This window comes from Mixophyes fleayi, chromosome 2, assembly GCF_038048845.1.
Source record: "Mixophyes fleayi isolate aMixFle1 chromosome 2, aMixFle1.hap1, whole genome shotgun sequence".
NCBI classification, from domain to species: domain Eukaryota; kingdom Metazoa; phylum Chordata; class Amphibia; order Anura; family Limnodynastidae; genus Mixophyes; species Mixophyes fleayi.
The window spans coordinates 114484014-114628192 of NC_134403.1; the positions used below are offsets into that span (position 1 = coordinate 114484014).

A 144179-nucleotide genomic window follows, 5' to 3' on the forward strand; every position below is an offset into this window, starting at 1 on the left:
ACAACATACGCTTTAAACCGAGGATCGAGCACGGTGGCCAGAATGTATTCCTCTGACTTTAAAAGAGTGACCACCCTCTGATCCTGGCAAAGCGTACGAAGGGCTACATCCACAAGAGCTACATGCTTGGTGTAATCGCAATGGCTTACCAGCTCCTCCCTCACTTTCTCCAGCTGCTTCTGCAACAGCCTGATCAGGGGAATGACCTGACTCAAGCTGGCAGTGTCGGAACTGACTTCTCGTGTGGCAAGTTCAAATGGCTGCAGAACCTTGCACAACACGGAAATCAGTCTCCACTGCGCTTGACTGAGGCGCATCCCCACTCCTTTGCCTATGTCGTAGGTGGCTGTGTAGGCCTGAATGGCCTTTTGCTGCTCCTCCATCCTCTGCAGCATATAGAGGGTGGAGTTCCAGCGTGTCACAACCTCTTGTTTGAGGTGATGGCAGGGCAAGTTCATGCTTTTTTGATGTGCCTCTAGTCTGCGGTAGGCACTGGCTGAATGCCGAAAGTGTCCAGCAATTTTGCGCGCCACCGCAAGCATCTCCTGCACACCCCTATCACTCTTGAGGTAATGCTGCACCACCAAATTAATGGTGTGGGCAAAACATGTGACGTGCTGGAAATTGCCCATATTTAATGCCCGCACAATGTTACTGGCATTGTCTGACACCACAAATCCCCATGAGAGTCTAAGTTGGGTAAGCCACTGGGAGATAATTTCCCTCAGTTTCTCTAATATGTTGTCAGCGTTGTGCCTCTTATTAAAGCCTGTAATACACAATGTTGCCTGCCTTTGCACGAGCAGATATTTTGTAGATGCTGCTACTGATGCAGCTGTTGCTGTTGCTGCGGAAGGGGATGCATCTACCCAGTGGGCTGTCACAGTCATATAGTCCTTCGTTTGCCCAGAACCACTTGTCCACATGTCCGTGGTTAAGTGGACAGTGGGTACAACCGCATTTTTTAGAGCACTGAGGACACTTGATCGTACTTCTCTGTACATTTTTGGTATCGCCTGCCTAGTGAAGTGGAATCTCGACGGGATTTGGTACCGGGGACACAATACCTCCATCAACCCTCTAAATCCCACTCCACTGATGGCGGACACCGGGCGCACGTCTAACACCAACATTGCAGTTACAGCCGCAGTTATACGCTTTGCAATAGGGTGACTACTATCGTATTTGGTGGTCATGGCAAACGACTGTTGGACGGTCAATTGTTTTGTGAAAGACTTAGCGGTCTTACGACTTCCCCTCTGGGAAGATGACCGACTAACAGCAGCAACAGCAGCAGTGGCAGCAGTGGCAGTAGTAGCGTACCGCTGCAGGATTCCTCGGATGAATCCCGTATTGAGGAGGACTCAGTCTGGCTGCTGACTTGGGCTGCAGGACTGAATCTGATGGAGATTGTGGAGGAAGTTGACGAGGAGGGTGTTGCTGGTGTGTATCCAACTGGACCACGGGATTTAGGTGTCCCTGTACCGATGAGGGTCCTAGCCCCAGTTCCTGAACTAACCACTGAACTATGAAGGTTATTCAGGTGACGTATAAGGGAGGATGTTCCTAGGTGGGCAAGATCCTTACCCCTGCTTATTTGAGCTTTACATAAGCTACATATGGCTATACATTGGTTGTCTGGATTTGGATAAAAATAACTCCAGACCGAAGAGGTGCATTTTTTTGGTCTTCTGACCAGGCATGACGATGGGCTTTTTCATTCCATGGACATAAGCTGTTTCCCCCCCTGGTGCCTCATTTACAATAACCACATCACCATCCTCATCATCAAGTTCCTCCACAGCGCCAGCTACATCATCAATAGGCTCCTCCCAAGCCACCTCTTCCCGTACAGTGATGGGAAGGTCAGGCTTGACAACCACCAACACCCTTGGACTTGCCTTGAGGATTTGTGATAATTTCTCTTTAGAAGGCAGAGTTGTTTGCTGTTTTGTTGCTGACAGCATAACTCTCTTCAATTTTTTGGAGGGGGGGGGAGGAGGAGGAGGGATAAGATCCGTGGGTGAAGCTGAACCACTAGTCATGAACACGGGCCAGGGCCTAAGCCGTTCCTTGCCACTCCGTGTCGTAAATGGCATATTGGCAACTTTACGTTTCTCCTCAGATGATTTTAAGTTTCTCTTTTTGCTACTTTTTCTTAACTTGGGCTTTTTGGATTTTACATGCCCGGTACTACGAGATTGGGCATCGGGTTTGGAAGACGACGTTTATGGCATTTCATCGTCTATGTCATGACTAGTGGCAGCAGCTTCAGCATTAGGAGGAAGTGGGTCTTGATCTTTCCCTACTTTATCCTCCAAATTTTTGGTCTCCATTATATGTAGCACAAGATACTGCAGAATGATGTGTGAACTTGGAAATATTGCAGTACCAATGGACTTATACTGCTGGATTGGTTTTGCAAATTTGGTTATAATTACTTTTTTTTTAATTTTTTATTTTAATATTTTTTATAATATTTTTTTTATTTTTAAAAACTTGGGAATAATGGAGAAATAACTATGCCCTTAGAAGCACAGAGCACAGGACACAGCACCACTGGACTGAACAGGACACAGCACAGGACCCAGCAGCACTACGGAACTCAGCAGGACAGAGCACAGGACACAGCACCACTGGACTGATACTGCAGAATGTGTGAACTTTGTAATATTGCAGTACCACTGGACTTTTACTGCTGAATGTGTGAACTTGGTAATATTGCAGTACCAATGGGCTTATACTGCAGGATTGGTTGTGCAAATTTTGTGGTAATTAAAAAAAAATTAAATTAGTTTTTGGAATTTTTTTAAATAACTTTTTTTTATTTTTTTAAACACAGGGGAATATTGGGTAAATAACTATGCCCTTAGACGCACAGAGCACAGGACACAGCACCACTGGACTGAACAGGACACAGCACAGGACCCAGCAGCACTACGGAACTCAGCAGGACAGAGCACAGGACACAGCACCACTGGACTGATACTGCAGAATGTGTGAACTTTGTAATATTGCAGTACCACTGGACTTTTACTGCTGAATGTGTGAACTTTGTAATATTGCAGTACCAATGGGCTTATACTGCAGGATTGGTTGTGCAAATTTTGTGGTAATTAAAAAAAAATTAAATTAGTTTTTGGTATTTTTTTAAATAACTTTTTTTTATTTTTTTAAACACAGGGGAATATTGGGGAAATAACTATGCCCTTAGACGCACAGAGCACAGGACACAGCACCACTGGAGTGAACAGGACACAGCACAGGACCCAGCAGCACCACTGACCTCAGAAGGACAGAGCACAGCACACCGCACCACTGGACTGATACTGCAGAACACAGCACAGCACAGCACAGCACAGAACTAAACAGCACAGCACAGAACTAAACAGCACAGCACGAGATCTACCAGGACAGAGGACCACCTAACACACCCTCCCTCTACCCTGATCAATGCCCGAGTGAAGATGGCGGCGACTAGCGGGGAATTTATAGGATCCGAGTATCGCGAGATCCGACAACGGGATTATGAGTCAGAGCCTCAGTTTCAGATTTGAATTTGGCGCCAATACCCGGATCTGTCTCGGATCCGACTCGGATCGGCAACGTTCGGGTGGGCTCGGATTTCAGAAATCCGAGTGCGCTCATCTCTAACACACACACACACACACACACAGACAGACAAATATAAAAGATAAAGACAAAGATAAATATAATATATTAGAATCAAGAGAATGTACAATACTTATGTTCCCTTATCAGAAGCATAGGGTTAAATATTTTTGAAAATGTCTACTTTCCAGCCCTATTGCTTGTAACATGATAAGCAGCATTCTTCAGGTTTTTCACTGTCTACCCTCCAGCTCTGCAAACAGGAGTAAGGACAGTGGTTTGTGATTTCAACAATACCGTATGGTAAAGTGTAAATTATTTAATTCTTCTAGTACTAGTGGTGGCCATAATTGGGCTGTGACAGTTCAGTTACTGGAGCTATGACAAAAATGCAAGTGTTTTGACCCACAGAAACCCTTAGTAGGTTAGAGGAATTTGCAGGTGACACCCTTTTCCACACCTCCACCTCCCAGAGGAGTGAGTCACAATCTGTGAGGGAGAAGTCACTGGGCTGTTTTCTGTGTTCCTTCGGTCACTGAAGTCTGCCTATACCTGCACAGCAGGTCACTACTCTGTCTTGGCGATCAGAGCACCATACCTGCTGCACAGTACACTGTAAGTAAGATATCTTTTTCTCATTCCCACAGTAACGCGTTTGCTTTTTTACATTATTACCTTGTGATCCTGAACATGTCAGAGCTCATGTTCTGCAAGTACAATGTGCCAAGTTGGTGTAAAATGAATGTCGACTTATTTCTGATAACTTATTATATGTGTTATGTGTTGCTTACTTCAATTGTATTGTTCAGATTTAAATGGAAAATATCTTCTGTATTTATTTGCTAATGTAACTTTTTTAGTCACTTGTTGTAAGTTTCCATAGGCAGCACTACCCGAATTAATAACATGGAGACAATTACAGTGATATTTATTCAAGCAAATTATGTATTCAAATGCACAGTAGAAATCTGTTTACCTTTCCTTGCAAAATATGCCTAGTCTTTCATGCAACATTTATGTTCTTCTACAAGATTACAATTAGGTCTACTAAAATATTAGCAAAGTATTGCATACTCTCTGTGCTCTGATGTTTATTGGTAGAGACATGTGTACGTTTTTGTCAGTCTTACATGTGGATGTAAACATATCCGTGTAAACTGAAATCTCTTTATTGCAAACTTAATTTCATCAATTGTGCTTAAAGAGATATAATTTATGAACAATTAGTAAATAATGTAGGTAACTGTCTTTAAAATTATTGACACCTTTCAGAAACACAAAATGAGTCATTTTTAAAATGGACTGCGTAAATAAATGCATTGTATACATTGTTACGTTATATATTTTTTTGCACAAATGATAGCAATGGTGACAGCTCTATTGGGAATGTGCCGAGTTCCTCTCCAGTGACACATGTTACAGTTTAGTGTTCTCCCCTTCAATCTACGCAGACAACTTATAAAAAGACAAGCTTACCCACCCTATTCTGGAAAAACTAGTTCAGTTAGTTTCCTTTGTCATGAATAGACAGAGACTGCATTTTTTAGACCTTAACTATTCCATCTGACTGATGATTTTTATTTGTCAACTTTGTCAAATTACAATAGGAGGGATACTAAGTATCAGTTGGGCTTAAAAGACACGCAAATAGGCTTATAAGTATTGAATGAGTTGTCATGTTATCAGGCTGAATACTACATTATTATTTTACTTTCTTTCTTTGTAAAAAGCAGTAATACGTTTACCCTCGATCTACAATAGAGTGTGAAATGGCACTTTAGTATGTGTGAAAATAAGTTCCACAATTTGTTAGTAAGAAGCTTTGGTGTAGGAGGTATATAACATCATAACATTCATCTTTAATGAAAGGTCTTGTTTAGCATACTCAGCAAGATATTGCTGCAGCATCAAAGCTTACTGGGGGCACGCCAGTACAAGTGGATTCAAACTGTGCCCACACTGGGTTGATCTATTGTTAAATAGTTACATTAGTGTTTTATAGACAGGTTTTATTAGAAGTGTTTCTACTGTAATTACATACTCAGCAGCATTTCACTCATAAGACTATAAAACTATACACTACTGATGGAAATTACATCTCTCAGCATTTATTGGCTGTTTAACTTCTAGGGCTAACATGTGGCTTTTATAGAAGTAATGACAATGGGAAGACAGAATTATTGCAATAATAACCAACTGATCATATTCTCAATAATACTATTCTTGTGCAGTCTCTCAACAAAGAGTGAGCAAAATGGGGCTTCTCAATTTTAATGTGTTGGCAATGTTCTCACCATACATTAAAGCTGGGTGTATTGGCTATGAATGGCTGACATTCACGGAACCATTCACTAACTGAAACTGAAGTCAAGGGAAGAATCTAAAACTTTTGGAGCCATTATGCCAATTAAGTTTGAAGCCTTTCACAAAGACATGAAATACTACAACCTGTATCAAATGCAAGTAAAATGTATTGTGTCTATATGGTAGAGATAAACAAAGACAATGGTAATATATAGATTGCTGGATATTGCTGCTGGATGTACAGGAACCATCAAGTAACCCTCACTGTAGATCATACAATAAACGTTTATTCAGCTGCACAGGAACATCGTATTTCTTATGTCAACTCCCAAAAAAGGGAGTGTTGACTGATCCTTAGGGCCCTCTATAACACACGGCCAGCCAGGCCTACTTATCATATTTACGTGTGGCATAATATGCAGCAATATTAGTTTAGTTCTCTTGAACCTCTGAATCTTCTGCCCATTTAGTTTGTGACTCCTAGCTCTCATGGAAAAGACATCATATGTTATCTCCAGCTGCCAATCAGAGCTCCAAGATACAACTTAAAAACATCCTTGGTTGATGGTTTGTGTGATCTATATATATTTTAATCTATGCTGGGAGGGAATTTGCAGAAAGTCTTCTTTACCTGCTTTATACAGCAGTTCTCCAGATCATCCATATGGCATATACATGACACCATTATGGATATTAAAACTTTGAATATATGTGTTTGGAGATGTAGGGCATGATTCATTAAGGACAGTTAAGCAAAAGTCAGCAAGTAAGGCAAAACCATGTTGCCTTGGAGGGGGAGGTAAATTTAAAATTTGATGGCAGATTTTAAATGTCAGTGTACAAATAAGCTATCAAGTACTTGTGTGTGACATGAAAAAACAGCCAGTATTTTGCTTATGTGCAAAATAATAAACTAATTTTTACCCCTTGCATTGCAACATGGTTTTGTCCAGTAAACTCATTTTTTTGCTTAACGTTCCTTAATGTATCAGGCCTGTAAACTCCTTTGTTGTATGATTTATTTTGTTTGAATTTCAAGGATTATCCAACTATACTTCCAGGACAAATCAAGAAAATTTGGTAGCAGATCTGTTACAGTATGCTCCAAAGCAGGAGTTTCATGGATCAGTAACGGACATGTGTTGACTCTCTATCTGAACGACATCTCCCCCTGTGTACAACAAGCCCAGCGTGTACATGCATCACAGTGCAAGGATCCAGCCTCAGAAATTTTGAACAGAATCAGACCTTTTTCATTCAGCCTAGGTGGTAGCAAAAAGTGTTATAACTTTGCTGAAGTAGCATTTAAATCAGTGAAATCTTACTTCATTTCAATAGAAATCATTAGCTTGACTGATCCATCTACATTAATATAGCAGTGACCACTTCTTTTTACTACTTGGCAACCAAAAGGCATAAAAAAACAAAAGAAATCATCTCCAGGCACCGTATACATCACATCTATGTCTGTGAGAAATGACCTACAGCAATAATAGGGATTTTTTTTGTCCCTGTTCGGTAATGTACTGAGTTTTTTACATTTTCATAAATCAAATATATAACTGTCCTGAATGGAGATGAGCAAACCTGCTGTGTTCCAATTTGTGGCTTGTTTTTATCATCTCCTGTTCCAATCGTTTGTACATAACAAAAAATGAATAAATAAATGCCCCCTTCTTGTGGAGCAGCTGCTAACTGTAGATTTTCTATCTCATTAACAGTAGCCTGTCACTTGTCAATGTGCTGCCAACAATAGGCTGCTATAAGACCACTAATTAGTGAGTAGTATTTACTGTGTAACCCAAGAAACCTGAGCCAAGCTGAGTGAACAGAACAATCAGTAAGTTACAACACAATCTTTATGCCTAATACAACAGATTGGCACCTGCACATGAAGGTGAATGTCTACTCTCTGAAATCTATCAGCATTTCTTAAAAATTCACCCCAGGACAGTGCATCCGATAGTGGGCTACTTTGTGCTGGGTAAATGGGCACCTATATTTTTTTTTCTTTAAATGTTCCTAATAGGCTGCTGAGTCGAATCTTTCCCATCCAGCCCTTCCCTGAGAGGCACACAACTGTACCAAAGAGGACTTTGTGATGCACTTTGGCTGTTTTGAAATTCATGCATACCCTCCATTTTATTAAGTGCGTATAAACTGAGGTTCTTGTAAAGACACAGTGGACCTACACACAAAGTGGTTTAAATAAAAGAAGAAAAGAAAAAACTGTAAAAAGTGACTATATGTATAAAATGTGCTCATTTGTGATTACCAGGGGGAATTGTATATAATAGACATAGTTTAATGTTATCTACCTGTGTCGGCTATGATCAATCATAGGGGGTTGTATCTGCCACCTCTTTTACTGCCTTCTGTTATTTTTTCGGTACTTTCTGGACATAGCCACCAACCCAATGATGTCATACCCCATTTATACGTGTGACATCTAATGATGTCATACATTCCACTTGCCACTAGGTCATACCAACAAACGCTTGTATACTGAGCGGGATATCACACCTCAATTAAAGTGACAGGAGATCGTTGGGAGAAGATAAAGGGATTATGGGGTACAAACAATCAATGGCACATTTTCTGAGAGGGGAACTCTAGTAACTTTCTAATTATCACCACCATAGAATCTAGAATAAATTATTTTAACAAGAATATTATATACATTCATCATTTAATGTTTACATTAGATACATACAAATTTTTTTTTATTGGGTTAGTCCCCTCAATTTAACATGGGATTTTTGAGGAAAAATGTTTTTGTTTGCCATGATAGTGTCCCTTTCACTTGCTTTGTCTTCAACCTTGTACCTTTGTATGATTTATAACATTCTTACTGATTTATAATGCCCCTATAATGTACTCAGGTGGGAGGGGTAGAGGATTACTTCATATGTCTTCATATCTCTTCATTCTGCTAGTTTGCTTAATTATGAAGTACTCTTTTGTTGCGCAAAACAGGGTGGATTACAGGAGTGCTCTGAGAGTAATTAGATGATGTTGGGTTCACTATAAGAGCAAGGGCTTAGCAATTCCATTCTGGGAAAGAATAGATGCTGAGGAGGATATGTTTACATATGGGAGAGTCACACCTACAGTGATAGCTATGGATGTACATGTTACACAAAGGTTTTTTTTTTTTTTTTTTCAAACAATTCATTGGAATACATTACCAATCATAATTCTAGTGGCAACCTTTAAACCCCTCTTCAGAAATTATTTCATATACTGCTCCTGTCATCATTCAGGCTCTGAATAATTCCCTGAATGCTGGGTTATGTTCTTCAATGGCATCACTTGTCTTCACATGCCTGTCAGAATAAGGCTAATTAATCTTTGCTCATGGCAAAGGTACAAAAGCTCATGCCCTGTGTAGATAGAGTGACACCGGTATAAACACATTCTCTATTGCTTTTGTTTCAACATCATAGGAGGCCGCTACAATAAAGTATATATTTTTTCTATTATTTATTTTGTGTTGCATAAAACTCTCCTCGTTGAATAAAAAAATACTTGCATGTCAGAGAGCTCTATAGAAAAACTATTGATTGGCGAAGTTAATCATTTATTCTGTAACTGTCCATGATAATTTGGCCAGTTGGAGACTGTTCCATAGGTCTATTGCTGATATTTTGGTTACCTCAGCAATGAGAAGTTCACAAAGAGGCGACCTAGCGTTTAATGGTTTTATTACATTGGTATTTGTGTGCCTATAAATGTTCCTCCCTGTATAAAGTGCACCTGCATGCTGAAATAAGTGTCTCACTAAAAGAAAGGAATGAATGGGGTAGTCCTAAAATGTAATAGGCTGGATTTTATTATGCAATTTTTACTGTTTCCATCAACCTGCAAAAGAAGGTGCACATTGTTTTCACACAAGTGTTTCCAAAGACTGTCAAGTGGGTTGGCATCATGAAATGATCTTGGTGGACAAGTAGGTACATGTGTACACATAAGATAGCATTGGGGTTCCCTAGAATTTGCCGTTTGTAAATGACCCTTATAGACAGTAAAGCTTCATTTTTATAAGGAATAACATTTTGCATATTGTGAGAATTCTGAATAGGACATTCTTATAATAAAGTGACCTTCATAGTTGATTGTTATAAAATTATTGCAACAGCTGAAACGATCTCAGTTGGAATTTTATTTTGCTAAGTGGCACAATATATATTCATCATTTTGTACATAGAGATATTTATATATTTTACAATACATGTTATTTGTTATGCAGTAGCCATGCATTTTATGTGAGTGATTTCCTTTATAGTCTTATATCTTCATCACTTAGACATCTGGATATCCTCTGCACAACGTAACGTTTAGAACTGATGCTGCCTTAGATGCTGTGAGTTAATCATACTTGCCAACTTTTTGTGATTGCCTTTCGATAGCTGCCGTGGGGGAGGTGGGCGTGCGGGGGCGGGGCTCCGAAATCGCGTCAGTTTGGACCTGCCTGGAGAATCGCTGTATTTTGGCCCTAATTCTGCAGATGCAGGAGATTGCCATACTCTCCCGGGAGTCCGTGAGACTCACCCGAAATGCGGGAGTCTCCCGGACATTCCGTGAGAGTTGGCAAGTATGGAGTTAATATGTTCTAAATAACTAATTGTGACCCCATATACTCATACCATTGTTTCTAAAATGTCCTCTCCATTATCACTGAGAATATAGGTCACTTGTAAAGATCAATAGCATAAAAAATATTTCTGTGCTGCCCCTGAACAATGCTACCCTAGATGTGCCTGGTTACAAAATATGGTAAATACAGTGATGTGTCTGGCTACAGCCATCCAGTCTATAGGCAGAAAATAAAACGCATATTTAGATCCAGTACCACCAATGGCTGATCATTCTTTGCTCTTCCTGGCTGTGAATATCAATAGATGGCTGTGCTGGTACCTAAGATACTGTGTTCTTCCTAGCGATGTACCATCTCACTTGATAAAATGCATAAGATGCAACAAGTAATCCTGATGATTAACACAAATGTGGATTTTCCTTAGATGGACAATCACTACACAAGTTATAGGGGATGACAGCTATGGGGCTCATCACCCCTGCTCAGACTAAAACACATTTAGCTCCTTAACACCATATACATTATACCATTATGTGCTGCTTTATGACTGGATGTCCACATGCAGTAATTAATAAGGCTATATAAGAGCCTGGGTCTAGTATATCAAAACTGCAAGAGCAAAAGCTGCCCCTTTCTTTCTTCATATATTTCCAAGTTCTGTTGGGGGTGGAGGAACAGGTGTGTTGAACATGTATGCATAACAGGAGAGAAAATCTATGATAATATTAAACTAATGAGAAAGCAGTTCAGATGGGGTGGAGGTAGAGGCGGAAATAGTGAGCTGTGGGCCCTGGTGCAGGTAGGCGGGAAGGAGGGAATCAGGGCCCGACCCTTTGCATCTGCCATGCAGCAAGCCCCATTATCTCTTTGGGTCCCGGTGCACTGCATCTGCTGCACCAATGGTAGTTCCGCCACTGGGTGGAGGTGGGTCCATGGAAACCAGTAGAAATAGGTACACAAGTAGGGTAGCATAGCGAAAGTGTGCTAAATGGCGAAAATAAATCCGGGCCTGGCTGTTATCTAATGCAATTTACATGGCAAATTAATCACAAGTAATCACATTTTGCTTTTCATACGTACAGACACATTTTGCACTGGGACCTTGAATTCACACTTACTAGAATGTCAAGCATTGACTGCTAAGGCAATAGGTCAAGTACTGGCACTCTCCACATAGGGCAAATCTTACAAGCTAGTGTCAGAAATAATCAGGTGGTAGGATCCTATGAACCATTGTGCCAAGATATCACTTTACAGTAAAGTACCTTAAAGCCCCCATGGTACCCCTGTATATCATTCTACACCTAAACAAATAAAGATCACAAATATGTTTTCAGACACAGTAACTTATTAAACATGCTAAGGGAGAATGTTTTATTGATTGATGCTAAGTAGAACTGTGTTCTGAATAAAAAAAGATTTGTTGTTAATATTCAGATTTCCATGGATGCCATCATCTGAAATATTCATTCCTCAGTTTCACAGCATTTCTTTGTACAAAACCCTCCATAGATGAAATCTTCAAATGTCTTATATAGTTGTCCCAGCATTAATGTGATATAAACCGGTCATCCACAACATTAAAACCACTGACAAGTGAAATGAATAACATTGATTATCTCATTACAATGGCAGAGGGTGGGATATTGTAGGCAGCAAGTAAACTGTCAGTTCTTGAAAAGTTGATGTGTTGGAAGCAGGAAAAATGGGCAAGCGTAAGGATTTGAGCGACATTGACAAGGGCCAAATTGTGATACCTAGATGACCGGGTCACAGCATCTCCAAAATGGAGGTCTTGTGGGGTGTCCGAAGTATGTAGTGGTTAGTACCTACCAAAAGTGGTCCAATGAAGGACAACTGGTAAACTGGCGACAGGGTCATGGGCGCCCAAGGCACATTGATGCATGTGGGGTGCGAAGGCTAGCCCGTGTCATCCAATCCCTCAGGAGAGCTACTGTAGTACAAATTGCTGAAAAAGTTATTGCTGGCTATGATAGCAGGTGTCAGAACACACAGTGCATCACAGCTTACTGCGTAACCACAGACTGGTCAGAGTGCCCATGTTGATCCCTATCCACCATTGAAAGCACGTACAATGGGCACGTGAGCGCCACAAATGAACCATGGAGTAATAGAGGAAGGTGGCAAGGTATGATGAATCATATTTTCTTTCACATTATGTGGACGGCCGGGTGTGTGTGCGTCGTTTACCTGGGGAAGAGATGGCACTAGGATGTACTATGGGAAGAGATGATACCGTGATGCACTATGAGATGAAGGCAAGCCAGCGGAGGCAGTATGATGCTCTGGGCAATGTTCTGCTGGGATACCTTGGGTACTGGCATTCATTGGCATGCTAGTTTGACACATACCACCTACCTAACATTGTTGCAGACCAAGTACACTCCTTCATGGTACATGACAAAATGTTCAAGCTGTTGACTTGGCCTCCAAATTCATCTGATCGAGTATCTGTGGGATGTGCAGGAAAAACAAGTCTGTATCATGGAGGCCCCTCCTCACAACTTAGAAGACTTAAAGGATCTGCTGCTAATGTCTTGATGCCAGATATCACAGGACACCTTTAAAGGTCTTGTGGAATCCCTGTCTTGATGGGTCAGAGCTGTTTTGGTGGCACGAAGGGGCCTACACAATATTAGGCAGGTGGTTCTAATGTTGTGGCTGATCGTTGTATATAATAAAGAGGTACAAGGTGGTAAATCCTAGTTTTTATTTGGTTGTCAGCTAGCATTAATACATCAAATCTTCAACCATATATTAAAGTTTATTTTGAAATTAGCTGTTATCTCATTATTGTTTCTATGTAAATGAGACTAGTACTGTTTGTACTGCAGTGATTACTCATATACTGCAGTCAATAAGATAAAGTATCTCATATTTCCTGATGTCAAATGACCTGATCATATAAGATAAGTATTTGGCAAAGTGCTGTACAGGAGTGACTGCAAAACACGCCAGTTTCACTGTATGCATCTGCATATTTTACAGAGGTGTGGGTTCTGACTCACGCTCTCAATAAATCCACTACTATGTTTTATGATCTAATGAGTATGATCATTTAAGAATTAATTTGGTATTTAATACTAAAGTCTAAATGTTTCAGTGTATGTTAAGTCCATGTTGTACCTTATTATTAACAGATTAATTAACCCTAACAGCCATATATAATATTTGGTAAAATTAATATTGAACAAATGTGTGTTAAAGTGACCGTTTAAATATTAAACACATTCAAAGCTCATTCACAGCAGAACCAATAGAAACTAAGCTAGAGCTTAGTCTAAGTACAATATGATATATCTTCCAACTGTAACAATTTAGGTGGGACATTCACATTTTTGGGGGGCTCTCCCATCATCCTGACAGGAAGGTCATTTGTCCTAACTGCTGGGGATGTTGGGAGGTATTTCCAGCCCCAGATCAGTGATGATGTCTAGATCCGCCCCTGATCAGGAGCAGCAAGCACGTGGTACTGGTGCGGGCAGCAGTGCAAAGGTGCTTCAGGGGAGTGAAGTGGATTGGAGCACATAGCACTTCAGAGGCACTAGACAGGTCCCCAGAGGAAGCGATTGTGCCCACATTGGACATCTTTATCTGCACTGTGAGGTGACCTCGACGAAGAATTGGACTTTTGGAAGGCTTGGTATGATCCAGTCAATGGTGTTTTATGAATGTAGCTGGCCTGTGTGCAAGAGTAATGATTTGGCCCCCTCTTCTATCTCTCGTTCCTTTTTATCTCTCGTTCCTTCACTAACAAAAGTAACCAAGAATGCAGTGGCGTAACAAATGTCTTCGCCCCATAGCAAAATTGTTATGTGGCCCTATATATGCCATCACAAAGTCATACCCACCAGGATATCTACTCTACTCACCATCAGTATCCAATAGGGCAGAATATTAATTGCATTTCGAGCAACCTGGCTCATTAGTCTGAATGTATACAGTCATTTTATCCTCATTATTTACCAAATCTTATAACTGCCTAAATAAATTTGTTATGCAGACACATTAAGTTTGAACTTTAAGGCACATTATGTCCTCTGGGCCATGGACCATGTGCTGCTGGGACCAATAGCAGTTGCATGAATTGCTATGGCTATAGAAACCATCACTGCAAGAAAGTAAATTTTGTTTTTTTTAGTTTAATTTTGTACATTTGTTAAAAAAACAAACAAAACGAAACTTCATCTTTTTCTTCTTCTTCTTTCTTCTTTCTTCATCCTTCATCTTCCTTTTTCCCACTTCCTTCTTCTTCTTTTTCTTCTTCTTCCTTCTTCTTCCCACATTGCTCCACTGTATAGTAGGGAAAACAGGACATATAAAAACCAAGAAAATACAAGGCAGAAAAAATAAAAGCAGACATGAAAACAAAAGGTAGAGGACCCTGCTCAGTAGAGAGCTTACATTCTAATTGGAAGGGGGCACAGCTGAAACAAAAGGAGCGAGTGTGGCTTAGAGTGGAGATTGGGACAATTGTGAGGGTGTATTAGTGTGAATAGTATCATCAGGCATAAGGTAAGATTAAAAAAGAGATGGTTTTTTAGAGAATGTCTAAAGATTTGAAGGCTGAGAGAAAGCCTGATTGGGCCTGGTAGGGAATACCATAAGTGGGGAGCAGCACGGGAGAAGTCTTGTAGACGCGAGTGAGAGGTGATTACCAGAGATGAGACAAGACGCAGGTCAGAGCTAGATCTAAGAGTGCTGGAGTGAGAGTATTTTGATATGAGATGTATGAAGGAGTGGTGTTGTTAAGGGCTTTGTAGGTAAGGGTGAGTAATTTGAATTGGATTCTGGAGGACGCATGGAGCCAGTGTAGGGATTTGCAAAGTGGTGCAGCAGATGTGGATTGCTGAGAGAGGAAGATCAGTCTTGCAGCAGCGTTTAGGATGGAGTGAAGTGTAGATAAACGGGTGTCGGGAATGCCGCATAGCAGGAAGTTGCAGTAGTCAAGACAGGAGATGATGAGATAATGGATAAGAGTTTTGGTAGCATGTTGAGTAAGAAAAGGGTGTATTCTGGCAATATTTTTTAGGTGGAATCGACAAGACCAGGAGACAATCTGGATATGAGGAATAAAGCAGAGGACGGAGTCAAGTGTAACACCAAGGCAGCAGGCTTGGGAGACTGAAGATATTGTGGCGTTATTAATAGTGAGAGAGATTTCAGGGGAAGTGGTGATACTAGCATGAGGAAAGATAATAAGCTCTGTTTTAGATATGTTGAACTTTAGGAAGCTTTGGGACATCCATGTGGAGATAGCTGAAAGCCAATTGGCTACACAAGATTGTACAGAAGGGGATAGGTCAGGGAACGCAATGTAGATTGAGGCCTGATTGTAGAGAGGAGAGAATGGAGTGAGAGGCGAGGAAGTGAGACAGGCGTTTGTACACTAATTGCTCAAGTAGTTTGGAGGCAAAAGAGAAGGAGAGAAATAGAGTGGTAGTTGAAGAGAGAGGCCCGATCGAGAGATGGTTTGTTTAGAATTTGTGAGATGAGCATATGTTTAAAAGAGGATGAAAATATGCCAGTGGCGAGAGACAGATTGAAGAGCTGAGTTAGAGTTGGGCATGCAGTGGAGGAGAGGGAGCGGAGAAGTTGGGTAGGAAATAGGGTCGAGGGACAGGTTGTAGGGTGAGATAATGAGATGATTGTAGAGACTTTGTCTTCAATTACTGGAGAGAATGAATTAAGGGTGGATGAAGAAGTGTAAGTGAAGGTGGGTAAAGTGGGTGGAGTCTGTGGAATTTGGCATGAGGAAGTATCTTGTTGAATGGTGTTAATTGTTTCTTTGAAGTACTTGGCAAAATTATGGGCTGTGACAGAGGAAGGGGAAAGAAGAGCAGGTGGGCAGAGAAGTGAGTTGAAGGTGGCAAAGAGGCAACGTGGGTTAGAAGACTGGGTGGATATTAGAGTTTGAAGAAGTAGTTAAGCAGTATTGACATGGCTAAAGCATTGTTATTTGGGAATTGTGGTGGAAATGCTCTGCCACTTTGTGTGTAGTGGTCAGATAATGGAGGGATTTATTAGCTAGGAAGCCCTGGATTAACATAGAGCTTGAGGGAGCTTGAGATCTGGGTCTTATTCAGAAATAGGCCCATTGAATTAAAAAAGTAAAAACATTTTTTTTTACCTTTTTCTTTAAATGCCACATGGGCCAATTTCAGAGGGCTCATTGTACTGATGATGGGGCTGGGAGTGAGGCACAGTAGTTGCCAGACCACTATCGGTCTTCCAGTTTCAGTCTCGTGCATCACCAATACCGCTCTTGTACGGGGGCAGCAGGAGAAACAGGCAATCAAAATTAAACACATCCTATTCTCTATGGTATACTCAATGATCAGCAAGGGAGTAGAAAAGGGGTATGTATTATTTAAGATACCCTGACACATTACCCTCCCCACCACCGATAAGGCAGGATGAGAAAGAGTCAGTACATACCTATCAACTGTCCAAATTAATTAGGGACTGTTTAGTTGTCTCATTCTGCCAGGAGCTTGTTCTGTGTTGTGGCATGGTTGGATACTATTTCTCCCATTTTATATCCAATAAATGCTATGCACATCAATTAGTGGTGTACACATCATATCAGTGAAGATGGTAGGTGGCTGCAAAGCAGGAATTTGTTAGGTGGTAACAATGCCCTCCACAATGCTAACCACACCCCACACAGCCCTAACCAGACCCCATCAACAACAGTGTGCTCATAGCATTAAACCAATCATATTTTTCATGTCCAGGCCCATGTGACCCCTACACTGGCACTGCTAGCAAGATCACACAGTGATACTAAACTTAAGTGTTTTAGGCTAAATGGCTCTTTTTCCGTGAAACAATTTGTTAGTGGTGGGTTCAACATCAATCTGGCAGATGGGTAATGGGAGAAAAGTTAAAACAATAAAACAAATACTTTTCCAAACAATGGTTACACGTATTTGTTTGCCTAATATGTTTCATATGCTTAAGTTGTACAGATATTGTTGCATTTTAACTGATTGAAAACTATTAAATGTGGATGACCAAATACTTCAGAAAATTGATTAGTCAAGTTTCAAACAATATATTTTTACAGTTTAGACTCATTTTGCTTCACACCCATTGGTGTCAAAGTACATGCGTCATCTGGCATGTTTAAGGCTAGTGCAATGCATGTAAATAGGGATTAGATTGGAACTCATCATTTACATGGTCAGTGCCACCAATACACCCACCCCAACTTGCATTCGTTCTTGAATTTGGGAGCATTGTGTTTACATTGTGGTACAATATTGCTGACTGTTCCATTTTTTGAAGTTGAACAATAGAAATGTGTTGAGGGCAATTGAGTGTCTTCCATTAACCTCCCCCAACCACAACTACAAACATGTTCACGTTTTACATGCGTTGTTAGTGGTGTTTGGATCGACGGAGTTCAAACACTAGTGCGTATAAGGCCTATCTCATTTATATTTCAGCACATATTGTTTTCTTATTCATTTGGTACAAAGGTATTAGTGTAGTAGGTAACTGGGCATAAATATGTAACTAATACCTGAAGTTCTATTAACAGCACAGGTAAATGTACACTGTTCTAGACTAGTGACAACAATGTATTTATTACAACCAGTATGTGCATCTAACTCCAAAAGTTAATGTGCTTCTTTTGTCTACATTTTTTTCAGGTTCCAAGAAATTATTGAACAAGATGTCTACTTTCAGCTTCAATAAATCTGGAAACGGTAATTTTTACATTTAAAAATCATTAATATAACACTTTATGGCCATAAAACCCACATAGTGGCTCATGTAGAGTTGGACACAGTTGCAGCCATATGTAGACTGAGTCATCTCTTAGGGGCCATGTTGGAGCAAATGTGACTTATGTACACCTGTCAGGAGACAGGAAACCTGCTGGTGTTTGACCCCTGGTGTAAGTTACGAACTGATAAAGATGGCAATCAGCTTAGATAAGTCTGGCTCAACATATCTTTGTAAAACACATCTTTTTAATGGATGCAATTCTGCGTTTTAGACAGAAACTGCGTCCAATGGTACATAAGCTCCATAAAATGTAAACATACACAGAAGATCAGTAGGGCACTGAATGATAAGTGACAAACCTTGGCAAAAAGAAAAGGTGTAGAGAGCAAAGCTGTGTTACAGCCTGGAGGTTCTCTTAACCAATCAATGCAAAACATTGGGTGACACTTTGCTGGATTATAAAAATAATTGTTTTTCTAAGCTGTATATGTCTTTATGTTCTTTTAAACAGACTCAAAAAGCAACACTCTGGGGTCAGTAAACAGACAGAATGTGATACAGGAGGCAAACAAGAAGAGAACCCTGCTAAAGGACAGTAGTTGGATTAAAGCCCAACCTGAAGAGGAAGTTGAGAAGATGTAAGCTGTCATAGTAACTGAAACGTGCTAATATTATACTTGTTTGGTTGTTCCTGCTTGCAAGTTTTGACTTTCTTTCTTCATATTTTTTACAGTAAAGATGAAAACTATGGGAGAAATGTATTAAGCAGATACAAATCACAGGAAGATCTGGACAGGTAATAATAATTTGTTAGGAAAATGTTAGTCTATATTTTGCCTTTGCCAATGAGCCCCTTAATATCTGTCCTGATACAGCAATTCCCTTAAAAAGAAAAGCTACATTAATTTGTCTTTATTCATACAGGATCAATATTGTACATGCAAATGCCTGCCTAACTTCCTTTGGTTAGACAATAACTTCCAGTTTTGGTTTCCATATCTTCAAAATGATTGCATAATATTACTTACCTGGTGCCTGGCTTCCACCTGATCTGGCAGGCTCCCAGTTGTCTGCTATGATCTCCCCTCATTCCACGTGTTTGTGTAAAAATCTGAAAGAACCTATGTGTGACATTCAGTGTGGTCAAACAATGACCACAGTCACAGTCACATGTGGTCATCATCCATCCTGATTGACTTCTATAATGTTGTTGATCTGGTTTGGAGGGCTTTTTGCTCCCTTACACACTATGAATTAAGGCCAGAATGGGCCAGCCAAGTCACAACATGCATGAACACTATCAGATACACTGTCTAACAAAGTGTATTTAGATGGTACTTGAATCTGACAACTTTTTTCTTATTGATAGAAGGGTTTTATGCAATGGCCCCCACTTTGTCACCAATTGCCGTGTTAATGACTTTGAAATCCCCATTGCAAAAACCTAATCATGTTGGTGATTTCAAAACTGATATTGTTGGACAGATGGCATTGTGGTGGGGGCCAGATGTGTACAGGGGACTACTTGTGACCCCATCTGTAGAGTGAGTCTTAAGCTGGTAACATTAGATACACTCTGTCTGAGAGTGTATGTAATCAATGAAAAAAAATTAGCTAGAAATGTATATTTACAAAATTGACCCAGTCAATTTTTCCCAATTTAAATGAAAAAGAAAAAAGTCAGCAAAGATGGACTCATCATTTTGTAAAGTATAAAACATAAACATGCTCACTTTATCACATGCTTAGAATGAAGTATTGATTTCTATGTCTGTAATGGAAAAAAGCAGATTGGTTACATTTTTAGGGGACTATAATTATAATACGATTAGCGGAGGAAGTACAAAGCTCCTGGAACTCAACTGACTCCTGTCCTCTGGACTGGATACCTGCAATGTTCAAATGGCAGAAGCTTAAATCTTGTCACATAAAATGTTCATGCCCAACAAATTTAGCATTGTCAATACAACTGATACATTTGTATTTTCTCCAATGAAATCATACCATTTATTTGTTTCGCAGGGACAATGATAAAGTGGACAACAAGCCCATACACAACAGATTCAAGTCAGATGATGCTTTAGACAGGTATCATATGTTTTAAGCTTGAAGTCTCGCTTTGTTGTTCTCAGTGATCATATCTCTATGAATGTGTTAATATAACCTTTCAGTCTTAAGCTGACCACACATATCATCCATTTCATAGTCTTAGATCAAACTGACCGGAGATCATGGCATATGTGGGCCTAAATTGCTCAACTCAATTAAAACCTGTGAGGAATGACTGATATCAACGTGTGTGGGCAGCTTTATATAATACTAGTTAAACTGTATGTGACATTTTGCCTCAGTATTATCTCATATATATAGAACAGACTGATAACTTAAAGAGTACCTACTACCTATACACAGCAGAGGCAGTCATTTATTGGATGAGTCCACATTAATGTGAATGTAAGCTATCAATTCACTAGGAACCAGTGACATCACTTAATGACTATATAATGATTGCTATTCACGAGGCACTGGCTCTTAGTGAGTTGATTGGCTGCATTCTCATACATAATGGTTCAGGCCACAACACTGCTGCCTTCAGTTGGTATCGGTGATAGATACTTTAAAACATATTAGGGGATCTGCTGCACAACAGTCCACTTACTTGCATTAAGACCCAAATTACATTTTGCAAGTCCTCTCCTTAGTTGGATATAAAAATGAGTGGTTCAAATTAATTAAAAGACGTATTGGTAAATGGGATAAGAACATTGTTAGTTGATAGCGAGGAAACAACAATATTCAAATCAAGGGCTACAATCAGTGATATGACGAATCCAGAATTCAGGTTAGTCCTAATAGCTTTCATTATGATTATGATTATGATGTAGCCAATCCTTCCAAATCCTTATTTAGTTGGTGTGCAGAACACAGACTTTTTGTGTAATGTCTGAAAACAAGAAACTATTTTCATTTTAATATGTAAGTCAATGTTTAATTTCATTTAGGTATACAAAAATGTCTGTTACAAGTTTCAGTATCCGGTTGAATTCTAAAATATGAATTCAATCCATCCCTAGTTTCAGACTTTTCCTCCCATCGGGCGAGGTTATATGTCACCCACCTTATGTACCTCATCTATCCCCACTCTAGTCCCATTCCTCCCCAGTCACTGCACTCTGTTGGAAGCAGGATTCTACATCATTACTATATGGCATGTGAGGTAGTTTTATGAAATAAGGTACCCTTACTGTACATTCTAAGGCTAATGGAAGATACAAAGGAATTATGTGAGCATATATAAAATACAAAACTGCAGGCCAAGTGCTCTTATACGGGTCATAGAGCTCTTGGGGGAATTAAAGTAAGGGGTACATTTTTTATTATACGTTTTAATTAAAAGAAAAATATGTTCCATATCACACAGAAGCAGATCCACATTGACACAGGCTGACACACAGAGTCACATGAACACACCGACTCACAATGACACTGACTGACATACAAACTCACAAAGATATATGTACGTACACACTGAAACTTTGACAGAAGTCCTCCCCACCACCTCTTGCCTTTCTTGCTCTATGTGGGACCGATCCGTAGCTGAAGCCGCCACTTTTGAGCTCTTGTTAGGACTGTAACAATAATTGAGCAAGAGGATACTGCTGACAGGAAGTCACAAGAAAGTGACTTCCTGTTCCTTGTTAGTATCCTTTGATTTTGGAGCTGCCGTGGTCAAGAGTGGAGTAGGGAAGAAGTACTTCATCTGATCCTTCACATTGGTAAAAGGTAATGGAAGTATCTTTAGTGTATAATCAGCATGTTCTGATGTTAAAATGCATTGATTATACATATAATATTTACATTAAAGTCTAGATTGCCATGAATTATAAACATATACAATCCTAAAGCACTTAGTTTCAGGTAAACAGTAATAATATAGAACGCAACCATTGATGTCATGGTATAATTGTACCTTTACTGTAAATTACTAGGATATTAGAAACCACTGACCAGTTCTGTGACATATGGGATGGAGCAAGGTGCAATAATAGTCTTCATAATAAATCAGTATTTCCAATGAATAATTAAATGATGAAACAAGTATGTGTAATGTATACATAATTATATACAATTGTATACATACAGTATATTAATGACAACTGTGAATTATGGAAAAATGAGTTTATATAGCATCAATTCAGCACATTGTTGAAGGGATGCTGCAGATATATTTGTAGATTTAATTGGGATATTTGAAGTTATCCATGTATATCTCTCTGTCATTTTGATAGTTGTAATATCTTAATGTGAAACAATGCATGTTCATTCAACAGCATCTTTATGTGTTTAATTTAATAATTTAAATCGGCCTAATACTTACAGTATATGAACCAATTCATTTGCATGTTCTTTTTACTCTCCTAATTTTTTTCCTGTCTTTTTACTAAGTTATAGCATAACTTACATTGCTTAATAATTTATAACATTATTAACATACAACCTTAATAGTACAAGATTAAAAATGTTATTTGTAGCTAACATTTATCATTTTGTTACATCATCTGCTCAAAATCGATTTGGTTGAAAGAGTCACAATTACAGTAATGTTGATACAGCACTATATATATAATTTTTGCTTAATATAACACAGATTATTCATGAAATAATCTGTGATGTCTGTTTAAAAACCTATGGTTCCATATTTTCCCACAGAATTTCACTGAGAAATACATCTGAAAGAGGAAATAAATCTGCAACACTGGAAAGAATCCCCATGAGGTAGTTTCTAGCAGATGAAGGAGAGCTTATCATTACATTTTAGTGAAATTGTAGATGTTTGTTACTCATTAGAAGCTATGATCAGCTTTGCATTGCTTCTCCTATATCAAGAGCATTGATCTAAGTGTGGGCAGCTGCTATATAATCAATGTTCACCGGCTTTGAGAATCGGCTTTGACCTCTGTAGTATGCAGTGTTATTTTCAGAGATGTCAGCATGACCCATAGCATCCAGTAGATTTGTGCATGCCCTCGTACTTACTAATGCTATTCTGACTGAATCTTTTAGTGTTCAGTTAATTAACTGGTTTGTATGAGGCTTTTTTAATATGTGATTAATTCACTGTGCCTAGCTTATTTCATTTAAATATTGAATGAGAAATATGGACTACATTTTTTGCAGATGATATGGGTCAGGTTAACATCTAGAGAAAAACAGATTTAGCTGTAAATATTTTTTCATATTGTAGTTCAGCGGAATGCATACAAAAATAAATATTTTTCATAGAAATCACTGAAAAAGCAGAACCACAATTTCTCAACTCCAAACTCCAATTACCCCCAACAGTACTTAAATTCAACAGGGTTATGAAGGCTGGAATTATGTCATAGGTTAACGCTCCACAAATGATCTGTTGGGGGTACTTAGTGACCAAAGTTGGGAAAGCCTGCGCTAGTGAATTTGAGATATGTTAATGTGGAAATGGCCAAACATCTACAAGCTATTTGATTGACAGTGCCCATCTAATTATGTTTTAATTGAGTTTACAGTTTCTAAGGGACAATTTCCATTCCCACCACATGGTTGCCAGTTACAGCAGCTACATTGCCTCTTGATATAGCAATACTTTTTCTTTGCTTGCTTAGCTAAAGCAATATATTAAGATGCTTGCAAAGTTCTGTGCCACAATTATTGTTGTTTATTATTTCTATTAAAAAAAAAGTTCTGTAGAATTTATTAATATAGATTTAGGTACATATAGGTTTGTCCTATGGCTTTTAATCAGGATATAATAAACAATTATGTAGTTTGATTGCTCCATAACCAGATAAAGTGGGTGTTCCGTTTTAGGAACACCAACTGTTTCAGCAAAGCCCAATAGAAAAGTAATATTACAGTATGCTGCAGCATATCACAGCAGATGTTAGCAACAAAACTTGTTTCATAATCCATGAATCAGTGTAGATTGGTATTAATATTTCATGTGTACCAGATGCTTACACTTTGACAGTAAATCTAACAAAGCAGATTAATGTAACATATAAGTAGCATGTTTAAAACACTAGACTCCTGAGTCTTGGTATATTTTCTGTTTGCATGACCTTTCCTGTGTAATTTACCTAATCCTTGGCCCTAGACTTGCTATAAAAGTAACACGTTCTCTTTATCTTGTAATATATATGTTACCTTACTAGAAAAAATACAACTAATCACATTCCTAACTGACATCTGATTAGCAATCTAATTGTTTAACTAGGGACTTATAAAGTGGACACGTCACCTGCACAGAGTTGAAATATCCATCTTGTGGGCTGAATATATTCATTTGTTAGGAATTGTTAGGAATCATGGATACACTAATTTTCTAATATTCTTGAGACCTGACTTCTATTTATCTAGCACTGGTTCCTAGTAAATTGATAGGCTACATTCTCATGAATATTAGTTCAGCCTGCAAAATGGATGCCTACACTTTGGTTAGGTTGTAGATCCATTCTAACTTAACATAAGTCCCTTGCAGATTTATTGAAGCATGTTATTCATAAAGAAGCAGAAGAGCTGTCTAAATGCAAGATTAGCAAATGTGAATTCTCTGCAAAAGTCTTTTTAAAAATATACCTTGAAATAAATTTTGCCTTTATATGACATCTAAAATGCAGGTTTGCCCTATAGAATAAAGCTTATTTGTGACATAACGGAAAATTTCTGTCCAGAAGCATGCTGACCTGAATTACACTGGCTCTTCAGGGGCAGGCCTTATAATCCCAGTTAATTACACCACAGTGGAGTCAGGGCTTGTCATGACAGATGTAGACTATGTTGTGAGAAGCCAGGCCCCCATCACATGGTTTAATACAATCTGGGGATAATCCCTCCTTCTCATTGGCCAGAGTAACTCTGTCAGAGATGCTCCCAGTTACACTAATGACTGATAACAGTTTCAGGATGTCTTTTCACATTGGTTGAACTTGTGTTTTAGTTTTGGTGGCCTTTAATAATATCCAACAGCAATTTCTGCCTGAGTTTTGCAAATTTTATTTATGTGACACCTAATTCTGTCAAACTTTCTCTCTTACCATGCAGTGAAACAGAAACCACCAACAAAAGGTAGAAATGCATTTACATTATTGCACATTTTAGTTTACTAAACTGCACCAATCTACTGTGCTGGTCTGAAACTCTGGAGTTTTAGGGAAGTAATTAAAAAAACTATTGATATTTTTTCTGCAGACAATCATGGACTCCCAGTAACAAGACAACAACTACAACAACTACAGAGGAATCAAAAAGGTATTTATTGTAAAACAACACTAGAATCCTGTTAAGTGATGGTTCCCCAGACTTCTATTAGGAGACTGTTATTTGCTCCTGTTCTTCTCTCGTACCTCTTAACAGTTTCATATTGCTTTTGTATCCACTTTGCACTGACAGATTCACTGGGAGAACTCCAAACAGCATGCTCATAGCTCAGTAGTGACTGCAGGGACGAACCCAGCATCGTCAGGCCCCCATAGTACAGTTTGAGGAAGGGCCCAACAATGCTAGTCATACTCTCAAAGCCCCAGCTCTCCTCTTATGAGCATGACGGGAGCGGTGAAGCTCCCCCTCATCTCTGGGCCAAGTAGAGGACGCACCCCCTGCAATAGCGGACGTTTCGCCATTAAGGGGGGAATTCAAATGGGCCGTATTACTTTAGGAACGCAGATTTTTGCTCATAGTTCACAAGTCAGCGAGCAAAAATCAGCGTTAAAATTACCATACTAATGGTAATACTGCGCACTATTACTGTAGTAACGGTAATACGGCGCAAGCCACGTTATTCCGAAGAATAACCTGTCCAATTGAATTGGGACCCAAGTGTCTAATAGTTTTGAGGCACTATCTAGCTTTCTATGACCAATGTAAATGGAGTTCCTTTTTGCCCAGATCATTTGAAAACATGGTAGCTCACTGATGCTCAGATGAATGGTGCCATTTTAACAATGTAATCATTGGGCACACAGAATAATCTATAATAATATCCTGCCCAGCACTGGAATTCCTCCCCTGTTGTCTGTAACCTTTATTACTGACTAGCTGACAGTAGTCACTAACCACTTTGAGAGAGTACTTCAAAAATAATACATCTGCCACTTAAAGCATTTTACCATAATCTACACCACCTGCTTCTTCATTTAAATTTAAATCCTAATCATTCCCAATTACTCAACTATTTATTGTTTTATGTAACGTTATTGTTTGTAGAAAATTAGTTTTAAGAAATACATAAGGTAATACATTTCGATTTTATCCAAGCTGTATTCATGTAATTTAGTAAAGGTTAGTGATGTCAGGAATCTGGTGCCCATCAAATTTCACTTCCTGGACAGAATTCTGAACATATCTGTTTATATCAATGTTGGTCAGTAACTCATCCTTCCTAACACTTGGGAGTGTCAAAGAATATTACAGCTGGTAGAAAACTGATTTATCTGGTTATCATTGGTTAATGCACCAGCCACAGAACATGATAGCAACCAGGGTGGTATTATAAAGGGAAAAAAGAAATGATCTATTATACAAACATAAACCAGCTATGGCTAAGTTATTCTTAAATAGATAGTTTATCTTGCAATGACTTTTCTGTGCAAACAGTTTCTATGTGATTTTGTTATGAAAATCATTATAATAATATTTTTGCAATGGAAACTCTATGGGCCTGATTCATTAAGAAAAGTAAAGCAAAAAAAATGAGTAACTTTGAACCTTGGCAAAACCATGTTGCAATGCAAGGGGTGCAAATGAGTTATATTATTTTATACTTAAGGAAAATGCTAGCTACATTTTCATGTAAGTTGCAAATACTTGATAGCTTTATTTTTACACTGACATTAAAAGTTGATCTAGGACATGCCCTTCCTCAACTATAAATATGTCCTCACATTTTAAATTGTCCTCCCCCTCCAATACAACATGGTTTTGCCAAGGTTTAAAGATACTCATTTTTTTTGCTTTACTCTCCTTAATGAATCAGATCTAATATGTTTCCACTCAGTCTTTTTCCTTTGAGCTAATATGGATTCTCTCCCTCTCCTACTTCAATATAGACAAAGGTTGAAGTTGTACCATGTATTCAATGATTTTCATTAGTTTCTAACACCCAATAGAAGTCATTCATTTTGCTGGAATGTAGTATTGTTTTAGTATTCATTTATATATGTAATCATGACATGGATAACATGACATACATTGTACAGCCACCCTCCCATACAATGGAACATTTTCTTTATTTCAACATCTGCTACTTAGTGTTTCTTTTAACATAGTGACCTGACTAAAGTGCCTGCCCTCTGAGATTTCTGTGACCTTTCATGTCAGCACCATATTCTCCGTAAATCTCCTCAGCACTTATAATATTAATATTTCACTCAGGGAATAGGAAACCCAGATGGGTCACTAATCATTGCACTTTCCAGTTAGTAATATTTTTTCAGATGTGTATAGAAAATGATATAGTGCTTGAAAAGTAAGTACTTTTCTCTGAGAATACAGAGACGTGTGTTGTTAAAGTCGTTAACTGAAGTATCAAGTCAGATGTTGTAGATAAAATATTTATAGAGGAACAAATTTATCAAAAGCCAGTAGGAATAATTCAGATGATTAATGATGCCTCTAGTCGGCCCTACCTCTTTGAAACACATGAAGTTTAACTTGCAAGTGTATCCCAAGGTTAAACTGCACCTCACTCCAGATAACACGGCCAAAATTCAATAGGTCCACTTTTTAACTTTTGTATAAGTAGACTACTAAATGTGTAAGAGGAAACACAATAGAGCTTATATAAGTGGTGTAAGATGGAAGCCTATTTCAGTTTTTTTTATTAACAATATGACTTTCATTTGAAGAGATTTGGGATAATATACCTCTACAGTGGCAATTCAGGATTTAGAATTCACTGCGTCCCATGCAGGTTCCTACAATAATTTACTGTATGGGCTGGACTATTCTTTTAAAATATACATCAATAAAAAAAATGAAATATACATTTCAACAACAAAAAATAATAAAAATTATCACATAAGACAGACACTCAAACAGATAAAATAAAACACATTGTCTCAGTCACATAGCACGTTATTCTAATATTACATAGTTCTTGTTTCTTAGTTTTTAATTTTTCCTATACAACCAATCAATTATCCATCCCTACACTCTACAATGTGTGTAGCAGACTATATACAGACATCAGTGAGACCTACTCTAGTTTCTCCAAATTATGTACAATGGTTCAGGAGCAACGTAACCCCTCCAACACAAGTATCAGTTTCTTCTTCAGATATAACAGCTTGGAAAATCTTGGAAGTACTGTGCTAAAGTTATCAATGCAAGTGGTTGAACAGTTACCACAGCCTGTAGAAACAGTTTCATCAACAATGTTCAATGCATCCTGTGTACCCTCTAACCTCTCTGTTCTGCTAAGTCTAGACATTAATTGCGTCAGTGAAAGGAAATAGTTTATATTAAAATGTTTTGTTAAAATTTCCCGATATATAATGCAGGATTCACCAGGCATATGTTTATCAAGTATTCCTTACCATTAAGTTTTTAATTCCAAATTATCATACAAGCTATTCATTTTCTCTCCGACAGAGAAACTTTTTCTTTTATTAACTGAAAGGAATATTGTGAGGATAGATTTATTTTATATTTAGATATCAGTTGGTTAAAACTAATTATCTGTTTCCATTTAAAAAGTGGCCAGAGATCAGTACTGCAATCCAATCTTGTACTTCAGTAACTAAGAACAATGTGAGTCATTCCGAACATTACAACAATGCAGACATTTGATTCATTGTCAAACGTGCTCTTAATTGATAACAATTAATTATTTGGTTGCTATGGTTTTGCAACTGTGAGTAATGTTAGTAAATCATCTTCAGTGAGTGCTACTCAATGATTGGTTGAAATCAAGATGATCACTTTGCTCCTATATTCAACTTTTTCCCATATTCCTATATTATAGTTTCTTAAATATTGAGTCTTATTAATCCCTTCATGACCAGAGGTAGTGGAATAACCAGAGCAGTTTTTTACATGTTTGTGTTGGAATTTTGTAGCATATGGAATTAATAATATTTTTATTTTATTTTATGGGCATTCATTAGGGAAAAAATAAAATTTTCTGGACTTCATAGTTACTTTTATGCACAATCCCAGATAAAGACCCCTACCGTTTTATCACCTTGTTCTCAGGAGTATGAGGATAGCAGATATATGAACTTTTGTTAAGGTTTGAGTTAGTTATTAGGCCAAGAACAAGTGTTATGATATAATATTTTGATATTTTATTTTAAAACTTCCCTAATCATTTTTTTTTAACCAAGAGACACCTTGAGGAATCACGTGAGACTCTAATAGGTCTCTCTTATTTTCAATACTAATAGATTCAATGCAAAGCGGCTACAGAGCGGCTATACACATCGAATCACTTCCAGTGTAATTGTAGCCAATTGGAAGATTACCGGGCAAACAGCCAGAAAGCTGTTTCCTTCCAATCAGATTTCCAAATATTTCTCATCATATTTGTTATTAAGCATCATGGTCATTTTGGGCACAGCTTGCTGGCCATCACGCCATTTGCGCAAAATTGCTGCCAATATCGCAGGGTGCATTGCCAGCATCACTTTTACAATTCTTAGAGGTTTATTGTAGTCAGAACTGTTATCAGAAATCATGGGGTCCATGATAGATGGTAAGAACAGGCCCAAACATCTCCCATGTTCTAGCCAACACTGTCACCTCCAACAGTTTCCACCAACTTCGATCTTGAACCTCACTTCACCTTAAGTTACATAAGAATATTACACTCTCTTCTGGTGATATATATCGGCTCCACCCTATTTGTCACATATGCCCCCACCCAGTGACGGTACTACCATTGGTGCAGCAGGTGCGGTGCACCGGGCCCATGGAGATAATGGGGGTCTGCTGCACGGGGAACTTGCGGTTAGTTTCTCTCCACTTCCCTGCACCAGGGCCACAGCTTGTTATTTCCGCCTCTGCCCCCACACTTCATTTGTCACAATGCCCCTGCAGTTCCCTTATCACTTATGTCCCCCACACTCTCCCCTTGTCACACATGACCCCCAAATTCCCTCCCATTATCACATGTGTCCTCTACACTCACCCCTTGAAACATATGCTCCTCCCCTTTCTTTCCTCCCACTACCACTATTTCCACCACCAGGTACTGCTTCAGAACCTGGTGAGAGGGCTCAAATCTTTCTCCTAGCAGCTTACACCTATACTGCTCCACACTTTGTAGGGGCTGACTCTTGCTGATGATAGCACTGTACTACATGGATTATTTAGCGCAGTACAGCCCTCTATCTGCTCCTCAACCAGACATTGCAGCAGATAAGTATTGCTGGAGTATCCAATGGAGGGGAAGAGACTTTCGCTCAGACTTTGTATTGTTTCAGTATGAGTACAGAACACACATTAGACAGACTATCTAAACTAAGGCAGGTTCTTCTTTGTGATGGGGCCAAATACTGCTTTCCATTTTGTCTGCCCCTGGGAGTGGCCCTGCTTGTAGGTATTAAGAAAATATAATTTGCATAAAAGGTAACTATGTCCATATCCATTTGCTGCTTATTTTCTTGTGCCTTTGGCTCTAAAACATAACATCATTTTTACAGGCCTATATCTGGCCAGTTTACAGCAGACATGGAATGGAATGAAGGATTTTGAGCCTGATGCCAGGTAAAAGTTAAGAGATTATAAGAATCTGCTGGCAATTACAAGCTAGTGAGACAGCCTCCAATCGGATGCTATCTTGCGTTCATTACTGAATACCTACCCTTCCTCATTACTGAATCTCCTCCAGGTATGCCCTACCCTTGTGAACATCCAATTGGTATCCACCTAATATATGCAGTTACTCCCTCAGATGACACATCTCGCCTGAAGGTGCGGCACTGGATTGATGCTGCCGCAACTGTTGACTTGTAGAGTAAGTGAAAAGACAGGTGCAGGGAAGTATGCAATGATTCTTGTGAGGTGGTATCATATTCACTTGTTACAGCAGCAGAGTTTTAAAGCTTATTTCACTTTCTGCCGGATTTTTTCTCTATGAAATATGGTACTTGCATATTAAAATGTTGTCACGTACAACAGCCCAAAAAAGAACCTGCCAAAATATGAACAGACAAACCTTATAGTAAAGTACAGTGTCACTGATAAATTCATTGGTGATCACTGCAGCTTCATTCTTTCTTTTCATACAATGAAAGCAGAGATTATAATAACATTACAGTTCAGTTGCTTTATTCAGTCTTTCTTGATCTGTTTGGTTTCATTGTTGATTTTAGGATTACTTTATGGATAAAATTGCGTGTTTTGTTTTGTTCATCTTCTTCTCCATTGTTAATATTCTTAAAAAATTCTTCAACTGTAACAGAAACATTATTTCAACCTTACACTGCCAGCTCCCTGTGACAACCACCTCTAATTCTCTGTCTGTGATTTACACTATTCCCAGGGCAGTATCACTACTACCGCTTGTCTGTTTGGGTTATATTTCTTCAGAGCTATGACTTTTTAGCCTGAATATCACATCAAGGAAAACTATCATGTTATGTTGACTGGTTCACAGGATACTAAAAACTGACAAAACAATCTTAAACTGGGTATTTTTTGTTGTCATAATCCATTAGGCTATATAAGCTTAGTTATAGTACAGGGTCTGATTTGTGTTCAAACATACTAGTGATTCATGCTATCATTTACCCTAACATAGGGGCCTATTTATTATTCCATATTTTCATTAATTTTCACAAAAAAATAAAGTTTTCGGGGAATAGACGCAAATATAAGTATGGTCCAAATGTATCAACAGAGCATGGCAGCAGATATCATAGATATCTTCTGCTTTGCATTTTTTATCGAAATCCATAGCAGTGCCCATAAATATCTATGGGGCTCAGGCTGGAGTACATTACCGTATGTATCATTTTTCAGCTCTGCTCTATGAGGAGAGCATAGCGGTAAAGGGATCTTTGGATCCCTCACCGCATCTTACTGTTCTCCCCTCCGGTCACTAGTGCAAAGGTTATCACTTTGTGACCAAAACATAGGGGATGGGTCTTCTCAGGAACAGCAGTTTTTCATTACTGCTGTTCCTGCTGAAGTTTTTTAATAAATGCACACAATCGTTCAATCCTTTTCTTTGCAATAGGGATTGAAAGGGATCGGGTTAAAAATGCGGTCATTCCTTATGCCTTAAGTAATGAAGAAATTTTCTAGTATAGTGATTGGACCTATGTTAACATATTTGCTCAATGGAGTCAATTCATTGTAGCCATATATTTGCTGAATAATGGTTTTACTCTGCTGTCCCAGTTGTTTCTTTCCATACTATTTAATGGCATATACTGTACAGTCATGGCCAAAAGTTTTGAGAATGACACAAGCAATGGTTTACATAAAGTTTGCTGATTCAGTGTTTTTAGACCTTTTTGTCAGATGTTGCTATGGTATACTGAAGTAAAATTACAAGCATTTCATAAGTGTCAAAGGCTTTTATTGACAATTAAGTTTATGCAAAAAGTCAATATTTGCAATGTTGATTCTTCTTTTTGAAGACCTCTGCAATTTGCCCTGGCATGCTGTCAATCATCTTCTGGGCCACATACTGACTCAAGGACGCCCATTCCTGCCTAATCAATGCTTAGAGTTTGTCAGAATTTGTGGGTTTTTGTTTGTCCACCCGTCTCTTGAGAATTGACCACGTACTCAATGGGATTAGGGCCTGGGGAGTTTCCTGGCCATAGACCCAAATTTTTGAAGTTTTGATGCCTGAGCCACTGTAACGGACTTACCTGATCCCCGCCGCTCCGTCTGGAAGCCGCACTTCCGCATCCAGGACCACGTGACCGCACCCAGAGGCGGTCACATGACCTCAACCTAGAGGCGGGGATTTTGAATCCCTGTCAGGATAAAAACCTCACTCTCGCTGAGTGTCAGAGCAACACTTACCTGTTCCTGGCTCCTGCTCTTCGTGGATTGCTGTGTCTTCCAGTCTCCAGTGTCTTCCTGTGTGCTGATCTCTGCCTGCTTGACTACCCTGGCTCTCCTATCCCTGTGTACCGACCCGGCTTGCTGACCATTCTTCTGTTCTTGTGACCCGTGTACCGAACCTGGCTTGTTGACTCCGAGTTGCCTTCTGATTCTGCCTGACTCCATTCCTGTGTACCGAACCGGCTTGTCTGACTCTGGTTCCTCCGCTCCACTCCGCTGTACTACATCTTGGGGCGAACCTGAGGACCGCGACCTGCGACTCCTGGCAGCGAAGCCCACCCCGCCTTGCGGCGGTTCTTGGCGAACACAGGGGAGATCGTTAGACTCCGCACCTCAGGTAAGCCAGCGCTAATCAAGATTAGTAGTAGTAGTATCCAGAATCTGTTACAGTTTGCTCTGACCATGGATGCCTTAGCTAAAGATCTGTTGGAGGATGGATAAGCAAGAAGCTAACCAAGAGCAACTTTTAAAATTCCTCAATAGTCTATCTACTTGGTTGGATGTTGTCCAGAACACCCTAGTGGCTGGTGGACCACCTGGGCCGGCAGTGGCCCCTGTACCTCAGGCCGCAGCACCAGCTTCTTCCTCACAGTTACGGTTACCTAACCCACCCAAGTTTGATGGGGACCCCAAGTATTGCAGAGGATTTTTAAATCAATGTTCCATATAATTCGAGCTATTACCAGGGAACTTCCCTTCCAAAAAAACGAAAGTGGCCTATGTGATTTCTTTATTGTCCGGTCAAGCCTTAGCATGGGCTTCCCCCTTATGGGAGAGGGACGACCCTATTCTACATAACTTCAACGTCTTTTTGTCCACTTTCAAGAAAATATTTGATGAGCCAGGAATGGTGTCCAATGCCGCTTCCGGCTTATTACGTCTCCGCCAGGGAAACCAGTCTGTGGGACAGTATGCGGTCCACTTCAGAACTATGGTCTCTGAACGATGAGGCCCTAGTAGCTACGTTTTGGCAGGGCCTTTCAGACCGAATCAAAGACGAGCTGGTATCTCAGGAACTCCCTACGTCTTTGGATGATATTATCTCTCTCTGTGTCAAAGTTGATTTGCGTTTCAAGGAACGTAATTCCGAGAAGGAACAGTCTCGTCGTAGTATGATTCGCTTGGCCCCCAACTTCCAAACCCCTGTTCTTCCTCCTGAAGAGCCCGTGCAACTGGGGAGGACCCGCCTGTCAATCGAAGAAAGGGAGAGGAGATTTCAGAACAAGTTGTGTTTATATTGTGGACAGAGCGACCATCTTCTGAGTTTTTATTCTAAACGCTCGGGAAACGACAGGGCCTAATGAGTTCAGGAGCTGTATCGTTGGGCCTCTTCTCTCAGTGTCAGTCAGTTCCCAGTAGTAATGATTGCCTGCCTTCAGAGAGTGGTTCCTCCGAATAGTCCCAGACATTCCCAAGAATTTCCTGTGACTCTTTTGCCTGAACCATACCAAACCTTCTCTGATGTTTTTTGTCAACAAGAAGCCACTAGACTTCCTCCTCACAGAATCTGAGATTGTGGCATTGATCTGATACCTGGTAAACCCATTCCCAGGGGCCATGTTTACCCCCTTTCCCTCCCGGAGTCTAAGGCTATGGAGGAGTATGTCTAAGAAAATCTAAAAAGGGGCTTCATCCGCAAGTCTGCCTCCCCAGCTGGGGTTGGCTTCTTCTTCGTAAAAAAGAAAGATGGGGGCCTCCGCCCTTGCATTGATTACAGAGGCCTGAATGCCATTACCGTTAAAAATCGGTATCCTCTGCCACTTATTTCCGAATTGTTTGACCGGATTAAGGGTGCCACCATCTTTTCTAAACTTGATCTCAGAGGAGCGTATAACCTCATACACAGTTAGATCGTTAGACTCCGCACCTCAGGTAAGCCAGCGCTAATCAAGATTAGTAGTAGTAGTATCCAGAATCTGTTACAGCCACTTAGTTATCACTTTTACCTTATGGCAAGGTGCTCCAGCATGCTGGAAAAGGAATTGTTCGTCATCAAACTGTTCTTGGATGGTTGGGAGAAGTTGCTCTTGGAGGATGTTTTGGTACCATTCTTTATTCATGGCTGTGTTCTTAGGCAAAATTGTGAGTGAGCCCACTCCCTTGGCTGAGAAGCAACCCCACACATGAATGGTCTCCAGATGGTGTACTGTTGGCATGACACAGGACTGATGGTAGCGCTCACCTTTCCTTCACCGGACAAGCGTTTTTCCAGATGCCCCAAACAATATGAAAGGGGATTCATCAGAGAAAATGACTTTACCCCAGTCCTCAGCAGTGCAATCCCTGTGCCTTTTGAAGAATATATGTGTCACTGATGTTTTTCCTGGAGAAAAGTGGCTTCTTTGCTGGCCTTCTTGACACCAGGCCATCCTCCAAAAGTCATCACCTCACTGTGTGTGCAGATGCACTCACAACTGCCTGCTGCCATTCCTTAGCAAGCTCTGCACTGTGGTGCCCCAATCCTGCAGCTTAATCAACTTTAGGAGACGGTCCTGATGCTTGCTGGATATTCTTGGGCACCCTGAAGCCTTCTTCACAACTATTGAATCTCTCTCCTTGAAGTTTTTGATGATCCTAAAAATGGTTGCATTAGGTGCATCAGCAATATCTTTGCCCGTGAAGCCCTTTTTGTGTAAAGCAATGATGACTGCATGCGTTTCCTTACAGATAACCATGGTTAACAGAGGAAGAACAATGATTTCAAGCACCACCCTCCTTTTTAAGCTTCCAGTCTGTTATTCTAACTCAATCAGCATGACAGAGTGATCTCCAGCCTTGTCCTCGTCAACACTCTCACCTGTGTTAATGAGAGAATCACTGACCTGATGTCAGCTGGTCCTTTTTGGAAGAGCTATAATGCAGTGGAAATATTGTTTTTGGGATAAAGTTCATTGTCATTGCAAAGAGGGACTTAATTAATTAATTGCAATTCATCTGATCAGTCTTCATGACATTCTTGAGTATATGCAATTTGCCATCATAAAAACTGAGGCTGCAGATTTTGTGAAAAACAATATTTGTGTCATTTTCAAAACTTTTGGCCATGAATGTTCAAATTTATAATGCTGTAACATCTACATAAAATATTAATAAAAAAATATTGTAATGCAATGCGTAAAACATATGTAAATGCCAAGTATTTTGTTCAGTTTTTGCAAATTAACTGAGACAAATTCCGCAAAAACGAAAAAAAAAAAGTAAACAAAATGCATTTCATGGTTTGAGTGATTTTTCTGTAATTCTCCTACAGGGCATGAGATTTATTGAAAAGTGTACAAAAATACAGACATTATACATATATATAAACTAGTTGAACAGTTCTACCACCATGCTGGGTAGGATTCTCTGGTGGGCCAGTCTGACCCTGGTCCTGCACCAATTTCTGTCCCCTTTACCCTTATACACACTACTATAAACATTTCTATATGAGTTGTGTACACTTTGAAATACAAATACTGTACAATATTAAGCATAATTACACCTACCAAGTTTTGGGTTTTGCAGCAAGAAAATTCACATTTTTAAAATCAATTCCCTTTATTTTGCTGTCTTTAAAGCTTGTTGCCTAAGACAGCTGCCTATGGTTGCCTTCTTATGGCACAATCCTGGTCCATACTAATGTATGCAAAATGAATAGATTAATCGTGAATGGAAACATTAATCTAAGCCATTCCATATTGTGATTATATTCTCTTGCTGCTTGTCCTACTTTGTTTTACATTTGCAATAACTTAAGCCTAATTATATAATTAGTGTGATAAAAGCACTTATTTAGCATCAATAATTTTATTAGGTGCTGGTAATAAGAACACTTTTAGGAAAGACAGGAGTAGAATATTAGGAGCCAGTGAATTAGCTGATATTGGTGCTGGCAGCACGGTGGCTTAGTGGTTAGCACTTCTGCCTCACAGCGCTGTGGTCATGAGTTCTATTCCCCACCATGGCCCTATCTGTGTGGAGTTTTGTATGTTCTCCCCGTGTCTGCGTGGGTTTCCTCTGGGTGCTCCGGTTTCCACACTCCAAAAAACATACTAGTAGGTTAATTGGCTGCTTTCAAAATTGTCCCTAGTCTCTCTCTCTGTCTGTCTGTGTCTGAAAGGTGTGTGTGTCTATATTTGGGAATTTAGACTGTAAGCCCCTATGGGGCAGGGACTGATGTGAGTGAATTTTCTGTACAGCGCTGCGGAATAAGTGGCGCTATATAAATAAATGGTGATGATGATGATATGGCATAGCGATGCTGCAAAAATGTTTATGGTTTCTTACAATAGCAAACACGTACAATGCAGAGATGTGTCAGCATTTTTGACTCCTCACAGTCAGATAACACTGTTTCTGATTGCATCTCCATGCAATGTTCCAATCAAAGGCAATTCAGAATCTACATATACTGAGCAAACTTCCACAAATTATGTAATCTTGCCAAGGCACCACCCAAAGCATTCCTCCATGTTGCCTTACACTGCAGCTCCTATATAATCCAGAAATACTTACTTGTCCATGGAGTCTTCATATAGATGTGTCTTTCTCTGTGGGTCCAGCTAGTGAAGAGAGAGAAAGTATATGTTTATCACAGTTCAAAAGGTGGGATAAGTCTCAGTACAGGATGTGGTTGTAATTCAAAGATGTTAATTACAATCGGCCTCTGTACTGGAAGGAAACCTTGCCAAGCACTGGTCCGTGTAGGTCATACGTAAGAAAAACTGTTTTTGCTTAACAGAATTCTAATGAAGAGGGGCTCTTCTCTTCATCACTCCTCATGCTGCCTACTTCCTCCCATAACTGCCATCCTCTTGTCCTGCAACTTCAGATAGTACACTTAAACATAGTCAGGAAAAAGTTAAATGGAAATTTTGATAACTCAGCTTCTTCTGCCCATTCCATCAGATCAATATTAGTATGTGTAGCCATAACTAGTGAAACCTCAGTTCACGCATCTAACATCCCATAAGAACTCTGGTACTCCATTTCTTTTACCACCAGTGATATTTCACTTTGGCAGTATAAATGTGCCAATAAATATTGTATATATTCCCACTTTAAGGTACCAGCCTTTTTTTCTTTGAAACTAGACATTTCCCTTACCAAGCACAAGCCAAAACATTACAGAAATATTTTATCTCAAACTATCAATTGACAATTTCTTAATTTATTTTTTTTATCATCACTAATTTTTATTAGATTTTTATGTTTAAAAGGGAGGGGTACAGAAATAAAAAGAGGAAAGAGAGGGGGTTACATAGTGGGGAGCAGACATAAAAGTAAATATCTAGCCACATATCATTAATCTAGGAACAATTTCTTAATTTAATTTCGATTCAATAATTATTCTGCACTGTCCACATATACAGTAGTAATGTTTGATGTTCCTGGCCAGTAGAAGTAAATGTTAATACCATCTCACCTTGTTTACCTCGTATGATAACACTTCTAATTAAGTATCCCAGTTGTGTTTTTACCTCTTATTAGGATAACACCTTTTTAATGTAAATTGTAGGCAGGTATGACTTTCTTGGGGCTCAGCCAGTGGCAGGTCCAGAGGGGGGCAGACACTACATACGTCTGTCTGGAGACCGAGAGGCAGGCAGAGGATTCTGCCTGGCTGCTCCATTTATGTTTGAAACACAAACAGAGCGGCTCTGTAGCATCCTCTGCCTGTTTCTCAGCTATCAGGTCCAATCAAATTCATAAGATTTTCTGGCAATACAATAGTGTTCCACTAATGAATCTACGTATCTGAGAATCTTTTGTTTAGATTATTTTGATAAAAAAACAGTACAATGAATCACTGCTTGTACTGAACAATCATTGTTTACTTTGGCTTCATGCACAGCATTCTACTCATAGAGTTACAGAGGAAGCATGAATGCATATAGTGTTCCTTGAAGTCTTCATTATTATTGTCTGTAATTCTGGGACTGTAATTTAAGAGGTGACAGTATAAGCCACAGCACAGCACAGCACAAAGGGTAATAGAGCAATGGATTTTATATATAAGTTGCACAATCAATGTATAAATAGTGCCTAAAAGGGAGGGGTTTATTGCAAATGGAAAAACATAATCCCTCAGCACTCAGCTTCTAACCAATAAAAACTGTTTCTAAAGTATTAATAAAACCAGAACTCTTTTGCAAATATATGTTAAGCCATCCACCACCTTCAAGGTTCTTCTGCTAATAGGTTGGTTCTAGTTCTAAATTAGAGGAATCACATTGGGACATTGGGGGGCTCTGTTTTTCTATGCATGTATGTATGTTCAGTCTTGGGAAAAAGTATTGGTACCCTTGAAAAAATGTCTTAATTTCTTTTAGAAAATCATTCAAATGAAAAAATATTTGGTATTCACACATATATTTCTTTGGTATGCAGTGGAATATGACACTAAAAGCAGAAAAAAATTGCAATTTAAATGAACCTTCTTTCATACAAATATTCTTAAATAGGCCGGACAAAGCATCTGATTCTCCTTCACTTTGAAACTAAACTCACCTGTGATGAGAAGCAGGTGAATGCAATATGAAAATCACATTAAACGAGCTTGAAAAGAGAAAAGGACCCATTCATCTGTTTTGTGTCACTGTGTGTACTGCAATAAGCATGGAGAAAAGTAAGAAAGCCAGAGAATTGTCTGAGGATGTCAGACAGAAGATTGTAGCTAAGCAGGGACAATCTCAAGGCTACAAATCAATCTCCAGAGACCTCGATGTTCCTGTTTTCACCGTATGTAATGTTATTATGAAATTTCAGGCCCATAGCACTTTAGCCAACCTTACTGAAAGAGAAAACTTGATCACAGATTGTAGCACAGGTTGTTTCGAATGGTGGAGAAAACAACTTGATCAACAGCCACACAGATTCAAGCTGACCTACAGCCATAAGTTTCATTTTGGACCATCCGCCTCCAACTCAATGTGGTAGGATGCCCAGGAAGGCCTCAGTGCTGAGAGAGAGATCTAAGAAAGTCCAATTGGAGTTGGCCAAAACCCACCTGAATAAGTCAAATTTCTTCTAGGAGAATATCCTTTGTACAGATTAGACCAAATAAGAGCTTTTGATAAAGCGGTTCACCTCTATGTTTACATAAAGCAGAGTGAAAGGAACACCTTCCCCACAGTCAAACATTGAGGAAGTTCAGTGATGCTTTGGGCTTGCTGTAACTTGAATGTGTGCATGGCATCATGAAATCTGGAGATTACAAGGCCATTTTGAAATGTAATATTAAATCCAGTGTCTGAAAGCTAGGTCTCTGTCATAAGTCATGGGTCTTCCGGTAGCGCAATGATCACAAACACTTTTCAAAAAGCACACAGAAGACACAACTCTAGACTGTTCTGAAGTGACCAGCAATGAGTCCAGATCTAAATCCCAGAGAACACCTGTGGAGAGATCTGAAAACAGCAGTTGGGTGAAGACATTCGTCATATCTGGGAGATCTGAATCAGTTTGCACAAGAGGAAAGGACCAAACTGCCAGTAGAGAGGTGTAAGTGAATCCATAGCTATAGGATGTGAATGATCAAAAGTCTGGGATAACAAATATTAAGTCTAGGGTGTCAATAATTGTGTCAATTCCATTTATTTTCATTTTCTGATTTAAAGGAAAATACAGTATTAAATTCAGAATACAAACAATGGTTATGTACATTAACATAGACTTGTGGAGACCAAATTGTTGTAAATTTCACCTTATGTTTACAGGAAATTGTGAGTTGAAAAAAGTCCAATATTGTTGGCCATGACTGTATGTATATATGTTTAACTGGGGATTATTACTGGAGTATAGGGATTTTCTGCTCGGAATGTGAACCGCTTTAGGGAGAGCTTGAAACAATGAGAGGGATTAATGGGATTTTAAAAATATTTTTTTATTTATATTTTACATATTATAATATCAAAATAGATTATAAAAAGGGTAAAGTTGGATAGTATTCAGGAAGAGTAGCAAAAATTGTCTGCAGCTCAAGCACAAATTGCTTTAAATCCAGGAACCTTGTCCTACATAATGCTCAGAAGCATTAACCTGCTACCTAATTTAACTGATTTTCTCTAGGATTTAGGTAAATGAATGGTTGCCTACATCGCTGCTGTCAAGCTCAATTAGTTATACATACAAATATGTGTAAAATGTAAGTTCTAAAAGTTCTAATATGATGTTCTGGAGGATTTCAGCCATACGGGCCAATCTTGAAGGGTCATGATTTGTCTTCTCACTTTGTTATATCTATATGTTATCAATAGCTTTAGTTACTATCTAAATCTATTCATGAATAGCAGTGTGACAATGGTGGCAAAAATTATCCAGCAGGATATATATAATTGTATTACACAACATACTAAAGTGATCACAACTTTTATTGGTTCTAAATATATGTAGGTATATGATTTATCATGATAGGCCTCATTAAATAATTTAGAAACTAGAATGTTATGTGTTAAGGAGTTTTATGTAGATGTAATAAACTTGCAATGGTCTTACACTTCATCAGCTGTATTTTGATTTAAGGGTATTCACACATTTTTGTGTTGGATATTCTGCCTTTAAATGTCTTTAAGTCACTGTACTGAGTGAGGGATCCGTTGTATTGGGGAGCATCAGTACCTGTATTAGGTGGGTTGGTTGGTTGTGGGATTGGTATGTGTTTTTTGTACTGCACAATTGTACCTGTGTCCTATATGAAGCATTTCAATATAAACCATTAAGGGTGTGTTCTGGGTGAATCAATGGTGTGGTCTGACCTATTTTGATATTTCAATTTGGAATTGTGGGAGGTATGATGGTGGCAAAAACAGACAGAAGACACATATGACATTTGCAGATGTATTCACAGTACAAGCTGTCCTAATGATAAAACCGTCAGTGGAAAACACCTTTACTGATCTGAATCCCATGTACACATATTTTCCAGATCCATTCAAATCAATGCTGCTTAGACTCTTTGTAAAGGTTTGGGATCCATGCCCAATAACAAATCATTGAATGGAACACACCTAAAAACTGATGTGACAGCATTCAAAAACATGTTTAAATAACACATAGGTAAATGCTTTCCAGCCTATTTTATTCAATGCCCCTCTCGGACAGCCAGTTACTATATGTTCTGCCATGACAACATCCTTTTTATGTTCTATATTACAAGCAGCAGCTGAGCTTGATATGCAGAAATTTACTAAAATTATGCAGGAGACTAAATTAGTACCTGTATCTTTATAATGTTGAACAATAAAAAAAAAAATTATGATAAAAAAGCTTATTAAATGCATTTATATTTACTTTTGGTGGACAATTCACTTGAGGTTTAGTATCTGCAATAAATGTGTATTGTGTGCAACAAATCAAAATGCAACATGTACATTTAATAAACTAATATGCACACTTATATTGATTTTATCTTGCAGCCAACAAAAGTAATCCAATTAAAATCTAATAATTGCAATTGTGTGATTTTTTTTATGCAATCCATACAGCATAAAACTAATCAAATTCATTGTTTTATTTTACATACAGAAAATCCTGGGGTCCAACAACCAGAAACACCACCTTTACCACAACAACAACAGCAGCTGAAACTAAGCCGTAAGAAAAAGAATAATACATTATATACATATTAACCAGTTTAACCTCTTCACTGCTGAGATGCTTCTATTGTGTACATTTTGCATGTTTTTGATTTTGAATAATTGCCCTGTGAATTATTTTCTAAATATTGATATCATGTTTTTTAAGGTATGTTTTTGTCAAGAAAACTCATGCCAAATAATGCTATGGCTGAAGAACTAAGTTATTTCAATTATTTTCCGAGTAATTCAATGGTTTTGCAATGAATTATCTAAATGCAGGTCTGCAGCTACATAAAATAAGTGGATCTTCATTTCTTACTTCTGTGATTTTGCCAATTAATACCAGAAAGTTTCAACTTTTTTGAAAGGAAAACTCAATTTTGTTTAAGGGATCACTTCTAGGGCTAGATTTACAAAGCTGCGGGTTTGAAAAAGTGGGGATGTTGCCTATAGCAACCAATCAGATTCCAGCTATCATTTATTTAGTGCACTCTACAAAATGACAGCTAGTAAATCTAGCCCCTAGTATGCTAAATCTAGCTGTTCTGATTTAATTAGCTCAATTACTAAAGGCGTAACTGTGTTTTGGCACTGCTGTGTAAGGATTTAATCCTGTGACCTTGGATGTTCTGTGTATGTCTCTATGTTTTAAGCTATAGAGCCTGGTGGCTGGGTCCTGTGTCTGTGTATTGTTGTGCAGCAAACTGCCTGTCCCCTAATATATGCAGCTCGTTCATGTTATCTGTAAGAGTTTGACCCTCTCCAAACACTGACATTGCAGGATAGTTAATGAAAAATTCCAAGGCTCATGTACTAGTTTTACCAACTTGCTTTCTAATCCTATGGTTCATTTGGTCTCTGGCTATGGCTCCGGCTTTTGGTTCTGTCTGTGACGTCCTTGTAAATATGTTCGGTGTTCCTGCCTATTTTGTTGTTGCCCCCTCTACACACAACCTGGATGCATAGAAGATTTGTGAGCATTAAAAGGCTTACCCTAATGGAAAAGTGGGCATAAACCTCTGAAGTATCTCCTCAGTCCCCAGGGCTGTGGTTGATATGTTTCTCTTATACTATATTGCTTGATTGCTACCTTGTCCTTAATATGCCAGTTAAACTCACTTATGCTAGTTGTTCTGTCTACTTATTCCTGGAACTTCTTTGGTTCTGGCTTCCAGCCTAAGGCCTTGTATACTTATCATAATAAGCCAAAAAATATTGTAAGTGACTGTACTTGTACACAATCACTTTCACATTATTATACCTTCCCTGTACCAGACAGTAGAAGTGCAGAGCGCCAAACACCTACAACAATAAATCAGGAATCACTGCTATCTCAGGCTGCTCCTAAAGTGGTGTGATGAAAGCATACCTCCAATGCCACTTAAAGGCCAATCATCTTGGACTTCCCATTGCTTTGCCAGTCAGTTCAAATTCCTTTCTGGCACAGCCAATGAAAATGTATGCCACTAGTGTTTTTATATGGTGTGGGCAGCAGTGAATATACATAAAACAGATGGTAGGGCTCCTAAAACCCTCCAGGTGCCCTGCTCTTCTTTAGCTTGTTTAGAGGGCATGATGGTTTGTTCAACACTTTTTGTTCTGTAAACGAGAAGCAGTGGAACTTATGTAGGTTAGTATATAAAGCTATAGCCTCAAAAGAAATCTACTCTATATACAGATACAGAATCAAATTTAATAGTAAGTTTAGCATTTGTAGTTACATGAATGCCACAAAATAAGGAGATCCTGAAAGTAATTGAGGAACATGAATACGGGAAAAAAGCTGTCACGACTGGAAATTGGTGTTTTTGTATTGTAATGACCAAATGTCTTGTTTGTAGTGCTAATGTTCCCTTATTAAGAGCTGTCATCTAAGGCTGCATCTGTCAAATACAGAATTGTTCACAAGGCTTCTCTACAAATCAGACTGTAATTGTGTCTATGGACTAATCATGTCATTTTATTACTTGTCAACAGGGTTCTTCCAGGCAAACCAGACAAACCAGAAGGACAAAAAATGTAAGCACTATTTTTTCTTTTCTTTTTTAATGTTTTATTTTTACACTTTTTTAACAAACTCTTTTATAAACAAATAAGTATATGGAGAGGAGAAAGGAAGCAGATGAATAAAGTAAAACAATGCTGGCTTTTTATTCCCAAACTATTACTTTTTTTTAAGTAAGAAAGGCATATGGAGTATTCATTTTAATTTAATTCATGCTTAAGTTTAATGTCCCTTTAATTCTTTTATAAAGATCTCTAGAAATACACTCCATTTACAACAATGTGTATACGCATAATTATACCCATCCTATGGTTTTGGATAGTAAGGAATGTACTCTGTACATTTGGGGACAGGTGTATATTAACATTAGTTGTCAAACAATCCATGTTTATTGGTATGTGCTTAAATATCTAATAGCACCATATACTCATCGGATACCAGGAACACGGATAAGCCAATCAGAACCAATTTCATTGATAGTGCCAGATCAAGGTAATTATTTTTTGTTATTATAGATTGTATCTCACTGTTTTTGTTTTATGAATGAAAATACATATGTATAATAAAAAACTCTTAATTAACCTCAACACAATTGATCAATGTCCTGAATTACCTGCTGCTAACATCTGATCTAATATTTTCTCCAGTATTTTTAATCAAGGCCAATTCTATATAGAAATCATAAAGGCAGAAATCGTAAATACGCATCTTCACTGAAAATTGGTAGAATTAATTTTTTTTTATTTACGTAATAAAGCTACAAATTTATTGTCAGTCTTTCAGAAATCTAGCCATATGCTTTTCATGAGCCTTTCTGTGTCTACATGTTATATACATGTCTGAAAATATGAGACCATCCCATAAAATATTAACTAAATAAAGTATCAACAGCATCATGTAGAAAAAATTGATCATAGCAACAGGCCTTTTAACATAGTATCATTTAAATGTTGATAGTTAGTGCCAACAGTAACAAACCATAGACATTTGTGGTACAGGAGATGACGAGAGGGTATTTGTGGGTTAATAATATGTCAGTTATTTTTAATCTCCAGTACACTGAAAGCAATAGACATTCACATGTAGTTGGTTGCTATGGTAACCTCTCACCCTTTCACTCGCACTCTTGTGAACTACAATGTTACCGCTGAAAGCAATATATTGCTAATTGATAAATTGCAATAAAAGCAGTACAAGGCATTTGAATGCCATTGAAATAAGCAATGCATTTTCTACTGCATTATTTTTGCACTATTATTCATGAGATTTAACCATATATTGTGTTTTTTTAGATTTGAAAAAACAGACACAAAGCCTAGCCCACCCACTTCTCCCATAGCCAAAACCGACACTAGGTAAAGTGTAACTGGATTTTATGTTTTCAAGTCTTGTTTTGTATTGCTTGCTACAATGATATTAATTATAATCACAATAAGACAACATAGTATGTCCCAGGTAAATAGTATTATCTTCAAAATATCGAACATTGGACATCTTCATATCCCAGTATCAGAGCCAAGATTTTGCATTTTAATTGCTAAAAATTATTAACTATTATTAACTATTATTATGTGATGAGACGGCACATTGCAAGGTAGCACAGAGTCAGCTTTTTTTTAAACACCATTCCACCAGGTTTTTTTGACCCAAACTTGCTTCTTTTGTAGATGTGCAAATGACTGCTCTTGCTGATGGGCACTAGAGATGGTCACTGACCCCCGTGTTTTGGTTTTGGATTCGGTTTTGGATCTGGATTACCGTCGTGTTTTGGTTTTGGTTTTGGTTTTGCAAAACCGCCATTGCGTGTTTTGGTTTTGGTTTTGGTTTTGTTTGGTTTTGTTTTGCTATTTTGTTGGAAAATACATGTTTTTGTGCCTAAAATAACCCAATTTAGTGCTCCAACTGTTTTAGAGATAAGTAATCTAATTGTTGAGGTAATAAATCATCCAAAAAAACTGTTTAATTCTTCGTTGGTAGGCCTTCATTTATTCTACACACAAAACAGATTGTCTTCCTCTCCATCTATGCATATTGGCAATGCAGCCATCGTCTTTGAATCTATATTACACCCTACACTTATAGTTAAATATGTAAAGAAATGGAAAAAGACAGTTTGCTTTCTGTCTCTATAGGCCCCCTCCACTTTTTTAAAAAAACAAAAAATTCAGCCATTATAGACTGTACAATATTAATTGACATGGAGAAAGCCAGTTTGGTTTCTGTCTCTCTGGGCCCCCCTCCACTTGTATAAAATACTAATAAATTCAGCCGTTATATACTGTACAATATAAATTGAAATGGACAAAGGCAGTTTGGTATCTGTCTGCATCAGATCCTCTCTCCACTAGGAGTAAAATAGAAAACTATTCAGCCGTTATATAATCTAGAATATAAATAGAAATTGAGAAAGGCAATTTGGTATCTGTCTGCATCATAATCATCAACATCATCATTAGCGCCCTCGTCGCCTACACAAATCTCCCCCTCATCCTCTTCTAATTCCAAAGTGGCATCCTCAATTTGGGTATCACCGGCTACACTCGGGCTATTAAGGCACACATCAGCAGAATGCTCACGATTAGACATCCCACTGTTGGATGGACTCTCCACAGGGATTCTTGTCATTTGTGAATCAGAGCAAATATTCTCCTGTAATGCCTCACTGTTATCTTGCAGCTCAGCTTTGACGTGTAACAGTAGTTGTGCACCAATTGTAGGCTGGGTAACTTTTTGGGATCTGCCACTAATAGCCAAAGGTGAAGGCCTCATTCTCTCTTTGCCACTGCGTGTGTAGAATGGCATGCTTGCAATTTTTTTTTTATCGTCACTTAACTTTTGCTCAGTTACACTTCTTTTTCGCTTCAATACAGTAAATTTTTTTTTGGTTTTTGTTTTTTGCACTAATTTGAAAACACTCTGTTGTTTGACATCGCCTTGGCCAGATGACGTACTGGGAACACTAACATCAGGACTGGTGACAGAACCTGGTTGCTCATTTCGATCATATGTGGACTGCTTTGAAACCATTCTGAGCGCAAACCACTGGGGAGTGCTAAAAATTATTTAGTAGATACTGCTGACAGATATGACTTTTGACAGCCAGAAATATTAATGCACAATTATGGGGGACACCCCAAAAACACTGAGGTGTGCTACAAATTATTGAGTAGATACTGCTGACAGATATGACTTTTGACAGCCAGAAATATTAATGCACAATTAGGGAGGACACCCCAAAAACACTGAGGAGTGCTAAAATTTATTGAGTAGATACTGCTGACAGATATGACTTTTGACAGCCAGAAATATTAATGCACAATTAGAGAGGACACCCCAAAAACACTGAGGAGTGCTAAAATTTATTGAGTAGATACTGCTGACAGATATGACTTTTGACAGCCAGAAATATTAATGCACAATTAGAGAGGACACCCCAAAAACACTGAGGAGTGCTAACATTTATTGAGTAGATACTGCTGACAGATATGACTTTTGACAGCCAGAAATATTAATGCACAATTAGGGAGGACACCCCAAAAACACAGAGGAGTGCTAAAATTTATTGAGTAGATACTGCTGACAGATATGACTTTTGACAGCCAGAAATATTAATGCACAATTAGAGAGGACACCCCAAAAACACTGAGGAGTGCTAACATTTATTGAGTAGATACTGCTGACAGATATGACTTTTGACAGCCAGAAATATTAATGCACAATTAGAGAGGACACCCCAAAAACACTGAGGAGTGCTTAAAATTATTGAGTAGATACTGCTGACAGATATGACTTTTGACAGCCAGAAATATTAATGCACAATTAGAGAGGACACCCCAAAAACACTGAGGAGTGCTAACATTTATTGAGTAGATACTGCTGACAGATATGACTTTTGACAGCCAGAAATATTAATGCACAATTATGGGGGACAACCCAAAAGCGCTGGGGAGTGCCAAATATGAAGAAAAAATAATAAACCTCTATCCTCCTCTCTGCACTAGCGATTTTGGTTAGAGCAATTGCAAGAACAATATTGTATTCTTTCTCTGTCCCTGCTCTAATTAGCCTATGACTACACCCTGCTCTCTCCCTCTGTCAAATGGCGATGGATTGCTGTGGAGGCGTGTATTTATAAAGTTGAAGTATCGCGAGAACCGAGTCCCGAGATCCGACGACGTCACAATGACGTTCGGCCTCGATTTGGATTCGGAATTGGCGGGAGAGTACCGAGCTGCTCAGCTCGGTACTCGGATACCCAAAGTTCGGGTGGGTTCGGTTCTCGGAGAACCGGACCCGTCCATCTCTAATGGGCACACAAAATGGTTAAAATTGCAATTGTCTTCCAATTGCAGCACAAAAATTAGATTTCATTATGCTAGAGAGCTATATAAATGATCTACAAAGGATAGAGATAGGGGAAACATTGCAAAAAGGCCTTGATTTTAAGTAACAGTTTGAACTTGGTGTTAACCACTGTTTTAATGGGGTGGTGTTTGCACAGTCTAGAGTTATATGATGCACTTGTACGGTAGGGGACAATAAACATACATCATTTTGGAATCTCAAAAATAAATCTTGCAGCCAGTATTAATTAGTAATTAATGTTTGTAACAGGCAAAATATATATATTAAAATTATAAACTTGACAGGCTCTCTTTAACATCTTAATGATGGTTGTACCCACAGTTAGACTGGTTACACACTACAGAAATTTTCTCCTGACGTGTTATCTATTTGACCAACGACTGATAAAAAAAAGTCCCGATCAGCATGCCATTCCATGTGTACACACTATACACGTGTTACAAGATTTACCTTCATATCTGTGCTCTTCCTCTGTCATAACCATCTGCTGAAAAGATCATGACTCTGTAAATCCTATGGAGATCCTGATCGTGATTGCATACACACGGCAGGATTGGAACAACATTGTTCCATCGAGGTTTTTAGTTCAGCTTAAAAATAACAAACGATATGATGACCTTTGGAATGATAATAGCTTATCTTTGTAGTGTACATACAGATGCAATGTTGTGCCGAACAGACGTTTATTGGGTGTTTGGCTGTAAACTCTGTAGTGTATACCCAGCCTTAATTGGAAAAAGTTACTTAACTTATTGAGGATAGTCCTAATGGAAAAGTAGGTTGTGCCTTGACCTAAGTTTGCATCGTTGCATGATGTAAGAGGCACGGAGTGCTCAAGAACCTGGGCATTAGGCAAATTTCTTCAACTTAGGGGTGCAATGTGGCAACATGAGATGTTAAAATGTTCACTGCAGTATTTAGTCATAATTAACTCTAATGATCATGTATGTATGAGATAGTACATTGTCTACAGTAAATTATAGGTATATTACAAGTGACAGAGGAGATCTGGGACCATCAAAAAGCACAATGCTGTAGGTCAGAGAAATCAAAGGTCACTTCTAATGTCCATAATAATTTACAGTATGTTGTACATAATATAGACATTTCCTTTATGAACATTAAAGAGATGACATCATAACTCATCAATTATAAGTTTTTACATTAGAACCCATTATTTATACAGACGTTACTTACATGACCATTATACATATATTACTATTATAAAACAAACATTCTGTACATATTATATTTACTTGCTAAATTGGTTTACCCTTTTTTTTAAATAACCTTTTTCAGAGTCCAAAATGTTGATGAAAAGCCAAAGCTGTCACCTATTGCTAAAAATGAGGACAGGTAACTTATCTTCATTTACATATATTTCTATACCTAATTGTTATTTCATGACTACTGTCAGCTGACTCGAAGATTCAACTAATGAGATCCTGTTTTTAATGTATGTTTCTACCATAACATCTGCAATAGAAAGTATGGTAGAAGTGTTTAAGTATCACAGCCTGTGTGGGTGTTCTAGCACCCTGCACCCAGGGAAAAACATGTGCTTTTAACTTCCCTAACAATCTGCATTCATATTGATATATTAACATAGAAATATACATATTATGGCAGCAAATTTACATATAAGTCATCAAACTGTGCCACAATTGTAAAGCATTACTTAATGCATTTCAGTCATGGGCCTTCTATTAGGATGGAGCATATCTTCATGGGTGAGACTTTAAAGCATTGGAGGTTGTTTTACAAATGTTTTTATTAATAACTAATAATCCACCATAACTTTTAATATAACATAAGTTACAAGAACTTTCTATAGTATATACAAAGGATATACAATGGTAAAATGTCTATAATATAGAACTGTACTTGGGTTATATATATTTAGTGTTCCCATATGTTTCCATTTAAACAGAAAACCTTTCCAGCTAAAATAATAATCACTATACTTATTATACTTATTCACCATGTAGACTCAGATTGAGCCAAAATTAAGTGGAAATAGGTTATTTGAACTGTTATTTGGGGAAACAATTCATTATAAGATGGATTTTATGAACTAAATACATTTCAGGTCATATATGTCTCAATTGTTCATTTCAAATACTAGCTGTATATGCAAAATGCAGCTAGCCTGGCGAGTCTGGTTAAATTACTTTAAGGTATTCTCAAACATTTATGACCATGTTTTGCTGTTTATGGCAATCCTAGGGTCAGATCCCCATTTAGTTTTAGCATGTAAATATCTTAGATTGTGTTTTGTATAGAATAGAAAGAAGAAAAAAGGCTGTTAAGAAATGCAAAATGATCTAATCGGACCTACAAAACAGTTGTGTTTTGTGTATGTAGGGTTTAAGCATGGCCTTGTAATCTGGCTGACATGTTGCAGGTAAACTGTATTTTGGTCACAATTAGTCCACAGAATTAGTATATTCTCCACCCTAATGCTTTTGGAATACATTAAACATGTACTGTTCCATGATGGGATGGGTGTAAATTAAATATAGGCTATGCTAGAAAAGGCATGCAAGTAGTAATGTGCAAGGTCAGCCCAGCTCCCAAATATTTGGATAAACCAATGTACTGTACAAGCAAGTCATTTGGAAACAGCTATATCACACATATGGACAAAATATAGTGTTGTCAGATAATTCACATTCTACGGTCTTTTACTGATTTCTCAATATTGGCTTGACAAATATTATTATTTATTATTATCTTTGCCTTATAAGGCACTGCAAAGGGTCCGCAGCGCCGCACAGTACATATACAGAAAACAGAACCAAAACACAACATGATACAAAAATATATACAAACACAGGTGACCGGGTAAAGCAAATCCGATTATATCTGACAGGTAGTGAAAGGGATGGTAGAAACCAGCGAGAAGAAGGCCAAAGCTTAAGAAAACAGGGAGAACAGGGCCAGCGAAGCAGGTCAAGAGGTACAGAGGGTGAATGAACAGTAGGAGGAGCACACAAGGAAAGAGGGCCCTGCTCTACCCTGGTAGATGTCATGAGCTATATCTTTGTAGAAAGAGGCTGCATTTTTCTCAACTTAGCATCTGCTCATGCCACTTAATGTATATTTTGCCAATTATGAAATTGGACAAAGTCGCTGCACATAATGCATTGAGTGGAAAATGTTAATGGACAATTAAAATAATCAGATGTAAGCATAACATATGTATACAAACGTCTCTATTTAAGGGCTTCATACTCTACTAAGCCGGCTATTCCAGAGAGCGGAGAAAGAAGAAGTGCAGTGGAAAGAAAGCAGAGGTAGGCATGGTTTAGGATGAATGTGTATAGAATGAGTAGAGGTACAATGTACCACAGAGACACCTATCAAGTGCTACTTGGGCTAACATACTTGAAAGTAATCCAAAACCCTATTGCTTAAGTTATGTATCACCACTTTCGCACTGCCTTCCTACTAGACATCCCCAATTCCTAACCCTTTGCTTTTCTATACCCCATCCATAAGGCTCTCAGATTCTGACAAAGATTGTGTTGTGAATATGCCTTACCTATCAATAGACCTACAAAGTGATGACAGCTCTAACACCAACTCGGTACACCGCATAACCTGCATAGGAGAAATGTATTACCTGGCAGTAGTGAAAGTTAAGCCCTGACTGTACATTGTTGCAGATTGGGGCTGATGACCACTGAGACCCCTGTAACTACACCATTGATGATTATTAATATGGGTAGTAGCAGTATTATTTACAATTCAAAGCTATTCTTCACGCTGACCTACACATGTAACTGTTATCAAAACATAAATATATCAATTACATGTTACATTTTAAAAAATACACAGATTTAATTTATCATATGATAGAGCATTATAGGTTATGTTATATTCATCTATCTGTATGCAGCCATCTTCTGGACAAGTATAAATAAATATATTTGAACTTCTAAGTAGCTTTTTGACATAATAAAACTGCAGAATGCCTACTTTACAGCACAGGCTCCTGATTTGGCTTTGAGCAGTCACATGAGATTATACAGGACAAGGCCCCCATCAAGAATTAATTTGACCATTGTATGCATTACAGACTGTAGATTGGAGTAAGGCTTTACACATGCTTTACTATTAATGAACTGAAAATTCAATAATGTTTACAATGCAGTATATAGTATGGCAGCATGTTTTTGGTGGTTAACACACTGCCTACGGACCTGGTCTACAGGCGCAAGGAGAATGAGTTGAAGCTATGTGATATTGCAGCTGTGGGAAAGAAATAACAAAATCTACAATAATAAAAGTGGCCTAGGTGCCAAGAAACATTAATACAGATATAGTTTCTCCTTAACCAATTTTTGATTAATGCTTAGCGTACAGGAGATTAATCTCTTCCTATTACATCAGTAACTGTATGCTTATGAGTTATCTATAGAGCGCTGAATAGACAGGAACAAATTTGCAAGGAAAATTATATACAAATTGTGTTTTGCAGTTGAACAGGTCATTTTACAGAGATGCGAAGTTCCAGCAATACAATGTTTGTGTTCCGCATTAGCTTCACCATTCTGTGGATTACCATTTCACACTGTATTTGTGAATTTGTATATCATGGAATATATAGTCTATAAATAGAGCTGGGAAGAAGCTCAATTAACTCTGCTGTGTAGTGTTGTTGGATTAGGACTGGAAACACTTAGGGCATGTTCAATTAAGACGGCAGATCGCGGTTACGCACGGCTGCTCAATTCCCATTACCGTAACATCAGGGATCTCCCTTTGCACCCCATGAGGTTGCAAAGGGAAATCTGTAATGTTGCTGTACCGTATTGGCACTTTATGAGTGCAGGCGCGCATGGCTGAAATCTGCCGTCTTCATTGAATGATGCCCCTTAGGCATGATATCTTGTGGCCTAATGCAGAATGGGGCAAATATTTTGTAGGACAATTTAGAAAATTTCCTTCATCACCAAAGCTAAATCTAAAAACATTTCTTATATATAAATAATTGTTTCTGTCATTTAATTCCTGATTATAGAAGTCAAGACTTTGATAATCTCATTGACGTTTCAAGCTCAAAAGTTGTAAGCAGTAAAGGGTAAGCTATTTCTAACAATTATTTCACAAATGTAATTATACAAATGTAATCAATGTTATTGTAGTCTAAGTGATCCCATAATACCATGCTCTTACTTTCATGCAGTGTGCGATCACACACTACTATCACTACTTCCGAAAATTAATGATTAAAACATTCTCTGCAAAGTTTTTCATAACATGTTGGTGATATATAAAAAAGGTTAATAAATTAATAATTGTGACCTTACTGCAATAAAAACCCAAATCTGAATTCATATTTATAACATGACAATATTTTAAAACAATCCGATTGTTAAATGTGTATGAAGTTAAACTGACATGCAAATCTGATGTACTGTAGGTGTTGCAGAAGTTTAATGACCCCCAATGCTTGTCCACTTGTGCGATGTCAGATAAATAGGCAGGGCGTATTCTAAACATTTAGGATCTCACATATAAATTATACGTAATAACTGAAAACAATAATTGGTGTATATATTTTATAATATATAAAAACAACTTTTTTCCCAGGAACCAGCTATAAATATGGAATAAAAAAATAGCAACATACCTGTGCATTTATTATACTCCCTAAAATTAGTTCATATGTACCAAATTTAGTTCATGTATGGAACAGTATTACAATCCTAAATGGTGTTTAGCAATAACTGTAAAGAGAAATGTTCACACAATTTTACAGCCTGTATAAAAATAATTAATTATAAATCAGGAAACTTTTCCTCCCGGTAATTGGTACCTTTCTTAGCAATAATGATGCCCTGGGTTGTGTTAGTGAGTTTCCCATTGGAAACATAATTAGAAACAAAGGGCCTAAGTCATTAAGGAGAGTGAAGCAAAACAATGGAGTAACTTTGCATCTCTGCAAAACCATGATGCATTGGACGGGGAGATAAATTTAAAATGTGAGGACAGATTTATAATTGGGGTAGGGCATGTCCTAGATCAACTTTAAATTTCAGTGTAAAAGTAAAATTATCATGTATCTGTGTGCTACATGTCAAAAAAGTCTGTATTTTCTTTATGTGCAAAATAATTAACCACCCCTTACATTGTAACATGGTTTTGCCCAAGATCAAAGTCACTCCTTTTTTTGCCTTACGCTCCTTAATGACTTAGGCCCATAATGTTTAGTAATATCTGCATTGAGTAAGTTATTAAAAGATTATTATTAGTGTCCATATAAAAATTATGTTGCTTTACATAACATGTTGGTGCTTTAGAAAATAGAACACATACTCATTAATATCATTCATTAGGCTCTGATATATTTTATATTACTGTGCAATCTGGGACAAGGGAAAGATGCAGACATAACAGTGAAGAATTTTCTGCTGAAAGAGACTATTAGGGCATCTGAGCATTAGAGCTTACAATCTGAACGAAATGTGGGAGTTAGTACTATAGAAACAAGTCAATATTTAGTACAGCCCCATTTAAACATCTCACTTTCGTGAAGACACTGTGCTATATGTTATATTATGTAAATGCTATTTTATCCATTTTTGTTTCGATTTATCCAAAAGGACTCAAGATATTAACAACCTTATCGACATCAAAACCACAGCAGACAAAGGCAAGAAAAGGTACAATGAGCCTGATTAACCTCACTCTTCTAATAACCAATGTAGATATTAAAGATACACAATAAGTTAAAAACAAAACTTGCTGATAAGACCAATTTTAACGTGAAATAAAAAAGCTATTATTAAGGATATGATAAAATGCATTTATTGGTCAAACATGACTGTCTGTCTCATTCTCAGCTCTGACTCTTATGCTGATATTATTTACATAGTTAAAGCTAATTAATGCCACAAATGACCACTAAATCTAACATGTAAGATACTGTAACATTCACAGTCAACTTGTAAAATCCAACAATATGCAAAACTTCCAGTGCTAAGTTGAAACTCGAACAGTTGTCCTCTGTCATCTGCTATTTAATGTTTCAAAAGTGTGAAGAAGTCATATAACCTAACTGCTGAAAGGCCATATATGTGGCTAATATGTGACATCTGATCATTCTGCAATTAGGATGAATAATCACATTTCAAATGGTAACACACATTCTGATCAGCCGGTGGCAACCTGCACACATCAATGTCAACAATAGCATAGGTTTTTCAGCTTGACTGGTCAAAATGCTTTTAAATTTTGGGTAAACAGGATGGTGGGCTGTTGGTGGGCCACACATGGAGCAACGTTGAGCCAATTTGGCTGGAAACAGCCCAATCGCGCAGTGTATAGCCAGCTTTTTAGGCAAAGAAAATTCTAATGCCCTCACAAATTGCAACATTATTATAAACACCATTAATTTGTTTATTCCAATTTTTGCATATAAGTATGTTAATGTTACTAGTACCCAAAAAAGCTAATTACATTGTATATATTTTTTGTCTCAAGCACTCATTCCTTACTAATTCCCATTTTTAATATCATTGTTGTTTCTGAGACCCCTTATGAAAAATATCTACAATTTTTACAAACTATTTTGAACACAATGATACTGGCTTATTTCTAGTTGTGTGTCTTTAATGTCAAAACCTGACTTTTGTTGGTAATGAAACTAAAAGGGCAAGGGAGATATAACTATTATTACCATTTTTGCTGTGAACTTCATATAATGTAAATGACATTTCTTAATGTCAATTTTTATTTTAAGAGACCAGTTGGACGACCTTATTGAAATATCCAAAACTGTAAAGAACACTCCTAAAAGGTAATTGAAAAACAACCCATAAGCCCATAGACCTTGCAATATTTATAGTGTGAAAAAATTATCTTCTGGCAACCATATCTAACCTATTCACCATATTCAGATTCTTTATACACATCTAAGGGCGGCTGTTATAAATATATACTATATGACCTTTCACTGCTTGTTAAATTGTTTTATGTTTAAAAATAAAAAAATAAAAATCTACATATTTAAATTTAAAGGGATGGAGATCTGGACAATCTGATCGAAATTAAAAAGCCGGAAGTTAAAACCAGGTAATTTTTCTAATTTGTTTCTTTTATTTTGCTAGCTGTGATTACTGTGATTTGTTTTATTTTAGACGATAAATGACAAACAGGAAGGAGATATTTCAGCACAATTTTGTTAAATCTATAAACTATGCCTATGGTGTTCAACAGATATATATTTACACATTTATTCATTTAATTTAAAGGGATGGAGATTTGAACACAATTATTGAGATTAAAAAGCCTGATGCTAAAACCAGGTAATTGTTCTACTTTTTTTCTTTTGATCTCTCAAAATATATCACTTTGTTAGCTGTGATTATTGTGTATTTTCCATTTTACTATATTATGTATGTAGCATAAAAAAACTGTTAAAATAGCAGTTTGGTTAAAAGCTGTCATTTTTCTTATTAGACAAATATTTTTGTTATTTTTTTATATTAATTGTATTATGTTTAAAATAATTATATTTCTTGCTGAAATTTTTGGATTTTAGAACTCAAAATATTGATAACCTGATAGATGTTAAAAGTACTACAACAAACAGAAATAAAGGGTAAGTAGTAGTTTGGTTAAAAGCTGCCATTTTTCTTATTAGACAAATAATTTTGTTATTTTTTTATATTAATTGTATTATGTTTAAAATAATTATATTTCTTGCTGAAATTTTTGGATTTTAGAACTCAAAATGTTGATAACCTCATAGATATTAAAAGTACTACAACAAACAGAAATAAAGGGTAAGTAGTTTCTCTCTATAACCAATTTACTTATTTTATTTATATAAAATGCTATTTTCAGAAGTTTACCACTGGCATATTAGTGTGTTATTGTGTGTCAGTGTGGATTTTAGTATCAAAGCAATAACATGGTGACAATGAGGAAGCATGTAGAGGGAATGGGAGGTTAGAATGTTATACAGAGACATGGTGGAGGGATATTTGATCACTGGTGTCAGCCACACATCATAAACTGTTGTAAAAGGGGTCCTCCTCATACCTAAAAATGTTTCTAGAGGAATGGATAGAAAATTAAGAATCTGGTGACAACTTTGTGGACTTTCAGGTTAATAACTAAAATAGATAAAATAAGAGCAAAAAGTCTTATTTTATAAGTACATGTCCTTTGCTATCTTGGTATCTATGAATCATAGAGGAGACACTATGACTGAAAATGATGCTATTATTATTTGATGTTTTACAACATACAAAATAAGCATTCAAAAGCAACTGAAATGGCACACTTCTCCTGCCTTATATATTTTAGCATTATTATCATTATTTTTTGCATCAAGAAAATTGGTCTTCTTAATTTATTCCTTGCATTGTATTGCCTCTCAAAACTTGCAGCCTGAAACATCTGCCTAAGTTTGCCTCTTAACAAATAGGTGTGCACATGAGTCTTTTCAGAGATATCATTTTCTAAATAGTTAAACGTAAATGCTTTATTAATTAATCATCACTTAACATAAGTGTTTTTTAATATTTAACAAAACATGTGCATTCATTTAGTTGCAGACGTCAGAGGGATAGTGGCTCATTTTAATTGAGCATTACAGTGTTAGGATGCTTGCTATATACTTTTGTGGTGGAAAGAAAATGTAATTAATTCATATCTACTAAATAACCCCAGGTAGGAATCAGCTTGTAAAGGTAAAGGTGGGCAGGTTACTAACAAGAAATATAAGGTTCTACTACAGTAGAATGGAGTACTATATATTGTTTGTAGACTATGTTCTTATGTAGTTTAGTTATTTTTATAGTGATAACACTCTACTAGCTGTCCGTCTGATTAATTAATACTTGCTTTTAAAAGATGGATACCACTAACCCTCAGAACCCTGTCTGAATGGTTCTTCTAATTTAATAGAAATACATTTAACAAGAGCATGTCATTCAAACACATGTAAACACAAAAAAATGCGCTCTGATGGTTTATATTGTTTTATGCTTCTATTGTCATTCTTTATTTAATTACCCGATTTTGTAAATTCATGATTATATTATTTTTATTGGCATATTTAAGAAGTCAAAGTCTGGATGATCTTATTGCCATAGCAGGAGATGGAAACCAAGGGTAAGAATTTTAACTCTAAATACATTCTCTTTTTTCTTCGCACTTTCAATTAAATATCTTTACATTGTGAAATATACTAATAAATGTATCAAACTGGATATTTGTTACTATGACAATCCGGTTAAATTAGCGCTTTCTACAGTAGAGTCTTCTCTTGTTTTTCATTCTGATTTACTCCCTTGCTTCCTATTTCAAATAGCCGTTTTGTTAATAGACCTAAATCTCTACATTTTAATTATATCAAGCACCGATTGCTGCCAAGAGAAAGGAGAAGCTGTCTGTTCAAAAGCTGCATTATAGTGCAATTGGGTAGCTAGTGGCCTATGGTCACATATAGTACATACCTACTTCTGAACTCTAGGGGACACCTGGAGGGTTAAAAAGGGAATTGAACCACCCATGGTTTGTTATGCCAAGGGAACTGTTCATGGAAGCAACATAGAAATGATTTTATGTTGCTTTAATTTATTCATATTTGTGCTACTTGATCTGAATTGTAAACCAACAATTTTCCCAATTAAAATAATGAATGGTGGGTAGTGGGTAGTTGGTAGTACATGAGCATGCTGAATGCACAGTCACTAATATGGGGCATTTTTATTCACTTCAGTTTGTAAATATACCCTTGGGCCCAGTTTTATGTTTCAGAATTATAGAAACATTATCTATCTATCTATCTATCTATCTATCTATCTATCTATCTATCTATCTATCTATCTAGTAAATGTGGAGAGTTGTATTGCTGTATATAAATGGCAGCTGAGTCCTTGGTGTACATGGAAATAATTAACAGGCATCAGAAAACAAATGAAGGATGAATTTGTGTGACTAATTTTAGTTGTGTTAGGAGTTCATGCTAAATTTAGATTCTGAATGTGGTTATCTGTTATAGTACATAATTAGTGTCATTCAAACACATTAAGTATGCTTTGTAATGCTGTAAAACAAACAATAGGCATTGAAAAGCAGAACCTTCATTGCTACCAAAGCTGCAACTCAGCTGAAATCGTGCAGTGACTGTACCTAAAACACAGTATATTAGGTAAAATAAAACTTTCTTAGCTAATTTGATGGATGCAATCTTAGTTAAAGGGCCTTTTATTTACAATCATTGTTATCATAGATTTGGAAGGTGCCACAGTTCTCCACAGCACTGTACAGTAGGGAAAGCAGGACATACATAAAACAGGGTCATACAAGGTAGACAAAATAAATTCAGACATGAAAAAAAGTGTAGGGAGGACCCTACAGGCTATTTAGAAGAGGCCACAGCTGAAACAAGAGGAATAAGAGTGACTCAGAGTGGAGATTGGGACAGTGGTGAGGGTGCATTAATGTGGAAAGTATAGGTGAGAGTAGCATAAGCTCTAATAAAGAGATGGTTTTTCAGAGAACGTTTAAAGATTTGGAGTCTGTAGGAGTGTTTGATCCATCATGGTAGAGAATTCCATAAGAGGATAGTGGCACAGGATATGTCTTGTAGGTGGCAGTTAGAGGTGGAAATCAAAGATGAGGTGAGGCCCAGGTTGTAGCTAAATCTAACAGGGCGAGAGAGAACATTTTAATATGAAATTTGAGAAGTATAAAGGGGTTGTGTTGTAGAGGGCTTTGCAGATAAGGGTGAGTAATTTTAATTGGATTCTGGAGGATATATGGTTTCAGTATCTCTATGAGAAGTTCAGTGTAGCTGTGGCATTTAAGAAGACTGGGTGAGGGGAATGCCAGATAGCAGGAGGTTACAGTAGTCAAGGTGGGAGATGATGAGAGAATGGAGAAGAGTTTTTGTTGCAGCTTGGTTAAGAAAAGGAAGTATTCTGGCAATAGTCTTAAGATAGAGGTGGATGTACTGGAAGAGAGACTGGTGTGAGGAATAGCAGAGAGCAGTCAAGCGTGACACCAAGGCTTTGCAGACTGAGGGCAGGACAGGATAGTCATAGGAGAAAGTAGTTGTTATTGTGATAATGAGAAGTGGGTTGACTCAATAGTACTTAGACGTCCCAGTGTATATTTGAATTTGAGTGTAGGGGGGGAGTATGAGGTATAGTGGGGCTGAAGAAAAGGAGGTTGTGGTCAGAGAGCAGGAGGTCCAAGTTCAAGAAACTAGAGTTTCAGCAGAAGCGGAAGAACATGAGGTCAAGGGAGTTCCATCACAGTGGGTGGGAGAGGCCAAAGGAGAAAGTAGCGAAATCTTAGTTGCAGCAGAGACAGAGGAAATGTCAATGAGAATGTTGAAATCATCTAGTATGAGAGTAGATAGGTCAAAGCATAGGAAGTAAATGAGCCAGACAAAAAATGTGTCAAGGAAATGAGAAACTGGACGTGGGGGACAGCAACATGACGATAGGAAGATAGATAGAAGGAAATATAAAATAGTGTGGACTTCAAAGAAAGAGAACAAGATGGAGAGTTCTGGGGTGTATGATTTGGGAGGTACAGCTTGGAAAAAGTAAAGTAGAGTGCTTACTCCACCACCCTGTTTGTGACCGGGTCTGGATGAATATGGAGTATGGATGAAGAAATGTTCCCTGTAGGAGAGTACTGCAAGAATGTAGGTTAGCCAGGTTTCTGTAATAGCACTGAGGTTAAGAGAATTAGAAATAAATAGATAATGTATGGATGCAAGTTTGTTACATTCCAAAGTTGAATGGAAAACCGGAAGGAAGGGTTATAAAGATATGTGGATATGATTGGAGGATGAACAGATAGTGGGATTGTACAGGGATCACGGTTAGGTGAGATGTTGTCGGCAGCGATCAGAAGGAGCAGGATGAGAAAGAGGACATGGGAGGATTTGTGGATGTGAAGATTGTTTCTGCGCATGTCAGCCAATGCAATGGTTGCAGGAGGACAGAAGAACAGAAGTAGTGAAGAAGAAATCATAATAGGGGAGGGAGAAATAGGATGCTGAACAGTGAAGAGAAGTTTGGTGAGAAGTGTGGTTAAAGTGAGTAGGAAAAAGAGAGATGGTAAATTGAATAGGTGCATGGTGGAGAGATGTGAGAAATGTGGATTATTGTGAATTAGGTTGGGTAGGTAAAGAGAGAATGCGGAGGAATAAAATATCCAAATTGTGGAGGACACTGGAGGAGGTGTAGGCTACTTTACCACTCCTTGGCTGGGATTAATAGAGTAGGTTGTCTCTGCAGTTTTGACTTGAGTTGACGGAAGCTGACAGTTGAGCTCTCTGGGACTTCTGCCATTAACTTGCACAGGAGCCTTGGGTTCAGTTCTGTCCAGGGTGCTTTATTTGTTTGAGTTTCCTCCTACAGTCAGTTAGTTGGCATCTGACTAAATTGGCCCCAGTGTGTCTGTGCTTTTCAGTACCTGTGGTAGGTAAATTAGATTGTAAGCTACACTGGGAAGGTGAATAATGTGAATAAATGTTCTGTGATAGTACAGCACTTCATAAATATATGAGTATCATAAAAATAAAGAATAATAATAGTCCATCTGCATAGACATTTTGTGTGGTCTTTTCAGGTTTACTGTGATTGTCTCTTCAGTGTATAGGAAGAATGATTGGATCCTATGGGCACAGTTTGTGTGGTTGGATGATGACACCTGAAATATTAGAGGTAGCTTTGAGCACCCATATACATTGAAATTTGACACCAATTCTGTCTACAATGAATTGGTTGACAAATTTGCAGCATTGCAACTTTAGCATCATCTCAAATCACAGCCTTTTTTCTTCTAGTTTATTGGTCATTAGGACTTCATTAAGTATTTAGAATAACTCATGAAAGTAAAAGTAGTAATCTGACACATGAATGTAAGTTTCATGTGTCACAATTGTTTCATAACTTCAATGTATTTTACATGACTAAAAACACAGCCCGAACCACCAAACCTAAAATGTCTTCCAATATGCTTCTAACACTTCTGACGGCTGAGACTGTATGATGAATGGCAATCCTAAAACATACTGGTAGGTTAATTGGCTGCTATCAAAAGTGATACTAGTCTGTGTGTTAGTATGTGATAGGGGATTTAGTCTGGAAGCTCCAATGGGGTAGGGAGTGATGTGAACAGCGCTGCAGAATTAGTGCTGCTATATAAATAAATGATGATGGTGATGTACAATTTATCCAAAAATTTACTCATAACATCATGTATTTTTGTTCTTTACCGGATGTTGGACATTGTTGTCATATTTGGTCATACTGAAGCTTTATCGTAATCAAAATCACCCTAACCCTCATTTATATTAGCTTTAAATAGTTTTGATCCATGTTTATTGAAAGAGTACATATATTGATCTCCTGTAATATTTTACTTTCATTCTAAATCAAAACTTGGACCACATTGGTTGCAGTGCACTGTGACATTTACAAACAACTTTTAAGGTGCCACAGGCTTCCCCAGCTGCAGTTCATCACTGAAATTAAATCTACCCACCGGAACAGCTTCATCCAAACCCAATACCTGCAACATTATATTATATCTGTAATAAACTAACACAGTTGTCTGAACTATATCTACATTTCTTTAATCTTTAGTTGCTTGTGATTGTGTGATAGTTGTATGTTGGTCGTGGCATCCTCTTTTTCCATGACCTCATTTCAGTCACATTGGCCTCTATAGTTATAGTAATGATCTCACTTTATACATTTATGAGAGTTGTTTTCTAGAATTTGGCTTAACATCACTTTTCACTGACTGCTTTCAATTTGTGATATTTAGATGGTATTATACACATAGGCATGGACTCATCCATGATTGAGCACACAAATTAGTTGATCAGTTGAGCACATGAGACAGTTTACTTGAAATAATGTAATTATGAACACTACCGCCAATACCATTGTGTCATACTTTGATTAGAGCAACTAGCTATTAATTGGCTTTTTTCTATATATATATATATTATTGCCATTTTTCCACTATGAGAGCTATTGACAGATTCTTTCACCTCATCAGCTGCAACAACTAGCTGCTCCATACCAATGCTTTCAACGGGTCCTTCTACTGTTTGGGATCAAATTCACTGTACTATCTTTATCCTTCCTACAAGACCATCAGCAATTTTGGCTCACCCTTTATATAGAATTTCAAACTTAAGTGTTCTCCTAACAGCACACTACACTACCAAGATTGGTTGTTCTTGTTACCTCCTCTCATTTCCACCCGAGAGATTTATCTCAAGCATATGATGTCTGGGTATCAATGGCTCCTTTCAAAGTGTTCTCAAGTATATCAGCCCTTAAAATGCACCGTACTTAGATCTTACCATGTCTCAGCTTTCAATCCTCCACATCACTTGTGATACTTCCAAGCCACATGATTAACCTGTCTTCTATTCACGTAGTCCACACCTTGTGGTAGATTACTAAAACTTCTGAAAAGTGTAAGAGTTATCCATAGCAACCAGGCGGCCCGCCGAGTCTACACATGCAGCCCCCCAGCTGGATGCTCCCAATGTTATTCTTTGCTTAATAAGCAGAGAATGAGGCAGGAATGGGGCATCTATCTTCCGCATTGTCTGACCTCCTGTGCACAGTGGAGGGAGGTCATGCGGTATATGGACAGTGTGCTCACCCTCCTTCTTCTGTGCATCCTTTTTGAAAGCTTGAGAGCTGTATATACAACCCTCAAGCTAAGCTAAGTTGCCCATCACTGCACTAGATAAGTGATAGCTTGGTTTCGATGAGAAATACCTCCTTTTTTCTTTTTAAAAAACATTTTAGCAAATAAACTCCCTTTTGCTATTTATCTTCTTTAGATTGTGGTCATATTCCTCTTCACATTCTGTTTCGGTTTGTACTTGAATGCAATATGTATGGAAGTTTTGCATAGTACTAGATAAATTTATGTCAGGAGCGAACCTCTCCTCAGGTGTTCACCTTGCCTCCCAGTCCCAGCATCACTCCCATGTGTATGGCAGCTTCCACAAACTTTGATTACAAATGGAAGTGTATGGTGATACATTTGCATGTTTTTCCTCCATCAGTCTATGCAAGCTGTAGAGGGGTTGCCAGTGGGAAAAGTACAGAGGAGAGAAGATAATGCTCCTTTCTTTGCTGCACCTCCTTCAGTCTCAAAAGATAGTAGCTATGCTCCCAATGCAGTGCTTGCAGTAGGCGGCACACAGGGATATGTAACACTGTGTGTTTCCAACTACGGTCATTGCTTGTGAAATTGGTAATTATTAGTTACAGAGGATCTGTGGACTGCCTTAAATAGCACATGGTGCTGGATGAGTTTCATAAACTGTCATCACATTGTAAACACTGGATGATAATAGTAATTAATAAGTGATTTTGGTGTATTATATGATGACATTAAAAAAAATAATTTCGATTTAATCTCATTAGGGTAGCCAAGCCTGGAAGTAATAAAAGTAATGTAACAAGCCAAAGTTCAGCCGCAACTACTACCTACAATGTTGTGGATAAATACCGTGATGCACCGGACAGACAATCTACCACAAGCAGAACCTACAATGTTACTGATAATTCCCAGGATGCACCAAGTCGGCGTTCAACCACAACAACAACCTATAAAGCTACTGATGAATCTCAGGATGCACCAAGCAGGCGTTCCACCACAACAACAACCTACAAAGTTACTGACGACTCCCAAGATGCACCAAGCAGGCGTTCAACCACAACAACAACCTACAAAAACACTGATGACTTCCAGGATGCACCAAGCAGGCGTTCCACCACCACAACAACCTACAAAGATAATTCTGATGCTACAACTCGTCGCTCAACCAAATCTTTTGAGGACAACATTGACGGACCAAACTCTGGTTCAAATGTGACCTTCACTCAAGAGACACGGTAAGTTTATTTAAAAAGAAATAGTGGGAAAAATGTTTGATTTTATTCACCTTTTACATATTATATTTATATTTTCTTCAGCAGAATGTTGAAAAATATATTTATCTTGTGCCCAGGGCTACTATCAGAAATTGTGAGGCCCAGTACAATAAAAAAGCAGGGCCCCACATCGCACTTGATATTTGGCTCCCCAATCTTCAAAAGAGTTGCACATGACACTTAATTTTGACAATGGAAAATCATCCCAAAAATTACTTTGGGGACCCACATCACTTATTTCCCACTCAGACCTCCCACAAATAGCCCCATATGTCCTCAGTCCCCCACTTGCCACAAAATGCACCCACATGTACTCAGACTCCCACAAGCTCTCAGATCCCTACAATCTCTATCATGCTCCCATCCCCAGTTATAGGACTTTTTTCAGGTTGCACCTAATTTGTGGAATTAGCTCTCTTGCACAATAACACTTTCCTCTGGTCTTCAAGCATTCTCTGAAAACCCACCTTTTCAGGCAAGCTTATAAGATTCCTCAACCTCCCTAGGTTACCCTATTACCAGCACACAGTTAACACAGTTAATAAAACACAACACCCTTTGACAAACATTGCTATGTGACATAGATTGTAAACTTGCGAGCAGAGCCTTCTTTCCTCTCTGTCTGTCTGTATTACCCAGCATTGTTTTATTATGGTGTTTGTTCCCAATTGTAAAGTGCTACGGAATTAGCTGGCTCTATATAAATAAATGTTGATGATGATCCCTCATGTACTCCAAAACTCCCCCTCACTTTCCACTCAGACATGCCACTCAGACCTTCCCACTTGCCCCTCAGACGTCATTATATGCCCCTTACACATCCTTTCATGCCCATCACACACACCCCAATGCCATCAGACTTCTACATATGCCTTTTACATGCCCATCAGATCTCCCCATGTGTCTCTTACCTGCCCCTCAGACCTCTCCACATGCCTCTCAGACCTTCACACTTGCCCCTTAAAGGCCCCTCAAACCTCCCTACATGCCAACAGAACTCCCCACATACCCCTTACATGACCATCAATCCTCCTCACATGTCATCAGACCTCTCAACAGGCCCCTTACATGTCTGTCAGACTATTTGTTAACAGTGAGTTGCAATCTTGGAGTTGACAATATTAGTGGTGCTTCCTTTTTCAGTCAGTGTGTGGCAGCGGAGATACAGGCATCACATGAGCTCCCCTGTCACGAGGGTGGGCAGGGCAGAGGCAGGGTCTCTCCTATCGGATTGCCCCACATGTATTCCTTCCCCAGAACTATAATCTTCAGCCCGCCGATGCCAATGATCATGGAGGCAAACTGCCTTTTGTACACAGACTGTCAGTGAATGAGAAGCAGTTCATGGCTCTGATCATGAATGCCAGTGAGCCTTCCAATCAATCTGGGCCCCTTACCAAAGTACCCTCTGTTCCCCCTCTGAAGGTGGCCCTGCTTATACCCACATTATTTTCTCCATGAATGTACTTTTGATCCATTACCTATAATCTGGCTTCCACATCTTTTCAGTTCTTCCACCCATCATCAGCATTAAGTTTGAATTATTTAATAATTTCAAAACATCTAATATTTGTGAAACTGTTTTTAAAATAAAAACTATTATGTCTATTTATATATTTCAGTTACTCTACTCCTCCCGCCGTCTATTCAACTTATGGTGATAGCAGGTAGTGTGTAATTCATAGTCTTTTTACAGCTAACTATTACTACACAGATTTAGAATTGCAGTCATTCATGATCACAGGAAGAGCAGACATTTAATTACTCAAGCAAAACTAGGAAGGATTAAGGATTCTAGGGGTTATTTATGAAGCAGCAAAAATTACTGCATATGTTACTTCTGATAGAAGAAGGGGGTGGATTGTTGCATTCCTTGATGATTGGGGGTGAGGCACCCTTATGGGCCTTGCATTGTACCCACATGCAAAAACAAGATTTTGCCATGCAGGATGAGATATTTAAATATTTATATAAACCTCAAAACTGGAACAGGACCCAGGGCATTCCTGGATTAATGAGTGGCTGCTGTGCCATTCCTCCATCTCAACAAAACAGATTTCTAACATCCTCCGCATGATAATCGACAGTTGGATTATAGTTTTAATGGGATGCCTTTTGTACCAACTAGAGGCAGTAGAGGTGGAAAAATATATTTTGAAATTTTATTTAATATTTTTTACATTAAAATTAATACAGTGTCCACTTATTACCATGATTTATTTAAAACCAAGACAATGCTCAAAACATGTAGTATTTTAAGAGAAAATGTAAAATATTACATTAAAGCAGGGTCCAAAAATAGCAGCACATAGTGAAGTGGACATTTACACATTAGTATATGTGCTGTGCATCCGCAAATGCTGCAGTTCGTAAACGAGCTTTATTGTATATTTTGCCCAAAGGTCTTGCCACCATACCAATGGCTAATCTAGCGGGCAGAATGATGTGTGTTGACATATGTGTCATGAGAAAGTGGAATTCTGAAATTTACCTAAGCTTTGGTACTTGTTACATGTATGACAATAAAAGTCAAGTGAAAGTATGGCAGGTCAGTATACAGTCAGGAGTTATTATTGTGGCATAATGATCTTAAGTAATCTATAAAAGGTGTAGGCCAAAGGGATCATTGAATGATTGCACCTAATATTCATGATTCATTCCAACTTGCCTGTTGGAGTCTATATCACACATCCAAAGTAGAGCTAGACAACTATGTTCTGCTCCATTCCTGAGGAATGAGCACTGCAAATATTAGCAGGAACAAGTCCTAAGGTGTCAGAAATGTTACAAATATTTATAACAAAATCATGAAGTATTTATGTCTTTTCTAACAGTATACGAACTTCTAATACATATGGAGAGAACATCCCATCAAATTCTATTAAAACTGTTTATTCCACCTCTAATAGGTAAGTACAGCAGGTGAGAAAGAACAGACTGTACCAGATCCTTTGCTAATGAGGGCATAAAATTAAAGTGGAGAGTAAAGCCAATTGAGTTGTATCTACTAATGAGGGGGTGAAGTGCTAGGTAGACAAAAAATAGCATCTGATTGTTTTTTATGGGTTACTTCACTGTGTAAGTTTTCACCTATGTTTTTACATGACCTCCATTGTCTCAGCAGTACAGCTGCATGTAGTGAGTTGTTAGGAAAAACTAATAAATGATTTCTGAGTAAATAGATGAATTTCCATAGCTATGAAAACTGTATACTATGAAATACAAATACTTAATGTCCCTTTTAAATGCCTAGTGACGGAAAGGTTAGAAGGATTAATACAATCATGTTTGTGTTTATATGGTCAGTAATTGTCTTTTCCCTCATTGAATAGATTTGGCATTGAAAAAGATATGTGTACGTACTGCCGCAAGCCACTTGGCATTGATGCCAAAATGATCCTAAAAGACATGAACATTTGTTGTCATGCAACATGCTTCAAGGTAAGTGTGAAGGTCACCAAATCAAGTAGCATGACTTGCAACATGTTTATTCTAACTTTACACCCAGTTATTTTATGAGAATTGCCAATGCACTGGGATCGTGAAAACTGCTCACTGTGACTAATGATAGTCACAGCACTATATCAATATAGTTCTTAAAAGTTTAGTCTCCCATGTGTTCTGGTTTTCCCATAACCGAATCAGTTCTTCCACATAAAAATCAATAACCCACTATAGGCATCTTCTTATAATTACTAATTCTGATGCACACAAATCAAAATGAACTTGTCACTTTACAACTGCATGGTTGGTGTGACAGGATGGACCACCTATGCTACCCTGTCTGGGCTTATATTGCCACCGTTCCCTTTCGTTATCCCAAATGCGCCCTTTAACTGCAGTAGGAGGGGCTTACAAATGCTGCCACCACTGTACTCCTTACCGGCTTCCAGTACCGAGTTCCTTCTGGGTAATTGTCACTGCTAGGGTACCCCCTCGCTGGTACACCTGGGCTGGTACCCATGACCGCTTACTATGCATCAGGGTTGCTGTGGATTGATCCCCCCTGGCATATCCCACTGACCAGAGCTGCTGGGTAGTGGGCAGAGCAGTGTTGCTGGGAAGTTGGGTCCAAACCTCAGACAGCCGGAAACAGAATAGATTTTAAGTCTAATCTGTAGGTCACAGTATTTTCAGCATGGAAGATGTTTTCAAGCAGGCCTTTGAAGCAAGTGATGTTTATTTGCAGTCACACTGATTGAAGGCATCAGTGATCAGATCAGATGGAACAAGAATGATGATACATTTCAGTGTACAAGGCCTCTCTTTTTATACAGTTTGGACACCGCCTCAAAGGGTAAGCCAGCCCCCTGAGGTCTGAGTTATTTTTAGTGTCAGGATACAATATATTTTTCCCAAACATGGATTTACCTGCAGTGCAAAGCTAACAGTATTTACACTACTCTGTTATATGCTAAAACTTGATGCTTGCATTATCTGAGATGCAGCCATGACAGACAGCCAGGCAGTGGCCCCCTGCTGGGAATACAGGCTAAAGAGGTGTTTGTCACTTCACATAAAGACTTACTTAGCATTTCCTGCTGTCAGCAAACAGACTTCCTCTAGAAAAGTTACAAACCCAAACAATGACACTTCCATACAAAGCCCTTTCCAATGTAACACAACAAGTGCATTTTAAATTATACATTGGTGCCTGCACCTCTGATTGAAATACATTTCTACAATAAATTATTTCTACATGATCCAGTCACACTAATAAGTTATTTATAAGTGATCCAGTCACGCTAATAAGTTATTTATAAGTGATCCAGTCAGATTAATAAGTTATTTATAAGTGATCCAGTCAGACTAATAAGTTATTTATAAGTGATCCAGTCACGCTAATAAGTTATTTATAAGTGATCCAGTCACATTTGGGCTTTGTTATTTTGAAAAGCATTTAAGCTTCTGGGTAGTACTGTATACAACCAACTCGCCCAGCTACACAATTATCTGGCATCACTTGATGTTCAGACATTCAATAGTAAACTCTCAATCCACTTGTCTGGTCTGTACATAACATTTTACTTCAACAATGGTATCACTTTCTTATAGGAATAATTTCTACAGGTACACCAATACCTTGTGATATAAATATTGTATTGAAGATAAATATATTATCTTCAATACAATATTATATCATAAATACAATTGTATAAATACAATTATGTAAATAGTGACATAGTTTTTTAGGTCTCAAAAATAAACTGATTACTTATATTGACAGTGAGGCATAAAACTAGATTACAGTTTATTAGTCTTTATATATTTATAATCAATCATTTTATATATACCCAATCTAATAACTGTCATTGTTACATAAGAATGCTGCTTTGTATGTAGAGTTTGGTTCATGGCCCAGGCTGGATCTTTCCACTCTCTAACATTGTTTGACTGAGATCTTAGTTAATTTTTCGTTTCACATTTTCTTCAGTGTGAAGCATGTTCTGATCCTTTGGGAAATATGAAAGCTGGAGACAGTATGTGGATCTACAAGCAGACTATCCACTGTGAACCTTGTTATTTTGCTGCAAGAGGTAGGTTTAAAACTTTTGTATTCCCAATCACTAACTTATAGTAATGCATTGTGTACAAAAGTAATAAGATTGAATGCAAGTGCTGAAGATAGGATACTTCTAATCTATTGAAAGGCACCATTGTGACCAGACTTATCAGAGAATAGTAAGGTTGTGTATACACTTACTATATGCATGCTAGGATGTAATTAGAGATGGACAGATCAATTTGAATATTAATAAATGCTACATTTCTATAGCAAATTGAATTTGCCTTCAACCTCTTCACCACTATTTTATTATAAAACTCAAATTGTAGTTAATATTAAGTCCAAAATCCACATTTTTTTTCTCTGTACTTCTCCTTACCGTCAATAGCTATAATGCTGTACAAAGAACATTGATATCAACCAGTGTATTTTTTAGAACTCGACTACTACAATGATTGTAAGATAAGAGAAAGCAGACTGAGAAAGTCAGCTTCAGGTGTGATTCACAAATTCAAAAATTGTCTTACCAAAAGTCCCAACACATAAGATCAACTGAGACCGCTTCATAAAACTATCACAATTTTACATTTCCATGTGTCGGGCTCCATACAGTAGCTAAATATCTGAATAAAATAAGTTGCTTCCCAACAAGTTTGCCATATATATAAGTTTGATATATAACTTATTTCAATACAACTTTAACCACTACCCATCGCAATACAGCAGCTGTGTTTCTTAATAAACTTTTCTCTTGCCTTCCCTCCCAATACAAAAGCCGTCTCAAAACATCTTTTGGCAGGATCTGTGCAATTTAGCCTTCACATGAGGAGTGATATTGCTGAGAGGTCCCAAACAATTTGAGTGCACAATGGGTATTCAGTAGTTCAATGAATTGACGGCATTGGATAGCACAGTGGAAGGGCAACAGCAGGCATTTTACACATCAGATTAGCTCTGGTTATTTTGTAAGTCTTCTTTCATTAAACAGAACCGAGTAAAAATCCAGTCTCTGGCAAAATTGTGTTCCATTAGGAAAATATTGTACATTCTTTTAAAGTAGACTCAACACATGTTTTTTGTACCCAGATAGAAAACTCAAATAAAGGTTCAAATTGTGCACAAACAGCATGTCCATAAGAGAGGAGCCTCACCTTAAAAAATAAAATAGGTTCTCATAACAGGAAAATAATACAACAAATTGTAAAATAAATGACTGGTCAATTAAATAGGGACATCATTTGAAATGTTCATTAACACAAATCTTGAATGCACTTTAAACTTTTTTCTAAAATGGTCGTTGATATAAACATATGGCTGAAATTTAGTAAGGAATATAACTGGGGTCAAACCAGTCAACTTCCATAAGAAAGGGCCATATCTGTAGCCAACAGAGATCTATTTCAAATCCTCTCCTAATTATGGCCATATAAATAGAGCTTCCTAAACTATGTGCTTGAAAGTCCCCTCTTAGGTGGTTATCCTCCAGCACTCCAAGGCTTACACTGTGCAATAGCAGCAATTGTAATTAAATGAAGCAGTTGCTCTAGCCAACAGCATCTGCAATAACAAAGAGAGAATCTCCTGGTCCTGAAGCTGAATCACTGCTCCCCACTGACAGTCCCAGGCAGAAATGTTTTAGAATTAACACATCCCATTCTCAAGGCATACTACTTCTTGCTGTCTTCCCTTTTCAATGCTGAGGTGAAGTAACAATTTGTTAACCCCTTCCACAGATTGTAGCATTAATAACAATAATAACAATAATAATAATAATAATAATAATAATTGCCTTATGGTTCATTTTCAAGCTCAGATGAGACAGCGTTTTTTAATCAAATAATATTGACAATAAATGTTGCTCATACTTCTAAAAACACATTTTCACTCAAAAGCAAATAGCTCTACTTCTTGATTGAGAACAAAGAAAATTGCTAGAGTATGTAACTGACAAATCCAAATTTTTTTTTTAAAAATAAAATTACATCCACTTCAATGTCTTTTGACTTTCTCAATCCCACGAAAATCCACACACTCTAAACTACATTGATGTATGTGCAGATTTAAAACTGTTTCAAGTGGAAGTTGACTGGTTTAATGTTTACAGCATTTCAGTTATCTAGTTATATAAAGCATCTTAAATGCACATTTAAAGTGTTTGTAACAGTTTAATTAAGGGACATTTCAAAAGATGGATCCGCCTAGAACACATTTTTATTTTGTTTCATTTTTTAATATTCTCACTTATCTTTATTTCTAAGTGGGGCTCCATTGTCAGGAATATTTTGGGTGTGTTCAGTTTGTAGGGTTTTTATAAACTGTATATAAACTTGAGTGTTTTTATAAACTGGAGACTGTAAATGGTTTTATTGTACTTTTTCTATTTGATTTGTCCTTAGTAGTTTAGTGTTTTGGGTGACAGAACCTTATCTATACCTGCTACACAGATTTATGTTTTTATATATTGAAAATTGATACATTTTATCAATCTTTATCTATTTCAGAGAAATGGATCATTTAAATACAGGAACTTAACATCGAACAGAAGAGATAAAATATATGATGTGGATTGTTTATCAATATATAACGTTCATTGTTTAATTGAAATATATTAGGGATATATTAAAGCATATATAAGTTGTTGAGTTACTTACATAAACACTTAGGGCTTTTTTATTTGTATTAAAACATTATTTAATAATTTTAAGCTGTGTTGAAGCTAGAGCATCCTACTGTCTTATAATTTGGATTATTCAATTAAAGAACTGTTCTTTGTAACACAGAACATTGATGGGTTTAGTATGGTTTGCAAAAAGGATATAATGCAAAAGAAATACAGCTGAAATAAAAAAAGGAAGCTTATTTCTAAGCAATATTAAAAAATGCAAGATTAGTTGTAAAATGTTAGTCCTGTCTTCCTCTAGGCCTTTGGGTAGGGCTGTCTTATGGTTTGGCACTGCATATGTGTCATTTGGAATGTTTTTTCTTCCTGAATTTAGGACTGATGGGCCTCAGACTAGGTGATTAATGGTTATTGATTCCTATATATTCTTTAGGTATTTAGCCCCAATAATATCCTCAAAATGCTTTTTACTGGACTGAGCAAAATTATTTTGCTTGGGGTCTTATTAATCTTGTTTTACATTTTATGTTTGTCATTTTTCTACTACTACTAAATGACTTACTGACTATATTCCAAAAGGTATTGGTACATCCCATAGGTAGATCATCATAAATGTCATCTCTGGATTGAACTTATTGTACCAGAAATAAGTCTACTTGATATATGATGCATACTTTGCAACAATTACATAAGTGTTGTCAGTTTTTTGCAGTTCAAATCATCTTTCATGATAAAGACTATTTTTCATATCTCTACTTTTTAGTGTATTAGTGTTTAGTTCCTTTTCTACCTATTTTATCATACATTAAATATAGGAACAAATAAATAAAATGTTATTTTACCTACATGTTCATGTGTATTGTTTCATTGTTTGTTATTCGCTGAAGAGTGTTGACTGTTTGAGACACATTATATAAACTATAATGGGTAAACCAACTGGTTAATTACTAAATAGAAAATGCTTATTTTGCAGCAGTGGATTATATCTCTTACATCTCTGTCTGTATGTAATACCCGGTACTGTTTTATTACTGTTTGTTCCCAATTGTAAATCGCTACAGAATTTGCTGATGCTATATGAATAAATGATGATGATGGTGATAATAAGGGCATTTTACCCTGTAGTCCAGGGCTATGGACTATAAGGAGATCTAAATATTCCTATTCAATGTCTGTAATTATGACAATGACAAAATATAAAAACAAGATATCATACAAACTTGGCTTGAGAGGCTTGCTGTTTATTCCAATCAATTTGGAAAGATGTTCTTCCGATTTCCCGATGTGTGATCTACTGCATTACATTTGGAAAGTGACCTAGAGTGGATGTAAAATATCGTGAGTGTTTTAGTGGGTGATCAAACACAAAGAAGTACAATCAATCAATCAACATTTATTTATATAGTGCCAGCATATTCCATAGCGCTTTACAATTGGGAATGGGAATAAACATATTAATAAAACAAGACTGGGTATTACAGACAGGTAAGAGGGTCTTTCTTGCAAGCTTGCAATCTATATGGCAACAGAAGTTTGATACATGAGGTTTAAATGAGCCAGACCACTGCAAACAGCCTATAGTAGTTTTAAAAAAAAAAATCCACTGGGGATGTATGGTGGTTCTAGAAATTCTTCCACCAGTTAAAATGGAAAAATGATATTGATGTGCATATAAGCAAAACCATACTATGTATTATAGATAAATATATTGAAAGTGCTCTGTAATTATATAAAAGATATTGATAACAAGGCAATATCTAATGCATTATACACTACCTCATATTTAATTACTAATGATGGCCATTCTTTGTTTAAGTGATTTAAGCTGTATGTGTGTATATATATATATATATATATATATATATATATATATATATATATATATATAAATATATTATATATCTACAGACAAATCAAGATAAATATTAATAGCTTTGATTTGTTGGTTTGTGCACACCCTCCTGCAACTTTTACTAGTTACATGAATTTCTCTAGTTCCCTTCTGTTGTCTATCTTCCTTCTGTTGTTTCAACATCAGCAGAGATGTTTATGTTTGTTGTCCTATGTTTGTTTGTCTGCTGCTATGATGCATTTATTTGTCTAAATGTAAAAAAGTGTGCATCGTATAATACAATAAATAATGAATATTAAATGTCCCTACTAGGGTAAATGAAATGTAGGTACATTCAATTAATAAGCAAGAACCAGAATATCATTTTATAATATATTACAGCTGACCTGTCATTTGTATATGTGGTTTGCCCTGCAGACATATGACACAATAGCATCTCATAATGACAGAAAGGATAACTCATACTCTTATGCACAATTATTCAGATATTCATATCTAACACTTGTTACCAGCAAACTAGTGAGCAGCAGAAGTTTGCAAATAACTATATCTGGATATATTGCTATGAGGCTGGATATTTAAGTATATTTCCACTCTAATGGGTACTGCAGTGCTACACTCTTCAATTTGCTTATAATTTGTAATATTTTTGAGTAACCTTGTAATATTTTTTGTGAAGACAACACTAAGACAAATTCCTATATCTTGTTTGTTGGACATGTATGGCAACATTTAGAATGTTGCTCATGTCTAAATTAAATTAATACTTCTTCCAGCTATATGGAAGAAACAAGTTCCATATGAACGATTAAAGAAACCTTCAAAGAAACAAGAACATAACTACACATTTGTGGGTGCAAGAGCAACAATTTGTGAAGACCTCCATGTACATGAAGCTTACAATTAAGCACCTCCTTTGGTTTACTGAAGCTCCCTCTTCATATTGGTCCATGGCTGCTCTATTGTAACCATTTGGAAGCAGCCTAGGCTGTTAATCACAGGCTTCCTTTTTTTTACTATGACAGTAACTATGGTCTGATCAGTAGTGGTAGATTTAGTACGTGGGAAGGGGTAAGTAATTGTCTGCAGTCTCACTGCTACTACATGAGACAGTTGCACCCTCTACAACAACAGTATTTCTGTCCTTCCATACAAACATAATTTGAGAGTCATATAAAATATTCTTCTTTGTCATTTCCAGTAAAATAGGTCCTTGTCTCTTTTGCATTTTCATATGGTGAGAATGTAGTCTTCAAGCAACCAATGGTATGATCAAATATTTAAGAAACACTGGGTAGAGGATTTAATAAAACAATGAAACAAAATTTTCATTCACCTGATAAATTTCAATCGATGGCGTGATCTACGTCCTGAATGTGCCCTTTTGGCATACTGTTTGTCTCTAAATATGACTCCTCCCTTCCCTGTCCTGCTGTCTCTCCCTGATCCCCATCTATTTCTGGTATATATCCAGGGGCGGATCTAGAAAACTACTGTACCCGAGGCGATTTAGGCCCCGCCCCTTTCTAACAGTTTAGGCTGCCGACGGCTGCACAGTATGTGCAGGTCCGTCCAGCCGTGACAGGCAGGGACAGTGTGCTGCCCGGCTGCTCTGATTGTGTTTTAAACACAATCAGAGCAGCCGGGCAGCACACTGTCCCTGCCTGTCACGGCTGGACGGACCTGCACATACTGTGCAGCCGTCGGCAGCAAGTGTCTGCTAGGGGGGGGGCGATCACCCCGATCGCCCCCCCCCTGGATCCGCCACTGTATATATCTAATGTCTCTGTATGATGTTTTTGTTACATGTCGGCAATGTTGATTGTCCAACTTTTTGATATTATGGATTGTATCTAGTAACCATTGCCATGTCTGTTTTGTATCACTTTATAAATGCAATAAACCAAAAAAAAAAAAGTTTATCTTTTTCATGTTTGGTATATTAATGAACTATTTATGATGTGGACTAGAGTTGAACAACACCTGATTACCTTTATTGACAAGCTATTGCTAAGCGCAAGGGTATGTACTTCTAGTCAGTGTTGATGCTGGCCTACCAAGGCGCAGAATCTAACAATCTCCCTGGTCTTCACCAAGAACCGCCTGGTTTGGACTTAGCGGCTGGGAATCCGCAGATCGTATCCCTTGGATCAGCCTGCTGACGTGGAAGATACAAAAAGAGGCAGTGGCAGTAGGAGAACAGATCAACAGGGTACTTGTACCGCTATGCTAGTACATGAAAGACAAGCCGTTGTCAGAGATGATGGCCAAGGTCTGGAACATGTTCCGGTATGCGCAGTACACGGGAGGCTCAGAGTCGAAGTCAGAGGAGGTAGTCGAGGCCTGGTACATGTTCCTGTATGTGTGGTACAAAGGGAGATCTGGAGCCATAGTCAGAGGGAAGCAGAGGTCCGACACACAAGGTCAGTCAGAGAAGTAAAAGGAAATATCCAGAAACATAACTAATGACAAGCAGGGTCTGGTACACTGTGCTGGGAGAACGCAGGAGTGAGGTCAGGCAGGCAGGCAAAGATTCATACACAGGGATACAAGACACTAGGAGAAGGAGGATCGTAGGAGTCAGACGCTGGGGTAACAACCTGTTGCTCTGACGCAGGACAAGTGTCAGAGCAGTTCTTTTATAGCAAAGGGAATTTCAAATTCCCTGCTTGCAATCACAAGATATTACAGGTAAGAGAGCCGCACGCCTGGAAGACAGCGAGGCAGCACAGCACGGAAGCATGGAGTGTGGAGCTGGTAAGTTTCTCACGGCTGTATTCTCTGTATAATGCTATTCAAATTGTCATCTAGTTTATTTACTATGAATTTATTGGATGTTAGTATCGCACAATCCTATTTGGGTTACAGATGCTCAGGCTCGGTTCCCTGAGAATCGAACACACCCGAACTTAGCCGATCCGAGTACTGAGAACTTTTGCGCGCCCTCGGAATTGAAAATGAGACAAAACCTCATAGTTACGTCGTCTGATCTCGGTTCTTGCGAGCTTTGGATTCTATAAGTACCGCCCTCCACAGCGATCCAGCGCCATTTCACAGAGTGACATAGAAGGGGTAGCACAGTTCTTTGCAGTGTCTAGAGCAGTTGGGCAGCGTCATAGGTAGAAAAGAAAGAGGAGGGGTAGCAGTGTTTTTCAAAGTCTCCAGTGACAGTCAGGAGAACTCCATTTCTCCATTGCTAATTGTCATTGCTGAAATAGAAATAATTAGGCTGGAAGGCTTGGTCTTCTCAATCTGCAGTCACATTGTACTGTGTTATATAGGTAACACACTGTTTGAAAGTTTATGAAAATAATATTGTGATTTGTGAGATGGTCAAAATTGACTGCAAATGACTTCAAATTAGTGTTATTGAGGTTAATAATAATAATGTAGGGGAAAAAAAGCAAAAATATGTGATTTTAGAAAACAAAATAGGGATTTTAGAAAAAAATTGGGATCCAAAACCAAAACCATAACACAGGGGTCAGTGAACATCTCTCATTTGGGTTTCGCCACATCTACTTATAGAGAGCAGACCGTCAAAAACACATTATTGATGGCTGATAGTTTTAATCTCAAACCTCTAGAACGAGGTCTTTCCTCGTTCACAACTTTTATGTATTGTACATTTCTTCTCTGATAGTATATTACTGGCCTTAATTGAAATGGATAATATATTTCTGAATAGGGACTATAATAAACTCAAAATCGAAAATTCCTTTCAGTGTTGCTTGAATATGGATACACACTGGTTTCCTAGCATTTGGGGAGGGAACTTGTTAATTAGTGTTTTGTTGCCATTTGAATGTTCCATATTTCTAATTTGGCAGCCCTAATGAAGAGGGGGCACTGTTTACACCCCAGCTCAGACGAGTATTCAATGCATGGCTATGCTGCCTATGTCATTTTCTGTTTGTTTCTGGGGTAGAACAGTCTACAATTTTAATACCTGCCACCAGCATTGGTTAACCATATGAATGTGTACTTTTCTTAAAACAATGTTTTTATTATTCACATATTTTTTAGTTGCATATAATGTCATAAAAATGAAGAGAACATTAGTAACTGTTGCTGATCAAAAATTCATGCACTTGAGTGATTGATTAAATTTCCATAGCAATAGAGTAAGGGTGGGGATGAACTGATTGAAGTCACGGTTACTTTCTGTAATCCTGTCATGTTTTCATTAGTGTTCTCGTGGGAAATTGTCACTTTCCAGGGCCCCACTTCACCAAGACAGATACAACTGTCTACATATAACATAGCCAAACAGAAACGGCATCACCACCTTACCCTGCTTGTTCTTCCTCCATACAATACTAGCATTCATGATTGCTCGTGGAGGTCACAGACTGCAGACTGGATGCAACATTCACAGTAACAGCAGCTCAACCACATTATGTGCAGAAGATCCTGATTTTTAACTACGCTACACTAATTCTGCCCTGAAAACCAGACAGAAAAAATGACCACAGACAGCCACCATAGCACAAATAAATAAAATTCTAGATCATTATGTCTACTCATTGTCCAATACCACCAATTCACAACCATCAACAGCCAGAAAATGCCCAGCACACCACATAGACAGACACAACAACAGTTAAATGCAATTCACAACATTAATAACTGGGTGATTGTGGGAAAGTTTGCCTGGAAAATGTAGGAATATTAAAAAGCTGGACTTCTAGCAGAAAACATACATGTTTGGTGATACACCCAACTATACTAATGAGGGAGATTTCTTTGTACATCAGGGGGTAAATGTATGAAGCTCCGGGTTCTTCAACACCCGCGAGTTCGGTGTCTTCAGCGCTTAAATTTAAAGTGGCGCTGCCTTGTAAAGGGAAGTTTCCCTTTACAAGGCAGCGCCGCTTTAAATTTAAGCGCTGAAGACGCTGAACTCGCGGGTGTTGAAGAACCCAGGAGCTTCATACATTTACCCCCAGATGTCCTATTAGTAAATCTAGTAAAGTACTCTTTAAACTACAGATAAATAAATGGTTGATAACAAAAACTATAGCTTACAACTGCACTGCAGTGCAAATGTAAATATAATGCCAAATATCTTTAGATCTGTTAAGTTCTGCAAAATTGTGATATTTTTTTTTTACCTTCAGATTTGTGAATATTACATGATAGTTTTTTATTAGATCAACTTGTATTAATTACATCTATCTGTCTATCTGTACACAGAACAGAGACCATTCAGAGATATGCATTCAGTGTTATGTCTGTGTCATTTTATGTCATTATAATGTTGGAAATTATGTAATGAAATCTACACACAAACACGATTTAAAACCTCATCTCATATATCTTCTAACGCTTGTTTTGATTGATCCTATTAACTATGAACATGAAATGTCAGCTGTTCTCATTCTGAATACAGCTATTGTTCTACAAATAAACTGTTTCAAATTCATCACTGAAAATTGTTTGGCAAAAAAATGTTTTCGTTTGTTGGCTTATTTGGGTGAGAGTACAATAGTGATATTGTTCAGCTAACAAAGTGCAAATAAATATATACTGCACAAAGCAGAAACCATTGTCTTTATTATTATTATCATTTTGAAACTACTATGATACTGAGTTTTTTGCAGAATTAGCAAGAAAAGAGTTAAATGACAATATAATTGCATCAAATCTAAAATCTTAGAACAAAGTTTTAAATCTGCACATTTAATTTCTATTAAGTGAAGTGTGTGTAATTCCACCCTTGATAAAATAGCTCATGAGCTAGAATGGCTGTCTTTGTGGGATGAGACTAAGAAAATACTTATTTAATCCACAACAATTATACTACTTTCACACAGAGGCATGAACCCAGGAATAACCCAGGTGCTCTGAATGGGGCAACCCGGGTCCACGACCATGGTCGCGACCAGGTGTATTCCCAGGTTGGAGCCGAATACACTGCTGTCTGAAAGGTCTTACCAGGTTATTCGACCTGAGTTCAGTTAAAATCAGCTCATTGGAGAGGCTCAACTTGAAAATGCAGGGTAGACACGGGTCCAGTGTGAAAGGCAGTGACCCACTCGGGACCAAATTACTGTGTGAATGGTTGCAACACTGGTTGAAACCCTGTTCCTTGTCCCATGTCTGAAATGAGATTTTGGTGAGAAAGGGGTATTAGATAACAAGGCTTAATTTTAAACATTATATTTTTCTCACTTTTCTCATACTATGGTTTAATATGGTCTAATATGAACACAAATAAAAAAATGAATGATTAGTTTTTATGTATATCGATAAAAAGTGGGATTTTAAAAACTACATCAGTAATACTTTTTGTCTTAGAACTCTATTTTCATAAACTTGGTTTGTTTGCTGCATGGTTGGCACTAGGGGCATCCAACAGCCCAAGTACTATCCTTACAATATAGGAGGCTAACTTTATATAAGGCAATATTAGTGTAAACCAAGCACATTTCAGTATTATTTGGGTAGTCATCAGATGCATAATTAGAGTATACCGGGAATTCCTAGAGAGTTGTGTCACCAATTTATCACAACCATGCCTTACACTCACATACATTTAGCTTATAGAAAAACATCTGATGTTTTGCTTGGTCTTGATCATCATCATCATTTATTTATATAGCGCCACTTATTCCGCAGCACTGTACAAAGAACTCATTCACATCAGTCCCTGCCCCATTGGAGCTTACAGTCTAAATTTCTTAACATACACAAAGAGAGAAAGACAGACAGAGAGAGAGAGACTATGGTTAATTTTGATAGCAGCCAATTAACCTACCAGTATGTTTTTGGAGTGTGGGAGGAAACCGGAGCACCCAGAGGAAACCCACGCAAACACAGGGAAAATATACAAGCTCCACACAGATAAGGCCATGGTCGGGAATTGAACTCATGACCCCAGCTCTGTAAGGCAGAAATGCTAACCACTTAGCCACCGTGCTGCCCAATATTATTTGCCTCCGCTGTGAAATGTAAGTATTAGTACACTATAGTCAGGGCCAGCGGAACATGTTAAGTCTAGTAAACATGGCAAGAGGGTGCCATGCTTACCGCAGCACCCCACATCCTGCATGCACAGAAAAAAATATGATTTTTGGCACCTCCAAGTCCCCACTCTGGACAGAGCAGGGATCGAAATAGGTTCCTAGATAAGGGGTAGCAGCGCCCAAAAGGACTTCACTTCAAACTGTTTGCAGAAATGCCAGAGCCAGGGCTGGGTATGGTGCAACACCTATGTAGTTAAGAGTATTAAATGTCCCGTTCTACAGTAACAATTGCTTTCATAGTTTAGCTTTTTATAGACTTGATGGAGCAGGAGAATATGCTCTCAACATGGACCTTAAAGTCATCTCATGTTATGTCTGCCATTGAGGACTTGTGGTCAATCCTCAAGAGGCGGGTGGACAAACAAAAACCCACAAATTCTGACAAACTCCAAGCATTGATTAGGCAAGACTGGGCGGCCATCAGTCAGTATGTGGCCCAAAAGTTGATTGACAGCATGCCAGGGCGAATTACAAAGGTCTTCAAACCGAAGAGTCAACACTGCAAATATTAACTCTTTGCATAAACTTAATGTAATTGTCAATGAAAGCCTTTGACACTTATCAAATGCTTGTAATTTTATTTCAATATACCATAGGAACATCTGACAAAAAGGTCTAAAAATACTGAAGCAGCAAACTTTGTGAAAACCAACATTTGTGTCATTCTCAAAACTTTTGGCCATGACTGTAGGCAACGATAGAGACCATATAAGTGGGGTAGTAAACTACTCCAGATAACAATGCTGAGATTAGAAGGACTCCAAAGGCTTTCTGGGAACTACTGTATGGATAAAATGGACAAGACAAATGGAAACTATCCCGAAGACCAGAAGATTTAATCAAGTATGGACATTTGGATATACAAATATTTTGGGGACATCTTCATGCAGTGTCGGACTGGGGCATGAAGGGCCCACTGGGGGACTGCAACGCTAGGGGCCCACCAGTGGGGGTGTGGCCAGCCATCATAGAGGCGGGACCAGACACTAGAGGGGGAGTGGTCAGCTCACGAAGGACAGCTAGTACCATAGTGTAGTATATAAAGAATGCAGTGTGTATATAGAGTACACAGTCTTGACCTGCCCCTTAGATTGGGTAGAACAGTCACCAAAAATTGGGATTGTTCCAGTAAACCAGGCTTGGCTAACCTGTGGCACTCCAGGTGTTGTGAAACTACAAGCCCCAGCATGCTTTGCCAATATATAGCAGCTTATTGCTGGAAGGGTATGCTGGAACTTGTAGTTTCACAACACTTGGAGTGCCACAGGTTAGCTAAGCTTGCACTAGACTCAGAACATTTGACAGACTGTCCTACCTGTTGTTGTCACTTTTACCACCTGTGGTTTCTGGTTTCTTTAGTTGTGGCTTGTCTGTATCCTGGAATGTTGAGGGTCCTATTTGGAAAAAATAATGGATACATTTAGAAAACACCAACCATCCCCGCTATTAAATCAACAGCACCCACATTTAATAAATAGGCCTCTCTCCAGCCCCAACATTAAAGTAATAGTACTCACATTTGCTAAATAGATCTATTTCCCTCCAACCGACCCCAACATTAAATTAATACTATTCCCATTTAATAAATAAACAAACCTATTACCCTCCCTCCAAACAGCCCCAGCAAGAAATTAATAGCATTTACGTTTAATACATCCATTTCCCACATTAAATATTAATATTCACATTTAATAGATAGCCCTCCTCCTCACACTCAGCCCTACATTCAATTATAGACCCAAACCACCCCAGCATTAAATTAAAGGTCCCATCACCCCCTCCCTATAGTGTTCTCTGTACAGCCCCCCTCCCTATAGTTTAGCAAAGGCAGCCCCCTCTAAATATAGTTTAGCATAGGCAGCCCCCCCTCACTATAGTTTAGTATAGATAGGCAGCCCCCCTATGCCAAATAGTAGTGCCCCAAAACAATATTATGTCACACAGTAGTGCCCCAAACAATGTTACTCCACACAGTAGTGCCCCAAACAATGTTATGCCACACAGTAGTACCCGAAATTCACATATGCTACGTAATACTGTCCCCAATTCATATTATGCCCACAATAGTGTCCCCAATTCAAATTATACCCTCAATAGTGCCCCCCAATTCACATATGCCATGGAATAGTGCTCTCTCAATTTGCGCACACACTAATATATATATATATATATATATATATATATATATATATTCTCTGCAGTAAGCCTCTGCTTACCCAGTAGCTAGAGAACAAATGGAGAATATATATATAAGATAATTCTGTGTCAAGTGAAAGTCCTGGAATTTGGAGGAAATTAAAAGACATATCCAATAATATTAAATAAAAATAAGAAAATCTACTTACCCATATTTTGACTGATGCAGCCTCTACTCCTTAGTCCTTCAGCGGCGGCGGGAGCATAAGACAGTCAGCTGACAGGAGGAGGAGGGGGCAGGTCACATGATCGCAGCTGCGATCGCATTTGAAAAATGACTGCAGCCAGTCATCTGTAGCAACATGGATGCCGATCTCCAGGTGAGCTGACCCCCCCCTTTGATCCAGAACGTGGCTGCCGGCTGGATGACAGGATACGTATGTTCAGCAGCCATTCATTAATTCCTGGTTTAAGTTAAATATTCTATGAGTATTCCCTTTATTATTCCGCTCATGCTCAGACAGTTTGTGTGTGACACACTTACTGACAAGAAGTCTGATGTGCGTAGGGGGAACTGTTCCCTGTGGTCAAACCTTATCTGGAAATATCTGACAAGAATCCCTGGACCTGGTCTCCCAGCAGACACACGCTTCTCTGTCTAACACGCTGGCAGGATCTGGGCACACGTACTGCGTGTAACACGGGTGATATCAGGATGGTGATTGGGGAACTCTCCACACCAGGCCGGCAGTGAGAATGATTACAAAGGTTTATAAGAAGCGGATGAGATGAACTCTGTACACACAGCAGCAGGGACGCCGGGGAGGGCAGCAGGGATACCGAACATGTGAGCTGAATGGGCTCCGCCCACTTCTAGAAGGGGGTGTGGCCGTAAGGCAGAGGGGCCTACCGGTGATTTTTCCGGTAGTCCTGTGGGCCAGTCCGACACTGCCTTCATGGACCTTATTTTGGAATATAAATATTTATGGACATGGTTTACAAGCATTTTTGGATTAAAAGCTGCCAACAAAAGAAGACATCATATTGGTAAATATATAGGGTTTTATTTATTTTAGTAAAATGTAGTGGTGTTAAAGAGGGTGTGTTATGTATTGTGGTTTTATTATTTTTATTAAAATGTTGGGGTGTTAAACAGGGTGTTGTGTTTTTTTTTAACATTTTGTTTTGTGGAACTATAGGTCGCAGCCAGCAATGGGTGTCTGGCCATCTTGGCAGTTGTGGTTCTCCAAGTGCCAGCATGACCTGGCTGCCAAGGGTATGCTGGTAGCTATACAAGCATCAGCATGCCCACACTGTTTAGGGCAGCTCGGCCTGGCTGGGACTTGTAGTTCCACAAAACAAAATGTTGTCTGTTTGTTTTTTAAAACTTTAATCGCCATTATTACCTGCCAAGGGGCATGGCTGGAGGGCGGGAGGGGAGTCCCCCTGCCATAATGACAACCCAACCCCAGTGAAGGATCACTGTGCAACAGAATTTCTTAAAAATGAGAGGTCAGTGTGGAAGACGCTGTTTGTGGCTGGTAAAATTTCTGGGCATGTTCAGCATTCAGTGATCACATGTAGATAATTGCAAAAGCTGAAAACAAAATAAGATCTGCCACTAACTGAAGCAAGAGGTAGTAACAAAGTGGAATTCCATATTTTATATGCTTCAGCGACTTTAGAAACACCAACAAACCATCAAGACCTATACATCAAGCCATACCATAGCTAGAAGGGGGACATATTACCTTACTTCAGCACACTGCCTTTTATTTTTATACAAGCTACTCAAATCATTTGAAATTGTAAGAAATGAAGTAAGATAAGGAGACACTGCCAGCCTGAGTCAAGTCATACCATGAAAAAGCTACTGGAAAAGCAGCTAAAGAGGCTGAATGAGGTATGAAAGTAAGCAATTCTGCTAAGTATGTTGGCCTTGTAGAACAAGTTCTTTATTCACTAGGACCCAAGAGTTTGCAGAACATTGGATCACTACATTTTGGTAACCATGCTTGATCCTAGGTTTAAATCATATGTAATATCTTTCTTTTCAACTGACACTGAAATTTTAAGAGATGCAAACAGATCCTTGTGAGTATACTGTCAGCTCAAGCTGCACAAGACACGTCCCCTGCTTCAGCTTCTCCTAAAAATGCTTTTGCCAGAAAAATGTTTAACTTTTCTAAGAGTCACACTGATGATGAGTCAACACAGCACACCAATGTGAAAGATTATTATGACATGGGGTCAAGCATAAAATACATTACTGACACCTCTATCGCATCTCAATCTGATACACTATGTATTAGTAGAATGGTGCAGGATTACTTTAGTGACAATGGCCAAATTAGCATCTCAGAAAGTCCATTTGAATTGTGGGAGAAAAAGGCAATTTGAAGCCCCTTGTACAAACTAGCTATGATGTACTTACACTGCCCACCTTCTAGTGTGTACTCTGAAAGAGTGTTTAGCACAGCCAGAAACGTTTTAAGCATTCATCATAGGCTACTTCCAAAAATGCTGAAAAACAGGTGTTCATCAAAATGAACTGCACATTGTATAAGGAACACCGTTGTTGCCGACAATCACAAACAGAATCTGTAAAACTGGATTACAGTGGGGATTAAATAATATTATGTGATGATAATATTGACATCAGTGATGAGGATTATGATAAGGGTGATTAAATTATCAACATTGAGGAAGATAACCACCCTTAGCCTAAAGCCCATTTGCAGATTGCTACAATCACTATCTATTCTACAGTTCAACAAGCAACAACCAAAATGTTTTATTTATCTTTTGTCGGGGCCCAAACATAATCAAGCACTTCAGCTTTAGAAGAGGCATTCCCTGTCGCTGAAGTACTTGGTTTATAAAACCATGTCCTTTTTAATATACAACATAAGGGTGGGTGGGAGGACAAAGGACAATTCCATCTTACACTGTTTTACATTATGGCCTTTTCCCACCTTGGTGTATCATCTTTTCTAATATCACCATTTATTATTACCAGTGCTTTCCCTCTACATGTTACTGATAATTAAATAGGACCATTTTCTCTCGCAAATCATTTCACCTATGTGTGAGGCCCCCCTTGGTGTATCTTCTTTTCTAAAATGACAATTTATTACTGCTGCTGCTCTCCTTCTGCTCTGTGTCACATGCTGTATAGAATTTGGAGTAAATATATATATATATATATATATATATATATATATATATATCTCTTATGAGGTGGGCGCAAGTTGAGTTATTTTCTTTTTTAAAATGACCACCCTATCAGCCAGTGTTCTGTCTCTGTGTGTTGAATGTGTCCTTTACTTTATTAAACTGCTATTGAATATGTGACTGCTGTGTCACTGTGTTTTGCAGGTATTGTATATTTTTTTAAGCTGCCATATGTTTGTACCTCTGCTCTGTCACTGATTTTAGCCAGCCAGCTTGTTGCTGCCTTTGTTCAATATTGGTGAAAATATTGGCAGTTGTAAGGTGGTCATTAGAAATTATACTGTAGAAACAAAAATAGCTCAAAGTTACATGACTTTACCTGGTTTTGACCATTTTCAATGAATTCCAGATCTAAAACCAAAACACTATTGTTTTAGAACCAAAACCAAATATCTCTAGATTTATTACTATTGCTTTATTGCTGCCCATATACTGAAGCCACAAAAAACAGGGCCTGAGTCTTTCTGCTGTTTGTAGGTTACAAGAACAAGAATTTACACTATCACCTCCCTCTTTAAGGTCAAAAGTAATGTTAGTAAGATGTCTCTTCTATATTATATGCATATCCCCTATCACAAGTCTACAATTAAGTAATGTGTAATGTTGTAAGCAGATGGATCAATGATCCCAAAGTTAATATGTAGTGTACTGGCACTAAGCATTATGTGATCGTACCGCATTTATAGCTAATTAAATACCTGGATGTTATTGAGGCCTACATAATGTTTATCTAAAACTTTTAACTGCATAATATCCCATATTGGTCATATAATATATACTGAAACATCACAGTCCAAATAAAAAAAAAAAAATTAAATAGTTTAAATGCAACAAAGGACACCACATGTTCCTAAGAAGCCACAATAGGCATATTAAAAATCTCATTGGGTCACCATGTATGTGGGCTTCCATCTGGTAATCCAATTACGTTCCTGTTAACCATTTAGGATCACTCTACAAATTAACGTTTTTGTAAAGGCAGGGGATATTGATGTTTGAAGATGTTAGTCTGGTCAATTAGCAAAGTGGTCTGAGAAGTCAGTGACATCACAGAAGGGGTAAGAGTGTGGACTGAAAAATCCACAGCATGTTATGGAAATGGGCAGTTTAGGAGACTCAATCCCAGTGAGAGCTGTGCATTTATTTCACTTCTGCCTTTTCCCCGCATACAAACTATATGATCTATGTAAGTGCTATATCTTCTGTATTTTTATCCCTTTATTTTCTATTTTTATTGAATTAATTCTGGATGTAATTTATTATGTATTTTTAAAATATATCCAATGCAATGTACATGTTTATATTAAATCTAAAATGCAATATATTTGGACTTGTTGCTCTAAAGAATCTATAAGTCTTATAAGAATGGAAGCATTGCTTGGCTATGTTAATCATTTGAATGCTAGGATATGCTGTGTTAACACTTTGATTGTTTGACTGCGTCAACCCTTTGAATACTAGGGTATGAAATGTTAACCATCAGGGCCGGATTTACCGCTAGGCAATCTAGGCACCTGCCTAGGGCCTAGCGGCTCTCGGGGGGCACAGCTGGGGGGGGGGGGGCAGGAGCGAGTCGGGGGAGGGGGGGTCGGGTGCCGCGAAATGGGTCCCGGCAGCCTCTCCTCCTCTCAGTGTCTCAGTGATAGAGAGAGAGAGGAGAAGAGGCTGCCGGGACCCGACGAGCGATCACGTGACTCTTTTTTTTTTCTTTTAAATCTGTTTGGACTGACCGAGGAGGAGCAGCGCGCCGGAGAAGAAAGGCAATAGAAAGGTAAGTAAAACAACGGAGGGACAGAGGTGGTGATGGTGAAGGGGCACAGAAGTGGTGATGGTGATGGGCACAGAGGTGGTGATGGTGAAGGGCACAGAGGTGGTGATGGTGATTGGCACAGAAGTGGTGATGGTGATTGGCACAGAGGTGGTGAAGGGCACAGAGGTGGTGATGATGAAGGGCACAGAGGTGGTGAAGGGCACAGAGGTGGTGATGGTGATTGGCACAGAAGTGGTGATGGTGATTGGCACAGAGGTGGTGATGGGCATAGAGGTGGTGATGGTGAAGGGCACAGAGGTGGTGATGGTGATTGGCACAGAAGTGGTGATGGTGAAGGGCACAGAGGTGGTGATGGTGAAGGGGCACAGAATTGGTGATAGTGATTGGCACAGAGGTGGTGATGGTGAAGGGCACAGAGGTGGTGATGGTGAAGGGGCACAGAATTGGTAATGGTGATTGGCACAGAGGTGGTAATGGGCACAGAGGTGGTGATGGGCACAGAGGTGGGGATGGTGAAGGGCACAGAGGTGGTGATGGTGAAGAGGCACAGAGGTGATGATGGTGATTGGCACAGAAGTGGTGATGGTGAAGGGCACAGAGGTGGTGATGGTGAAGGTCACAGAGGTGGTGATGGGCACAGAGGTGCTGATAGTGATTGGCACAGAGGTGGTGATGGTGATTGGCACAGAGGTGGTGATGGTGATGGGCACAGAGGTGATGGTGATTGGCACAGAGGTGGTGATGGTGATTGGCACAGAGGTGGTGATGGTGATTGGCACAGAGGTGGTGATGGGGATGGGCACAGAGGTGGTGATGGTGATTGGCACAGAGGTGGTGATGGGCACAGAGGTGGTGATGGTGATGGGCACAGAGGTGATGGTGAAAGGGCACATGTGATATTGTGAAGGGGCAAAAGTGACAATGAAGGGGCACAGTGTGATGATAGAGGGACAAAAGTGACAAGAGCACATACTTGGATTTATGCGTATTATTTTTGCAAACAACTTAAGTAAGTATTTCTGCACTGACTTCAATATTTATTAAGTTGTTTTGACCCAACTACTTAAAAAAACGGGACTGACTGCTTGGTAATTATTTAGGGGTGCCCTTTTCTGCAGCGGGGTGGCCTTGCTCTTTTCACGTTAGGTACGCCCCCAAAGATGCAAGCCACGCCCTCACCACCTTTGGCGACGTGCCGCCGCTGAGCGGCGGCACATGCTTTCATATCTACATAACTATAGGGGTATATGGTAGGCATGCGGCGGCACATGCTTTCACTTCTACATAACTATAGGGGTATATGGTAGGCTGCAAAAATATAGTGCTATGGATTGTTTCAGGGAGGGGGCCCAAAAACAGTATCCTGCCTAGGGCCCTATGAGGTCTAAATTCGGCTCTGTTAACCATACTGACTCACAAAGAGCATAGTGTGTGCCAGCATGTACATTCGTATAACAGAGTTTTAGGGTCCTATTACCCTAATACAATAAGTGGTGGCAGCGATTTAATTACACAAGCATGTGAGAGAACGGTTTTGAGGTATGATTCACTAACGCATGTGATAGGCAAGTGCAATCCACTAGACCACCACCAATTCGAAAACCTCACGAGGTACTGAGTCTAAGGGGGACCCGTTATTCAACAGAGAATGTGACTTCCAAAAAAGGGCTTTGTGGGGAGCAGGTGAATATATAGGAGTAGACTAAGAAAAAACAGTGATGGACCATGGCTGAGGCAGGCAGCAAAAGAACAATCCAAGGTCAATCTGAGGTTGTAGCTTCAAGTAGAAAATAGTTAAAAACAACAAAACTATTACCAGCTAATTAAAGAAAAAACTACAGTAATGACAAGAGACTGTACGAAAAACTGTCGTTCAGGCAAGGAACAAGTGAAAAGGTATATATATGTATAAATAGGATATCATGAAAATGTCACAAACAATGCAATATGTGTAAATGCATGAATCCACATATGCATATGCAAGTGATCATCAATGCCCATGCTATTAGGAAAAAGGTGGTATCACACACAAAAATAATTACTAAATAAGCATTCTATGGCAGAATACTATGTCACAGAGCAGTGCAGAACATCATAGCCATAGCCGGATTAAGGGGGGGGCACTCTCTGAGGGCCCCCCGCCGCCAGTATGACTTCTGCTGTCAGTTGCTGTGACTGACAGAAACTGCACCAGACATCCCTCTCTCCGCCGGCGGGGGGGGGGGTGGCCGCCACCCGCATTGCCTCTGTAGCTGCCCAGCTGACAGAACCGCATCTGACACCCCACGCATGCGCGATGTGCGCCCACTCTTTTTTTAGCAGCTCCGCGGCTGCTGTAATACCTAAAATGGCCAAAATGGAGCTGCTGCGCATGTGCAGATACAGCAGCTCCTCCTCTGCATGAAGACTTGACAGAGACAGTAGGTGAGTGACCAAATAATTATACTAAAACTAAATATATATAGAAAACCCTTAATAACATGGGTATATCTTGAGTAAATATGTAAACTGTAGCCACCAATAACAGTAAGAGTACAATATATATATATATATATATATATATATATATATATATTCTGGCTACATTTTACATATTTAATCAAGCAATCAAGTCATCATGCTATAAGGGGTCTTCTTAAATATGATTTTTTATTTTATCAGTAGTGTTTCCATAAATATACATTAAACATTGATATTAGGCTGCTAGAGAAAATTGAGTGGCAAATTATATTTTATTAATCTTTAGTAAAGTAATTACTGAAGCTGTATAGTTATATTAATGTTTGAATAAAATTTTAATACATTATGTATAATTTATATTTATTTATTTATATATATATATATATATATACACACATATTTATCTAATTAAAGCTTTAATATAAGTGGCAGACTTCGATAATAACTTTAATAATAATTAATAATAAAATAGAGGGTCCTGCATGATTATTACACATATGTATACATAAACTTATTTATATATATATATATATATATATATATATATATATATATATAGACATATATAGTCAAAATTGGTGTTACGTTAACATTTTTATGTTAATTTAAATATGCGGTATCATTGCTATTTTTAATGTGTATTATAAATTGTATTTTTAAAGTGTGTTATCAGTGCTAGTTTTAGCGTGCGGCATCATTGGTAGTTTTAGCGTGCGGCATCATTGGTAGTTTTAGCGTGCGGCATCATTGGTAGTTTTAGCGTGCGGTATCATTGGTAGTTTTAGCGTGCGGTATCATTGGTAGTTTTAGTGTGCGTTATCAATGGTATTTTTAATGTGCAGTTTCAATGCTAGTTTTAATGTGTGGTGTCAATACCCATTTTAATGTTGCCTTTTGATGATTGTTTTAATGTACAGTATTTAAGTTTGTGTAAGCAATGATTTGTCTTGTGCAGACAACCTAGGCAAACCCTCTGGGAGTCATACTGTGGACTGTAGGTGATGTAGGTGTGTCAATGCTTATAGCCTTATACCCAATGGCGTTATTTTACATGCGTTTTATACAGAGGTGCTTGTACATTTTACAAGTACCTGTACTAATATATATATATATATATATATATATATATATATATATATATATATATATAATTACATCCAGCCATCATATGTTCAAATCTTTGTGGACCTAACTAGCTTTCCAGAAGGAGATTATTGGATCGGAGTAGAGGCAGGCAGCTGTAAGTAGTTTTAACATATATATATATATATATATATATATATATATATATATATATACACAGAGTGTGTGTATACAGAGGGGCACAGAGTGTGTGTATGCAGAGGGGCACAGAGTGTGTGGAGATGATGCAGGGGCACAGAGTGTGTGGAGATGATGCAGGGGCACAGAATGTGTGGAGATGATGCAGGGGCACAGAGTGTGTGGAGATGATGCAGGGGCACAGAGTGAGTTAGCTGTAAATTATTATTTGACAGAAATATAATAGAAAAAAATACATAAAAATATTATTTTCCCTTGGATTTATGTGTATTATTTTTGCAAACAACTTACTAAGTATGTTCGTCCTGACCTAAATACTTATTACATTATTTTGACCCAACTACTTATAAAACGGGACTGCTAGGTAATTATTTTGGATGGGTGCCTTGAAAAAATTATGGAGACTCTAAGGGTGCCGCAAACTTGAAAAGTTTGGGAACCACTGCCTTAATTTTAGATCTTAGGGCCCCCCCTGTCTGAAGTGCCCCGGGCCCCCCAAAGCCTTAATCCAGCTCTGATCATAGCATATCACTTGGCACAAATGTATTTATCACAAAAAGTATAATGGAAGAAGCACAAGCAATGGGCCCCAAAGACAAATGCCCATTGGTGGTCAATTCACCTGCAACTCTGATCACTATATTGCTGTTGACAGTGGCAACATGATTTTCAGCATTTTAACTGCAATTCTGGAGATGTTTGTTTTCCACAATGTTATAATTGTGCTATATGTTAACATTGTAACAGTAACAGAATAAAAACATGACATATTCCATGCTAATTAAAATGGATAGGGTTTAATGAAAGTGATCCAAATGAACAGAACCTCCTGTACTAGATAATGTGAAAATGGCAAAGCTCCACCTCCCTCCCCAGCTGTGATAGAGATGGGGTTTTAGTGGGCAGTTAGAGGGATCATTATCAGCATGTGCAGTCCCCAGAGACTGGCTTTTCTTTGTTCCCATTGTGTGTCTCTCCCTCTCTCTTTGCATTTGTGGGAGGGAGTCCGGCGTTCACATCAATATTCCCAGTGCTGACAGTAGTCGCATCCAGTCCTAGTACAGGAGGATGCAGCCTGTGCACAACTACAGCAGCCATCTAAGTCCCTGACCGTGCCGGGAGCCGGACATCCTTGGCAAGACGGGAGTCGTAACCTCTGATTTTTAGTTGTGGGAGTGAGGGGAGTGTGCGGAGTGCAGGGAATAGAGCCACAAACTGGCCATGGCGGAGGTGAAGTGCGGTAATCCAGCTACAAATGGGCTGGTAGTGAATGCCGAGCTGGAAGTGAAGAAGCTGCAGGAACTGGTCAGGAAGCTGGAAAAGCAAAACGAGCAGCTCCGGAACCGAGCAAGCGCCGTCAGCAACTGCACAGCTAGCCCGCACCTGCTGCTGCAGCCGCCTCCTGCAATGCATCAGCCGGGCACATGTATGCTGTCAAGCCCGGCCCTGACTCGGCCCTCTGGACTATGCTTGCCCAGTCCAATACCTACTCTTCTATGCACCTCCGCGGTCGGAGGAAGTCTGTACCCACCAGATAACCTGGGGTATTACAGTACTAGACAGCAACTGTCCTGTCTCAGTGCTACTGAGGGGCCATTGATTGACCACTCAAAACCAGGTACCACCAGCCTGGACGAGGTGGAGATTTTGGATCTGGAAGATGGGTATTGCAGTGAAGACGAAGATACCTGGTAATAATGCATTCTACTAAAGAACAAAACAAGGATCTAATTTGTAGAATGCCATTGGCCAAGGACCATTTTTTGTGTGCGTGTATATGTATGTGTGTATATGTATGTGTGTGTGTGTATGTATGTGTATATATATATATATATATATATATATATATATATATATATATATATATGTATATGTATATATAGTATGTATTACAGAGCACATATAGCATTTATTGGCAAACGCTATTTATAGTACTATTTCGCTTGGACTCTCATTGGTAGGAGGAAACAGGTTGACTATAGTAAGTAGGTGCATGGCTTGAATGCAGATTAGCTTGCAGTGACTGCTTACTATACAATATGTGACCATGATGCTGTATTTTCTAGAACATTTCTTGGCATAGGATGTGTTAATTTAAAAATCCAAATGAATTGATGAACTGGTGTTACTGAGCAGCCTTTGCATATAGGAAAGGCCTTTATTAGCCAAAGAGGATTTAGCCTGTCATTGCTCAGCTACTGGCAGCAGGAATACAATCTGTTCTAAGCAATAGGCTTTGCACTTATCTAAGGCTAAATCTTAAAGAGCTGTCTCAGTTTATCATTTGCTCTGTTAAATCTTGTGCTGGAGAAGCTACCATTGGGCTAGTGCATCTTTTTTTGGTGTGGTATGCAGATTTAATTCATTTGTTTTGAATGGCCCAGCGTCATTTGTTTTCTGTGCCATGTTGCCTTGGATTGGTGGATATGTATGTGGGCTGTTTGGGTTGGTATCACACCATCTACAGCACTTAGTCCTATGCATTGCATCCAAAAATGTGATATTCATTATATCCTTTGCTGTATATTACTTTAATATTATTTGCTTTTGCATTTTGTTTAATTGTTTAAACATTATTCTAGCAGGAAAGGGAATTTATTTTTGTTGTTGGAAAAACAGCAATGAAGGCATTGACAATTGAAACAATATGTTGATAATTAGACTTAATCTAATAAAGGTGTAAATGAAAATATCCATTTTAGGGTGTGCCATTCAGTAAAAAGATGTTACTTACTACAAACACCTGACAACACATTGACCTGAATAAAAGATAAAACAAGATATTTATTTCTTAATATGTTGTATATGTATGTTTGTTTTGTTTTCTTAATGCAGAAAGCCTGTTTTTGTATTTATAATTCCTTCATGTCTTCTGTGGCCAGCTTCTGGAAGCAAGATGTGTATACATAAAGTTTGGTTATTGTGGCTTGAAGGTTTTTTGTTTTTTTATTAATGGTTATTTTTCTCCTAGAGTCACATGAGTCAGGAAGGTGATGTCTTGGATAGTTTAGAACCTAGTTAGGTTATGGAATATGTTTACCAAAACAAATGATTAAATAGATGCATCGATATGTATATACAATTAATATCTCAGTTTTGCAAATAAGCTGCACATGTTTAACATATGTGTCCTTGATTAATCAGATGATGTGCTAAGCTTAGATTGTATCTAAAAAGCTGGGAAACAAGGGCAGTAGTTATGTATTATGTCATTTAAGAATTACAGTTGATAAAAGAACAGATGAAAATAGTGACTACTTTAGCTATTTATTTTTGTCCAAGGCCAATGTTCCTGTGCTCTTTTGGACAATTACTTAACTTATAGCTTGCATTTTTATCCTAACTGGATTGGGTCATAACAGTAGCTGAAATATTTAATTTGTGAGTAGCATTTGTGAGTAGCATTTTCTTCCAACAAACATATGGAAGCAAGTAAAAGCTGTTCAGGTTCTGCAGAACATCTTGTGTATCAGTCTGTTAATTTATTTTATTCTGCCCTTCTTGAAATTGTTAACAACTTTTGAGAATTGGTTCTGTACAAGTGAAAGCGTTTATTCTTTACAATAATGGCCTTATTTCTTCAATTAATGGCCTATATCTAAGCATAACTCTAGTTAAACACTTTAATTTAAAAGCAAGCTTTTACTAGCATTCTTAACGCCAATTAAAGGATGTAAAATGGGAGAAAAGCTACAATTTTCCGTTACCATATGCCCTCTTCTGCTTTTTTTTGTGTTTTGGACACTGCATGCTCTATTCACTCATGTTCATTTCAAATGTAACTGCTGGTTACAAACCACATGTCATCTTAATCCCTGTGGGTAATTTCTTGGTCACACCTATTTCCATGGTTCCATTCCCACCGCTGCAGTGTAATAATGTTGTGTTGCACTTAGGGGTAAGTTCATTCAAGACAATTTCCAGGTGCGCACATTGCCAACCATTACGGTAGGGAATCTCTACTTGTTTTTCCTTGTATCTCTGCGGGGTGAGAGGAGAAATGAGCGAACATTCCAGCTAGAACATCTGCGTGATGTGTTTCCGTGGTCGTTCCAGAGACACAGCGCGCTGAATTAAATCTCCCTTTAAAATGTTAGAACTTGGCACACCCTGTTTCTCATGTCATGCGTTAATGCATAATACCAATGTAATAGATTGTATTGGTAAAAGTCTGAAAAGTGTTCAGAAAATGAATTCAAAACATATTACTGAAACAATTTTTTGTTTCCATTTTTTTTCAATGCGTGTGAATGAGTACTAATAGTATATTGTTATATTTTTACAAATTCTATTTTTGTTGTTCTGTCCTCTTGAACTTGCTGCTTGTAACTTTTTTGTTTTGTTTTGTTTACTCACATCTGAACATATGATGAACCAAACATTTACATTATTGTCCTTGTTCTCTGTATAGACCTCATACAAACATACAATTATATTTCACTCTTGTTTTGGCACATGGAAATTGTAATGTGTACTGCTGAAACTTTACAGGCTAGCAGAGCCTTTTTTGAGTCTTAAGAAAAGACTTTCCTCTAAGTGGGTCAAGAATTAAGCCAGATTCTTTGTAAACAAGGCCTGTAGATTAGCTTCACTTTCAGGGCATGGGAGAAACTGCTCATAAAGGGGCCTATTTATTATAGGTAATTTACTTGTAAATTTCCTGAAAATAGCTGTTTTTGGGGCATTTACAATGGACGCATATTTAAGTGTTTTTCTAATTTATCAACCCTGCCTCGCAGCAGATAGCAGCATATATTTCAGAAAAAAATGTAAAGCAGGAGATATCTAACTGTTAAGCTCTGCTCCAAAGAGCAGAGCTGGACAGTGCATGTGTGGAGGGATGACATGATCCCTCCCTGTCTCACACCGCTCTCTCTGCAACAGTGAATTGCAGGGATGTTTGTGTGCATGCCCGAAATTTTCAGTCGGCACATGCGCACTGGAGTGAGAAGAGGAATCCTGTGGATCGCAAAAATCTTCGGAAGTGACGAGGCAGTGGTAAGTATGTTTTCCACTTCAGAGGAACAGTGGTTTTTCGGAACTACTGAATTATTTCTCATTATTAAAAAAGCAATCGTTATCAATGCGATAAGGATTTAAAACTACTTTTCATTTTTTTGTGACTGTTGATAAATGTGCCCCCATAGTGAGAGGCAAGAAAGTAGCATTTTTTTTAAAAAAATGTTTTTACTATATAGCCAGTGCAGAAATGTTATGATGTGTAGGTAGCTATATGTTGGGATTTTTATAGTTAATTTGCTGATAAATGTCTTGTCCTGACAGAACCTCTTTAATCTGGGTCTTTTGGACTCTTTAGGCCTTTTGAGCAGATTATAAATAAGAACGGGGGTGTTATATAAAATAGTGATGGATTGCTATAGATTGGTTTTTACAGGGCTGGAATATATTTGGGTATTTTCCCTGGATAACTTAAGGACTATACAAAACACATCCACTACTTATAGTGGCTTCACAATACCACATTCCCAAATATATACCTTTTACTTTGTTTAAGAAGCAGACTTCATGTGACTTATATTGCAGCAGACTTAAACAGCTTCATTGTAAGAAAATGACAATCACAAATTGGAAAATACACATCCCACAGCTTATAGCTGGTCCCTAAAAGGCTGATATATTTACCTCTCTCCACATTTGTTGAGTCTTCAGTGACTGAATTCACCGATCTTCTGTTCTTTCAGAGGACACTACAAACCTTTCCCTGGCATGAAAGGCTTCTGCATCACCACAGCACCCCGCACATACTATCTTTTCCAGAGTGATGTAAAATAATAACCTGTTGCCCTATGTGGAGCTTTCTAAATATGCCAATTTCAGCAAATGGACAAGATGGCTGCTTGGCAGATTTATTTAAATATAGTTCTCTTTTCGTTATCTGGGGAACAGTGCTGTCTGTGTCTGATCTGTCCTGCACTGGAGAGACCTGAGTGGTGAGGAATGTGACTGGCAGAGGTCACGGCCATATATTAGTGCACTTGCACAGTAATGTAAGTGGTGTGGTTGGTACTGCAACGTAGTACTCTTATAGTGAATAGGGGTGTGTGTTGGGGGGAATTGGTCATTACATTCTAGATCAATGTAAAAAGCCTTTGGAACACACACTTTGACCTGTTATTTTATTTTTCACCGTTGGCCTTTAACAGCTGTCCATTTATGCAGTCAGAACCAAGGGGTATTTGGTAGTGCAGAATAATAATGCGAGATGAATAGTGTGAAAGGATGGACCTCCTATGCCACCCTGTTATGTTGCTAGGGATTTGCTGGGCTTTCCTTGCCACGGTTCCCTTTCTTTATCCCAATTTCAACCCTCTAAATGCAATAGGAGTGGCTCTGCTTCCACCACTAGGCTCCTTCATCGGCACCTAGAACCGCTTCTTATTGCTGCTAGTGTACCTCCTTGCTGGGCACCTGGGCTGATACACCTGACCTCAGATCAAGGTTGCTGTGGATGATTCAGCCCCCTGGCCTCTCACAATGGCCAGAGCTGCAGGGTAGCAGGCAGAGTGTTGGTACTAGATGCTGGGTCCCAACCTCAGAACAGTCGTATAACGGATAAGATTGGTCTAATCTAAAAGTCGCAAAAATTACAGCAGGTAAGTAGGCATCAAAGCAGGATATTGAAGCAGTGATGTTTTATTAGTTCAAGGACAGTTAGTTAGACGCTAGTTTGAGGTACTAGCAATCTTCCAGAAGTTACAGATTGAATAATACCATAACATAGTCAAATAGGGTTCTTTGTATATAGATTCTGACACATAACCTGCCAGGAGGTGATCCAGGCTCCTTCCTACCTGACACCACAAGAATGAGTTACTAAATCACATTTTTAGCATCAGGATGTAATGTTCTCTAGACCTGAGAACACAATTTGAAAGTTTACATCGATCTGTGATATCTTTAATTCATTGCTGATTGCCTTATTCATGTAGTTCGTCCATATTTTTAACAAGACAGGATAAAAAAGGTAATGACCCCCCCCCCCCCCCCACACACACATACACACACACATACACACACACATACACACACACATACACACACACATACACACACACATACACACACACACACACACACACACACACTCCTGTGCATTCAGACTCTGAGATATTGGTCACTCATAATGAAAGACTTAATTAGCATGCGATTAGCCTTCCTTTTGAAGTTACAAAACAGATTTCCTCCAACATGTGGCTACTGCATCAGAAATCATACATTTCCAATACAGAAATACAACACAATATAAAAAAAAAAAAATCAGTGCATTTGCAATGATAGAGTGGAGCACTGCACTACTAATTAAAATACATTTGTACAATAAGTTATATATGTGATCCAGCCACAAATAGTTATTAGTTTAGAGCATTATATTCCTTTAAGCCTAGGGTGCCAAAACCTCTGTGAGGCTGGACATATTCCAGTCACCAGACCAAGTCACCTGTACAACCTCCTTTCCCTCTCCATTTGTTAGTGGGGTTTCATCACAGCACCACTCTACCATAGTAACCATGCAGCAAATGCACTGCAGAGGGAGAAAAGTCTGCAGGTGTGAAGATGAGGGCAAGATCTGTGCAGTCTGGTAACAGGCTGGAAGAATGTGTAGATGTAAATAACATGTTGGAGCAATTTATATGCTGGTCTCTGGTATGATCCTATGTTACTATGTAATTTTGGATACATGTATTCAGACCTGCTCTAAACGTGTTTAGTTCATGCTACCCTAAACTTCAATAAATAATGGTATTTTTTAGAGACCAGGATTAAGATGAGATATTATATCTGAGGGATATTGGAATAGATGCTATAACTGTAATATCATTATATCATTTCCACAGACACATGCAATAGTGTCTAGGCAGATTGTGGCAAACTGTTTTGTATTTGTTTACTGAACAAGAACACACAGATGCAATTCTTACTAACGTACAGATAGATACTTTTTTTTTGTGCAACTGGACAACATTAGAAAACGTTATTTTCCTGGACAAAAATTTAGGTACAGCTGGCACGTATGTTCTCATAAATATGTTTAATCTGATAACTCTACACAATTTAGTAAATACAATGGCTAATAAATAATTGTGGTATTCAACTACTTTTCACGATTTCTTTTTTTTTTTCTTTTTTTTTTTTTAGGCTTTATGCGTCCCCTACTAAGAAACCATTTGAGACCACCCTTAGTCCAATGGAGTGGTGTAGGCAAGTTTTGGACCACCCATCTCCCGAAGTAGAAGCAGCAAAGCGATCTCTTTGCTTCAGACTTGAGCAAGGTAATGTATATAATATTGACGCATATTGTGTTTGCATGGAGTCCTGCTCAAAATTGTCATTCATTTGCATGTCTCATACAGCCCACTTTATTATGCACAGAAAGATACTTATGGAACCTGATTGGTGGGAAACAGCTTGTAAAGCTAAAAGAGGAGAAAACGGTTGTATGCTGCAGGAGCTACTTAGCATATCGATACCGTAATCAGTCTTCTAGCTGCTGTGTAAACACTTTTTAGTTGTTATGGGAAAGCTGTGATGAATTTCCTGGTCGTGTGTCCCTAGGACCATAGCTGAGGAGAAGCAACGTCAACTTTCAGTATTGTCTCTTTACTTTGAATTGACACAGATTGTCATTACAAGTTGTTTCAGGCACCAACAGTAGAAATACAGATGCAAAAAAGTTTAAATAAGTTCCCACAAAGTTTAGAAATGTGATTATGCCAGATTTATACTTTTTAATGTAAAAAAAAAAAAAAAAAATGAAAAACGGAGTTAGGACATCCTTTATTTTATGACCTTGATTAATGAGGGTTTTGTAATGAATTTTTTTAGAAGTACATTATGTTTAGAAGCATAAAATTGTATACAGTTGCAGTCGGGTAGCATTACAGGATATAAACTGTGCTTTGTCTAGTGATATACATGTAGGGCCTGATTCATTAAGGATCTTAAATTAAGAAATATCTTATTTAAGTCTCCTGGACAAAACCATGTTACAATGCAAGGAGTGAAAAATTAGTATTCTGTTTTTGCACATAAGTTAAATACTGACTGTTTTTTCATGTAGCACACAAATACTTGATAGCCTTTTTGTACACTGAAATTTAAAGTTGATATTTGTGTGCTACATGAAAAAACAGTCAGTATTTATCTTATGTGCAAAACAGAATACTAATTTGCACCCCTTGCATTGTAATATGGTTTTGTCCAGGGGACTTAAATAAGAAACTTCTTAATTTAAGATACTTAATGAATCAGGCCCCTCTTGTGTTTACACTGTACAATGCATTAAAAGTCACTTGCTGAAATGAAACTGACTATTGTGGAAGCTTCTTCATACGTATTTGCTGAATGCACTGGACAAGTCAGCACTATAATAGGAGCAGATCGGAATTGTCTATAGTACAAGCTGCTTTGAAGTTTGGTGAGTTGCAGGTATGGTAATATATTGACATTTATCAGCGTATCTCAAGTTGTTTTGAGCTGCTGATTTTGTTATGGTGATTTACCAGACTTATATATTTGGAGAGGGTAACCATATTTCGGGAAAATCCCCTTCGTTATGACCTCTTGCGATCCCATGAATGGATTTAGTTCTTCTGTGCTGTAAAATCACAGCTCTTATTGGCTTCTAGTTTTAGGTATTTGCTGAAGTTGATTCTCTTCTAATGATTGACTGGGTGCTCTTCATTTCTTCTGCTTATTAATGTCCTTTGCAGAGCACCTGCGGCCCAATGCTAATGTATTAAAGAGTGCTGGAAGGCTGACTGAGGCTGAGCAGCTCATTCTAACAAAATGAAGGAGCTTTTGCCTGTTTTATCTGTTCTACTAAAAAAAAGCTTCATGTCCAGAAATAATGATGATGCATGATTAGTCTAAGAAATGTAGAAAGTAGTTCCTTGGGAATCCATGCATAGCAATGGGAAAGTAGATCTAGTCATTGAGATGCAAAGAACTTTTGGTCATAAAGGGCTTGGTTAGTAAATAATGAAAAAAATCTATGGGAAAGGAACATTAAATGTGTATATATTTATTTACCTTGATATACTAAGACCTTTAAAATGGATCAATCCACAAAATTGTATGGAATTTACAGTTAAGTTTAATAATTGCTTATTAAAGAGGTTTTTGTTTTTTTGTTTTTTTTTATTTTGTTTTTTCTATTGACAACATTTTGCACAAAGATTGACACCTTGCTTTTACTGTTGGAACCTGTAACTGTTGTTGGCTATTTTTGTGCCATAAAGTTCCCATATACAACATGCTGTGAATTGCAACATGTATGGGCCATATAAGCAAATGTTTGGAACGTGTCCAATCCTTCCAGACCACGCTGATGGTACTCTGTTGTAGAACAGCCAGATATTATAGTTTTTTTTTTTTATCTTGCATGTATGGCCAAATTTGTCAAAGATTGGCTGTTCTGTGGTTACGCAGAATTTCTGGATTGGCTAACGTATTGGCATTGTAAGTCTCAATGGCTTGCCACTAATCACTATGTTACAAAAGAAGGTATGACCAGTTTCTTATTGTTATGCCTAGCTTAGTTATCCTTAGAATGGATATTTTAGTAAATAGACCAGGTAATATTGCACAGTGAGACCTGACTGCTGTGGAGGCAGTGAGTGGACCTACACACAGTGAATCCAAATCAATTAAACAGGAAAACTCTACTCGGTGTTTTATAGTGGTGACATTAATTAATGTATATTACTCTATATTGGAAAGTACAGAAAACAAACAGTGTCAATACCTCCCCTCAAGTCGTCTTCACTGTTAATAACCCCACTATTTCCTCAGTCTCACAAGCTTTCTGCCATGGTGTCACACTTGACTCCGACCTCTGCTGTTATCCTCACATCCAGGCTTTCTCCCAGCTCTATTGACTCCACCTTCGCAACATTGTCAGAAAATGTCCTTTTCTTACCCAAGATGCTACCAAAAATCTTATCCATTCTCTCATCCGCTCCCATCTTGACTATTATAACCTCTTTCTATCTGGCGTTCCCCTCATCCATCCATCCCTGCTTCAATCCACCTTGAATGCAGCATAAAGACTGATCTTCCTCTCTTGCTGGCCATTCCGATCTTCCTTCTATCCAACACTTGATGCATTTCTCTGTTATAGGACCAATATATTCTTAGTATTTCATTATCACCACTCATTGCACTTACGGGGAATCCTGTTCTGTTTGTGGTAGCCTGTGGTATTTCCCTGGAATTCCCCCTTGGGCTCTAAAATCACTGCAATCCTCTGTGATGATGAAACCGAAAGCAGATCTGCTGCCCTATGCTGGAGAAGTGCCTCTGATTTCTGTGTAAGACTGGATCCACTGTGCTGGAAGGGGGATTGGCCAAGGTTGAGGTGGTGAGTGTGAAAGGCCTCTGAATGCTGTTAGAGGGACCCTGACCAGCAATCGGAGTTTGGGCTTTTCAGGTTTAACCAAAAACTCAGAAGGCCCTCAGCGAGGTTTTTTTTTTTTTTTGGTTAAAAATTAGAATCTCTAATTATAATCAAGATCCAAACAGGATCCAATTTTAAATGGGGAAAACAGGCTAAGTGAAGACCTCCATTACTCCATGGTCTTAGACCTAGGTGAAGGCTCATACAGGGGTGAACATGGAATTGCTGGGGCCCTGCTCCAGATTTTGCTGTTGCCCCCGACCCGGTCGGTCCACCCCCCTCCCCTCCAAAGACTTCTGCACTTGAATCTTAAAATTAACTATTGTTTATAATGTTGATTTTTTTTTTTTTTCATATGATCAACCATTTAAGAATTAGGGATGTGCACCGGCCACTTTTGGTGTCTCGTGTTTTGTGTTTTGTGTTTTGGATTCGGATTTGCTTGAGGTTTTGGGTTACAATTTGTTTCGCAAAACACCTGATGAAAGGTTTTGGTTCGGATTTAAGATTTTGGATTCGGATTTATTTTGAAAAAAACATAAAAAGTGTTAAAATCAAGGTTTTTTTTTTGTTTATTTTCACTCCTACGCTATTATTAACCTCAATAACATTCAATAACAATCATTTCCACTAATTCCCAGTCTATTCTGAACACCTCACACCTCACAATATTGTTTTTAGTCCAAAACATTTCACCGAGGTAGCTTTCTGGACTGCATAGTGCAGTGGTCCCGGTACACAATTTGGTACCGGGGCCACAATACCTCCGCCTTCAAATGGTCTGAATTCCACTGCACAGCTGCCTGCTCCTACATCCTCTGCAGCATATACAGGGTGTAGTTCGAGCGTGTCAATACCTCTTGTTTTTGACGATGACAGGTCATTTTCATTAATTTTGGATTTGGCAGCAACAGTCAACGTTGTTTAATATCTGATACGCCTCTATCTGGACTGGACAATACCTCCTCCAACTTTCAAGTGTAGTGTTTATAATTTATAAAAACTACAGTAGTTATAGCACGTCAATAACTCTTGTTTTAGACGACCATGGTACAGAGCATTCATCATTGAGATCCCATAAAGTATGTGAAAGAGTGACAGCGTCGAAGCGTCGAACTTGGGCTTTTTGGATTTTACATGCCCGGTACTACGAGATTGGGCATCGGGCTTGGAAGACGACGTTGATGGCATTTCATCGTCTATGTCATGACTAGTGGCAGCAGCTTCAGCATTAGGAGGAAGTGGGTCTTGATCTTTCCCTACTTTATCCTTCAAATTTTTGTTTTCCATTATATGTAGCACAAGAGAGCGTACCCCTAAGCCACACACACTCGGCAAAGCCTTTAAAAATTATATACGGCACAGGAGAGTACCACTGGACTTATACTGCTGAATCAGTGAACTTTGTAATATTGCAGTACCACTGGACTTATACTGCTGAATCAGTGAACTTTGTAATATAGCAGTACCAATGGACTTATACTGCAGAATCAGTGAACTTTGTAATATTGCAGTACCAATGGACTTATACTGCAGGATTGTTTTTGGATATTTTTTTTTAATTTCTTTTTTTTATAATTATTTCTTTTTTTTACATTTTTTATAACTTGGGAATAATGGGGAAATAACAATGCCCTTAGAAGGACAGAGCACAGGACACAGCACCACTGGACTGAGCAGAGCACAACACAGCACGAGATATAGCAGGACAGAGGACCACCTAACACAACCTCCCTCTACCCTGATCAATGCCCGAGTGAAGATGGCGGCGGCTAGTGGGGAATTTATAGAATACGAGTATTGCGAGATCCGACAGCGGGATTATGACTCAGAGCCTCGGTTTCAGTTTTGCAATTGGCGGGAATACCCGGATCTGTCTCTGATCCGGCTCGGATCGGCAACGTTCGGGTGGGCTCGGATTTCAGATATCCGAGCCCGCTCATCTCTATTAAGAATGTGGGACATTTATGAACACTGGTGCAAATGGAACATGTGGTATTACCCATAACAATCTATTCAATCCACTTTTCAAGTGCAGTTATAAAATGAAAACAAATATCCAGTTGCCATGGGCATCATCATCTTATTTTTATTTTTTCTGGTACCAGTTTTATAGATTAGGTAAATAACATAACGTCGGCTGAGCCTTGTGATGTGCACACATAAAAATGTGATTCTAAACAGGCTAACTGTCCTCTTGTGATTTTGTTGTGAGCCCTGAGACCATGTTCGCTCCACTAAATACATTGCTGTTTTTTGTTTCTTTTGTATGCTGTGGTATACATGTCCTAAACACCATCTTGTCTTTTATGACCCCCAACAACATCAAACTGTAGCGAGGGATGATGTCCTTGTATTGCAGTTGTTATGATGGCAGCCTTTGGAAGCCTTTGCAATTTCACAGTAATTTCCCTGGCCCCGCTGGCTGAGCCCTTTTATTTAATACTGCTGATAAATTAAACAATTTAATGATGTATTCCCTGCTATATTTAAATAATTCTAGGTACAAGAACCTGTCTCATAACACACTTCAGGATAGTTTTAGTTCCATGAATGAGAACATATGTATTTTTGCTGGTAAGAGGTTGAAATATGTTCTTAGCTCAGCTCACTGGTTGTTTGAGAAATAGCTCTGCTCTCCGGCTTCACCTGAATAGTCCAGTGCTCCCTTTAATCACTGTAATCTTGTTTCCGTCTCGCTTGAGTCTCCGCAAACTCAGTAACGGTTTTCTAAAGTCCCAGTCGAGTTCAACCTAGAAATCAAAAGGATGGGTTGTAGTCAGTGCAGTTTGTGTATTCTCTGATCTTTATTTTACAGTTTTTACACTACAAGTACCAAGTATACTAACTTCTAATCTACGTACATCTGTTTTGATAATTTATGGTAGCAGAATTGTATTCTTTCCTTAAAATCCACTTTCATGCCCTCCCATTTTTACTTTTGTGGGGGTAGCTTTAAATTTTGGAAATAGAAGTTCTATTCCAGCTAGAAATGTATATGCATCCATACATATATACATACATACATCTCCTTACGGTTCAACATGTCCGATTTAAGGTTTGTTACACTTACACACCATCTAAGATGTAAGAAAACTATTGCAACTCTTCCACTCAAACTCCAAAAAGCAATGAAATTACGACAATTTAGGCAGAAACCTTAATGGACGTGTTCCTTGCGTAATACAGACATGGTATGTCATCACATCCTGTGGTTAGCTGCAGATTCAGCACTATCATGGAGTGAGAATGTTGTCACTCACAAAATGGTGGAGCTGCTAATTCACAGATTTGTGTGTTCACTGGAATACACACATGCAGTACTATTACATTTTCTTAGTTTAGCTTTATCGTACTTTAGGGCCTGGGTGTCTTAGAGACAGTGGAGCACTTCATATAAAAGTATAACTACAAATTAACAGTAGAGTTAAATTACATTAAATTGATGTGTAAGCCTCTGCTTAGATTGGTTTTCAGTGAGCAATGTTTGCCATTACATTCTTTTACAAGCCCTAAGCTAACTTTTAAGGATACATAAAGCCAACAAGACTTTAGCGGGAAATATTTGAGCAAATTGCACAATAGCATAATCCAAATGCACAGAGAGATTCTCTGCAGGGATGTGTCAGCTGCAGGAACCATATTCGGTGAGGAGGCATGTATTGTAGGTATCTTTTAGGAGCAGACACGATATTGGAGGGAAGGATGCTCTACAGGATTCTTTCAGAAGCAGGCACTGACTTGGAGGGAGGAATGCTCTACAGGGGTATGTCAAGAGCAAGTATTGTGTTTCGGGAGGAGGAATATTCTGCAGGGATCTGTTGGGAGCAGACACAGTGTTTACAAAGCCTTCAACATTGTACGTGGTCACATACTTGCATTACCCCCTTAGCAGCGATAATACAGTCACCTTGGTCACTGACGTCATGAAGTGGAGCCAGCTTTTTGCTTCCTCGTGATTGGTTGAAGTCTCTTTCAAGAACAGTCATCATCGCTCATTGTCAGGAAGGAGCCCTTCGGAGTCATCATGTCGGGGTACTCTGCATCGATATGTTGTACCATACCCATAAATATAACCATTTCTCAAAACCATTCCCGGCATCAAATAATTCATGTTCACATACAATAAATAGCTCTCCTCCCCAAACTCAGCCCCACATTCATTTAATAGTCCCAAACCACCCCAGAATTATATTAAAGGTCCTGTCACCTCACCTTAAACGAATAGACCTCACTGTTAAATTAAATAGCCCTACATTAATTAATTACCCCATCTACATTCCACCACTAAATTAGTAGGCTACTTCCCACCCAAATTATGTTAACATACCCACCCTCTCACGTTCTGTTAACATACCCCTCCCGTCTCTTGCACGTTGTAACAACATATTCCCCCCCCCCCCCCCTCCCTCACACGTCGGAATCGCAAACATAGAGGTGTCATTCCCTATGAATGACACTGACACAGGCTGCATTCTATAGAGAGAGGCTTTTCCTAGGACGAGGGGGGTGGGGGGGTCTATGAACTGGGGAGATGTTTGGTAGTGTGTAAAGTTAATCAGGTCTGGGGCAGATATATATTGTGTACAGTAAGAACAGCACTACTATTATTGGCTCGGCTGGCTGTCATCTCCTGAGCGCTACAGCATAAATCCAGTCGCTCCAGCGATAGCACAGAGCAGTTTCAAATCTCGCCCCCAGCTCAGTGCAGTGAATAAATTAGCTGATGTAACTGAGGGGCAGGTAGATTAAAAAGGGCTCTGTAACAGCCGACTCTGGCACTGCACGGACCCATTAAACTTTATAATGAGTGCGGTGCCAGGGCTAAAAATGCTAGTGTGTGTCCCCCTAAAGCCCAAAACCCCAGTCATCCTCCCTTTACCCCGCAAATATGGCTTCCTTCTCCAGCAAACAGAAGGAAATTCCTTAGCTAGAGGGGTCAGCCATATTTGTACTCGCAAGTGAAGCCATTCTGAGTACACCCAGCACACCCCTCTATCTGACATGCGCAACGTTATGAAATTCTGTGAAATTCTCTATCTTTAAAATGGGGCATATTTTACCAAATTGTAATAAACACTGCAACTTTCTCAAAATTTTAAACCTTCAAAGGCACTCTTCAGCCCGAAATGGCTTTCTAACAAAACAGACCCCAAGTCTTAAAACCTCCTGTACATGCTTTCCAAATAAACGCTTTCCCCCAAAAAAACAGAAAAAATGTTGACTTTTGCAAAACAGGAGGTGGGGAAAAAAAACGGCGAGATTTTGAACTTTAGATTATTCCCCCAATTCAAACAGCTTAACCAACCCTTGTGCTGCCGGCTGGTACCAGCAAATGTGGAGGGACAAGAAGCGTGCAATAATTACCCCCTCCCCCCTGATTTTACTATTGCCAGCATTCGGCTTTTCCATCTTGGGATGCTGGAACCACAGCAGGTCCCCCAGCCATAATGCCAACAAGCACAGGGCCAAATTCCCTAGGGAGATTTGGTCCGTAAATAAAAATGCGGACCCCCAACCCCGCTAGGTTTAACCAGCTCCATGCTGGTGTGTGTGTGTGTGGAATTAATTAGTGATTGAATTAATGTGGAAATCCATTTTGTCCCTGGTACAGGTCTGGGCTCTGATTGGATCATTCCGAGACTTTTGTCTTCCTTTTTGAAGTCATTCTTTGTTGACTTGGAAGGTGAAATATCTCCATCTTCAGAGGACAGTAGCTTTCATACCAAAATATCTTTATTTATTTGGAGATATTCATTATGCCACATGCTTTTGGGTGATTGAATGTATACTATTGCAAAATTTAGACAGGATTGGGATGTTATTTTCTTCTGAAAAATGGCTTCCTTCTTACCATCCTAACCCATATCCCAGACATGCAGAATACGGGAGATTGTTGTCGCATGCAGGGAGTGACCAAATCCTGTCAAATTCCTACAGCTACTTTTATGTTGCTACAGGCCTCTTAGTAATCTCTCTAATGACTTTTCTCATTGCCCAGTCATCAACTTTGTAGGGATGCCCTGATCTTGGCCAATGTCTTCACTTATTGATTAGTCTTCAGTGTTCCATGGAACATGTAGTACATTTGAAATGATCTTATACCCCTATCCTGATTAGTACCTTTTAAACAATGAGATCCTTATCCCAGTAAGATGCATCCAAGAAATCTGCGAGAAACAGCTGATCTGTAGTTGGGATTAATCACAATCTTTCATTGCTAGCAGGTGTTTGCTAATTACGTTTGAACACCGTGGCGGAACTACCATTGTGCAGTGCACTGGGTCCATGAAGATAATGGGGCCTTCTGCACTGGGAACTAGTGAGCTGTGGGCCTCCGCTTCCCTGCATCGGGGCCCAAAGCTCACTAGTTCTGCGTCAATTTGACCATGATTTTGAATATGATTTGGTTAACTCTGCACACAACTACAGCCCTATTAGGAAAGGATTTGTACACTTATGCAATGGAGTATTGTAGGTTTTGTTTTTTTTTGTTTTTTTACTTTCTCTTCATTTTCCTAAAAATGTTGTATTTGTTGGCTGCAATGTCCCATTAAAGATATAAAAGGTCTGACATAATTTTATCTTTTAGTTACATTACACACAATTGCAATTTCAATAGCTGTGTAGACTTCTATTCACAGTATTTCCTTCGTTAGACACAAACAGTCTTTTGTGTGTGTATATGTGTGTGTGTGTGTGTGTGTGTGTATATGTGCGTGTGTGTATTTAAGGGGAATAAAGCCACAGCTTGACATTTAGTATAACATCTATTTATTTATTTATATAGCGCCACTAATTCCGCAGCGCTGCACAGAGAACTTATTCATGTTATAAGAACATTTTAGTCCATGTATGACCATAGTAAACTTGGATACCAATGAAACCTGACCAGTCTGCGTTTCCTAAGGAATGGATTGGAATCCAGTGTTAGACATTGTTTTACTCAAGCAGGCACATGTATTAGAATTCTTGTTTTTCCAAAGCTTTGTTCTCAGCCCCTCTTTGTGATTACTCACATGGCGATGACATCCTAGAGAAATAGAAATAAATTTTATGGGAAAGAGGGTCTTTATTTTACAACCAAGTTGGGCTCTTTCACAATTGACTTTTGTTTGTACCTTTTCTGTTATTGTACCAAGTCAATAATGATGTTTAGTTTAGGTTTCAGCATGTGGGTTATTTGTGGGTATGACTACAGATATAGTTAGACTGGCCTAATTTCAATTCAACAACATAGCTACTGGAAAGTGTGTTTGATTCAAATCCTTTGAGAGGATATTCTTGACATCTTCCAAGATCCGTTATCTTTCCTTCCATTTCAGCATCATAACCTCCAGGGGATGAAACATGAGTAGTAAAAGCACTTAGTAAAATGTTTTTCTCTGCAGTAAAATAATGCAATGCCAACACCATTTAATCCTTTTTTTTGCTTTATAGCTTATCTTCACACATCTGAAAATTAATACATTAGAGTACATTTTATGGTGGTCAACTGAAAATGTTAAATGTATTTTAAACTATTGTTAATGGAGAGTGATCACTATCATATTTTAATATGTTGTGTGAAATTGAATTTAGGGTTCTTGAATTTCACATGTTATCCGGTGGTTTCTTGTAGTCTGTAAATCTCAGTCCTTGAACAGGCTTAGAATTTTTGTTGAATTTTACGGAAGCCCTTTTGCTGGGGAACACTATCGCCAGTGTTGTCCTTCGTCCTGGACTTTTGGCAAAGGATCCCCATACAAAACATGCGGAAGCCTATATACCATGGACAGCTGCGGTACAAGTACTGTCGCTGTACTCCTAGGTTACCGCTGTCACAGGATGGCGATGGCAGAAACTCTCCACACAGAACGAATGCATTATTATTTTTTTTATTTTTTTTTTGCGAATATTAAACTGGAACCCCAAGTTCCAGTGCTGATAGAACACCGGCTGGTGAAGCGGTAAGAGTCCTCATACTGCTGCCAGCCAGTATTCCAGTGGAGCTGACCAGGACAACTTATAGGGGCAGATTCAATTGACCACGTTACACTAGAGAGAAACGCGATCTGCACACTGTTACTGGTAATACGGTAAATTAAACACAGGTTTCTGCTTGTGGCTCCCTGAGTCGCAAACTAAAATCGGCGTTGAAATTACCATACTATCGGTAATAGTGCGCAGGTCGCGTTACTTTTGCAGTAACGCTGTCCATTAAATGTGACCCTTAATTTTAAATTGTGCATTAATTTTTGTACCAAATTTTGATATATGGACCCCTTTAATCCCAAATAATAATTTTAGAGGCCAACCAACTATAGAGGGGGCATGCCAATAGTACAATGAATGTAATATAGACCTCATAGTTGCCAACATTTCAGGATTCAGTGTTAGGACATCATGTGCTCCTGCGTGCACACAGGAGAAGGGAGCATGGTCATGTGGCACTGGGCGTATCATGTCACTTTGGGGGCATGTCATGTTCCCCGGGGGTGTGCCCAGTGCTTCCTAAGTGCTGGGCTAGCCCCAGCACCCTTTCCCTCTCCTAAAAACACCCCTTCAATGCCACATGCAGCATTAAATGAGCATCGCTCAGGGAACATAAATTCCATCTGTGCCCAAATCAGGATAAATGTCCTGATGGTTGAGATGGCGGGACAATCCCATCAAATCGGGACAGTACTTCATTAGCAAAGCAATGTTCAGCTACAGTGTTAGAATGTCCCTAGTTAAATTAAATATATTTGACCGTCCTGCATATCAGGAGTGTAGTGTCATGTGTGTGATTTTTTTCTAACTAATAAAACCAATAACTTTTTCATTGATGAATCATGGCGCGCTGTGATTTAGTGATGAATTTTATTACATTGTGTACATGCAAAGCACAGTAAATGTAATATATACAGTGATGTGCCATACTGCCACTTCTCTTACTGCCATCATTGTAAAACTGCCAAATACTTTTTACTTTCCAAAAAGCCACTTCTAAATTTCCACTTTCGATTATTTGTGCGTCTCAAATCGCTACCCTGTTCTGCTGAGTTATCTCCTTCTAATCTCCTTGTATGGTCTTCTGCTTGCCTCCATTTCTTTCCCCATATCCAGCACTATCCTCACTAACAAACACATGATTGGACAGGTCCCTGTGCACTCTTCACAATATTCTGATCTGATTGGCCACAGATTGTTGTCCCCACCCACTTCAAAATTTATTATGCATTGAAAATCAGGAGACATAGATAGATAACAAAGAGGTGCTTAGACTCTAGATAAATGCACCATAAAATAGTAAATAATACTACTACTCAGTAATAGGTCATACACACTAAGATTTGATCACTGTGAGGCGTGCTGCTAAGCAGCTTTTGGGAAAGGGCATTCCAGGGGCAGTGCGTGAAAATCCTTAAAAGTAACTTAGTTTATCTTGGTAATTATGCTCCGAATTCTAGAAAAACAAAAAAACCTTATCCACCAATCCCTTAATTTAGAAGCATTCAGGAGAATGGATCCATTAACAATAGTCACGTGTATATAGTATAAAGCCCCTTGTTAAAGGGAAAACATACAATATGTAAAAATGCTAGTTTTCTTTTTTCATAAACATTTATTAAAGCACATGAGCACAAGTTGCACTGCACATACAATTGTTTTATGTATGATCATCACATACTACTTTTTTTCAGCTGTGGTATTGTAGACTCAGAATGGTGTGCTAGCATTACCAAGCAAGTAGTGAAATGTGTCGCTATGATTAGTAGAGAACATTATGAGGAAGTGTAATCCAGGGAATTAATCCAAATGTCAATTATGTGTTTTTTTTTTTTTGTGTTTTTTTTTATCATCCTTCTCTGATTTTAATTTGACAAATTAGGATTTACAAATTTTATTTATATTGTTAATAGATAAAAGTTCAGATTGAACATGGTAGACTTTAGGTAGGTTTTACATCACTTGCACAATGTTGCCAAGCATGTATATTGTGCCTTGTCCCTTTTGCTGTGTCACTCTCTTGCAAGGTAACTTGTCCGTGGGATTGGGCTAATGTAGCGCTGTCCAGTTCATATGTATCATTTAGCCATGAACGCAACAGAATTGTGCCGCATATGTATGCAGAATGACCCGTCTCTCTGATTAACTGAAAATTTTAATTAATTGAAAATTGCTCATTTTTGCAAGTCTTTCTTTGCATGTCGAGAACTGAGTAGTTCTACAAGTGTCTTTCAAAGAACAAATGGATAGAACATTTGGCACAACTGATCTGGAAAGTCATCTGTACATTAGTAAAAATGAAAAAACTAACCTTTTTTTTTTATTTTTTATCTTGATCCATGTCTTATTTTAGGTATGGTTTTAAAACAAATACTAATCAGTAATTTGTGTTCCTTTTTATATTTAGCTGGTCGCTGGAGGAGTCTCTTTTCCACTCCTGTTTCCATGTCTTTTCCATATAGTCCAGTTGCGAGACTCGCTCCATATTGCAACGGCTTTAATTCTCCCAGCATCCTTAAAACCCCAACTAAAGCAATACTAACACCAGAAAGGACAGGTAAACCTACAACTTTTTATTGTTAATTTTGTATTAAAAATGTTGTGGGTTTTCATTCCAAATTTTTTATTTTTTCTATTTTATTCTTTTAAAAAATAAATTTTAATATTTTTTTTTTTTTTTTTTTTACTTTTACTTTTTATGGTCCAAGTTAAACTTTTTTTACGCTATACTTTTCGGCATTGCAAATTTGTTGCTTTTTATTTAATCATCTTGTTTTCAGTTGCTAATTATTTTTTTCAATTTTTTTTTTTTTTGAGACCTAAAACCTCTGATTTTACAGTGCCGAATTACTATATATATATATATATATATATATATATATATATATATATATATATATATATATATATATATATATATATTATATATAATTAGTTATAGTAGTGGGTGTAGATGTTGTTTTTTAAACAAACATTTATTCCTTGCATACTATAAAAAGTTTAATGTTTTTTACAGTTGGCTATTTCAAATTTGTAAAATCTGCATCATGTGGAAAACAGGATAAGATGTAAATTATTATTCAAATATTTTTTTGAAAATGAATGACCCCTAAAATAGCTGCTCTATGTATTTGTGAAGCGTGATCAGCTACTGTATGTCTAGCTGTATTTCGTACATTGTTTTATAGCAAACCTGTTTGCCTCGTTTCCATGTTGTGAAGCCATAACTTATAATAAGCAGTGTGTATGCTTGTAGGTTGGCGAAATGCGTGTTTGTGTGGTGAGCTAAGAAAATTGTTGTGTGGTGGTGTTTGTTTTTTTTTTTTATTTTTTTTTTAAAGTTTTGGTTTAGGATTATTATGGTTATTTAAAACACCACTTTGTATATAGTTCTTTGCAAAATAAGTGAAAGATGAACAGGAATGAGATAAAAGCCCTAGAGAAGATTTAACGATGGCAAACGGCATGCTTGTAATAGCTTATTATGCTGGGGCCACACTTCATAAACTATACAGCAATGTTTTCAGACATGAAAATGGTTTTAATTACTTTAAAAAAGCAATATCAGTCATTCAAAAGAATCGTGTAAAATTGTCAAAATGAAATCTTTTAAGATCAAAATAATGTATGCATAACCATTCATCTACCTGAAATGTAAGTAGGTGTTTGGTGTGACGTATTCAAGGATGTGTTCATGCTGCCATATTTGCCCTACGAGGAATCTTTTACACTTTTGACACGTGCTACACTTGGAACTTGAGTAGACCTAAAGCATATGAGAATTTTCGTCCTATATGAAAGTGTACAGGGTATTAATCACACATTGGTTTGGAAAACCATAACATAATTAAGACTATGGGCCTGAGTCATTAAGGAGAGCAAAGCAAAAAAAGGAGTAACTTTGCACCTTGGCAAAACCATATTGCATTGGAGGGGGGAGGTAAATTTAAAATGTGGGGACAGATTTATATTTGGGGTAGGGCATGTCCTGGATCAACTTTACATTTCAGTGTGAAAATAAAGAGAAAAAAAATAAAAAAATCAAGTATTTGTGTGGTACATGATAAAACATCCAGTATTTAACTTATGTGCAAAATAATGAACTAATTTGTACCCCTTGCATTGTAACATGATTTTTCCAGAATTAAATTTACTCATTTTTTTGCCTTGCTCTCCTTAATGACTAAGGCCATGTATGTATTTGTCAATACCTTCATTTTTTTTTTAAAATGGGTATTTGTGTAGAACAATTCTCTATATGTGTATCGTCTTGTCCACTAAATCTCCATATTCTGTCAAGAGCATACCATACATAACAATATAACTATGCCCATGGGTATTGGGTCTAAACAATTAAATAATGGTGCTTGTTAGTTATGTTAAATTGTTCCTTTTGTATGCTGTAAATGTATGCTTTCCAATAATTGCTTTTAATATCAGAGTTGTTGACTTGTCTGTTTGGTCTTATTGGTTACTTATTTAATAATAGATTTAGCTATTTCTCCCCATTAGGGCTCCTTTACATGGACTGTGTGTGTGTGTGTTTTTAATTCCATTGTGAGAACACACATGACACTATTGTACATGGGAACCTAAGCGGTGTTGCAGTTCCTGATGCCAGATCGTCTAGTACCCACTACAATGCCCACTACAAGTCAATAAAATGGGAAATTTTAGACATTGTCTTACAGACGTGTATTTGTCATTAGAGTAGTCAGTGCATGGAATTGGCATGTATTATTGCAGTATTGGCTTTTTTTAAATATGTAGTCACTAAACATGTACTATTTTTATTACATTAGTACACACAATTTCTATTGTGACACTAATATTTGTATCCGGGTTTTCAGTATTTGGTAATGAGTTATTTCTTTTGTATACTAAAATACACAGGGCAGAATGCATGTATGGAAATATTGAATTAGTGACAATTTTGCTAACTAATGCTATAGCTAGCCACTCTAAGTTATTTTCTTCCATATATTGCATTTTCATCAGTTTCATTTTGTGTACAAATGTGGTGTGTGTGTGTGTGTGTGTGTGTGTGTATATGTATATATGTATATGTGTGTATGTATATATATATATGTATATGTGTGTATGTATATATATATATATATATATATATATATATATATATATATATATATATATAATGTGTGTGTATATATAATGTGTATATATATATAATTTATATACATACACACACACACACACACACACACACACACACACACACACACACACACACACACACACACACACACACATTCTCTATCTACTTAACCACAGGTGCTCTAAATGTAGCAATATTTTTGTTTGAGAGAATGTTTCAGAATTGACTGTTCACCATCTCGTGCTCTTAACTGCAGGAGGTGCCTGTTACAGTACCTTTTCAAGATTTAGCATTTCCCTTCTGCAACAGTTGTCAGAAAGGCAACCTTTAATTTTTTACTTTTTTTTTTTTTTTTATTCAAAGTCTATGTTGGTCAAACTTGTTGTGCATTTGCATACAGTTAATACATAAGAATTTATAATATATAAGGATAATTTTATTTTAAGGTTACAATTTGAAGAGTTCTCCTTTGAGCCGACAGTCTTCCATAGACAGTGAACTTAGCAATTCGGAGCTGGAAGATGACTCAATATCTATGGGGTACAAACTACAGGACCTTACTGATGTCCAGATCATGGCACGACTACAAGAAGAAAGTAAGATTTCAGCACTGTCATACAGAGTCATGTCATATATGAAGGTCTAGTGTGTGTGTGTGTGTGTGTGGTAAAACCACAGTATTCCCAATGCATGAACAGCAGTAAATTATTTTATTTGATAATAGGAATTGGTGTCGTCTGCTGTGTTGTAACATTTTCATTATATTTTATTCTTGCAACTGTCTCACACACTCATGTCAAAGCTAAGGAAATGTCTATTTACAGTTCATGGAATCCTTCTGCAAATCATTGTCTGATTTTAAATTAAAGGTAGAAATGGTAGTGGGGTTTGTTTGTTTTGCTTTTCTTTTCATCATTGTGCTCCCAACTTCATGTTGAAGTTTCAGTCTGACAATGTTACAACATTTAAAAGTCCCAGTTCTAATAGTTACTGCACTGGAACGTTCAATGTTACATCAGGCACAGCTTGATATAGCTTGAAAACAGCAGTTACACCCTCATTCTGCAGAAAGGTCTGTGCATCGGGTCCTACTTCATCAGGAGTACACACAGCACAGAGGAAGTGGGTGCCAGAGGAGGAGTGATTTTACGCTTTAATATCACTATTGTGACTGGCAGGGCTGGTGCAAGCCCAGGAGGCGCCATAGTTTGCTCAGCTCCCCTCCTTGGAAGTGGGGTCTCCCACACTCCCATACACCCCCCCTCCTTTTCCCCCATGCTACTTCTTACCTGAGGAGTCAGCAGGTTGGGACGGCATCCTCCACTCCTCACACTGGGTGTGTCTCTGACAGCTTCATATGTAAGAAGCTGCTGGCTGCTTCTCCTTCATGTATGCGCTCCGTGTGGGGGCATCATTGAAGCTTTAAAAATATTGGATGAGTGAGGACATATCTCTCATTCAGTGTTTGTTATACCTAGGTGCACCTAATAGACCCAGGTGAATGGTGTTTGTAAGACTTTTTAAAATTAATAAAGTGATGTTTGCTCAATCTTTCTCAACCCTCTGGTCATGTCTACTTTGCAAAAATACAAGAAACATGTCATATGGCAATAATTTTATCCGTGTCACATGTGAAAAGGCTGCCTACCTGAGAACTGTTTACCTTTTTGCAGGCCTCAGGCAAGATTTTGCATCTACCTCCACTTGCAGTTCAGTATCAAGACATCGCTCCAGCCTTTCTTTATACTCTACCAAGAAAATATCATGTGCCAGTAGTGATCAGGAATCTGACCATTACAGCGTTGATGATGAAGATGAAGACTTTGACCTTCTACCACCACCTCAACCGCGGCTTAGTCGGTGTTCGCCTCTCCAACGAAGTATTCCTCATTCTCAGACGTTCTCTAGCATTCGGGAATGCAGACGGAGTCCCAGCTCCCAGTTTCTAAATTCTAATGGATATCAGCAATATCATTTTTCATCTCAAGCCCAGACACCTGAGCAACCACAAAACAGAACTACTGCGGGTAAAGTGTTTTAATTGGAACAGTATCTTTTTACATTTTGAAATGACAGACCATTGTTTCATTATATATTGACACAAAGTACTGTTAGTAGTAGCTAATTACGAATAATGTATTGTACAAAATATGCTGTGGTAGATATACAGGTGACTGTCAAAATACAGAAAATGCTTGAGAGAATGAGTAAAAGAACAATATCATATTGGTAGGTTCTACTACTTGAGACAACATTTTCAGCTACCATCGACAAACTGAATTTGTCGCATCCCTCCAGAAGAGGTCTGCTTAGTTCTGGTTCTCAGGCTACAAAGAAGCAAACGTAGCTTTTATTATTACATTTAGAAGGATATATATTCAAGCAAAAAATTAGCATTTTTATGGATACACATTTATTTATGTATCAATGGAAAAATGTTTCTCTGAAATAATTCAGTTTATTGACATGACTATTTTGGTGCAAAAAATGTGCAGCCCTTAATTGTGTCAATTTATTTTGCTAATAGCTTACAATGAAAAATCACCATTCTATATTTTATTGGCAAATTGTAAGGAATGGATGCCTGACAGACCACAATATGAATTGGTGGAATACATTCTATAAATAGTAATGGGCCAATTTCCTTTTAAATTGATGTCTGGTAATGAATAAGCAGTACAGGAAAATGTTTTGTTAAAGTCCTGCTTCTATGGGAAATAATGGATCACATAATGTTATATACTGTGAATGTTGGATAAATGAATCCAGAATATGTGATCATAGAAAATGCAATGTCAAATGTAATAATTTTAGAGCAAAATGAGTCTAAAAGAATCGTGAATGATTCATTTATTGTAGTTGTTGGTATATGATAGGTTTTCATCAGTGTTTGGTTATCATTTATTTGAAAATGATCCATTTGTCTTGCATTCAGATAAGCTGCGAAGAAGTATGCCAAATTTGGCTCGAATGCCAAGCACTACCACAAGCACTGTAGTTTCTCCAGTCTCTGTGCGCAATAGCCAAAGTTTTGATTCTAATCTGCATGGTGCAACTAATGGGATATCCAGACTGCAGTCAAGTAGTAAGTACACGTTTATTTTTATCTGTCCCTGACTACCCACTTTATACATATATGTATTTAGTAAAACACCTTGTTATGATTATATGATTTAATCTGATGATTGCTTATTTTTTTGTCTAAAAAAATAAATTGGTGAGCAAATTAATTTTTTGAAGATCTTAAGTGGTATGGTTCCATATAAACCTTAAATTACCTAAGTAGGAAGAGTATACCAATTTACAGTTTTTATAGGATGTTCGATAATATGCACCGAGACCACTCCCCATTCCAACAGGGTTATTTACTTGGCTATTGCAAGCCAGTACAAGTAAATCAGGGGCGCAGGCAGGGGGGGGGGTTTCTGGGTCTCCAGAAACCCCTCCCCTCCGCTAAGTGCCCCACATAGCGGCACTGTACTATACAGCAGCCGCGGCGCTCTCAAAGAAGCGTCTGCGGGGTTGCTTCTTTGACAGTGCCGTGGCTGCTGTGTAGTACAGTGCTGCCGAAACGGAGCTGCTGCGCATGCGCGGGCACATACGCAGCAACTCTTTTAGGTTTTTGTTTTTAACAATCCTGCGTGCGCCCCTGTAAATTATCCACCAATTGTCCTGCATTACTATAATAGTTATTTTTTCGTATGTATTAATCTGTATTATGTTTATATACCACTGAGTTTACAAACTCTTATACATTTTTTTTATTTTGAGCAATTATTCAGTCTTGAACAAACTAAAATAAAGTAATCTCTCTTAAACCAGTTAGACTTGTCGTCTTAATGCCTCACTAATTTGGAGTCATTAGTTGCAAGAGAAAAATGTAATGTTCCCATATGCTAAGTGATAGACATTGTCATTATGTAGTTTATTTTATTTCCATGTCAGAGAAGCATTCTCTTAACACAGATGTTGTAATATGTGAATAACTCTGCCACCCTCTATCAAACAGATACAGCCATCTCCATGTGTGTGTGGCCCAAGTGCAGTAGTCTGGTTTTTATGCACTTTGTTGATAGACCACTTTCTGCCACTCTTCCATGATCCCAAACACTTTCCAACAAAACCTAACACTGCCAGTTCTTGATCTGTGATTACCCCACTTACTGGAAAAAGATGCAGTTTTCTCCATAATAACCAAATGGATTCCTATAAAATTATATATATATATATATATATATATATATATAAAAAATAGGAATTCATTTGGTTAGTATGGAGAAAACTGCTTCTTTTTCCAGTGTACCTATGTTCATAATTGTCCCACACTGTTAGAAGTGGTGCAAATATTAATAGGACAAAACGGTCAAAGTACTGCATCATTTATATTTACTATGACATCACTGGGCCTCCTATGTCAAGTTTGTACAGAATATCGCACAAGCTCTGGCTATCCATTGCCTCATAGTGATGCAAGACAGTGCAGCACAATCCTTCTAGACAATATCTGCTTCTACTAAAGTGTTAGACATACTTATTTACTCACTGAAAAAATGCATGCCAGCTCAGCTTTATTTGCAGAAATGCACCAATTTGCCCACCAAATGTGTTTCAAATTGCATGTGCCCGTAAAATGATGTGCCTTAAAATGTGACCTCAAAGTGCAACCTACCATAACTTTAGGACCACCCCCTTCATTTAATATAAACTTTGACATTTTACTTCTAAAACACTGCTAAGTTCAGCATCATGAGGGGACAGACTGTTCTTATTGCATTGTATGCTTTTATTGTACTAGTTGAAGTACACTTATAAATGCACATTTCATATAAAGTGTAACTAGAAGGTACAACGGTACAGGGCTGCCATGAGGGGAGTACAGGGATGTCACGAACGCCCAGCCTGTCTCAGATACAGCAATCTGAACAGCTGGCCGTGACTGGCGTCACCTTAGTCACTTGGCAATTAATACATTTTTTCTGCCACCTCAAAGGAATTATTATGGTGTCCTTATGTTCACCAAAACCACTTATTAATGTTTTACATTTAAATCACATACACACAGCATGAGCCTCCCTTTGCTTCACAAAGAATCATGGAGAATATGCTAAATTAAATTTATTTTAATCTGAAAAATGTTTCCAAGGCTTAGTTACAAAAAAGTTTAATAACAAGACATACAATAAGTTGCACAAATAGCTCCCCCCCCCCCCCAGCTCATGAAAATGCACACTGTAATGTCTAAAGCAGAGGATTTTAAACCCTTCTTACAGGCTTTTAACCCCCACCTTAGGAAGTACATTTTCAATTAAGTCAGATTAATTCCCAGCTTTCGAAGTAAATTATCTATCACGAAGATATATGTTTGGGCACCTTTAGAGAATCTCTCACCTCTGCTCTGCTTGAGTGGCTAGATGGTTTACAACTTTGGGGCTTTAAACTCCTACGAGATGCTTTTTTTTATCCTGGGCCTGGCTAGTTTTAAAAGACTCTTGGTCAATTGCACATGTCTCTTAGGTTGGTCAGCAAAGCATACTTTGAGAGGTTTCATAAATATTCACATTGTTATTTTCTGTTGAATTAATCTATAACAATCGGTCATTAGATATACTACATAATCACCACAAGTGAGTACAGCAGTTTGGAGCCCCACCATCTCTGGGCACAAACAAATGTATTAGGGGTGGAGGTCTCCGCAATGAATAAAGGGAGGTAGCAGGCGCCATTTCAAAGCAGCAGCTGCGCCTGAGATGTGAGAGACCTCTGCATGTAATTAAGGATGCAGCAGCGGGCCATCTTGTAGGCAGCATAACTGCTTCCACTGCTAAGATGTCTGGCCCTAGAGCTGCCGCTATTTGTTCCATTCCCAGCCCCCCATGTGTCCAGACAGAGATTAATTAATAACGTCACAGCACTATCAATAGAGAGGAGCCAAAAAGAGACAGCAAGATGATGTAGAGAGGTAAGTAAACTACTGCAGGGGTTAAGTGGAACCGGGAATGGGGGGGTTGGACTGTAGAGAATGGGGGGGAAGGCAAATGTTGAGTAGAGAATAATTTAAAAATGATGGTTGGGTGCGAGAATGAAGGAGGGGAGCACTGCCTGTTACATTTGTACTGGGCCCCTGCAAGGGGCAACCCATTAAAAGTATAGAAAGAGGTCAGATTTTGGCCTCCTTTTAGGGAAATGAGAGGTTGATAGATCAAGCTTATCTGCGGGGAGAAGAATGCTTTGCGCTCTTGCAGAAAACAAAGCTCACCTAAACTTGCACCTTTTATCTTGCATTAATTTCGTCCTTGCATGTGGGTGCATAAGTAGGCATATTCAAGCTCCTAGTCTGTTGGCAGGGAACACCCCTATCCGCACAGATACTCCCATTAGAAGGCACATTTTGCTCGTCTACAGACTCCGCCATCTTGGCCTGCAAATCTGTGCACTTCCTGTGTGTATTGGCACAAAAATAAGTGCGCAAAGTAAAAAAGAAATGCATTTGATTTTAACTTTTGCGAATAACCCATCTGTTACTTAAGGTATATTTAGCTCAGATGTTTAGCAGTAGGGATTTGACTTAATTTTCAATATGTTGGCACACAATATTGAATTGATTTGTTAATGTACTTTTTACTTGTACATTTAAAATATCATGACTGGTGTCATATGGACTCATTCCCACCCTTGTGTTCTAAATGTTTTTTTATGTTTAAGGCTTTATAACATGGCACAACCTATTTTTATCACACTACCAGCATTATATATTGTATTAGCAGTAGTATAACGCAAGAAAGTGCATGGCAATAACGAATTCAAAACGCTAAAATGTACTTTGTCATGTGTGGTTTTTTTATTTGTTTTTTTTCATCTGTTTTCCCAATGTACATGGGTGAATGCACTCCTACTATGCTAGAGAAATATACGAATATAGCATTAGTTTTTCAGTGTATGGCATGTATGTTTACATTTAATACATATCCACAGGTGTTATGTATTTCTTCCTATTCGTAATATGTGCAACTATATATTAAAGAGAAAATGAGTTTCCCATATTGGATCATATTAGCAGGATTTCAGTTGTTTGGTACCATCTCATTCAATATATACAAAAATCTAGATAATAAGGGCTACTGTTCATATTGGCAAATACTTAAAATTGAAGTCTAACTTGCTTAAGTGTCTTTATTATTTTGTTTTTTTGTCTGTCTTGTGTATTTTCTTTTTTCTCTTATACTTAAATTAAGATGTATCGTGTTACTGTTGTAATGTTTTTGACCACGTACAGTTGTTTCTGTTTTGTTTGTTTAGCTTATATACTATAAAGACTTTGGGAGACTACTAAAGTCTGCTTCTTAATAAGCATTAAATCTTTACATTAGACCTCAATAAGTAAAAAAAAAAAAAAGTAATATAAAATAGCTACAGCATTGCCACACCACAAATACTGCATACAGGATAACATTTTGTCTTGTCATTTAATCATTTTCTTAACTTGGTCTATGTGAAATTAATATTTCCGAGACATTGGTTGCTTCAGTGTTTCAATTAAAATACTCTTTTTGTTGATTTAAGAATAAGTGATCAAAGTCTTGTCCCGGATCTTTCAGTTCATAATGAAGGCAGTAGGAGATGCTGCAGTATGGTGTGTGACCGTATGCATCTCTGCTTCAATCACTGTGTATGTATGTAAATATATATATAATTAAAAGTGCATCTCTTGTCTACATACAATACAGGCAGTAATAGGACCAAGGGAAGGCAACCTATCAATTTATTATGAACCAAAATCATACACTGATCAGTGATTACTCCTAATACAAGTAAACAGTTTGTTCGGTATTGATTTGGTTTCATTCTAAGAGACTAGTTGGTTCTTTTAAGCTCACAGCATTTTGTTCTATCACTAAATGTAACTGTATGGCAACGCTTGAGGTTCCACTGGTTTAAATTGCTTTTAGTGTTCAGAGCATAGCCATGAGTTAATTTGTGGCAGATTTTCACACAAATAGAACTTCACGAGGGAACAGACTATTTTCGAGTTTCACTTAATTATGCTCAGTGGTGAGGTTTGGGTGGGAGTAGGGAATTCCTTGAGGAACAATTCTCAATTCCACTAGAGAAAAATGTGAAATTCTGTAACCAATAAAGTGTTTATTACACAGAGCAACTTTGCTCATCTCTAGTGGAACTTATTTGCTCAATCTATCATAATGTACTTATGTTACATATTGTATTTACTATATATTTGTAAACTTCACACTTTAGAAAACTTTTCCTTATTTTCTCTAGTTCCATCCCCTGGTCAACTTCAGCAGAGAGTACACAGTGTGGGAAATTTCCCAGTGTCAGTGAGGCCACCTCTTAAAGCTACAGCCTATGTCAGTCCAACTATACAAGGCAACAGCAGCATTCCTCAATCAACTAGTTTACAGTCTTTATCAAGTTCTGGGATTCCTATGCCAAACAAGACTTCAAGTGCATTGCCTATAGGAAGAAGTGCTCTGCCAAGACCTGCTTTGTCCAGCACCAATGGGAGCAGTATCCCCCGCAGTAAGATTGCTACTCCGCCACGCAGGTAATTGGTGTTTTGCTAAATATTAAATATTTTCATTTTCCATGAATCTCTGCTTACTATGCAAATAAAGAGAATGAGACATCTAGTCCTTGATTTGTTTACATATCTGGCTTGTTTGACTGTGGTGCAGCTCCTCACACTTTTGCTCCCTTATTTTTTCATGAAAAAATGGTTGCCAATGTGCTACCGATCTTTTTTTCTCTTAAATCTTTATATCTAAAGTTATGTGTTCATTTATCATTATCTCCAACCTATTCTTCTTTATATTGATTACCTTATTTAATGTGCATTTGGGGAGGGTCGGAATACTTTTTAATTGGCCTTCATTTTCTAGAGTAATAACATGGAAAGAGGGATACAAAAGACAAAAAGGGGATGGGGAAGAGGAATACAGTCTCAGTTAAACATTAGATATATATATAAAAAAAAGAAATGAAGGCAAAACTGTGCAGTAATTTTAGTTCAACACAAACATTGATCAAAAAATCTATTAAACATTAGAATTTGGAGATAAATTCAAACTAGGGGGCAGGAGGTCACGGCAGGGAAGAGCGGGGAAATGTTAGTAAGGATTACAGGGGAGGGGACGGCTGGACAGAAAACAAAAGGAAGACCCATAATTTAAAGGTCCCTCTTTTTTACATGTTGGGTTTTGAACTGCTATTGTAATGCTCAGTCCAGGCGAGCAAATGTTGGAGAGTTGATTGGGGCAGTCATGTATTATACTGATGATATGTTCCAGTTTATGTATTTGCCTGACTTTATTAATAAGCACTGGTATGGTAGGGCGGTCCTCTTTTCCAGTTAAGAGCAATAATACATCTAGCTCCTGTGAGGATGTGCCTTTTCAGCTTTTGTGAATGTTTCGGTACTTCAGGGATTGGCCATGGGAGTAGGTGGTAGGAGGTTTTGGAGAAGGCTAGCCTGTGTAATGGCTAGAATTAAGTCACAGACTTCTTGCCAGAAGTTTTTAGGTTTGGGAGGATCCACCATATGTAATACAGGGTGCCTTCTGTGCCACAGCCTTGCCAACAGGAAGTGGTGCCAACTTGACTCAGCATTATCTACCCTTTGGTTTCTAAGTACCAGCAGAACATCAATTTGTATGAGTTTTATTTTATTTGCATGCAAATTAAGCTCTTGGCTACTCCCATCGTGAATTCGGATTTTGTCCTCCTCACCACTTAGCTCATGTGGCTCTTTAGTTGGTTGATGATGCTTCTCAAAATGGAAATACAAGGTAGAGATTAGGCTTCTGGAGGTGGACTAACTCAGGCAAAAAGCTTCAAGTGTAGAGGGGAGATGTGGAGTGCATAGATTGATTTTGCACTGCTAGAAATTGCAAAGTTGCAGAACTTTGTAGAATACATTCATTAGTAATCCAAAGCGATAACGGATCTAAAAAAATAAAATAAAAAAAACTCTGAGAAAGTTCAGGGACGCTATGTTGTGGAAGAATTTGACGTTGTTTCATCCATTGCACAAACGCTTTGGGATCTAGACACTAAAGAAATGCAGGATTGTTCAAAAGAAGAAACATCCCGTGAGGATTATCTATCTTTAAATGTGCGGATAGAATAGTTCCAGATTTGTGATTGAAAAAAGTAGTTTGGGGGGAGGTGTGAGGATTGTGGTCGTTCTTGGGGGTCCATCCAAAAAAGGGTATTCAGTTATCCTTCTTTTTATGTGCACAAGTTTTCAAATGGGAGGGAACAGAGCAACATGTAGTTAATCAGGAATGGAATGTCCATAGACACAAAATGTTTCAGGAGGTGTGTGCTCATCTTGTTGGAGGTAGTAACTAGAGATGCTTACATTTTTAATAATGGTTCTTGATCCAGTTTATCGAATTGGCTCTAAAGTTCAGAAATTTGCAAGAAAATCTTAAACATTAGACAAAACACATCAAGATGGACAGGTTTGTTTCACGACAAACATGTTTGAGCTATATTGGCTGCATTCTATAGTATTTTTAACAGTTTTCCATGCAACTTTTAAACTAAGACTCATAATGTTTGCTGTGTTAAGAAACACTTAAAAAATACTGTAAGATTTAGCCATTTAATCTGCCAGCTTGAAATTGGAACCATGGATGGAAGTTTGCAGTTTGAGGACAGGGCAGCAGTGGCTTTTGAATCACATAGCGGGTTAATTGTATAGCAAAAAGTTTGAGGCCCTCAAACTGTCCAAATTCTATTGAATTTTGAACCGATTTGAATAATTTGAGAATAAATCGTAGTAAAATACAAATTGGTATAGTGAGGACAGGGACAATTCATGATATGAGGAGAGGAATGTGGGAAGCAGGAAGCCACAGACTGAAAGCTAGATAGTGGAAGGTCTAAGTTGTGATGTGAGGCTCCTGCCAAACTGATGCAGGAAGATGGTGGCTTCGAATGCACCTCTATAAGAGCGTCTTGGATCATTGAGAGCTATATGCTTAATAAATATGTTGGCAGTTTATCCTCACAATATAGTATTATTAATATAGATTTGTGTAAGCTAGAGTTCTTGACTTTTTTATTGTTCATTTTTGCTGCATTACTCTTTTATATCTATCTTTATCGTTTTTAGTTTTATTCAGCCACCGAAGACTCTGTCATCACTGAGTACTCTGCGAGATGGAAACTGGAGGGATGGATGCTACTGATCAGTTGTGAATGATGAGTCTATGCTTAACATAAAGCAATTATGAGTATTGTTTATCCCAGCTGGCTGGGTTAAAGTGTAATACAACACTGTTCTCTTTGAGATTTAATATTTGTAATGTATTAAGTGAGAGTACTATCAAAGACTATGTAGCTCTTAAATGTGTGACGTGGAATAATATATTATTTTCACAATACAAACAGTATTGTTTAACACATAACTTACAGAACATATGCAACAATACATCATTCAGATACATTAACTTTTTTTTTTAATTGAGATTTTACTGTAGCCTACACTTCACTTACCTGTTTTTCTACACTGGAGTCAACACAAACACTACAATACTAAAAGCCACTAATGTCTGTGTACAGAATACACACCTCTTTAACACATGGAATGACTAAACACATCCCAAAATGCTGATTTCACTTTTGTGCCATAGAAAATATTTTGTGGTAGTCATTTTTTTTATCACTTAGTACAGTATGTTTGGGATTCATTGGTAACATACCTTAAATTTTATTTTTTTTGTTGCAAAAGCACAAGGGTAAAAGGAGGAGTCACTGTAATGTTCTATAAAATCACCTTAGATTTGTCTGTTTCATTTTTATGTCATATTTATGTTAATTTATTATATAACTATTTAATGATTTCTGATTGATAACAGAATTACTCTGCAGCTCTACTGCAATGTGGGTTGGGTTTTCTTATGTAAATAACGGTTTTACTTACTGTCAAAATAATGATCAACGGTCTCAATGGACACTTTTTGTAAGCATTTTACACAATTAAATTGCACTAATGCTTTAATAAAACAGTATATGATTTCATAATGATGACATCTGTATACTGCAGTTTTGGAATGTTTCAGTAATAAAGAATATTTTTCAGCTGTGTCTGCTTTTATTTCACAAGCCTGAGAACTTATGTAGATAGAGAGGCCCCCATTATGCCTTTTAGGATACCCTAAATCTGTTTCTTTACTTCGGACCTAAAAAGGAATCCCTTATTTGTTGAATAATATTTTGCAATAATACCTGCTAAATTATTTTTAATATTATTTTGTACAAGCACTCTAGCAATTCTATTATTCATGCAGAGAAATCATAATTTATTGTTCCTGAAACTGATTTGTAGACTAAAAGGAGCCAGCTGATAAGTGGTGGCAAACTATCAGATAGATGGAAATAGATAAAATAAGTTTCTTCCAAAATCCTTACACAATGAGCTGGCTTCTGTCCAACAATTGTGTTGTCTGCAGTTTGCCAATACTGCTGCTGAGCTTAAGGTCTGAGCAACAATATTGGTTTACAGTTTGGCAACACATCAATATAGAAATTGGGCAGCTACAGCCATTTAGCACTTGGAATACTGGCTGGACCACAATGGGACCTGTTGGTGCAATGTGCACACACAGGTGGACAGAGTAATATTCATAAGAAAGTTTCAAATCTAGTTAAAGGGACTAGATTTGAAACTTTTAGATGAATGAAAAACATTTTTTATATGAATGACATATTTTTCATGTGAAATTTTATAGATGTTCTTTAATGTAATACAGCAGTCTTGCATTGTGGTTTGAATTTTAGAAGAAGATTGACCACTATAGTTCTTCTGGATAGAAATTCCTGTGGTTTTGTGTTTTAACGGAAGTACTTGTATATTTATTTTTTGTTTTGTTATGCTTGTAGATTTATTGACATGCTCAAATATGACATGCAGGTTGTTTTGAGGCAAGTTTACTTATACTAGTTTTATACATGCTCGATTTACATTTGACTCTGGTCTGAAATGATGATGATATTCAAAACATAAATGGCTGAAAATGCCCAGTCTGAGTCTAATTGTTGAAGGTCTACTTCAAGGACTTATGCCAGCAAATTATAGTACCCAGCATTAAGATTAAAATTTGGAATCCATCATCATCATGATGATGATGATGATGATGATGATGATGATGATGATGATCGTCGATGATGATGATGATCGACGATGATGATGATGATGATGATCGTCGATGATGATGATGATCGTCGATGATGATGATGATCGTCGACGATCATTGACGATCATCATCATCATCGACATCATCATCATCGACATCATCGACATCATCATCATCATCGACGGTCGTCGTCGTCGTCATCGACCACCATCATCATCGACCACCATCATCATCGACCACCATCATCATCGACCACCATCATCATCGACCACCATCATCATCGACCACCATCGACGATCGTTTTGAGTGTAGTTGTCCTTTAAAATGGACTACGGTCGTTGTAATGAAACCAAACTAGAAATTAGTGAAAAAGTTGTGCTTCTTTAAATTAATGAAATTTGCACATGTGCATAAAAACATTTGGAAAAAGTACATCCTGGACATTTACGATCACTGTGTGTGTAAGAACAAAATAAATATTGGCTGGTACTCTAAAGCAAGCAGTGTATAAATCACAATGTGTCAGAATATAGATAAAGAGGAGAATTTTGTGCACAATATAGCTATTGTCAGGATCTCTAGTACGAAGCAAGGTGGTTTATTTAAACATGGCACATACAGGTAAAACTGAGATGTGTGCAAATGAAAAAGCAGATAAAAGTACTGGGTTGCAGGAGAGAGCTGAGAATCTTGTGTCCAAGTTAAACTGGGAAGCTTGGAACTAGATAGCAGGTGGTAGTGAGAGTCTCCAGGCACAGGACACCAGATGCTCTGCAGGTGTCAGGATTCCAGGTTAGTCAGGAGGCACAAAACACTGCATGATCCATGGATGTCAGTCAAACGGAGGGTTAGATAGGCTAGGGGTCAGAAGCCGGAAAATTCACACAATACCAGGGAATGAGCAGGTGTAAGGTCAAAACGAAGCCAGGATCTGGGTCCCAAGACGAGGTGCAAAACGGAGGGACTAGCAAGAGTCAATACCTGGAAGCGAGTCAGGATCCGGTCCCAAGAGTGCACAGAGAAACCAGCAGCAGCAATGACCACTTATAAACTGTCTCAGATTGCAGGGAAAGGCAGTCTCCTATAGGCCAGCCCTAGGTGATTGAATGTGGATTCCAATGGTGAGGAGTTAACCCCTTGCAGACCAGATCTGCAGAGAGCAAAGCAGCATCTAGGGAGAAGATGGCTGTATTGGGATAAACTCACTTGTTAATGTCAAGGCATCTCCTTGGTGAGTCCCTAGCTTGTGTAGTATGATATATGTGTTCTCCTATTAATGTATATGCTGCAAATGACAGCCAGAGAGCAGTGGGGCGAAGTTTAGGCTACTACGGGTATTCACCAGACCCTATCTTAAAGTTTGGTTTGATCTTTAACTTTTCCTAACGAATCGGTTAGCACAGTATAAAGTTAAGATACAAGTTTCATGGAGTCAGGAACAAGCCGTGCAATAATCAGGAGTAATCAGGATAACATGCTTAGGAGCTCAGAACAGCAAAGCTGATATTGGGGCAGGGAATGACAAGCAGAGCAGGTTTATATACTGTTTGGAAGTTCAACTCCCTGTCTCTGTGATGTCAGCAATCACCTGATTGCAACTCCGTAAACTTGCATCAGCTGTTCTTGCTATGCTGTGCAGTAAGAGTTGAATGCTAAGTCCTATATCTAAATATAAGATTCCTGACATGTTTTAGAACAGGACTCGTCACTAGCATGTTCTATGCAAACTACAGTACATTTAGAGGATAATGTAGTAGAAACTAATGCTTGATCTGCTGTCTCCACTGTACCTTTTGCCATGGGATGGTTTTAGGGGTAGTCAGCGGGCTGATTGTCTTGAAAGAGAGCTGAAATATGTTTATGACTGTTGCACTCTGGACACTTAGTACCTGGTTTAGATTTGGACTATTGTTTGTGGCGCATAAATGGTCTTTGCAGCACTGTGCATGTGCAAAATATGTCATCTGAAACAGCATTTCGCTTGCATGCCCCTTGGAGATGCAGCCTTGTTAGAGTACAGACATGCCTCTTAGGAGTTGAATATTTTGCCCTTGGCCAAGGACAGGTGTAAACTAAAGTGTTGATGATGATAACAGCATTAGCACACATATGTAGTGTTAAAAAAAATAATAGATTGTAATAAAAAAATAAAAAAAAAACCAGCAAGGTCACACTATTACAGGGAGACCCACACCTGGTCAGCATGGGTTGAAATAAATATATATATATATATATATATATATATATATATATATATATATATATATATATATATATTTATTTGTCGAAGTCAAATAATTCAATATGGTCATTTCAAATTAATATCTATCAATCTGATTGTCTATGTCTAAAATTATGCGAATAGCACGCTATCGTGTGGAGGAGCGTAATTAACAACAACACGTGCGAACACTTATACAGACATTTACACGAACACATACACTTGTATTTAGTTTATATTAAAAATAGTTGCAACACATAGTTATTTATAATGAAATGTAGCAGAGTTTATAGTTAAATATTATAATGTTATATACACTTTAGTGAGATCTAAGGTTCAGGATACAGGAAACATATGTCTACTATCATTCTAATCCCCTATTTATCCTCGGACGTCCGCTTCAATCGCCTAAAGGATCACACCTTGCGTATGCAAGATATGGATTATAGGGAATAAATTATCAAAATAGTATTGTGTGTATAATGTAAATAGACCAGTTTGAACCAGCTTTCGGCGGGAAGATTAGTATGCATCTTTTGGAGAGCTGACCCCACCCCTGGAGGGCATTGTTTGAACTGTCCAATGACCTGCATTACACTGGACCGTCCTGAAGCCTGAACCTATGGAAACATGCCAAATCATCTGTATTGTTTACACTGTATCACTAACTGTATATAAGCAGGGGCTCTGGGGCCAGCAGACACTCTTCTCAACCACAGACCTCAGGACTGTATGCTGGATCCAGGGCGCCCGCGTATGTAATCAACTGTACTTATAGTATTGAAATTGTTACTCTGCTGCCTTTTGCTATTAAATCGCATTGTGCTTTGGAACCACACAATTTGAAGTGGACAATCGTTAATGGATAGCGACTAGACGTACATAACAATATATATATATATATATATATATATACATATATATATATATATTAGAAGTTTTACAAACAGATTGCTTTATATCGCAACTGGTGATAGATTCACAATCACATCTAATAATAAGCAAGTAGTCACAGTAACTTGGAATAGACAGTCTATATCATTATAGAACTTGAACTGAACAGGCAGACTTTTTTGTTTACTATTCTGCTTTCAAATATAAATTGCAAACAACACATTTTATAGGCGTTTTCCACTTTAAATATGAATATAGCTGAATCCCTTCCAAATAGTACTTTAGAAGGGGAATAGCCCTGCCTCCACCCACCCATTTCCTGTATTTAGCCAGGCATTTACATAAAGCCAATGATTGGTAGTGATCATGGGATTCTGCTAAATACAGCAGGGAGAGGAAATTTAGTAAAATTCATACCTAAAGTGGAAAACCCCTTCCATCTGTATGGAGAATTGTTGTTACTGGGAGCAATCTCCACAGATAGCTGAATTCATACAGGGTGACACAAACAGATCAGTCTATGAACTAGATTTACTAAAAGGGAGTTTGATGAAGGTGCCAGTTTCCTGTGTTTTTCTGGTGGTTTTAAAACTGCCGGATTAACTAAAGGCCAAACCACCAGTTAAAATTGCTGAAAAATACAGTTTGACAAAACACCACTTTTCAAATTGCCATCCCGATTTTTAAAATGATGAAAATACAAAGAGCCAGATTTACTAAGTTGCTGTCTGACAAACCGCTGGGAAAATTGCCAGAAAAACAGCCAGAAAAAGGAGGTTGTTCTGAGATGGCTTTAAAAGAAAGCATGCAGTTTGAGCAATCTGGCCATTCGAGAAGTGTGGCCATCAGACTAAACGTAGTTAAAATCATGCGGGTGAGTGACTTGCTGAATCCCCTATTATCATCATCATCATCAACATTTATTTATATAGCGCCAGCAAATTCCGTAGCGCTTTACAATTGGGAACAAACATTAATATGACAATACTGGGTAATACATACAGACAGAGAGGTAAGAGAACCCTGCTCGAAAGCTTACAATCTATAGGACAATGGGAGTTAGAAACACAAGGGCATGTGCTACATCATATTGCACAATGGACCAGTCAGACTGCAAAGGTAAAAGTACTGAGTGGGCTGTGTGTGTTGCAATGTTGGTCAGAAGGTTGTTGTCTTGCGTTAGCAGTGTAGAGGATGGCAATAGGGTAATGTAGGGAAATTAAGATGATGGTTGAGGAATATCATAACCTTGTCTGAAGAGGTGGGTTTTCAGTGAACGCTTGAAGGTTTGAAGACTAGAGGAAAGTCTTACTGTGCGAGGGAGGGAATTCCACAAAGTAGGTGCAGCCCGGAAAAAATCCTGTAACCGAGAATGGGAGGATGCGATGAGAGTGGAGGAGAGACGCAGATCTTGTGCAGAACGGAGGTGTCGAGTAGGGAGATATTTCGAGACAAGTGAGGAAATGTATGTCGGTGCAATTTTGTTAATGGCCTTGTATGTTAGTAGAAGAATTTTATATTGGATTTGTTGAAACACACGCAGCCAATGTAGAGACTGACAGAGTGGCTCAGCAGAGGAATAACGGTTTGTAAGGAAAATCAGTCTAGCCGCTGCGTGCAAAATAGATTGTAGGGGTTCAAGTCTGGCTTTGGGAAGACCAGTAAGGAGGGATATGCAATAGTCGATGCGGGAGATGATATGTGCATGAATTAATGTTTTTGCGGTGTCTTGTGTCAGATATGTGCGTATTCTGGAAATGTTCTTTAGGTGTATGTAACATGATTTAGATATAGTGTTGATGTGGGGAATAAACGACAGTTGTGAATCAAGGATTACACCTAGGCAACGAGCTTGCGGGGTGGGATTTATGGTCATGTTATCGACAGAAATAGAAATGTCAGGCAGGAAGCTTCTGTTCTTGGGTGGGAATATTATTAACAACCAACAAAACAATCACCTGGCGCTAAGGAATTTTTTTTTTTTATAAAATTGAAAAACACTCAATGGAATCAGATAACGCAGCTGTGTAAGGATGGTGTCACATCCCAAAACAGAAGATATCAAAATAAAAAAATAAAACAGCGCTGAAAAATGATTCCAGAGTAGTGAATCTCCCTCGATGTTCTTATCTGAGTGATGAGTTAAATATTTATCCAGGGCAATATGGAATACAATACAACGTTTTAATATACAGTAAAATGTCACATTCTTCAATATCAAAAAGGTATATATAACTCCAGAAATAAGCAATGGAGAGATTATATACATTAATAAGAGACCATTAATCGTTATACCTACATTCTATCTGATTTTACACTTATTTACTGTTTTCCTTAACGGAATAGACTATTTACAACAGGAACCTTTCAGCCGGCTATCTGTTACACGGAATTCATACAGGTGCGCACCTGCAACATCAATAGGAGCTAATTACAGCCAAACGAGAATTGGAGAGCCAGTGTGAGATTGTGGTCTGTGTGGAGCGATACCGGAGAGACTGTGAGTGTATATTTTGCTATTTTCTCCCAGAACCATCTCAATTCCTGGCAAATCTCCGTGGCTTCGGTAGTTATTTTTGTCTGGATGGCTACGTGTGTATTTCACTAGACACAAAGTGTCAGCTCTCTGGAGGAGGAGGGATATCGGAGGAACTGCGGGGGGTTTCTCCTGCCATATTACACACTTGACTGAATCTCTAGCAAAACCCCATAAGCTCCGTTCATTACATTTGTTTTTTCTACAGTTACCAAATGTATTCTATCTGAACCGATATCTGTCTTATGGAGGAGTTAATATACTAGTCCCAAATGTCTACAGTAGTGGAATTAGTATTAATCTAACGCTTTTCTCCGGATATATGAACTAGCTAAAGATCTGTTTATGCCATATTATTTTAAAGAGATTTATTTTACATCTATTACTGATTATCACGGTTTTCACCAGTGGTCAATTGTTATTATGATTGATGGTCTGTATATCCCATATTGGTTCCATTGGTGTTTATACCTGGTATAACGATTAATGGTCTCTTATTAATGTATATAATCTCTCCATTGCTTATTTCTGGAGTTATATATACCTTTTTGATATTGAAGAATGTGACATTTTACTGTATATTAAAACGTATTGTATTCCATATTGCCCTGGATAAATATTTAACTCATCACTCAGATAAGAACATCGAGGGAGATTCACTACTCTGGAATCATTTTTCAGCGCTGTTTTATTTTTTTATGGGAATATTATTAATTCAGTTTTTGAAAGATTGAGTTTGAGTTGGTGAGAAGACATCCAAGATGAAATGGCAAAAAGACAGTCAGTAACGCGAGACAACACAGATGGTGAAAGATCAGGAGAGGATAGATAAATTTGTGTATCTTCCGCATAGAGATGATACTGAAATCCAAAGGAGCTTATTAGTTTTCCAAGAGAAGTGGTGTAGATAGAGAATAGCAGAGGACCTAGGATTGAGCCTTGTGGAAGTCCAACTGATAAAGGAAGCGGAGCAGAGGTGGATCCAGAGAAATTAACACTGAAAGAGCGATTAGATAGGTAGGATGAGAACCAGGATAGGACAGTGCCTTCAAGACCTAAGTATTGCAGCGTTTGTATGAGGAGAGAGTGGTCAACAGTGTCAAATGCAGCAGAGAGATCCAGGAGAATTAGAAGAGAGTATTGGTTATTATTTTTTGCTGTGATCAAATCACATTTCATATTATCTGTGGATTACTAAGAGTGTCAGCCAATAGGAGCAGGAAGGGGATGGGACTTGTACACAGTTATAAGTCAGTGCAGACAGGATAGGGTTCTTCCTGCTTCCGGATTCGTGAGAGTCAAGCTGAGTAGTGCTCATTGCAATTGGGAAGTGTATTGCCGTTTATAGTGTTGTTTTGTACTGTTTTGTTCCTATTTCAGATTTTCTTCCCTGTGTCTCTCCTTTCTTTCTCCTTAACCCTTGTCTTTTCCTTGCTTCCCCCCTCCTCTCAGCCTTTCCTCTCAGCGGCGCGAGGCTCCGTGTCGCTACTCTATCACACCCCCCTCCCCTCCCTTTTTCCACCCTCGCCTTGGTGTTTTCCTTACCTTGTGTGCAGCAATGCCACGTCCTAGCCTGGTATGGAGTGCCTCAGCTAGATTTAAAGAGGTGGTCCCGGCAGCCAGGACCCTTCCATCCTCCTCCTCGGGCCATGTGGATTCGGCGCTGTCCCCACACACTAGCGGTGTGGCCGCTAGGGGGACTCAGAGTGCTTCTCCAACTAGGGCTCCCCGGGGCAGGTCTTCTTCTGGCGGGCAACGGGCAAGGAGCGCCACCGCCAAGGCAGCATGTAAACCTCTGGTGGAGGGCGTGAGCATGGTGTCCCCGCCGGAGAGGGGAGGGTTGGGCGATGTGCGGCGGCAGGGGGATGGGTGGGGGGCCCCTTACAGTCCCCTTTCCTTTCAGCCCCTATCTCAGGCGCCGGTGAGTGGTGGTATATTTAGGGGTTGGGAGTCTGCGGGGGTGGCTGTAGTGTTGAGATCTGGTCCAGCAGGGGGATGTCGAGGACCCTCTTCCCTGTATAGAGGTTAGGTCCGGTCATATGGGACCCCATGGTTCCGGGTGAGGGGTTGGATCTATCCCAGGGCAAGGGGAGCACAGAGGGGGGGTGTTGGGCCCCCTTCGGTTAGCAGTTAGTTTCCTTTCCCGGGGGTTGCCGGTGTTAGTGCAGGCAGGGAGTTGGCAGATGGAACAGGTCCTTGGCAGGGGGTCGCTGCTGGGCCTCTGACAGGAGGTTGGGTAAGTATTGTCAGGCACCTTTAGTAGGGGGGCCTGTAGCGGGCTCTCTCATGCATTTTCAGTTCAGGGGTGTCCTGCCACGGGAATTGGGGCCCACCAATACAGGTTCGGGGAATAGTGGTTTTGATAATGTCCAGGCGCATGTTGGGACCAGCATGCAGGGTGGTGGGGGATTATGGAATTAGCCCTATCCCCCGGTGGGGGGTGGGTCAGCCCTGGGTAACACGGTAGTGTCTGCACCTCCTTATCCCACCCCTCCGGGGTTATATGCCCATACGTATCCAATACTGCTATTACAGGGAGGATTTAGTAGTGGGGGGACACTAGGAATGGGCCTGGATAGACCCCCTCCTCGGGTTTGTCGGGGCATGGCACAGTCAAACAGGGGGCGGTCCGGGAGGTGCGTGGTTCGGACTCCCTATTGGTAGACAACAGGTTGATTCCGATGTTAACATGCCTTTGCTTGCAGATACACAAGTGCCGGTGGAAGTGGTATCGGCGCAGCCATTGCATTTGGTCGGGAGCAGGTCAGGAGCCAAAGGACGAGCGGAGGTCGCACCAGAGAGTCGGGGGTTGCCTGCAGCGGTGTCCTCTGGAGGTTTGACGAGACAGAAACCACAGCAGTCGGGCATCATGGAGGCTTCTTCGGTACCAGGACCTTCCGGTCCAGCAGGAGCCGGGCAACAAGCGGAGGCGAGCACAGACGGTGAGTTGTTGGTTGGTAGTCTGTCACACTAACGTACACATAGCCCGCCAAAGTATTCTACTGACGAGGATTCTCCCTCTTCTTCGGGGGAGGGTCCTCAGAAGTTGATCAAAATACTCAACACACATTTTAGTAGATCTAGATCACAAGGGGATAGAAGAGGAGCAGCAGCGAAGTTAGCAGCAAATAGAGCCCCCATGGTTCAGTGTGAAAACACCGCCCTTCTAGCAGGTATGCGCTCTAGCATTAGGGACAGGATTAAGAAGGGCTGGTTTGTGGACATGTTTGAGCTTACAAAATCGGAGAAGAAAGAGTTGGACCCCCTGTGCAAAGGGGGACATAGGAGAGGATGCCTATAAAAACTTCCCTAATTGGCTAGCGGGATATTGTTCCTTTGCGGCGTGCTATATAGAGACGAGACCGGAAGCAAGTGAGGAGGTCTGGAAATATTTTCATCTTATAAATGAGATGCACATTAACGATCGCCCAGGGACATGGCGTAAGTACGATGAGTTGTTCCGGGAGAAAGTGGACGGTCAGGTGGACATGCCGCTAGGAGCTAAGGATGTGGAGATTTGGATGCAGCTTAATCGGGCTAGCTTGGCTTTCGGTACAGGGGCCCAGGGGAATCGGTTTCCGCAAGGGCGGAGACCTGGAGATCCCCAGTGTGCCAAATATAGGTGCTTTGCGTTCAACAACGGGGCGTGCGGTAGAGGGGAGTCATGTAGATACAAGCACAACTGCTCCAATTGCCGCGGTGCACATTCAACCGGAGAGTGTCCGAGGAGTGGCCCCGGCCTCACCAGAAACCGCGGCAATGACAACAGCATTCATTAAAGCGCAGTCTCCCATATGTAATGAGGTTTTAGAAAAATGGCTTAGACTTTACCCGAATGTGGATCAGGCTTCCTTTCTCTGCGAGGGTTTTCGTCACGAGTTTAGGCTCTCTATTGGCACATCGGTTAGCGCCAGGGCCCCCCCCCTTTAAAGATTTAGTCATATCGCCGGTAGGTATAGTTCCTAAAAAAGTGCCAGGTGAATTTCGGTTAATCCAGCAAATGTCACATCCCGCAGGCAATTCGGTCAATGATGCCATAGACAGGATATAAGTTCTGTCATATATCAATCATTCGAGGAGGCTTTAATGCTCATTCGGCAGTTTGGGGCGGGGGTACTTATGGCCAAATTGGATATTGAATCAGCGTTCAGGCTGCTTCCCCTTCACCCAGACTCATTTCGCTACATGGGATTTAAGATCAAGGACAAATATTACATCGACAGATGCCTTCCCATGGGGTGTTCCCTCTCATGTGCTTTCTTTGAATCTTTTAGCTCTTTTCTACACTGGGCGATTCAGGCGGGTACAGGTCACAAGGGCATTGCACATTATCTGGATGATTTTCTGTTTGTAGGCCCGGCTAGTTCCACATTGTGCTCCGATACGCTGTACTCGGCGCAAGCGCTTTTCTCGGTTATGGGGGTACCTGTAGCCAAAGATAAGACGGAGGGCCCAACAACTTGCTTGTCATTCCTAGGGATAGAAATAGATTCGGTTGCAGGCTGTTGTCGTTTACCAGCGGATAAAATAGCTAAAATGGAGAGTTTGATATCCAGCACTCTGGCCTCTCCTTCTCGTATGCTTAGGCAGGTTAAAGCTTTGCTAGGATCTTTTAATTTTGCATGTAGGGTCATACCCATGGGTAGAATTTTTTGCAGGAAATTACAGTTGGCCACAGTGGGTAAGAACAGACCTCACGCATTAATTAAGTTGAGTGACGAGATAAGGGAGGACTTGGCAGTATGGGTAACATTCCTCAAGAAATTTAATGGTTCCAGGATTTGGCCTTCCCCGCCTATTTCCACGTTAGATTTAGATCTGTTTACTGACGTCGCAGGTGCTAGAGGATTCGGTGCTTTCTTTCAGGGACAATGGTGCGCTTCCCTGTGGCCTCAGTCTTGGATTGAGAGTGGTCTGACAAAGAATTTATTGGTTCTAGAGCTTTTTCCCATCATCGTGTCTCTAGAGTTGTGGGCCCCTCAGCTTAGTGGGCGCAATGTGTCCTTTTGGTGCGATAATTTGGGTGTGGTTCAGGCAATAAACCATCAGAGCACTTCCTCTAAACCGGCAGTAAATCTGTTGCGCGTTCTGGTGCTTCGTTGCTTGGATTGCGACATAAATTTTCGCACCAAACATGTTCCAGGTATAGACAATTGTATAACAGACTCTCTTTCCCGATTTGAGTGGAAGCGTTTTAAGTCTCTTGCGCCTCTTGTTAACCCCATGGGTACAGCCTGTCCATCTTATGTTTGGCAGATGGTCGGGCCAGCTTAAGATTCTTGGCAGAAGCTTCTCTAGCTCCGTCCACATGGAAGGCCTATCGGTCAGCTTGGAAACGATGGGAAAGCTTTCTGTTGTCCGGTTCCACTCGTGTCCTGGGGGACTATCTCGGTATTGACGATTTTATGTGGGGGTGTTATCAGGAAGGGATTAGTAAAGCATTAATGGCAGCTACACTAGCAGGTATATAATTTATGGCTAAATTACAATGTCTCCCGGATCCCATTAAATCGTTCCTCATTAGCAAGGCTTTAAAAGGGTGGTCCAGGATTCACCCCACCCCTAAAGATAATAGGAGGCCTATAGATCCCGCATTACTGTCCCGTATGATTTTAATTTTGCCAGAAGTGACATTAGACCATTTCAAAGCTTCATTGTTTGCTTCAGCGTTTTCTATGGCTTTTCACGGCGCTATTTTAGCTAAGCATGTAGTGTTGTCGGACGACAGCATACAATTTAAAATTAGACGTTCCAAAACAGATCAAGCAGGAGTGGGGCACTGGTTTACCCTTAATAAGCGGCAAGATCAAGTTATATGTCCAGTCGGGCTTTGTCATCAATTAGCAAGTTTGCGGCCACATCAAGCAGAGATTTGGTTAGTACATAAAGATGGGTCCCCTGTTTCCAAATTTCAGTTTCATTCTATTATGCGCAGTGCTTTGAATGCCTTAGGTTTACCAGCATCAGAATTCGGTACGCATTCTTTTCGGATTGGAGCAGCCACGACGGCTGCATCAAGTGGGGCTTCCGTAGCTTCAATACAGTCGCTAGGAAGGTGGAAGTCCGATTGTTATAAATGTTATATACGACCAGATGTTTAATCATGTTGTTTTTTCCCTTTACGCAGCTCTTCTTTACTTTTTCTTTCTTTACTAAGCTAGTTAACCCAAGGCACTTTGCTGCTTGCCGCTATTTGCGGGGGCGTGAAGGGATTTTTTCCTCATAGGTTCTTACCTTCACTTGGGTTGCGTTTTTTCCTTTTTGTTCTGTTAGGTTTAAGGTTGGAATTAATGTTAATATTCCCCCCCCCCCCTTCATTACCAACAGTGTGGTTCTAGTTATGTTAGGGATAGGAATGCCCCTTTTAGTTTTGGTTGTTATTGTATAAGGGGTTAGGGGTAGCATAAGTCATTTGTGTTCCTTGATAGTCGGTTTGTAGTTTGTTTCGGTTGTCCTTCTGTTCCGTTTTTTGACTCATGTTTTATATTTTGTTGTAGGAGTGAAAAATTCGAAGACATGTCAGTTGTTTCAAGTAGATGGACAAAACTGAAGTTGTGCTGGTCTTATATTGTTCCAATGCGTCAGTGGAGATCTGCTATTCCTGCTGTTAACATAGGGGCGGTTGTCTGAAAAGTAAATCAAGCAGCCAGTAAAATTTTTCGAGCGCTAGGAGGTTCTGTGATAAATCACCCTTTGTTGAAAGCATAGTTTGCTTACTTGTAAAGAGCAGATGGGGTTCACCTGTCGGATGAGGGCGTACGTTA

The 144179-nt window shown here is 38.5% G+C and overlaps 2 protein-coding genes across 4 annotated transcripts; both read left to right on the forward strand.

Moving 5' to 3' along the window:
• The first annotated feature begins 4093 nt into the window (after window positions 1–4093).
• Window positions 4094–75183, forward strand: SCEL (sciellin). Of its 2 annotated transcripts, XM_075199868.1 has the most exons (28): window positions 4094–4227; window positions 18193–18249; window positions 18783–18909; window positions 19005–19067; window positions 20294–20359; window positions 22982–23047; window positions 25352–25375; window positions 25499–25558; window positions 42833–42901; window positions 44863–44904; window positions 45308–45382; window positions 46183–46245; window positions 50555–50611; window positions 52480–52551; window positions 54282–54341; window positions 55867–55926; window positions 57006–57062; window positions 57284–57337; window positions 57517–57570; window positions 57807–57866; window positions 57991–58050; window positions 59336–59386; window positions 65701–66171; window positions 67833–67877; window positions 69045–69119; window positions 69543–69651; window positions 71645–71747; window positions 74218–75183. In XM_075199868.1, the coding sequence occupies exons 2-28, from the start codon at window positions 18216–18218 to the stop codon at window positions 74232–74234; spliced, it is 2094 nt and encodes a 697-aa protein (XP_075055969.1). In that variant the 5' UTR covers window positions 4094–4227; window positions 18193–18215; the 3' UTR covers window positions 74235–75183. The 2 variants fall into 2 exon arrangements, with proteins under 2 accessions (XP_075055969.1, XP_075055970.1); XM_075199869.1 differs by lacking the exon at window positions 57991–58050.
• Window positions 75184–95015: 19832 nt separating this feature from the next.
• SLAIN1 (SLAIN motif family member 1) lies at window positions 95016–130709 on the forward strand. Of its 2 annotated transcripts, XM_075199870.1 has the most exons (8): window positions 95016–95789; window positions 102256–102389; window positions 115896–116045; window positions 119051–119200; window positions 120278–120631; window positions 121540–121689; window positions 126882–127167; window positions 129742–130709. In XM_075199870.1, the coding sequence occupies exons 1-8, from the start codon at window positions 95320–95322 to the stop codon at window positions 129815–129817; spliced, it is 1770 nt and encodes a 589-aa protein (XP_075055971.1). In that variant the 5' UTR covers window positions 95016–95319; the 3' UTR covers window positions 129818–130709. The 2 variants fall into 2 exon arrangements, with proteins under 2 accessions (XP_075055971.1, XP_075055972.1); XM_075199871.1 differs by lacking the exon at window positions 115896–116045.
• The last annotated feature ends 13470 nt before the right edge of the window (window positions 130710–144179 follow it).

Bases quoted from the DNA above. Each gene is read 5' to 3' on its own strand.
- SCEL (XM_075199868.1), top strand. From the start codon at position 18,216: ATGTCTACTTTCAGCTTCAATAAATCTGGAAACG. The intron at 20,360-22,981 runs GTATCATATGTT...ATTTTCCCACAG, and splicing joins TCAGATGATGCTTTAGACAG to AATTTCACTGAGAAATACAT. The intron at 66,172-67,832 runs GTAAGTTTATTT...TATATATTTCAG, and splicing joins ACCTTCACTCAAGAGACACG to TTACTCTACTCCTCCCGCCG.
- SLAIN1 (XM_075199870.1), top strand. From the start codon at position 95,320: ATGGCGGAGGTGAAGTGCGGTAATCCAGCTACAAATGGGCTGGTAGTG. The intron at 102,390-115,895 runs GTAATGTATATA...TTTTATATTTAG, and splicing joins TTGCTTCAGACTTGAGCAAG to CTGGTCGCTGGAGGAGTCTC. The intron at 119,201-120,277 runs GTAAGATTTCAG...ACCTTTTTGCAG, and splicing joins GGCACGACTACAAGAAGAAA to GCCTCAGGCAAGATTTTGCA.